This window comes from Rattus rattus, chromosome 9, assembly GCF_011064425.1.
Source record: "Rattus rattus isolate New Zealand chromosome 9, Rrattus_CSIRO_v1, whole genome shotgun sequence".
Taxonomy (NCBI): Eukaryota; Metazoa; Chordata; class Mammalia; order Rodentia; family Muridae; genus Rattus; species Rattus rattus.
This window is the reverse complement of record NC_046162.1, coordinates 50,117,598-50,242,315: the sequence shown is the minus strand read 5'-3', so window position 1 is coordinate 50,242,315 and position 124,718 is coordinate 50,117,598. Positions and strand designations below refer to the sequence as shown.

The following is a 124,718-nucleotide window of genomic DNA, read 5'->3' as shown; positions in this document are numbered from 1 at the left end:
TTCCCAGCATCCACATGGTGGCTCACAACCATCTGTAACTCCAGTTCTGACTTCCATTGGTACATGGCACACTGACACACATACTGACAAAACATCCCCCACTCCCCTCTGCTTGAGGACTAGGATGTAACCCTCAGCTATTGCTCCAACGCCAGGCCTGCTGCTATGATAATGGACTAAAGCATCTAGCAATGCTTCTGAAAAGACGAGACAGCATCCTTGGACTTGCTGCCCAGGTATTTCATAGAGCCAAGACTTCCCAGAAAGATTCACATGTAGCTAGTTAAAAATAAGGCAGGCCAGGGTTGGGGATTTAGCTCAGTGGTAGAGCACTTGCCTAGCAAGCACAAGGCCCTGGGTTTGGTCCCCAGCTCCAAAAAAAAAAAAGAAAAAAAAAATTAAGGCAGGCCTAATTAGCAAAGCCACAGTGCTCAGCTGCTGGGAGAAACCAGAAGGAACTCAGTTTTGGGATCATCTGGAAGCCTAAGAGCTCTGTAGCTATCAGTGTGGGTTTTCTGAGCTGTGTGGGCCTCCTGTTATCACAAAGGCATTTAAATCCTTATTAAATCCAGACCTTCTTCACCACCAGACACACATGTTTTAATATCTTCTTTTATCTTTTTTTTTTTTTTTTTTTGGAGCTGGGGCCCGAACCCAGTGCCTTTTTCTTTCTAGGCTAACGCGGTACCCCTGAGCTAAATCCCCAACCCTGTTTTTATCTTTTTAAACCGCTCCTCTCTTCCTTTCTCTTTTGGTCTCTCCCCCCAGCTCCCTCTTTCTCTCATTACATAGCCTTCTACATAGACCAGGCCTCAAACTCACAGAGATCTTCCTGTGTCTGCCTCCTGAGTGCTAAAATTAAAGTCCATGCTTGTTTTGTTGTTTTAAAGTTAATTGAGAGAGAGAGAGAGAGAGAGAGAGAGAGAGAGAGAGAGAGAGAGGGTAGGTACGTGCATGCCACACTGCACATGTGACGTCAGAGGACAATTCTGGAAGTGGGATTTGTCTTCTGCCTTGCTGAGTCTCTCCTGTTTCTGCTGCTCTAGTGGTTCCAAAGGTCTGACTCTGGTCTTTAGGCTTGTGTATCAAGTGGCTCTCTGTCTGCTGACCCATCTGCGGCCTTGTTTGTTTTTTAAGACAAGAGTCTCACTATTGAGTCTAGGCTGACCTTGAACATGATAGTTTCAAGGTCATAGGGATGGTTCTTCCTACCCCAGTCTCCCTGAGTGGAATTACAGGAATTATGGTTGGTTTCAATGTCAGCTTGCCACAAATTAGAATCACCTGAGTAGTGAGCCTCACCTGAAGAACTGCCCTGCTCACCTTGACTAGACTTTCAGGCAGCAGTCCAGATAAAAAGGATATTCAGAAGGACATTCATCCTCTTGCCTTGTGCTGGATTGGCCTCCCTGTCCCCAATTCCGATCTCTGCTGCTGACCCCTTCCTTGATAGCAAAGTCACCATTCCAAGCCTTCATAGTGCAATAGGGATCAGCAGCTCTCAAAGAACTTTCAAGTTTTCAGCACTGGATTGGGAGCACTGAAGCATCCCACCTTGTGCACTGAGAAACTACCAGCTTTGGCCTCCACTGAGGACAGAAATTCAGGAACTGTTTGACTGCTGAGGCCCAGTCTCAGGATCAAGTACCGGGTTCTCGGCAGCTCAGGTGTGATTCTGCAGTCTTTATCTTAAAGCTCACTTTTTATATATGCCCTGTTCTATTATTCCTCTAGAGAACCCACTAAAACAGCAATGTGTGTGTGTGTGTGTGGTGTGTGGTGTGGTGTGAGTGAAGGCATGTGTGTGTCCAGAACAATTTTGTGGAGTCTTCGATCTAGTCATGGATTGTTGAACTTGACCTGGGCCAGTCAGCTTGTGCTTATTGGCTGAGCCATCTTCCTCCCCTACCCCCACTCCCACCTTCATGGGTTTTTTCTTCTTTTAGAGATTTATTTATGAATATGAGTGTTGTGTCAGCATTTTTGCCTGAATGACAGAAGAGGGCACCAGATCCCATTACAGATGGTTGTGAGCCACTGTAGGTGCAGGGAATTGAACTCAGGACCTCAGAAAGCAGCAGTCTCAGCTGCTGAGCCCTCTCTCCAGCTTCAGCATAAGACTTGTTAAAATTTATTTTTATTTTATGTGCATTCTTTTGTTTTTGTTTTTGTCTGTGTGAAGGTGTCAGATCTTGGAGTTACAGTTGTGAGCTGCCATGCGGGTGCTGGGAATTAAATCCAGGTCCAAGTCCTCTGGAAGCCATTAAGAGCCAGTGCTCCTAACTACTGAGCGGTTTCTCCAGCCCCAGAATGTATCTGAGACAGGGTTTTGTTTTGTAACCTCGGCCGTCCTGGAACTCCCTCTGTGGACCAATTGCTCTGCCTGTGCCTCCTGAGCATTGGGCTTAAAGGCGTGGGCTGCCCCGCCCTATCCCATGTTTCTTTTTTATAGCTGTGGGTTTGATACAGTTTGGAAAAAATTCCCACTCCCAAATCACAAAAGACTCCTACAGTCTCTTCAGTTAGATTTAGTTTTCTTTCTTTTTGCTACTCTTTAATTCACCTGGGTTTGCTTTTTATCTGGTATGAGGTGTGGGAGTAGCTTGCTTGCTTTTCTCACCATGGTTGCCATTGCTCACTGTGTTGATAATGGCCTCTCCCACTGATGTCCAGAGAGTGCCCCTGTCTTGTGGTTGGTTCCCTCCTGGTTCTCCCAGGACCCTGGAACTGGCACTCCTGCTGCTACAGTGCTGCTGTGGGTTTGTGAGGTTTCCTGTGTTGTACGCCGGGTAGGCTGAGTCCCTCCTATGGCCCTTTTCCAAATTGACAAAGCTGTTCATAGACCTTTATGTATATTTTAAAATGAGTATCGTTTCTTTTAAAAAAGTATTTATAGATTACATTAGGGAGAACGGACATCTTTATAATATTAAGATAACTCATTGACATAGGTATCAATTAATTTATATAGACACCACTGTAATAATTTTCTTCCTCCTCCTTGTCCTCCTCCTCCTCCTCTTGATTTTATTTATTTTATCTTAGTGTTTGCTTGAATATCTCTACACCATGTGCATACAGTGCCTGTAGAGGCCAGGAGGCAGCCTAGGATCCCCTGGAGTCACAGATGCTTGTGAAGGGCTCTGTAGGGATCCCTGACATTATTACTGATACTCTGTTAGGCTTGCAGCAGGAACCCAGCATAACTCCTGAGAGGCTCTACCCAGCAGTTGATGAAACGGATGCAGATACACACAGCAAAACATTGGATGGAGGTCAGGAACTCTTATGGAAGAGTTGGGGGAAGGATTGAAGGGCTGGAAGGGAATGGCAACCTACAGGAGGATTAACAGGGTCAGCTAACCAGGACCCCTGGGAGCTCTGAGACTACTGCTCCACCAACCGAAGAACATCCTCCAGCTGGGTGAGCCCTTAGCACATATGTGGCAGATGTGCAGCTCAGTCTCAGTGCAGGTCCCCAACAAGTAGAGTGGAGGCTCTCCCTAACATTGTAGCCTGAATGTGGTATCTGCTCCCCACAGGGGTGCCTTGTCTGGCCTCAGTGGGAGAGTGCCAGACTGGGGGGTACCCTCTCATAGGAGAAGGGGAGGGGAATGGAGAGAGAGACTCTGTGAGGATGGGGCAGGAAAGGGGTAGCATTTGGGATATAGTAATTATTAATTTTAGAAAGATGTTAAGGGGCTGGAGAGAGATGGCTCAGAGGTTAAGAGCACCAACTGTTCTCCCAGAGGTCCTGAGTTCAATTCCCAGCAACCACATGGTGGCTCATAGCCATCTGTAATGGGATCTGATGCCTTCTTCTGATGTGTCTGAAGACAGCTGCAGTGTACTCATATGAATAACATAAATCTTAGAAAAATAAAAAGTTAAATAAATTATAAATAAATAAAACAGCTGCCAGATTTCCAAAGTGGCTGTCTAGCTCACTGGTTTTTGTTTTTTTCTTTTTGTGGTGACTGTTGTTTTAAGACCGGGTCTAACTACAAAGCTCAGGCTGACCTGGAGCTTGCTAGGTCGAGCAGGCTGCAGAAGTCAGAGACGCCTGCACCTGCCTCTGCTACCCTAATGCTAGGACTGAGACCCAAACCACTACGCCTGGCAGCGTCTGCTTCCAAGCGGGTGGCGTACATAGCTCAGTATTGAGAGTGAGCATATTAAAGCACGTTGAGGCCTAGCATCATTTGTTAGTGTCATTTGCCTATTGCACCCCTTTGTTATTTGAGTCCCACCTCAAACTGCTTTGGGGATATGGTCTGTTTGTTACTTGTTCAACTGAGACGGTGTCTGATGTAGCCCTGGTTGGCCTTTAACTCCTGATCCTCCTGTCTACATCTCTCAAGTGCATGCCAACATGCCAGCTTGCTGGCTATAATTTCTTACAAGTTTTTCTAACTCTGAACCCCTCCCTCCCGCCTTTCAAGTTCACTAGAGTCTTCCTGTTCCACATGTAGCCTCATCATCTCGCTCTCTGAACCCAAGCCATGATGCCTGGCTTTCCCCATGAGTGTGTTGTCCAGTTTCTGCTGGCATGACACTTCCCTTTACGTTACGTCATCTTGACCTCTAGAGGTGAGCAAATGTTTTTGAGACATCTTTCATCCCAGGTGACCAGCCTGTACTGAGGACCTCTCTTCTTTTCAAACTTTGTATTGTATTTGTTTTACCTGTGTGTATATCTGGCACTGTGTGCATGCCAGGCCCTGAGAGGCCAGAGGAGCGTTGGATCTCCTGGGATTGGGTTATAGAAATTAAAAACCCTTGTGCTCTGCTCTGGTGACTCCTTGCTTGCACCCAGATCCCCAAAGGGACTGCTGAGTGCTTCTCCCTTCCTTTCTCTTCTCTTTTTTGAGATTAAGTATTGCTTTGTAGCCCAGGCTGTTTTTGAATCTCCTTTCTCAGTGCTGGGATTAAAGGTGGGTTTCAGCCACACTTGGCACTTGTCTATTTTTATTGTTAAAAGGCCCTTTTTCTATACTGTATCATGAGTAAAATACTTTTTCTTCTTTGTTTTTTCAGGACAGAATTTCTTTCTGTGTAACAACCCTGGCTGTGCTGGAACTCGCTTAGTATACCAGGCTGGCCTCAAACTCACAGAGATCCCCCTGTCTCTGCCTCCTGTGTGCTGGGTTTAAAGGTGTACATCACCAATGCCTGGCACTGTGATCATCATGGCGAGAAGCAGACAGGTATAGCACAGAAGCAATGGCTGAGAGCTTTACACCCTGATTGATCCACAGGCAATAGGCAGGGAGGGAGGGAGAGATGGAGAGAGCACTCATGAGCCTGGCAAGGGCTTTTGAAACCTCAAAGCCCACTTTGCAGTGATGGCCACACCTTCCTACTAGGTCACCAACTGGAGACTAAGCATACAAATAGTTAAGCCTGTGGGTGTCATTCTCCTCCAGATGATCACACAGTTATGTTTCTGGACATGTAGTTGGAGAGAACAGTTCTCAGTAAAAAGATGCTAGCAGTTCGGTCATTTGTCCAGTAGGTAACAAGTATCTGCAGCATGCCCAACTCTACTGAATGCCTTGGACACAGCCAACCAGCAGGCCTCAGCAATTAGCTTGAGTCCTAGTGAGGGAAACACTGCTGGTTGGTGTCTACTGGATGCTCCCTGGCCGGGCTCTGCTAACCCACTTCCCCTGCTAGGACAGAGAGACTGCTATTTGTGCCAAACACAGAGGAGCTCTCCTGTGACTGCTGGAGATGGTTGGTGCCTTGAGAAGGTCCTGGGCGGGTCAGAGCCGCAGCCCTCGGCCCTGGCAGGGGCAGCCGCAGCTGTTCAGATTGCTAGCCAAGAGGACTTGGAGAAGGGAGTGGCTTCCTGTCGAGCTAAGATCTTTGTGGCTAGCTTGGAAGTCAGCCCCCAGAGAAACCGAATTTTCAATATATAAATACAAAACCAAGACTGGCTCCAGGCGTGTTCCTGACGCCTGTAGCTGGTTAGGAGAATTGGAGACACCCCAGGTTATCCTCATCGCCCTTCCTGCTCTGTTCCTGCTCAGGAATGAACTTGGTCAGTAGCCGACTTGTTCTGTGCAGTGTGAAGGGCAGAGGACAGCTCGTAGGAGTTGGTTCACTTGCGCCTTTCTTCATGAGGGTCCAGGGTATCAAACTCAGGTCGTCAGGTTTGGCAGGCAGCACCCTTACCCTGAGCCCACAGTTTACACATTATACATTTTATACACTGGTCCCCATTTGTGTCTTTTTGGTTTGAGTCTTGCTAAGGTTGTTCCTGTGACGCCGGGTTTCAAACTATCCTGTGGGGCTGGGTGAGCTCACCAGTGGGTCAAACGAGAATCTTCTTTTTCTTTTCCCTTTTTCCTCCTCTATGGTTTTTCAAGTCAGGGTTTCTCTGTGGAGTCTTGACTGTTTTAGACTTCATTCTGTAGACTAGGCTGGCCTCAGACTCACAGAAATCCTCCTGCCTCTACCTCCTGAATGCTGGGGTTAAAGGTGCTTGCTATCACTACCAGCACTCAGCAGAAGCAATTCTTATTAACCTCTGTAGTCACAGTATCTGTAAGTGTTCACCAATGGTTGGACAAGTGTCTGCATTTAGCACAGTGCCCGTTGGCCAGGTCCTAACTCGGAGACTGCATTAAGATGCTCAGCACCGAGTTCAAGGCGGTGAGCTCACTTCCTAATCCTTCTGGGGTCTGCATGGAAAGTGAGGAACAGAGACAGAGGCTTCAAGTGAGTGTGAGAAATAGACAAGGGCCACAGGGCCATGCTGGTCTCAGATGATGGAGGGACTCTGATGGGTAGGGAGAAAAATGAGGAAATGTTGAACGTAACTGTTCTGTGAAATATAAAATGATCACAGAGGTACATGACCAATAACATTGATTAGCAAGCCTCATGCATTATTACCAACACACTTGTGTGATGATCCCCAGCTACAGGTTATTTTTGTGCATTCAGAACAGAAGTGATTGTTTTCCTGGATTGGGGTGATTTGTAAGGTGTAACACACAAAGAGCTTCCGGCTTGGCCTGGTGGCACATGTCTGGAATCTCAGCGCTTAGGAAGAGGAGTCAGGAGGCCTGTAAAGTTGGCTTCTGTAGTTCTAGGCTAGACGGACCTACATAGTGAGGCCTTATTTCAAGAAACCCCTGAGTACTCACCATGCTTGCGCTCACACTGCAGTCCTAGCCCCTGGAGGGCCTGGAAGATCAGTCCAAAGCCGGCCTGAGCTCTACAAAACTTACCTTTAAAACAAATGAACTAAACTAGGCAAAAACAAGCCTAGTGGCTCATGATTGTCATCCCAGCCCCAGGTGGCTAAGGCAGAAAGTTCAAAACTTCAGCGCCAGCCTGGGTTATACTCAAGACCAGTGTATTTTGGACAGTAGTTGGAAAGACAGTATCATTGATGACCACCATAAGGTGGCAGCAAGAAAAGGGAAGGGATAGCAGGTCTCCTGTTCAAAGTAAGGTCACGGTGGGCTTATCCTGGGGTCATGTTGAAGGCGTTGTGCCCAATACTGAACATAGGCTTTGCCAGGTCAAGGGTGTCACTGCAGAGTAATTCTGTATGCCGCCTGTCTTATTGCCAGGTCTTCGTAGAGACTTTTTGTCTAACCATTAGTATGAATGGACCCATCAGGGTATGATAGCATGTATTGTCCATGGGTGGGGGTTGTGGTGTCTGAATGAGAACACAGCCCCCCATACATACATACACATAGGTTCATGTTTGAATGCTTGGTCCTTAGTTGGTGGAACTGTATGGGAAGGATTAAATGTGGCCTTATTGGAGGAAGTATGACATTGGGGTTGGCCTTTGAGGTTTCAAAAGACTATTCCTAGTTCTCTGCTTCATGCTGTCATTTGAAGATGTGACCTCTCAGCTTCTGCCCCAGCACCATGCCTACTGCCATGCTCCCCACCATGATGGTTCTGGAATGTAACCCTCAGGAACCACGATCTTCAAATGTTTTCTTTTATATGTTGCCTTGGATATGGGTCTTAGAATGGCAATAGAAAAGTATCTAAGCCAGGAGTAGTATGAGAGGTACAGGATGTTTACTCCCTCAGATGCATCCATTAGAATCACCAATACAGGGCAGCTGTATAAAAGATACCAGTATGCGTTGAGAATGGGGTCTACAGCACTAATGGCTTGTGGTTTCGAGTGCTTAGAAGCCTGCTTCTCTCCTGAGATGATAGGCCTGTGGCTTACAGAGCCTGCTGAAGCTCAGGCAAAGGATGCTGGGATGGGGTGGGGCAAGGGACACAGGATGAGGCAGCTGCCTCTTCCACCCCCACAGCAGGGGCAGAGGATTAGGTGACAGTCCCCAAACCTAGTCCGGAACTAGCACCCTCCTCCCCTTCACACAGGCACCTTGGCCTGCTCCCTCAAGCTTGTCAAAGCTCAGAATAACCTGAGAACCAGACATCAGGATGACAAGGGCTCTGCTTGGGACCCTGCTTCTCCTGGCACTCTTTGGTAGGGACAGGGGTGAGGGGAGCCAGGTGGATCCATATGTCAACATGAGGGGAGTAGGGAAAGGACTTGGTCCCCAGGTACAATAATGTTGGTTTGGGAGAAATCCAGAAATACAAACCCAGGAGGGTGCACTGGCCTGAGGGGCAGAGAGAAGCCTTTCCAGCTGCTGCTTCATGTGCAGTGGCCCTTCCTTCTCGAATCATAGGCAGAAGCCAAGGCAAGAATGAAGAGCTGAGCCTGTATCACCATCTCTTCGACAATTATGACCCAGAATGCCGGCCAGTTAGGAGACCTGAGGACACTGTCACCGTCACCCTCAAGGTCACCCTAACCAACCTCATCTCACTGGTAAGACTTTCCCCCAATTCTAATCCTGTACCCTCACTTCTACCTCTAACTCCTGGCTTCTTTCTGTTGTAGAATGAGAAAGAAGAGACTCTGACCACCAGTGTCTGGATTGGAATTGTGAGTCAGATGTGGGGAGCAGTTGGAGGGTTCCCAGCCAGCCTTTCTTTTCTGCCAGGTGGGGGATGGAGAGCACGTACCCTCTTGTCCCCACTTCTTAGGAATGGCAAGACTATCGGCTCAACTTCAGCAAGGACGATTTTGCAGGCGTAGAAATCCTGCGGGTCCCTTCCGAACATGTATGGCTGCCAGAGATTGTTCTGGAAAACAAGTGAGGATTACCCAAGAGCCCAGGCTGCAAGGGAACTGGTTTGGGGGGGATTTGGTTGTTGAAGGAGGTTCAGACACGTGAAAAGCTTGGTTTCTACAGTATTGATGGGCAGTTTGGAGTGGCCTACGACTGCAATGTTCTGGTCTATGAGGGAGGCGCTGTGAGCTGGCTGCCCCCAGCTATCTACCGCAGCACGTGCGCAGTGGAGGTCACCTATTTCCCCTTTGACTGGCAGAACTGCTCTCTCATTTTTCGGTAGGAAGAATCACTTTAAGCATGGTATTGAGATGGGCCTAGGGTTGGGGATTTAGCTCAGTGGTAGAGCACTTGCCTAGCAAACACAAGGCCCTGGGTTCGGCCCCCAGCTCTGAAAAAAAAAAAAAAAAAAAGAAAAAAAAATCCTGGTGAGATGGGCCTAGAGCACGGGACAAGGCCTGCTATGGAGGAGTAGGTGGGGTCTTTTTTGGAAGGACTTTGTAAAGGAGGTGGGGTGAGGAACTGGAATGAAGGGGTGGGAAGCTGGATCTAGGTTTGCAGTAGGGGTGGGCACAGGCTTCTTGCTGCCATCTTGTAGTTTTAGTCCGTAGTCCCAGCTACTCCTCAGGGGAGTCTGAGGCATACAAATTTTTTGAGTTCCAGAATCCCTTGGATAACATGGTAAGCCCGTCAGCAACCCAAAACAAAACAAAAAGGAAGCAGGGTTGGGAATGTGCCGGGGAGTGTGGGCAACAGAAGAGAGCCGTATTACCCTGCCAGATCCAAGCCCAGGGTGGGCCTAAGATGGCTCCCAGCTGCTGGGGTAAAGATTGGCTCTGTTTCACAGTTCCCAGACCTACAATGCTGAAGAGGTGGAGTTCATCTTTGCAGTGGATGATGATGGCAATGCCATCAACAAAATTGACATCGACACCGCAGCTTTTACCGGTGAAGGGATATACCCTTTTCCCAAAAACCTTCTCCCAGATAAGATTCAAGGAGGGTGACTTTCAGTGTAGGGCTTGACTTGAGCCACATAACCTGAAGCTGAGCTTCTTGAAGTTAGTCTAGACTGTCGTCATCAAATGTGCTGTTTCCAAACCCCACCAGAAATGCCCCTCTCTACCCATTTTGCCCCTAAGCAGACAACCCAGGTTTCAAGTGGCCTGGAGTTACGGGTGTGTGGGCTGACTGTGCCCTATGTCCTGCAGAGAATGGAGAATGGGCCATTGACTACTGCCCAGGCATGATTCGCCATTATGAGGGAGGCTCCACAGAAGACCCTGGAGAAACTGACGTCATCTACACGCTCATCATCCGTCGAAAGCCGCTTTTTTACGTCATTAACATCATTGTGCCTTGTGTGCTCATTTCTGGCTTGGTGCTACTCGCTTACTTCCTACCTGCGCAGGGTAAGGGGTGATCCTGACTCCTGAGCCCCAGGCTGGGCTTGCTCCTTGGCTTACCTCTCACGGCTTGCTCCCTCTAGCTGGTGGCCAGAAATGCACGGTCTCTATCAACGTCCTGCTAGCCCAGACTGTCTTCTTGTTCCTAATTGCCCAGAAAATTCCAGAGACTTCTCTGAGCGTGCCGCTGCTGGGCAGGTAATAAAGTGGGTCCCACAGAGATGGGGGCCTGCATGGATGGCGCCAAAGAAGGCTTGCACAGGGACTTGGTGTCATCCCGTTCTGGACTTTTATTTGGACACAGGGTGGGCCTGGGACAGTGATGGATTATCTGTTCCCCCATTCTCCTCACTGTTGCTGGATGACACCTTGAGGTTTCCCGAGTATTTCTGTTGAGAGGACAGTATAGCTCAGTATCTCCTTAATCATACCTCCTCTGACCCGCGTCATACCCTTTATCCCAAACGCACCGGATCCCCAGGGACCCCAAGGCCCAGTTGGCGAAGGGTTTGTTGCAGGGATGAGGTAGACCCGTGCAAACCACGTCCACACAGGTACAACCACGCCCCCTGGATCAGGTACCGGGCACTTGCGCCAGCTGCTGCTCCAGCTTGCCGAATCCCCTGCCCTGCTGCCAGGGCTACACGGGCCAGCGCCCTACCAGGATCCCCAGTGTCCAGGGCTGGGTCTGGGCAGCCGTTGCCTCTCTCCAGTCGCTGCACCTCCTGCTGTAGCCACAGGGCTGAGATCTGCATTGGGGCACATGGGATAGAGGTCCCTCCTTTTTCTGGCATAGCCCTCTCCCCCTTTTCTTCCCATCTCTCAACTTCCCAGAGCTTCACCTCTAACAAGGTGGCTCCAAAGCTCACGAGGCTGGCTGCAGCTTCTCTTAGCACCAGTCCTAAGGAGGCTGTCTGCGTAGGCAGCTTGTCAGATTCTAGGGGGTCCTGGGATTTAAGCTCTCTGAACCTTTGTACCAGATATTCGTGAGCCGCGGCCACAGCAAGTTCCAGGGAAGAGAGAAGTGGAGGCTGTAGGGCCACCTGGAGGAGCAGGGGTAGTGGAAAGGGTCACAGCAGGAAGCGCTGGAGACCTCTCCAGATGCTGCCTTTGGATGGGCCATTCTCATATCCTCACCTCAGTGGAGCTGTGGAAGTGGTAGACCCACAGCAGGGTGTCCAAATTGCTGGGAACCCCCTTCATGGCCGCAACAGATGGTACATGCAGACGGACGGGACAATACTGGCATCATCAAGGGGTGGCAAGAAGTAACACCACCAGTTCTGCAGAGGTGATATTTGTGAGGTAGAGGACAGCTAGCGCCTTCTGTTTGTGGGATGCCGTGACATCATGCTTCCTGTATATCAGGTATCTTATTTTTGTCATGGTGGTTGCCACGCTCATTGTCATGAATTGCGTCATCGTGCTCAACGTATCTTTGCGAACGCCAACGACTCACGCCACATCCCCTCGGCTGCGCCAGGTAAGCGCTGGTTGAAGAAAGTACTGCCCAGGGGTAGGAAGCGGACTTGGAACCTCTTTCTGCCCCGGTTGCAGATTTTATTAGAGCTACTGCCGCGCCTCCTCGGCTCGAGCCCACCCCCAGAGGATCCCCGAACTGCCTCACCAGCGAGGCGTGCCTCATCTGTGGGCATTCTGCTTAGAGCGGAGGAGCTCATCTTGAAAAAGCCGCGGAGCGAACTCGTGTTTGAGGGACAGAGGCATCGGCATGGAACTTGGACCGGTGAGCTCTTGGTGGGTCAAAGACATACACTTGCCATTTGGGGCCGCTCTTTTATGACCCAGCGCTTGGTGTCGCCTTAGCAGCCGCCCTCTGCCAGAACCTGGGTGCTGCAGCCCCTGAGGTCCGCTGCTGTGTGGATGCTGTGAACTTTGTGGCCGAGAGCACAAGGGACCAGGAAGCCACTGGAGAGGTGGGTTGGGAGGTTGAGGCGGAGCGGTGCTAGATGCCCCGCCCTCCAGGCACCTCCCTCCATAAGCTCTCTCTCACAGGAACTGTCTGACTGGGTGTATGGGGAAGGCCCTCGACAATGTCTGTTTTTGGGCAGCGTTGGTGCTCTTCAGCGTCGGTTCTACGCTCATCTTCCTTGGGGGTTACTTCAACCAAGTTCCTGATCTCCCCTACCCACCGTGCATCCAACCATGAGCCTGCACCAGGACCCACCTCATCCCCACCCCCCAAGAAAGAGATTTTGAAAACAGGCTGCTGACAATAAATCTGGTTTGTGAACTTGCAGGAGAGGTGGTGTGGTCACGTGAGTGGGTCTGACTCCTTGGGGATAGTAGAAGATGAGTGGGTGGTTTGGTCAGGCACTTGGAGCCAATTGGTTCAGTTTTGCTCTTGGCTCCTTCTAACCTAAAGAATGTGTATCTAGTTGATAGCCAATGAGGTTTTACAAGACCTAGATATAGAAACACTGAAGCCTGAAGTCTGGCCTGGCCCTGCTGGGGCTGGTAAAAACTAAATATTCTCAAGGATCCTTCGGGGATAGGCCTGAGAGTGACCTGGCCCCCTCTGCCATGTCTTCCAGGATTCTGGGCCTCGCAGCGTCCACCTCACCTCTTCATCTCTGGCACTTCCTCTACCCTCTGCAGTTCCAACTCTCAAAGCTCTCCCTAGAAAGCATCCAGGACTGAGAGAGAACAATGATAGGACTTGAAAATGGTGGAAGCTGGTTGAGTTGTCTTTATTAACAAAGGGGATCTCCAAGGCCACTACATTGAGGAAGGATACTGGAGGGAGAAGGCCTACCTGCTGCTCACACTATATACAGATGCAAGCAAGGGCGGAGAGAGGGTGGGAGCTCTGAGCCCTCTCCCTCTAGGGAAGGGAAGAGGCAAGATGGGGTGGGGGGGAGGAAAGGGGGGAATGTTTTGGCTATGGGGTCCCTCCTCCATTCCCTGGGGACTGAGGGGGGAAATCATTAAAGTGCTTTCAGAAATGAGGAAATGGTCCCTGCCCCTGGAGTGGCTGGTGACCCCCCCAACCCAGGGCCCAGTGAATACCCCCCCCAGAGTCTGGTACATTCAAGGGGGGAGCCGGCTCCCCTGGCGTGCAAAAAAGGGGGCAGGGCCCTGCTCAGTCAGCAGCAATGGGGTAAGGGGTCCAAGCCCCAAGCACTCTCTTCTGTAGAGAAAAGGGAGGAGCAAGTCCCACTCAATTCCTGGTAAGGGGAAGGAAGCTGTGTCATCCCCCAGAAGTTAAGGAAAGGCAGTTTTGAGAATGTCGGGAGAAAGGATGATCACGTGATCACAAAAGCTTCAGGAATATGAGGTCACGTTCCCAGCAGGCTCCAGTGAATCAAACCATTAAAAGCAAAAGCCCAAGGGGGGTGGGAGGTCAGGGGCGGCCTGGGAAGTCTGGCTGTGGGGACAGAGCTGGGTCCGTGTGGGGAGCCCCAGCCCAGGGGCCTCGTCACCAGTTCATGATGCAGTTACGGTTCAGAGTCATAAAGTAAACTTGGCTGCTTCCTCCAGAGCGGACTGAGGCAAAAAACACCTGGATGAAATAGAAAAGACATCACCCAGGGCTAAAGTGTGGGGGTGGGCAGGGAAGAGAGACGAAAGAGGAAGTGAATGGACACCTGTTTCTCTCCATCCCCAAGGAAAGGCAAGTGTTATCAGGTCCCTGGGGTAAAGGCAACAGAGCCCACGGGGTGGGGGTAAGGGGGTAAGGGGGATGGTGTGGCTCTGACAGCCTCAGAACAGCAGAACCATTCCACACTTCCAGATCCCTGCCCAGAGCAAGGTCTGGAGAGCGGCCCAAGACCAGGGCTAGGCTCCTCTCAGAGATACATTGCCTCACCTTATCATTCCGCTCACACAGGAACTTGAGCCTCTGGGCTCGTTTGTGCATGAAGACCCCATCTAGGTGGCCTGTCTCCACAGAGCGGATCTCTATGGCCTTCTCACCCCAGCCCATTATCTGGTTGGAGCAGATGTAGGCTGAAGGGAGAAGATGGTGAAGGGCTGTAAGGAGGCTTTGGTCCTAATCACCTTGGAACAAGCAGCTTGGGGTGTCCTTCACTCACCGACAGAGGTGGGCATCTCTCCCCACTGCAGCACCACGTCCTTGATGATCCGCCCGTAAGTGTTGACGTAGACACCCTCGTCTTCATAGCAAAGCAGCATCTCCATGCCGTCAGTGTTGGGGAGAAAGACGATGGCGTGGGGTGTGATCTGGCTCTGGATCTAGGGAGAAGAAGGTAGACTGGGTGGGGTCCTCACGTCATGTCTAGAATGGGTTGGTCTCCCTCATCCCACAGTCCTGCTAAGCTCACATGTACAGGGATGTAGATGTCATAGCTGTTCCCAGAGTCAACATCCACAGCATGGAAGCCAGCACTGGAACCATAGATGACCTTGAGCCGCTGGCCCTCCTCTACTGTCAGGTCCACCAGCAGAGGGCGGTGAGGGAGGTCAGCAAAGGACTGTGGAGGAGAGAAGGCTCAGGGAAGACAGGTGGAGGGGCAGAACCTTGGAACATACTGGTGGCTGAGGCTGGGATTACCTTGAAGGCCATGAATTTGTGGTAGGGTTTAGGGGCCCAGGCATACACCTCCACGGAGTTCTTCAGAGCAATGACCAGGAACTTAATTCGTTCATATTTCACTGGAGGGCAGGAAAAGGGGGTGAGGGGACACACGATTCAGTGACTTTCACTGTGAGCGTTGAGGACTTCTTAGTGGTTAGCCCAGAACTTGTTGCTCCCTGACTACCGTGCTGTGGCATCCTCACCAACACGATAGTGGCCGCAGCCCTCCATGTCCCCCACGGTGGTCCACCCCTGCTTCTTTTCCACCTCTGGGTCATTGTGTAGAATCTTATTCCGAAGCCAGGACAGGTAATATACCCGCAGTTTGTTCCTTTTCCCTGTAAGATGAACCGACAAGCATACATAGACACACAGACAGACACACAGACAGACAGACACACACACTCTCTCTCTCTCTCATTCCTTCTTATCAAAGGCCCTGTTGCTGCATCCCATGGTGCTGTCTGACCACCGCTGTCCTCCTCCCAGAACGAGGACAAGCAAGCCACAGTTAAGCCCGTCCCCAAACTTCACACACACCTGAGATGGTGATGAGCAGGTTGAGCCCTTCCAGAACATCCATTTGCTGGAAGCGTCGTCGCCCAATAAGTCCATACACTTTGCCCTGCCCACTTCGGTCCAGCAACATCAGCCCATTCTCTGTGCCCACTAGGAGGTTGACCCCTGCAACAGGAATCCTTGGACAGGTCAGAGGCACATCCAGGCTCTCCCCTGACCAGGAGCATGGAGGCTGTGCCCAGACCACCTTCACCTTTTCCAGCCCTGGCTTACCCCAGAGGGCTGCACAGAGGATCTCGGAATTGAATCGCTTCTTGTACTTGCGAATCTCAGGAGTTTCACTATGAGCTCGAGTGTTGGTGGGATTGACGTTGACCACAGAGCCCTTCCTCACATCAAACTGCAGTTGATCAAGGCGACCACCCTCTCCACCCACTAGGGCTACCAAAGAAGAGAGAGGGTGGGCTGCAACCCCTCAGTAATTACTTTTATTCCTATGCCCCTCCACCTATCTTGGCACATCAAGATCCTCTGAATGGGGAGACTTTAGAACAGAGGTGCACTGAGAGAAGAACACCTGAGCTTAAGGCCAAGGCCTGGCTCAACATCTGCCTCCAACACTCACAAGTTCCACCTCTGCCTGGCTTCCTCAGCCACTCTGAGCAACCCCCAAGTCCCCCGCTGACAACACCCCAACCCTCTTTTTTGTTTGCTTGTTTCTGTATGCTGGTACCCATGGAGACCAGAAGAGGGCATCAGATCCCCTGAACATGGAGTTTCAAGAGGTTTTGAGCTGACTTAAGTGAATGTTGGGAACCAAACCTGGGCTCTCTGAAGAGCAGAAATTTTTATCCACTGAGCCATCTCTCCAGCCCCATGCCTATTTTCAGAGAGCTCCTATCTAGGCTCGCTCTGTACTCCAGCCTCAAGGCAGATGGTTCCTCCTGTCCTCACCTGTGATGGGGATGGTATCCCCACTGCCTCCAGGCTGGTAGATCCCTAGATCCACAAACATGGTGAATGAACTCTTTCCTGGGGCCTTTACCAGCCCACGAGACTGGTACTGTGGGGGGAGAGGGAATAGTCAAGATACACGTGTGGCCCTGGTCTGTGGCCCTCGTTCTTCTATGGGATGGATCTCAGGTCCCCATTAAGGTCACAGTACTGGCTGCACCTGTCACAGTGCTCCTAGCACCCACTCTTCTGCAAACCCCAGGGCTCTTCCTTCAGTCGCTGACCCGCCCGCCCCACACACTTACATCGCCGCCTCCATCCTTGGTTGGAGGGCTTTGACCCTGGCTGTTCTCAGTAGGTGAGTGGCTGGGCTGGACCACATCTGGCAGGTTTGTGTAGCCATTGCTATCAGCAAGCAGCAGGCTTCGCTCCTCTTCAGGAGTCTGGAGAACAGACAGAAGGTCAGGGTAGGGCCGCAGAGGGCATGCTGCAGGAAAAGGCAAGGGTAAGGAGACCCACTCACACGTTGGACCACCATGGTGCCTCCTCCATATGAGGGCTGGGTCCCGGATACCTCTTCAACATCATGAACCACCATGGTGCTGACGCTGTCTGTGTCACCATCACTGCTGTGGGAAAGATGAAGGTGGGGCCTTCCAGGTCCTGCCTGCCATACAATGCCACAGGAAGCAGGTGACAGCCAGAGACTTGGCTTTCAGCCTCCTCAAAAGCCCTTACTGACTCAGGTCCTTTCTGAGTGGCCCTCAGCCAGGCTGATAAAGAAACAGAGGGGCATCTGACAGGGTCCCACAGTGACAGCAGTGGAAGGGGGGAGCTACCAACTTCACTCTCTGATCCCTCCAACCTGGCTCAACCCTGCTCCCTCCTTCCCTAAATCTCTCCTCTGCTTGTCCTGATGAGGAAGGCCCTGCCCTAGGATACCCCATACCGGCCCCCAGGAGTGTCTCTGCTCCCCTCTGATGGCTCCCCATCGCCTTCCTCCTCCTCATCTTCACTGCTCTCCACCTCCTCACTGGATGAGGAATAGTCCATGGCCTTCTTGGGAGGCTTAGGGGCCTCATCCAGAGTCTGCTCCTTGAGCAACACGAAATCCTGCAGGGAAGAAGAGATGAGGGGAGGCAGTAGGGCTCGGGCAGAAGCACCACCAAGGAAGGGTGCCTGCCTGCCAGTGTAGGCGCAGGCAGGGGACAAAGGACAGCTTCCCAGCAGCCCCTCACTAACCTCACCAATCGCTCGCTTATAGCTCTGGGAGGGTCACAGAGGAAGAAAGGCAGCCAGGAGGAAGCAGGAGAGATGGTGAGAAGGTTAGTAACATGGCTGTGCTGTGTAAGGTCAGTAGCTCCCCTAGCCTCTCACATTAGGGAAAGCTCCACAGCCTGCCCCGGATCACTTACTGCGGGCCGGCCTGGCCTTGAGCGGTGGTCTTCAGGCTTGGCCTTGTTCCCAGGGGAGAGCACTGGGGAGCTGTCCAGTTTTGTGGAGGCTGCATGGCAGGGTGGGAGACAGAAAGTCACAGATGTCTACAGTATAGTGCCAGGCCCATGCCCTGGGCTGACCACGGGCACTAAACCCATTCACATCCCTCTTGTTTCCTTTGGTGCTCTGGTCCTAAACCACTGAAGGAAATGGACTCTGTTTTTGGTGTTGGTCAAGACAAAGCCAAGACCCAGGGAAAGCTTGGGCCTGGGCTGACATACCTCCCACACGGTTTCGGTTCCGCTCCAAGGAGCCGGCCTGAGGGAGGTGGCCGTGGGAGGCAGGGAGGACACTGTCTGAACGCTCCCAGCCAGGGTCACTCCTCCTGAGGTCAGGGTTACTGTGAAGGGACAGAGTTCACATCAGAGATGTTCTCCCAGCCGTGAGTGTCAAGCTGCACTGCAGGAGGAGCCATCACCAGGGAAGCAGGTGGCAGAAGTGAGAGGTGAGAGTAAGTGGGGGGCAACTCCATTACCTAGAGGTGTTGGGCGGGCCAGGGGGCTGAGCTGGGGGCCCAGGAGGCTTGGGGGTGCCTCGCTCTGCCCGCCTCTGCAGATAGATTTGCCAGGCGGAGTTGCTGCGAGGTCTGTGGAGGGAGCACAGGGTGCCGGGGCGGGTCGTGGTGGCACAGGGAGGGGATGAGGTGCCTGGTTTGGGGCTTGCCCCGACCCTATGCAGATAACCTGGCCAAGTCCCTCTATCTCTCACTCCCTAGGCTGCCACATCATGACCCCCCTGGTGGTGTGTACCTGGCACGGACAGCCTGAGCTGGCCGGGACCCTCCGGCCCCACTGGTGTTAAGGGCAGTGGCAATAGACGAGGTCCTCTGAGGAACCTGGAGAGAAAGCGCAGTTGACAAGCTCTGTCTGTCAGTGTTGTGCAGACATGGACATGGCACACACGCGATTCCACTGTCAACCTGAGGAATGCAGTCCTCAGCATTCGTGGAGAACACGTGGGAACAGGTTCAGAGAAGTTACTGTGTGCAGCAGGCTGTGAGGCTGAAGAATGGCTACGCTGGGATAAGGGAAGCCTTAAGACTCCTGGCCATTTCACATTCCTATAGTTGCTCTGTCTTTCTACCCACTGGATGCTGACCCTGACAGGCAGTGTCTCCATGGCCGCCTGGCTTTCTTCCTCCCACTTCAGAGATATATTCTTGGTTTTGGGGTTATACTTACCTTGGGCGGAGCTTCATTATCAGGCCGGACCCAGGATGGAGGGTTTGGGCTAGGCCCAGGCCCTTCAGAGGTGGGGTCTGAATTCTGGCGGATGACAGCTCCTCGGGCACTGGGTGTGGCAGTGGGTGTGGGGACAGCAGCAGGGTCAGGGTCGTGGGAGGCTGGGAAGGCAGCCAAGTTTCGAGTGGGTTGGTCCTGCAGGGACTGGGATCGGGGTACAGGTGCTGCATATGGCTTCAGTGGGACCCGGTGTGCCACCAGGCTCTGCAGGGAAAGACCAGAAAGGGTGGACTGCCTGCTTTGTGGCACATCCTGCAGACTGGGGTCTGGGATGAGAAAAATTCCTGCTCCCATCAAAGATAAGGGGACTCTAAAGCTAGAGAAGTCACCTGTGCAGGGGATGTGCCCGGTGGTGCACAGAAGACACGGGTGAATGCAAGCATGTGCTCATGGGTGTAAGCAAAGCCACCCATGTCTGTGTTAGGACATGGGTGGGATGGACTTACCTTGTGTGGTCCTTCCTGAGGCTCCACAGGCCTCTGCATAGGAGGAGTTTGGGAAAGAGGTCCTGGGGGGCTAGGAGAGGCCTGGGAGATGGGGGGCTCTGGCCCCGCACTGCTTGGCTTTGTCTTGGCCAAGGGAGAGTTCTGCTGCTTGTTCATCCGAGCTCTCTCTTCCACCTGTGATTTGAGTAGGGCATCAGCAGGTCAGCGGCTGCTTCTGGTCTCAACATTAGATTCTCACTTCCTCCACACGCTCTAGTCCCACAACCTCCACTCCCTCCCTCCCTCAGCGCCCTTACTGTGGAGCAACCACTTCCCACAATGTTCCTCCGGCAAAGACTGGTAGGATGGGGTCTTAGGAGACAAGGGAGGCAGCATACCTCTCGGGCCCATGCTGGCTTGTCAGCAGGATTAATGCCCCGACCATAATGATACAGGGGTTTCCTATCTCCAGGTAGGATCTGCTGCTGCTGCTGCTGCTGCTGCTGCTGCTGCTGCTGCTGTTGCTTCTGGAGCTGCTGCTGCTGTTGCTGCTGCTGCTGCAGGGACTTGAGGTAGGCATGCTCCTGCTGCAGCTGTCTCTGGAGCCGCTCTGACTGCCGCTGCTCCTCCAGCTGCTTCCGCTTGTATTCCTGGGCCCAACAGTAGGGAGAGAGGGCTCAGCAGAGTGTGGCCATGTAAGTTAGAGCAGGCAGGCCTTCCTTTCCTCTACTGCCTAGACAGGAGCTGCTTCCCTGGTCTTGGGAGGCCCCTTTCCCTGATGTGTTTCCATCCCAGTGCGGGAAAGCAACTCAGGATGGCATTTTCCCGAGGACACTGAGGGACCCCGTTACCAGCAGCAAGGCCTGTTCCTGGAGCAGCTGTTGCTGAAGGATCTCGAGCTGTCGCTGCTCCTCCTCTAGCCTGTGACGAATATATTCCTGGGGGGTGGGGGTGGGCGGGGCAGGGAGGGAGGGAAGGAGGCGGCAGGAGGGTGGCAGCAGCGGCGAAGGAAGGGATCAGCAGGGTGAGGATGAGGGAGACAGGGGTAGATGAGCCCCAGGGGGCAATGAGGCACAGATGGCAGTAAGAGGACATGGGATGAGGAGGAATCAGGTGGGAACATGAAGGATAGTGCCCCAGGGAGGAGACAGGGTGGGCAGAGATGGGGAATGAAGGCACAGAGACAGGAGGGCAGGGAGCAGGGTAGGGTTGAAGGGTAGGAGAAAACAGAGAAAGAGTGAAGCTAGAAAAGATAGGAGGAATCTAGGGGCAGGGGAGCCAAAGGGACAGGGCACCGGGAGCAGGAAGGCAGGCAGCAGGGGCAGGGGCAGGGGCAGGGGCAGGGCAGGGCAGGGCAGGGCAGGGCAGGGCAGGGCAGGGCAGGGCAGGGCAGGGCAGGGCAGGTGTGGAGGCGGGTGTGTGTGTGTGCGCTGGTGCCGATACCTGTTCCCGCTCTGCTTGCCGCCTCTCTTCCTCCCGACGGAGGGCTTGCATGTCTTCCAGCCGCCGCTGCTGCTCCTTCTCCTGCAGCTTGCGCTGTTCTCGCTCTCGCCGCTGTTGCTGTAGACGGGGTAGTATGTCTTAGGGATCCGACTGGCACAGGGGCTAGTACAGCACAGCCTTGGAAGGACTGCCCCTCCATGGACAGCAGGTTAGAGACGGTGGAGAGAAAGGCTTCAATGTTTCCAAGCACATATATTCCTAGCCCTGTGCTAGAGCTGTGCATCTGGGCCCCAAGAGCTCAGCGTGAGGTAGCCGTGCACATGGGGCTGGATGGGAACTGCTGCCCACAGCACTTGCCAGTTTTATGTCAACTTGACACAAGCCAGAGTGATTTTAGGAGAGGGAACCTTAATTGAGAAAATGTCCCCATGAGACTAGTGGTGCACTTTCTTGACTGATGACTGCCATGGGAGTGGCCAACCCACTGTAGGCTGTCCCACCCTTGGACTGGTGGCCCTGGGTGCTATAAGAAAATCAGATCAAGCAAGCCATGAGGAGCAAGTCTGAGAGCCATGTTCCTCCGAATTGCTTTCCGTCATGGTGTCATCACAGCAGCTGAAAGCCTAAGATGGCCACCATAAACACCTAATCCTTGCATCCCAAGCCTTTGTTCCTTGAACACTGAGAAATGGATGTCAGTGTCAACCTTTGGCCAAAAGGGGGCACCAAGTGCCCATGCACCGAAAAGCGACCTTCAGATTTATGAAACCACCTTCACAAATTGGTAGCCCAAGATGTGCAGGACATTCTTTTTGGCCAGTGTCTGCTCTGACTCCAAACAACAGAAACATCAAAACGGCCACGGCTGAGCTTCTGGACCCTTATACACAGAAGAGCATTTCCCACGGTGGCGGTGAGGCTGCTGGCCAGGCCTCTGTCAAGTCCTCCCCACTTCTATCAGAGCAGCGGAAAGTTTTCAAGTCAAGCTTTCTTACAAATGTCTTCTTCCTCAGTAAGAACAGAGCCTACTCTGAGGAGCAGAGATAGTGTAGATGCTGGAGTTGCTGTCTCCTGCACAGTGTCTGTACTGTTTAGTTAGAAATTTTGAAAAAATGAAACAAACAAATAAACAAACAAAAACCCCCCAAAGTCCAGAGTTCTCATTCTCCGTTACACACCAACAGTAAGTACATTCAAACACACACACAAAATTCTTCTTTCCTTTTGCATGTGTTACCAGAGACCAAACCCAAGACCTTCATGTATGACAGACTCTATCACTGAGCTGAGCTGTATTCCTAGCCCCAACCGTGTGTGTGTGTGTGTGTGTGTGTGTGTGTGTGTGTAAACAAGGCTTAAGCTTATCAGATTGGACACAAACTTGCTATGTAGCTCAGGCTGACCTAGAACGTCTCATCTTCTTGCCTCCTCTTTCAGAGTGCTGGGGTTACACGTATGTACTATTGCAACCAGTTTTTTTTTTTTTTTTTTTTAATGTTTATTATATATAAGTACACTGTAGCTGTCTTCAGACACACCAGAAGAGGGCATCAGATCCCATTACAGATGGCTGTGAGCCACCATGTGGTTCCTGGGATTTGAACTCAGGACCTCTGGAAGAGCAGTCAGTGCTCTTAACCACTGAGCCATCTCTTCAGCCTCTACAACCAGTTTTAAATGCTGTGGTGAATTCAGGGGTTTAGGCATGTTAGCAAGCCCTCGACCACTGAGCTACACTCCCAGCTTTTTGGTTGTTTTGTGGTTTTTTTTTTTTTTTTTTTGGTCTTGAGACTATGCTGGTCTGGAGTTTTTCATCTTCCTGTCTCTACCTCCCAAATATGAACAGTACAGGCTAAAGCTACCATACCTAGCTATATTACTTTAATGAGTAATATAGAAATGGAAAACTGTACTTAAACACAGATTCTCTTCAATTAAAATGAATTCCCTCTATCAGCCTTTAATTAGTCCAAAATTGGAAGGCTATGCTTTATAAGAAAATAAGTCAAAATCAAAATAATCAGGAGTACAGCAGGTCTTCCCAGCCTCTGTTTGGAACAGATCAGCTGCACCAACATACGTGAACACAGACCTGTAGCCAGCCCAGACGGATGGCCTCTAGAGCTGGAGAAGCCCAGAGTGGAAAGATAGCACAAACTGTTGCTCTTCAGAGGGCTCTGCTCTGACAGGATGTCATGGCACAACCATCCCCACATGGCCAGGTTGGGAGCCAGGACATGGAGACTGAGTCTCTAATAGCAGTGAGGTCTGACAAGAGCTAGGCAAGCCTTTCTCACTCTGCACGTCCTCCTGCCCTGGTCAATAGCCAGTGTCTTCTCAACACACAGGATGGAGACCCACCTCCTCTACACGTCGCCGCTCCTCCTTCTGCTCCTCTATGCGACGCTGCCGCTGGTGCAGCAGGTGTTTGATGTGTGCCTCAGGGTCCCGCTGCTGCTGCTGCTGCAGCTGCTGCTGCTGCTTTAAAGCCTCTGAGTTGCTCTTATTCTCCTGTTGGAGTCTGAGGAATTCTCGGCGGAGTGTGGACTCCCCAGGCACATTCATGATGGAACTGAGGAGCGGCACAAATGCATACTGAGGACAGAGCACACTGGTGGTCCTCATCTCTGGGCAGCCTGCCGAGTGGATGCCTCCAACTGTACCAGCCATCCTGCCAATGGCCAATCCCAAACGGGGCAGGAAATCTGCCTTCTGTTTCGTCCCTCTTCCCTGTTTTGAGTAGGGCCTACATTATGTAGCCCAGACTGGTTGGAACTTGCTCTCCTCCTGTTTCAGGCCCCCCCAGTGCAAGGATTAGATGAGCATCATCACCCTTGGCATCTGCCCAGAGTGTGGTGCTGTTTTCAAGATTCCAGCCTACACCTCTGTCAGCCCTAAGACACCCTCCTCGTCAAGATTCATCTACTTCACTCTCTGTCCTGCAGGGACTCTGTTTTTTCAGTTACACTATTTACTGTGTGTGCATGCATGCTTGTAAGTGGTCCATGTGTGTGTGTCTGAGTGCACCACAGCATGCCAGTGGAGGTCAGAGGACAATTCTCGCCTTTCACCTAAACTCCGTCACCAGGCTTGGGCAGGTGCCTTGCCTGCTGAGCCGACCCACCAGTCTAGAGACTCCGTTTATGCAAGCTTCTATCACTATATGCCATTACCTGAGCGTCCCCAAGGCCAAGCATCACTGTTGTTCCTCCAGACAACAGAGACCCCAACCTCCCAGCTCTACTTGCCAAACCCACCTTGGCTCGCCTTCCTCTCCATGGCTGTCGTCTTCCTCCTCACTGCCACTGTACTCATACTCTGTCTCCTCTGCAAAGGAGACCACGGATACTTTTCCACTCACAGCCCCAGCCTCCACCCTGGGTAGGGAGACCTCAGCTGGGAATATCTGTCTGCACAGCCCCGCCCTACAGTTACAAGTTCAGGAAAGGGTTCCTTGGGCAGGGAGATTGAGGTAAGAGAGGGTGCAAAGCAAGCCCAAAGACCCCATGGCTAGAGAGGAGACAGGGAAGAGGTATCACCCAAAACCCCTGCGCCCCAGCCGTCCACTGACCTTTCTCCCCCCGCTTCTTCCGGGAGCGGTCAATGTGGTCCTTGAGCTGGATGCGGACCTGCCGCTCCGTGGGCTGGTCTCGGATGAAGGGGAATTTGAGTAACTGTTCTGTTGGTGGTCGGCTCAGGTAAGTCTTGATGAGACACGTGTCAATGAAGTCAGTGAACTTCTTAGACCTAGAAACAGTGGCGGCTTACATTGCGAGGTTCCCTTTGGAAGGGAAGTCACAGGAAGAAGATAGTGGGCCACTCATCTCTAAACTGACTTCTCCAAACCCCAATCCCAGTTGCTACCTGCAGTCCCCACACCTCTTCCATGGTGAACACCAAAGCCTGGACACAGGAAGTACTAAGGTGAGGGCAGCCCTCCTAGACACCTTCCTTGCCAGATTGAAAGCACTCAAAGACATACCATTTCTTTGACTTGAGCCTGGGGGGAGGGTTCCGAGGGATGAGGAAGAGAGCCCGCATAGGGTGCATGTCACACAGAGCTGGGACACAGAAGAGAGACCATCAATCTTCTTGGCCATATTTAGAGGCCAAGGAATCCCTCCTTTAACATGGCCTCTGAAGCCCTCCTCCTCCCTACATCCACTCCCTTGCCTTCCCTCCTTCTGTCCCATCCTACCCCAAGGCACAATCAGCACTTACGGGGGGCTCCCTCTGCCATTTCAATGGCTGTGATTCCTAGAGACCAAATGTCACTCTAAAAAAAGGGACAAAAGGGACAGTTATGAATGCTTCTGACAATACTCCAGAGTAACTTCCTTCACACAGCGTCCATACAAACCTACCATGTCCTTATCCCTTCCCTAACCCCCTTCCTACAAATCATTCCCCCTTCCAATATAAACCTTTCCTGAAGTACAGTGTTAGGTGTGATTAGCTCCTTTGTGACAGGGTGTTGCTAGAAGTCCTGGAGGCCTTTACGCTGCGGTCCTGGAGGCCTTTACGCTGTGGTCCTCCAGGCCTTTACGCTGCAGTCCTCCAGTGTTTAGCTACTCAGGTCTGCCTCATGCCAAAGTTTCTCTCTTCATGGCTCACATGCTACTTCCCTCACCTGGTTTATGCTCCCAAACCTTTAATCTGTCTTCCCCACCTCCTTCCTACCACCAGGAGCCACAGTGCTCCCACTCCCCACATCATACCCTGTAGTCATAGGTGGCATCGGGGTTCTCGTCACAGGCAATGACTTCTGGAGCCATCCAGTATGGGGTCCCAATGAAAGTGTTCCGCCTCCCCACAGTGCGGTCCAGCTGGGCACTCACCCCAAAGTCCACTGTAAGCATGAGGAGGGGTCAGCAGGAGCGGTCCCCAGCTTCTGCTTCATTCTACCCGGTGGCCTCATGACCCTGGTGTCTCAATCATGAGGTCCAGACCCACCACCACTAAGAAGCTGCACATCCCCTTCCGCCTTCAAGGTTTGGAAGAACCTGACCCAATCTTTCTGGATCCTGGGGCTCAAAGGACAGCATCCCAGGGAGGAGAGAACCCAATGCCCTATCGACCACAGAAGGACGCTGAGCAGCTGCCTGCTGTGGAGTAGCAGGGGAAGAGCTCTCAAGATTCTCAACAGGAGGCAAGATTCTCAGGGTGGGTGATGGGACAGGGAATAAGCCGCCTCAGCACACATGCGGCCGGACCTAAGCCAGACATCTAAGGAAAGGGATCTTGTTTTCTGTCTTGACAGTGACAGGGCCTCAGAAGGACCCATAGTACCTAGCTTGACTTCAGCATTCTCTGTCAGCAGCACATTTTGTCCCTTGATATCTCGGTGGATCACCTTGTGGGCATGGAGATGGGCAAGACCCTGGGACAAAAGAGTGGGAACAATCAGCTGCAGTGCTGGAGTGGGTGGGAAAGAGCAGGACAGTGTAAAGAGACTGAGGGGAGGTTAGCTATTAGTCCAGACAGAGTGAGACTGAGGTACAAACACACCCACCCACAGCCTGAGCACAGGCAGAGCTGTCCTGGGTGTGTGGGGTGCGTGGAGAATGGATCAGAGTGGTGGAGGGGGGAGGAATGGGAAGAGGCTCCAAGCTCACCCTGAGAATCTCCCTGCAGATGTACGCAATGCAATCCTCTTTCAGCGCGTTTCCTTTCGTGTTCTTTACCAGGTCGGTCACTGAGCCAGCACCGCAGAACTCCATCACCAGCTAGGTTCCGGGTCCAAGGAAACAGTTGGGAAGAGAAAAATCTGTCAGGCAAGGCCTCTGCCCCCAACCAGACTCCTGGAGGAGGACCAGAAGTTTGGGGACCAGACAGGCGTGCATCAGATAGCGGGGGCTAGATGATCCTCAGAAGCCACAGGACTTCCCTAAGGTCACCGAGAAAAGCACACACTTGGAGAAGAACTGGTAATATAAAGAATGAAGGGCTGGAGACATGGCTCAGCAGTAAAGAGCACTGGCTGCTCTTTCAGAGGTCCTGAGTTCAATTCCCAGCAACCACATGGTGGCTCACAACCATCTGTAACAGGGATCCGATGCCCTCTTCAGGTGTGGATGAAGACAGTGACAGTGTACTCACATAGATAAAATAAATCTTAAAAAAAAAAAAAAAAAGAAAGAAAGAATCCCCAAAATTAGGGCAGTGATACAGGCTATCATCTTCCTTGAAGTGTCCAGTGCTTGAATCGTATTTTCCCTGGAGTCTCAAACTGGCTTAGAACTAACTGCTCTAGAGCGGGGGATAGCAAGTACAGGTGCCAAAGAATGTTGTTTTGTTTGTGGGTTTTTGCTTTTTAAAAGTTTACTGGTGGGGTTGGGGATTTGGCTCAGTGGTAGAGTGCTTGCCTAGCAAGAGCAAGGCCCTGGGTTTGGTCCCCAGCTCTGAAAGAAAAGAAAAAAAAAAAAAGAAAAAAAGTTTACTGGTTTTGAGACAGGGTCTCACCATGTAGCTCTAGCTGGAACTCACTATATAGACCAGGCTGGCCCTGAACTCAAGAGATCCATCCGCCTCAGCCCCCCGAGTGCTGGGACTAAAGGTGTGCACCAGCACCATCTGCTCCTGTGAGCTACTTCTGTGTATACACGGGTGCTAGGGATTGCGTTCAAGGCATGATGTGAGCACCTACCAGTGAGCTACACTCAGCCTGAATCAATGGATAATGGTATACCATCCCCTACTGTGTGTGTGTGCGCGCGCGTGCATGAGAGAGAGAGAGAGAGAGAGAGAGAGAGAGAGAGAGAGAGAGAGAGAGAGAGAGAGAGAGAGACTTCAGCAAGCAGGCTACACTAGCTGGTCCCAGTCTGTCTCCCCTTTCACCATTTCACCATCACTGGGTACAAACACCTACTGCCAAGATCAACTATGTGTGCTCTTAGGATCAAGCTCACATGCCCACACTTGAAAGCATCTGAGCTACTCCTCAGCCTGTGTCCACTATGCTTAATGATGGGGGAAACCCAAAGAATAATATTTCATGACAAATGAAAATAATTGGAAATTTTAATTACCTAAATATAAGTTTGAGATTCAGGCACACTTATTTTAGGTCTGTTTGAGTGAGGGTCTTCCTACAGAGCAGCCTTACACACATGCTCCTCCTGTCCTCGGCCTGCTGAGTGCTGGGACTAGGTGTGAGACGCTGCTTGGCTAGCCATGGCTAGCTGTTCATGTGCTCTCTATTGCTTTCAGCGTGTGAGCAGAAGTGAGTAGTGATGACAGCAAATGTGCCCATGTGACTAAAGCACTCACTATTTGGACCTTCCCAGAAAAGGCTCAACATCTTTGACTCAGGTAAGAGGGGGCTGAGATTGCTAGGGAGCCCATGGGGTCCCACTCAATGTGCTGCTGGGGGAACTTAGGAGCACTAAAGTTGACATCTAACTTAGTAAAAGGCTGGCTGGGACTGGTATATTTGCTGTGTAATTATAGTAATTGCCATGTATCCCACAGTGGGTGGAGTAGAGGCCCTGTACCCCATAGTTAACAACAGCATTTGGCCACTAGCTCCCAGTTCTAAGTGGCCTCCCACTATACACATTTGGTGTGTGATATGTGTCCCCCAAAATCCTTGGAACCACTGAGGCTGTAATCATGTCTCGTGCTCATCTTTGCAGGGTATTCAGTAAGCACTGAATATCTAAAGTCTAGTGTCCTTCCAGGGGGTTGAGACCTGGCATATTGTCCCAATAGCCACAATGATGCCCCTAGCATCAAGAGGGATACTCTTCCCTCAAGTATGGGCCCAGCCACAAAGGGTGAAGCTGGAATCTCGGTGGCACTGATGTCCAAGCTAGGGAGAGAATGACTCTTAGGTATTTTCTGGGTCAGGAGGTATCTGGGTAGGTTTTGGTTCAAACTATCACCCAGAAGGCCTTTGTGCTCAAGGGTGGGTGAGTTCTGTGTCCTGTTGTTTCTCACAGATACTTTGATTCTATGGCTTTCCAATATTGTATTCAAAGGCACAAGAACTTACAGACTAAGCTTCCCCCACCCCCATCCCCATCTTCTGACCATGGCCAAGATTCTTACTGTTTACTGATTAAGAAGTGCTTGCTGACTGGCTAGGATAAACCGGGGGAAGGAGGAGCCAAACACTACGATCTCTAGACACACAAGAGGCTAAGACATTGGGTATACAAGACTAAACGAAGAGTTCTGTCAGTCATGAGGTTCCTTTAGATCTACAGTGAAGGCAGGGTTGTCAGAACAGATAAAACAGACACCGCTTTATCCCACGTGAAGAGGGGCAGGAAGGGCACTTCTTACCCAGAGCTGGTCATCGTTCCCAGGAGGGCTCTTCTTGATAAAGGCCCCATAGTAGGTGGCAATATTGCGATGGTGAGAGTACTTCTTTAACATGTTGATTTCCTGTTTGATTTCTTCCTCCTCATCCTAGGTAAACAGGGAGGTGAGGCCTGAGCTCCTACAGATCCTTTTTTGATGTCAGCCCCATCCTTCCCATTTCCATTTCCTACCTCTGTGACATCCATGACCTTAATGGCAGCCAGCTGCCCAGTCTTGACGTGCCGCCCCTGCAAGACAGTCCAGTATGGAGGGTGTAGAAGGGTATTTGCTTACTTAGTAAAATAAGGAAGAGAAATTGATTCTGGGAAAAGCCATGTCTCTCGGTGTTTTTCGATCTTAGACTGTGTCCTTCACGTGGCTAGATGCCTCACTTGACAAAGCAGAAGGCAGGAGGGAGGCTCCTGAGCCATCACAGCTAGGGTAAAACTGCCCAGACATTTCTAGGCGATAAAGATAAAGCTCCACAAAGATGAAGGCCCCGAGACAGAACCTGAGGCGCAGCACAGATCACTGCTGAGTTCCATTCTCCCTGGAGGAGATTTTCACCAGACTGAAAGTTGGAACTTTCATATTCTGAAGAAGGATAGGCAGGGGCTAACCCTTTCCTTCATCTATGTAAGGTAAAATGATGCTTTCTTGGCTTAGCCACTCTAGGCAGAAGGCCTTTCCCTGGATCAATCTTATGCCCCAGGTGTCTTATGTTATCAGGGAAACTAGAGCTGAGTTTAGGCAAACAAAAGGGCCAGCTGATGCACGCCACCTCTTACTGGTATGTCTGTGTGTGTCACAGCTTCTCTGCCTCAATTCCTACCCCACCCACCTGCCCTTCTGTGATCCTTTGATAAGAACCTCCAATAGGGGGCAGGAGAGATGGCTCAGTGGCTAAGGGCACTGACCGATTTTCCAGGGGTCCTGAGTTCAATTCCTAGCACCCACACGGTGGCTCACAACCATCTGTAATGGGATCTGATGCCCTCTTCTGGTGTGTGTGAAGACAGAACACACACATTAAATAAATAAATATTTTTTGTTTTGTTTTAGATCAATGGCTTGAACAAAAAAATCCCCAGCTTCCTGAGAAGAAGTGCTCACAGGAAGGACATGGGCACTGCTACCCGAGTCGTGTCTTCTACAGCCACCACACGCACAGACACAGAGAAGCACAGCTCTCTGGATGGACAGCACTCCACGGGAGCTGGGCACTCTGTTCCCCACAACTCATGCTACAGAGGGAAATGGGAGGTGAAAGGCTAGCCGACCAGACAGGCAGGGGCATCTGTGGAAACGTCGGGAGCTGTCCTGAGACAAGGAAGCAGACTAAATGTTCCTGGGGGCAGCACCCACCCAATCCCCTCACTGATGTGACCACTTTACGTAGGGGAGGAGACCTGGCTCTCTGAGAGGGCTGAGCTGGCCAAGCTGAAAAGACTGATGGGGGGCGGGGGGCAGAGGAAATGCCACTTCTGTGGGGAGGAGAAGCAGCTCAAAAGCAGGAGGCTTGGGCTCCCTGACGTAAGCAGCTGCAGGAGGTCCCAAAGCTGCTTCCTCTCTGCAGGCCACCAGTGAGGTCCCATCAACCCCAAGTCTCCTTGTGAGCTTGGGAGGTGCTGACCCACAATTCTGTCATGATCTGTGAGTTTCCAGGTGAGCCCTGACACTCATGTCCCCACATGCTCTTCCTGCTTCCTACTCACAACTGCCAGCTGCAGACCGGCTCCTGCCACACCCAAAAGCACTTCTACACTTAGACGTCTTCCTTCTTCTTTCTGCTGCTGCTCTCTGCGGTGTGTGCTTTCCTCCTCCTCTGAGGGGTCCGCAGCCTCTGTCGTCTCCTGTAGCTTCCCTCAGATTGCCAGACCTAGAACTCCCCTTCCTCCATTCTTCTCAAGAGGCCCCCACAGGTTTGAAGGCTGTATTTTTGTCCCTGTCTCACCTTGTACACCTGTCCATAGGTTCCATTGCCAACCACCTCCACCAGCTCAAAGATTCCTGCAGGGTCCTGGGAGGAGGAAGAAGAAAGAGCAAGATGTCATCACTTCAGCAAGAGCTGTGATGCTGGAGAGGAAGAAGGTGTCAACAAGGATATGAGTGACAAGTGACAGAAGAGGCCACCACTTAGGGGACTGTGGAGAGCCCTAATGAATAGTTGGATGGGTTTCCTGGACAGTTCAGAGTTAACTGTATTCTAGAGTCAGGAGGGAACATGCAAGTCTGAGCCCAGGCGGCTTTTCAAAGACACACTCTTGATTCCTAACTCACTGACCTACAGATATGTTGTATGTATCTGTGTTCCCAACCACAAGTGAGGGTGCCCGAGATCACACTCCTGGGCTGGGCTAAACTTCCAGTGAGGTAATGCCCACAATGCGCTCAGACCCAGGCTGGCAGCGTGTGCCAGTAAGAGTTGAATATTATTGATACTGCTTTAAAGGTGGAGAGGAGGGGCTGGAGAGATGGCTCAGCAGTTATGAGCACTGGCTGCTCTTTCGAAGGCCTGGTTTCAATTCTCAGACCTACATGGCAGCTCACAACTGTAACTCGAGTTCCAGACATCCTCCAATGCCCTCACCTTAACACAGACATGCATACAGGCAAAACAACACATATGAAATAAAAATTTAAAAATGGGGTTGGGGGACAGAGATCAGGGCCATCATTTAGTCTCCCCTCCCTAGTCCTCTTAAAATAAGGGCCTCTGGTAAGACATGAATGCTTGGGACATATGAAGGATCCTCCACAAAAGGAGAGAGAAAGGGCCTCTCATTGCTGGACTGAACGCTGCCCTTCCTCCTTTTCCGAGCCACGCAGTACCAGGAGAAAGCCCATAGGGGACAAAGCTTCCAAAGATGCCCTCCTCCTGCTGGCTCACAGCAGGCAGCCTGGTCTCACAGGCACATCTGCCACCCTACCCTAAGGCCACCTAAACCAGCAGGCAGGACTGCTCCCCACCCCAAACTGAGAGGTGTGGCTGCAAGGTGAAGAGACTGGCCCCCAGTACCACTGCAGAAAGAGCAGGTCTGGCCCAATCCCTGCAGAGACCAAGGACACCAATGTGGTGTCAATTCTCAGTCTCAGTGCTGAACAGCCTAATGGTAAAAAACCTAAAAGTCCCCTCCCTGATTTTAAGAGCCAATGGAGGATTTCTGGAAACAAAAACATCCTGTTGTGGTAAAGGAATCTGCAGGGAAAGGGGTCTGGGCACAGAGACCATGAGACCCCTGCCCAGCACACTTTAGGAAATGTGTGCTGTGCTGCACTCTGTCCGTGCTCTCAGAGAGGAAGTGGAGGGCAGAAATAAGCCCTGGTTCCCTCACAGCAGAGATCACACGGCATCGCGATTACACATTTACTTGCTGGGAAACTCCCTGGAGGAAGTGCCTGAATTCTCCTTGTTCTTCAAATCTGTCCAGCATCTCAACAGACCTGGCACTCAGCAGCCTGAAGCACGATCCCCATCCTCCCGAGAATCTCACGGCAATGAAGGAGCCTCCTCCTAATCCTTGATTATAGATCTCATGTTGACATCAAGCATGTTACTTTCACTAGTTACAAAAAAAGTGCATGCATGACATGAAGCATAGGTCCTCATCTTCCACCTCGTTTGACACAGGATCCTGTCAGAGCGTGGACCGACTTTTAGGGTCTGCTCCATCTACCATGTGGGTCTTAGGGAGCAGAGCTGGGGTCATCAGGCTTGATAGGGAACAGCCTTTCCTCATGTCTCTGTGCTAAACATCCTAGCTGTATGTGACCTAAAACTCCAACATAGAGTCAGTGCAGGGTTTCTGAAGTTAAGAACATCCAGCTATACTGAAGGAGACTCACCAGACCAATCGATAAAAAAATCTTTAACAGGTCTAAGAAATCAACAGGGGGTTGGGGATTTAGCTCAGTGGTAGAGCACTTGCCTAGCAAGCGCAAGGCCCTGGGTTTGGCCCCAGCTCTGAAAAAAAAAAGAAAAAAAATAGAAATCAACAGGACTCAAAGGAAGTGAGCACTGGTGCTACCAGTTGGGGATGGAAGCAAATGAGGTCTGCCTGAACCTAAGAGCTACAAAGAATATGAAGTCGGATTGTCTAGCTGGAGTTCTAGATATGGAGGGTCAAAAAGAATACAGTTCCTTGAGGATCCTCCTGAAAGATGAGCTCATCCACTCTTAGTCTTCTAATACTGACTTGAGAGAAGTCTATTCTTGAACTCAACTTCAATTCTTTCAGCGAGGGAGTCAGGAAAACAGACAGACAGGCATGGTTTTTCTGAGTATGATGGCTTGCTATAAAGGCAGAGTGATATGCCACCTTAAGCTCAATTTACCACAACTTTTATTCAGAATGTCCAAGCGGCTCAAGAGTTGACGAAACCTGAGGATTTTGGAGGCTGGGTAAGTTTCCAGCCACGGATAAGGCAAGGCCGCAGTGTGTGAGCAGTGTGTAGCTGAGCTGTCAGGAGGCGTGGGAGCACAGGTCTACCCAGCAGTTCAAAATGAGGGTCCGATGAAGCGGCAGACACTCGGGAGTGAGAACTGGTGACAAAGTGTGAAGAGAAAGAGCTCAGGAAAGTAGAACAAAAGAAGCCAAGGCGACCCCTGAGGAACACAGGACAGACACTAGAGGATGGGCAGCCATGGAGGACAAAGCGGCAAGACAGAGCAGTCAGAGAACAATGCAGAGACCTCAGTGGCCTTAGCCTCTGAACGACCAGTGAGAGCTTCAAGGGAGCTGCACTCCTGGGAGCAGAAAGCAGAGAGTGGGGACTGGAGGAAATGGGAGGGTGAGGAAGTCAGGGCTCAGGGAGCCCTCCCATTAACAGCCTGAGAGCGGAAGAAGGAAATCAGATGACACCTAGAAGAGGCCATGGGTCAGACAAGTTTCTCAGAGTAGGCAGATCTCTCATACCCATGGATGGGAAAAAGACAAAAGGGGGGAAGAAAAGAATTGAGTTTAAATACATTTGTGTGTGTATAGAGGTCTGCCAGGCTTTGCTTGTTGTGGCTACTGTTTCTCTGGTATTTGTCAGGTAGATGGTCCACCTCCTGAGTGATATTCCCAGCTCAGGCGTATGTAAGCTTTTATTTCTGAATAAGTAAACATTGTTCTTTGCTTTGTAGTATTGGCAAAACCCAGTGGTGCCCAATCTTCTCGCTGCCAGATACCCAATGATCCAGATACCCAGATACCCAAGAACTTAGGCTCAACGTATGCATTGATTAGACAACAAAGTTAACCCTTCCAATACTCTCTGTCCTTGGTGACCTTCTTCAGAGGTGAAGAACCTCTATGAGGGCTGCAGTGCTACTGGAAAGACCTCAGATGGCCCTAGCTGGCCTGGCATGGCTTTGTGAGGACCTTTGTAGTCCTTCTGAGCCTCCTCTCAGGATGCTTGAGCTGTCTTCCCAGCTCTAATCTAGTCAGCCACCCAAGGAGAGAAGGACACTAAAGCCCAGGGGAGCAAATTCTGAGATTTGCTGAAGTCAGGAAGATGGCTAAGCAGGAAAAGATGCGTGCTGCACAGCCTTTGCCCACGTAGACACGGAGGAAGACCATCTGCACAAAGCTGTCCATGAACTCCACAACACACATCAGACTTACACACAAATAATGTCCTCTCCTGGCCTCTTGAGGGCTCCTAACTGTACCTGCATGTGGAACACATAAAACACCACACCACACCATCACACCACATCACACCACATCACACCACACCACACCACACCACACACACCTCTTTGAAAACAAAAAGGAAAATGAGAGAGTTCAGTGATACTCAGTAGCCTTGACAGCGATGGAGCTGTGGAAGCTTGTCTCCAGTTAGAGTGTGGACCTACACATGGTGGCATACATCTCTAGCCTCGGCTACCTAGGAGACCAAGGCAGGAAGATGAGTCAGAGCCTAGCCTGAGCGATACATACCCACAGATAAAACAGCAAGTAAGAAGCTAAGCAGAAGTGTAGCTCATGTGGTACGGATGCCTGCATGCAGGCCCAGGCTGTGGTCCCCAGCCCTGCACCTACCTAGTGAGCGATACACACCCGGAATCCAAGCACCCTAGTGGTGGTGCCAGGAAGATCCTAAGTTCAAGGTTATCATCAGCAACATAGTGAGTTCAGGGCTAACTGGGACACAATATATGACCCTGTCTCTGTGGCAGTTTAGTCTATTGCTATGTACTAATGCTAAACTCTGTACCTGAAGACTTACTAGTGATTTCTCAAGTTTACTAGCTTTTATTGTGCAAATCTTGTTCCTTAATTTAAAACTACTGGTTAAATAAAAATGGCTACAGCCAATTACTGCAGGGATTAGAGGTGGATGGGATCTGAGTTACTTGGTTAAGGGTGGAGAGAAGAGGAAGAGGCGGAATAAGGAGAGAGGAGAAAGCGCCACAGAGGTGATGTGCCACGAGCACATGGCCAGGAGAAACAGCAAGTATCTGGGGAGGTAACCAGGCCAGCAGCTAGGAAGTACATTAGGGGGTTCCACCAGGATTGTCAAGGCCAAATAAAACAACCCTAGTCTGAGTGAGTCGTCTCATTTATATGTAAGCTACTCAGGGGTAAGCTTAGCCTGGGTCTACTCCGTGTCTCACAATGGGGGACGGGTGCTTAGAGAGGTGGTTCAGTAATTACTGCATAAGCATCAGGACCTAGATTAGCTATCTAGCACCCACAAAGAAAGGTGGGTTTGGCAGTGCATGCCTTAGAGCCTGGGGACTGGTATCCCTAGAGCTTGGTGGCTATCCAGCCTAGCCAACCAGTGAGTCCCAGGTTTAGGAAGAGACTGTCTCAAAAAGTAAGGTGGGGAGATACTGAGATAACAGCTATGATGTTAATGTCCGTCCCCACAAGCACATGCATGACCATCCACAGACCACAACACAGACTCCTAGTGACCTACTGTTATGTCCATAGATCAGTGACTCTCTCAGCCCTCAGCCGAGCAACTTCTTCTGCAGCAGACCCACAACTGGATGACTTGTAGAGACTGTAGAATGCTCAAACACCACATACACCCCGCCACCCCAAAACTCAAGGGTCATTGAGGGAGAGGAGGCTATGACAAGGGAACTGTGGTTTCTAGATACATCAGCACACTGACACATATGAACTCACAATTATTGTGACAGCATGCACAAGACCTACACAGGCTCTAGCCAAAAATAAATTAAAAAAAAAAAAAAGCCCAGCCTGGAGGGGGGTTGTGGGCATGATGCTTCCCGGCACAGCCAAGGAGCTACTGGAAAGGAAAGGGAAGGCAAAGTCAGTTTTCTTTAAGGCCATGGCCTTATTTGAACAACACAAATTAGACTTTGAATTTTTTTAATTTTTTTTTTTTTTGGTTTTTTTTTTTCAGAGCTGGGGACCTGAACCCAGGGCCTTGCGCTTCCTAGGCAAGCGCTCTACCACTGAGCTAAATCCCCAACCCGAATTTTTTAATTTTTAAAATTGACAATTTTTGATTGTTTTGTTTTCTTAGAAAAAAACAAAGGAGGAGGAAACACAGCAAGTTCCAGAACAGCAGGGCTGTCCAGAGAAAGACCCTGTCTCAAAAGGGTGTGGGTTCAATTCCTAGCACCCGTCCAGCTCCAGGGTATCTGATGCCCTCTTCTGCCCTCTTCTGACCTCCCAGGCACCAGACAAGCAGCTGGTAGACATAGACACAGGTAAAACACTCATTAAAAAAAGAACGTGTAGAAGTAGGGAGATGGGAGTGGATCTGGGAGGAGTTGGAGGCAGTGGGAATATGACCGAAATGCATGGTAGGAAATTCCCAAAGAATAAGCATTAAAAAAAAGTTACTCCTGAAGCCTCTTATATGGCTCAGTAGGTAAAGACACACTTGCCTTGCCACGAAGTCTGATGACCTGCATTCAATTCCTGATCCACACAGTGGGAGAACCCACTCCCCCTCAGTTCTTCTTTCCTCTGACTGGATATCCGCACAGTGGCACACACACCCCACATTCCATGTGTGGTAGTGCGAATGCAAGTGGCCCCCATCGACTCGTATTTGGATTCCCGTTTCTCAATTGGTAGACTGTTTGAGAAGAATTAGGAGAAGTGGCCTTGTTACTGGAAGTGGGCTTCCAAAGCCCTTGCCAGACCCCAACTGGCTCTCTCTACCTGCACCACGCTCCCCATCATGCCGATCAGGTACTGACTCTATAAGGAAGACTCCAATATAAACGGTTCTTTTCACTCTGCTTTGGTCATGATGTTTCATCACAATAATAGAACAGAAACCAAGACAAATGCCAAGTAAATATGTATTAACACAGATGCACGGATGCACACACGCATCAGTCTATACCCCAGGCAGCACTTATTGTTCCTGTAAGGCTGAGCGCAAGGACAGTCTAAACCAGGCAATAAGCAGAGGATCTGAAGAGATGTTTCTTTAAAAATCTACACAGTAGCCAATAAACATATAGGAAATGCTTATCATCAGTCCTCATTAAGGAAAGCAAATAAAAAACACATCAGTTCACACCCATCAAAATGGCTGTAATGATCACTAGTTCACACCCATCGGAATGGCTGTAACCAAAGCCCCGTCAACAGAGGTTGGTGAAGACTATGAAGAAACTGGAACCCTCATATTGCAGGGAGGAGTGTGAAATGGTTCACCTCATTGGAAAACAACTTAAGCCAAGCATAGTGACACAATGGTACACTGCTCACGGATTACCCTGGCGGCCAACTCCCATACCCAGGGATTCACACTTTTAATTCCAGCACTGGGGAGGTAGAGGTAAGAAAACCTCTGTGAGCTCAGGGCTACACAGTGAGACCGTCTTTTTTAATTAAAAAAAAAAAAAAAAAGCGACTGAAATAATTCTGCAAATGTTATGCAGAATTCACTGCTATGCACACTCAAGATACCTGAAAAGCATATACAAGTCTGTATATGAAAAGCATATGGAAGTTTGCATATGAAAAGCATATACAAGTCTACATATTAAAAGCATACAGAAGTCTGCATATGAATGTCCACAGCAGCACTGTTCATAAACGTCCTAAAGCAGAACCAGCCAAAGGTCAATTGATAAATCTATCTACATAATAAAACAATGAGCCATTATTAAGAACAGTGGACTGGGGGTTGGGGATTTAGCTTAGTGGTAGGCGCTTGCCTAGCAAGTGCAAGGCCCTAGGTTGGGTCCCCAGCTCCGAAAAAAAAAAAAAAAAAAGAAAAAAAAAAAAAAAAAAAAAAGAACAGTGGACTGGAGACTGCAGCTAGACAAATCTTGAGACATATGTTTATGAGCCATGTGTGGCAGCTCGTGACTGCAACGCTCACTTGGGAAGCTGAGGCAAGAGGGCTATATGTAAGGTAAACTGAGCTACAGTTTGAAACCCTGCTAAAAAGAAAAGAAAAAATGTGTTTGTGAAAAAGACCAGTGATAGAAGGCCACATGTTTTCTGACTCTATTATATGTGTCATTATAAGAGGCAAATTCATAGATGGAAAATGATTGCCAAGGGCTTAACAAGGAGGGGAAGTGGAGAGTGACTGCTAATGAGAACAGTTTTATTTAGGGCTGATGAAAGTGTTCTGAAATTAGATGCAGTGATGATTACACAGATCTTGAATATACCAAAAGCCACTCTAAAATTACTAACTTACTTCTTTGAGACAGGGGTTTTATACGTAGCTTGGGCTGGTCTTGAATGTATTACACCCATGTAAAATACTTTCAAAAGCTAGTTTTTATGGCACGTGAATTCTATCTCAGAAAGGATTTAATGACCCTAGCCAGGCTTTAAGGCAGGGTGGTCAGAACTCTGAGTTCAAGGCCAGCCTTCTCTATAGAGTGAGTTCCAGAACAGCCAGGATTATGTAGAAAAACCCTGTCTCAAAAACAAACAAAATAAAACCACAAACAAAAATTATAATAATTACTGTAGACTGCCTACCACGATGCTCAACCAATTATTATTTACATCACTTGAAGAACACGACTCCACTACTGAGTGACCTAAGAAGTGTTTCTGATCAACACATACAAAAAGTCCCAAGTCAAACACAGAAAGCACACCTGTCGTCCTAGCGTTTGGGAGGCGGAGGCAGGAAGATCACAAGTTTAAGGTTATCCTCAGGTAAAAACCAGCCTTGACTACATGAGAAACCGGAGTGTTTTGACTTGACTACTTGACTACTACCCTGTCTCAGAAAAACAAAAACAAAACAAACAAACAAAACCCCATAATAACTCATGTAATTAAAAGTTAGGCAGTTTATTTAGAAGGGCAACGATGGCTCAGTAGAGGTATCTGGTCTGGTTCCCAGCACCTATACAGTAGCTCACAACCGTTTGTAACTCCAATTCCAGAGGATCCAACAGAGGCGAGAGGCATTAAATCCTCCTGGAGCCAGGTTCACAAGTGGTTGTGTACCACATGACTTGGGTGCTTCCAGAACGTGGGTCTTCTGGAAGAGCAGTATAAATGCTAACCCACTACGCTGTAATTGAAGCCACACTAGAAGTAATTTGAAAGCATTTGATTTGTTCCTGGTCAAACAGTGTAGAACTATAATCTCCTAAGAAGGCTTGGAGGGTCTGTGGCGGCAGCCATCTTCGAGTAACTCACCAAAATGATGAACACAAAGGGAAAGAGGAGAGGCAATCGGTAGGTGTTCTCTAGGCCTTTTAGGAAACATGGAGTTGTTCCTTTGGCCACACACATGTGAATCTACAAGAAGGGTGATATTGTGGACATCAAGGGAATGGGCACTGTTCATAAAGGAATGCCCTATACGTGTTACCATGGCAAAACCAGAAGAGTCTGCAACGTCACTTAGCATGCCGTGGGCCTCATTGTAAACAAGCAAGTTAAGGGCAAGATGCTAGCCAAGAAGATCAGTGTGCGGACTGAGCACATCAAGCCCTTGAAGAACAGAGACAGCTTCCTGAAGTGGGTGAAGGAGAACGATCAGAAGAAAAAGGACACCAGGGAGAAGGGCACCTGGATTTAGCTTAAGCGCCAGCCTGCGCCACCCAGAGAAGCCCACTGTGAGGACTAACGGAAAGGAGCCTGAGCTGCTGGAGCCCATTCCATACAGATTCACGGCCTAATGTGCAAAAGGAAATAAAGGACCCGACTGAAAAAAATAAATAAATAAAAAGAAGACTGGGAGGGAGGTACAACTGTCACCACCTCACAGTGAAGGAAGGGTAGAATGATTAAATCCATGCCCAGAGTTACACACAACTAGAAAAGGATGAAGCCAACATCAGAATCTAAGCCCAGGGCCTGTAGCATACTCTGGTTCACAGCTCCTGTCGTTTAAGAGATTGCGAGACCTGAGGAACTGGGTTCCTGATTGGACACTGCCAGTCCAAGACTGAGGGGAAATGTCAGCTAGGGCAAACTTACCCCTATGCATTCCAATCAGGGGAGAAGATAACAGAGAGAAAATGGAGTCAGGACTATTACTCAGGCCAAGGAAAGCAGGAACTGTCAAGGAACAGAGTACATGGACATCAAAACAGACATGGAGAGACATGGACATCAAAACAGACAGGGAGAGACAGGACAGGGCAGAGAGCTGCAGGAGTAAGTTTAGACTGCAGCCATCCACCCTGTGCTGTTTCCAAAAGTCCAGCACCATTTGTGGTCCATGGAATCATGCGTTACCGTTCTGGTGCTTAGCAAGATTCCAACAAGGTTCCCGACCTTAAGTAAAAACCACTGACCTCCCAAGGCAGTATGTGTTTGCAATCCCAATGCTTGGGAGTCTAAGGCAGGAGGATTTCAAGTTCAAAGCCAGTCAGAGCAAGGAAGCAAACTTTTTTTTTTCTTTTTTCCGGAGCTGGGGACCGAACCCAGGGCCTTGTGCTTGCTAGGCAAGTGCTCTACCACTGAGCTAAATCCCCAACCCCCCCAAACTTTTGTTATAAACAAAAAGACCCAATATTAACAGGCACTGTTCTGTTTTACATATGGCAACCAATTTAATCTTCAGATATACCCACAAGGTAGAGAGTTGTAGTATTCTCACGGATAATCTGGATTGTGAAGGTGTTGGGATGTGACAGCCAATCCTAAGCTGATGGCACTGTGTTATTGCCTGCCCAGAAACAAACTGCTCTAGCCCAGTCATTAGTGACACTTCTGCCAGAGCGCTCAGACCTGGGTAATAATTTACACATACCTCCCCCTGTGCCGGCTAGAGGATGCTGTGGTCTTTTTATTACTGTATAGCAGGGATGAGAAGGGGAGGGGAGTAAAACCATGTTCTTGCCCCGGTGTGGATTCCGTAGGTAACTGTACTGTCCAACTTTGATGGCCAGCTTTATAAACTCTTCCTGTAGCAAGGTATGCTATTTGGCTCTAAGGCTGTTGTCCTGTTAGCAGTAAGAATAAATTCATTTTAAAAAAAAGAATAAATTCATTTAATTTAAATTTAAATTGAATTGGGATTGGGGATTTAGCTCAGTGATAGAGCACTTGCCTAGTAAGGGCAAGGCCCTGGGTTAGGCCCTCAGCTCCAAAAAAAAAAAAGAAAAAAAAATTAAAATGAATCTAAGTCTTTGGTCTTTCCTAGTAGATTCAAAAGCCACAACAAAGGTGTTGTGTAACTCCTTAAACAGGAAGATAAACAACTCAAAATAACTTTAGGAAGTCCCCTCGAAACTGACTAGATTCATGAGGCCCCTCCCTGCCAGAGTAAGCAATAAAAGCTGAGTCCCTCAAAGACAAACTAAGCCAAGCTGCCAAGAAGATACCGAGGCTGCCTGGAACCCCAGAAACAGCTGGCTGTCGGGAAGAGGGTCAGACCTGGAACCCCAGAAACAGCTGGCTGTCGGGAGAGGGTCAGACCCGCTGTGTCACTTGGAAAGGACACTCTCCAACTTGCTGAGCCGCCTGCAGGCTGTCCAGTGTGCTCCAGGTTTCCAGTTTTTGTGAGCTGTCTGTCATTCATGCTAGGGTGGGCCTTGGTGATACAGTTGTCCTTGAGTCATTTCTACCCCTGTAAGGGACCCTCACCCATATTCCTGTAAGGAACCCCAATAAAGCTCACTGGTTCACCAACTTGGGCTAAGGTGGCATCTGTGCTTTGGTCTGTTATGGGCTCCCTATCTGGGGTAAGTTAAAAGTTTTGTCACATAACATGCGGTATGTGACTTGTTCAAGGCTGAAGCCCATGAAGTAGCAGAGGCAAGATTTAAGATTTAAAGGCACGTGGCTGCTTCCAGAGTCAACCATCCCTGTATGTGACCTGACCTGAGTAAGCTGGACGACACTTGCTATTCCACCTTACACAATTACGTTTCTCCTCCCCAGGAGAACAGGAGCCATTCAAGGACAGGATGAAGACAGCACTTAGGTGTTATACACAGAATGAGGGCTGGCCAGACTTGTGCCTGAATGAAACAGCATTGTCTTCCCTTCAGCGCTGAATCTGTGGCATATGCAAAACTACTTTGCTGTACAGTGAGCACGTCCAGTGAGGCTCTGGCTGCTGCTCCCGCCCTCTTACTAGTGCTTCTATGACTAAGCATTCATCATCTCATCCCTCACATACGCTAACGTTTCCACATATGGCCAGGTATGGCGGTGTATACCTTAAATCCCAGCTCTAAGGAGCTAGAGGCAAGCAACAACAATCCAGGTTTGAGGCCAGTTTGATCTACACAGTCAGCCCCTACTCAAAAGGGGACAACAGATGGACAGTCAACCTCTGGTATGAGTTGGGTATGGTGACATACCCCTGCAGTTCCAGCACTCAGGAGGCAGAGACAGGAAGACATTGAGTTTAAGCCTGGCTACAAGGGTTCAAGGTCAGCCTGGGCTATGTGAGACTTTGTCAAACAAAACAAAAACCATTTTTCTTTTGGAGACTATAAAAGGTAGCCTGAGGGCTAGTTACAAGTGATACATTGTAAAGGGTAAGACTGGAAGCAATACAGGATAGGATGCTACATCAGTCTTTTTGCTGATTCAGAGTCTTATAATACAGAAATTCTTATCTGTAATCCAGAGAAGCTGCTAGTATAGTAGAAAGATCTGGAACTATAAAATCTGGAGAAATTCCTTAGGAAAGAAACATTAAAAACAAGACAAGACAAAAAAGCCAAGTAGAAACAAGAGGACTGGTCTCACGTGTACTCCAAGCTCAGCAGTAATTACTCACTTAGCTGTGCCCAGCAGGCCATGCACCGCAGGCAGTGCCTCACCTCTCCCTGCCCCATGGGAACTGGGCCAGGAGGCGAAGCTGCCACAGGGTGTGGGAGGACTGGACAAGTCATGGCCAGCCAGCTGTGAGGCTGGAGGATGGGAACGCCCCCCACCCCCCTGCTCTCCTGCAGTCCAACCTCACTCACAGCCAACTTCGCCATGATGACCGACAGAACAGAAGATGAATAGACTTAGGGGAACTGTGATACAGAGGAGAAGAACCACGGTTGCACAGGAAGAGATTGGGAACTTGAGCTCTAAGATGAACAAGAGGTGGCACAAAGTCCCAAGCTGGGCACCTGGCTCACCCTGGAAGTCTATGCTACCATTTCAGAGGCTAGAGCAGGCGCCTGCCTCCATGCCTGAATGAAAACAATGGGCCTGTTACCTCAGCCCTTCTGTAATCTGGAAGGCCTGCACAAAGTGGGGTGGGATGGAGGATTATAAAGGCAGTGGCAGAGCGATAGGCAGCTCGGGCGAAGGGATCCATTCATTCATTCATTTATTCATTACTTATTCACTTTGCATCCCATTCATGCCCCCTCCCAGTCACCTCCTCCCACAATCCTTCCCCCACCCCTTCCCCTTCTCCTCTGAGCAGGTGGGGGCTCCCCTGGATATTCTCCCACCCTGGCACAAGTCTCTGCAAGGGTAGGTGCCTCCTGGGAGAAGGAGTTTTTGATCTCCTGTAACTCATAGGCTCCTTCAAAGCCACTGCAAGCATTAACTACTGAGCACTTGAGAGTGAGCCCTGTGCAAATGCAACTCTGAAATCCACCCCTCAGTTCCACCCTCACCGGATTACAACTTTAAACCACTATTATTGGGGGTGTCTGCAGCTATCACAGGAGCATCTAACATGGTTTCCCAACAGCTCATGGCCCACCAGACCACACACCTTTCTCAGTCCGGGCAGAAGTTTGGAGGGAGAGACAAGTGTTGTGGTAAAGCCGGGTAGTCTTTCACATCCTTCACTTAGCTATGAGTAATTAAGGATGTTGGAGAAGAAAGAAAAGCAGTGTGACAAAGACAGCAAGGAGCCTGTGCACAGGAGAGAAACCAGGAGCTTCGGGGGAGCTAGGACATACAAGAAAGTCTCACCCTGCCTTCATGCCTAAGCAGAGAGACATACAGCTCCAAGGACCCAAAGGAAATGTACAGTAAGACTCTAGCCTTCTCAACAGGTGGCCTGGGGGATCTGAGTGGGTCTTCATCTATCAACCTCAGAAGACATACAATATGACCTTGTTCCCACCCCAGATGGCTAAGTGTGGAAAGCAGGCCTCAGGCCAAAGCACTGGACAGGTTACATCCTTAGGGGAAAAGAAAGTGGATGGAGAAGGGCTCCCTAGAGGACCCCCTTTCAATGAGCCTGTACCTGAAGAAGGGAAGAGAGTGCATAAATGTTCTGAAGGCTAAAATTCTCATCAAACTCAGTATTCAGCACACCCACTTACGATTAACTAGCTCTCATGAAGCCTTCCAAAATTCAGGTTCCCAGATTTCCTCTCTGTGAAAAATGGACTCTCGACTCTATGGGCTTCCCTCTCACATTGGGAAACTTCATCAGCTCTCTCTGGATTCTGACTGAATACTGTAAAGTGCCAGTCCCTCCACGTATCCACATTCTGAAGTGTTTTGTTTTGTTTTTGTTTTTTAAGTAATCAAGTATGCTCTAGGAGTAGGGGAGAGGAAAAAAACCAAGATGGGTATTTACATAGAGGGCAAGGGTGGTGTAATGCATTCCTCCTAGGTCTGTAAGCCAGGAGGTATGAATCTCGTGTGCGCGTGCGCGCGCACGCACACACACACACACACACACACACACACACACACACGCGCGCGCGCACACACACACACGCAGATACATGGGGAAACAGAAACAAGTTAGAACAGAACACATCTATGAATACAAATGCCATTCTCATCAGAAATTAGTCAAAGCAAAGGCGCTCCCTGCCTGCTGCCAAAGATGTGGGGGAATCTCCCCTAATTCCACACTTTGGTTTTTACTCTCCCCATGCCTAGACTCCCCAGACTTTGCAGACTCAGAAGGGGCACCAAGATGGCTGCTTGCAATAATCTAGAGGTCTTTAGAAATGGTCCCACACTTGAGATCTACATGAGGAAGGCTTGTGGTACACCCAGGCAGTAGGGGAGGGAACAAAAGAGAAGGACCCAAAACTCAAGCAGCATGATAGGGTTCTAAAATGGCCGCAGGCAAGGCAAAGACAGATGGTCCCTTTCTGAGCTGGGGAAGTGGAGAAAGGGACAAGGAAAAAAATAAATACCATCAGTCAGTTATTTAAAAATAAACTGAAAAGCCCGAAAGATAAACAGCTTGCTTCTGAGGTTCCGCCTGCCTACAGAGCTTTCTAAGGGAAAACAGAGCTGCAGGCCAGGGAGACCAGGCTCCAGCCTCACGTCTGAAAGGGATGACCGTCCTCGGTCAGGAAATTCTCCAAGTCCTCTGGGCAGCTGAGGCGGTGTCTTAGCCTCTAGCCCTCCTTCCCAAGTGCCCTGAGTTAAGTAAAGGCCTTAGTTTTTAAAACGCAACAAGCTTTCCACACACTCAGTGTGTCCACAGTGAGGAGAGCTGGTTTATCATCCCATGGCTGCTGCCTTTCCCTTGTTACCCAGCTTCTGCAGTCACTGAAGTGACTTCATTTGTGCCTCAGACCTATAGAGAGCGGAGCAGATGAAAAAGCCAAGGCTCTTACAAGTGAAATGTCTGCCTAGCCCGATGCTTTTCCACCTTCCTAATGCTGAGACCCTTTAATACAGTTCCTCATGGTGTGGTGACCCCAACCATAACATTATTTTTGTGGCTACTTTATAATTGTAATTTTGCTACTGTTATGAATCATGTGTTTTCTGATGGTCTTAGGCACCCCTGTGAAAGGATCATTCAACACTCACACCACCGTTCCAAAGGAGTCGAGACCCACGGACTGAGAAGCTCTGGTCTCGAGTAAAGCCAGCACTGCGGCCAGTCTAGTGTTCTGAGGGCAATACTACACTGCTCCTGCTAGCTCTGTCCACTTGGTCTTATTTGTCATCCATGAGACAGAACGGCAGCTTCACACTTAGATGCCTTGTATCTGACCGTCATAGTGTGATTTAAGTGGAGACTTTCCAGTCAGTGAGATGGCTTAACAGGTAAAAGTGCTTGCCGCACACACCTGATGACCTCAATTTTAATTTGGGTTGTTTTTTTAGACATGGTTTCTCTGTGTAGCCCTGGTTGGCCTCAAACCCACAGAGATCTGCCTGTCTTTGCAGGAATTATTAAAGACATGTACCACCACCATCTGGTTGATGACCTGAATTTAATAGGCAAAAGCCCCTGACCTCCACATACTCACATGCAACAAATAAATTCACAATGCTTTAAATCACATGGAGCTTTGCCAGTACCCAAACACCAGGACAGGTGGGGAATTATTCTTTTTTTTTTTTTTTTGGTTCTTTTTTTCGGAGCTGGGGACCGAACCCAGGGCCTTGCGCTTCCTAGGTAAGCGCTCTACCACTGAGCTAAATCCCCAGCCCCGGGAATTATTCTATAAATGTGTGATTGGTACCCTGAAAGGGTAGCTGCAGGGCATTCTGGAAATGGGACAGTTGCAGTAGGTAGCCATGTTTAAATTGAAGTCTAGAGGGATGGTGCAGTAGTACTGAGACCCAGTAACGGCTGGGCCTCTGTCCTGCCTCCTTTCCACATAAGCAAGAGGCAAAGGGGCACCACGTAACACCATGCAGATTGTGTCACCTGCCTATAATCCCAGCACTCAGCAGGCAGGAGGATCAGAATCTCAAGACAATTCTTAGAAACACAGTGTAAGCCGGCCTGGGCTACCCAAGACCCTGTCTCTGGAGAAGGAGGGAGAAAAACAAGGTTCTCTAAAGGCATGGGGAGGTCATAGGTGAGTATAACCGGAAAGCAGATTTTTTTTTTAAAAGGAGGGGACCATTCTCATAGTTGGCAAAACCCAAGCAGTAACAAGAGAGTAATGCCCAAAGACCACAGGAACAGGAGGGCAGAAGAGATGAACTCAGACCTTCTGGAGAGCAGAGTTAAAGACGTGAGCAGCTGTGTCTGATGGTGCATGCCTGTCATCCCAGCTACTCAGGCAGTAAGAGAACACACACACACACACACACACACACACACACACACACACACACACACACACTCTCAAGGTCTGTGTGGGCAACTTGTAACCCGTCTCAAACAAGAATGGGGCTAGCAATGTGGCTGCATGAGGACAGAAGGCAAGCCCCTCCCCTTTGAGACATCGGAAGGTCCTAAAGCGTTAAGAAGCTGCTGAAAGGCAAGCCTTTGTAGCTGGTGCAGACAGGAAGTCAGACGAAGGAGCAATGATAGGTGAGCAGATCCTTTACCTCACACTGCCTTTCTCATCTACCCCTTCTCCTCTCACAAGAACTCACAGACGTAAAAACGTCTTCATGTCCATAACATGCTACAAATCTGCATGAGTCACCGTGAAGTATCGACCCCCACAGAACAGAGAAACTGTGGCAAGAGGTGGTTTTCTAAGACAGTTGATGTTTCTAGTATTTAGAGGGAAAAGGAGCAGCTTAGGAGAAAATGAAGATGAGAAGAACTGAGAAGATGCAGGGAGAGAGGAAGAGAGAAGGGGGAGGGAGAGACAGAGACAGACAGACGGGCGGATGGTTCTGTCCCAGTGGGGAGGGGCAGGCCTAGAAGCAGGAAGGAGGCAGGAGACACCAGGCCCATTCACTCTGGCAGATACCAAGTTAACGGAGGAGGACTACACCAGTAATCAGGGGTTGGGTAATAACAAGGCTTCTCCCTGCTCATTTTCAACTACAGCACAAACAAATCATTATACCTCATTGCCAGCCTCCTACTGTCGAATCAGGTGTCCACAGAGCCAAGGAAGAGACCTGTGTCATGTCCTAGCTCTATATTGCTTCTAATGGTCCAAGAAGTCCAACAGGATGCCATAAGAAAGGGTAAGAAAAAAGTTAAAGAAGTGAGCATCTGTGTCTGATGGCACACGCCTGTCATCCCAGACACACACACACACACACACACACACACACACACACACACACACACACGCTCAAGGCCTGTGTGGGCAAACTTGTGACCCTGTCTCAAACAAGAAGTGAAGGGGCTGGGGATGTAGTTCAATGGGAAAGCACTTGCCTACTAACACAGGAGGCCAGGGTTCGATCCCTAGCACCACTGGAGACAGAAAGATGAGGCCAGATGAGAAGAGCAGAAGGTGACGACCCCAACCTCTGACAGACAACAGCCTGCTGGAGGTTCTAGAGTGTTCAGAGGCCAACAAAGAAAACCAAAAATGAGCACAGAGGTGCCAGGCTGAGTCAGGGGAAGAAGAGCGGGTGGAGGGTAGGGACAGCAGGGTGTGGAGATTGACTGTCTGAATCACAAATTTAGAGAGGAAGGCCAGGGCTACTCTTTACAGGGTGGAGACCATGCATTCCCGGCTCCACCAAGAACCAACCCAGAAGGAATTGCAGCTAAAGGGAGATAGGTAAGGAGGAACTTCCTGACCAGCAGGGTAGCTCCAGCAGTTACCCAACTTTCCACCAGGCTGTCTCTCCGCTCTGCCTAAGAAACCCCCTCTGACTCCTCTCACACCCACTGTAAGAGTCAATTCAGTATTCACTCACCAAACAGCCATCAGCGGATAAAGGTGCTTGCTGGGAAAGCCTGGTAACCCGAAACACATGTGAAAGTGCAAGGAAAACAATGACTCTATAAAGTTGTCCTCAAACATCCTCATGTGTGTCATGGCACACATACTCCTGCACGTGTACACACACACACACACACACACACACACACACACACACACACACACACACACACACACACACACACCAATAAACATCTAGAGCCTAGGGCTGGGGATGTTCCTCATTTGGGAGTGTGCTTGCCTAACACGCATGAAGTCTAACACACATGAAGCATGCTCCATCCTCAGCATCTTAGAACACTGGAAGAAGTGGTACACACCTGTGCTCACAGCACTCAGGAGGTAAAGGCAGAGAGAGAAGTTCAAGGTCCCCCAGCGGCAGAACAAGTTAGAGTGAGCCTGTTCTTAAGTGGGAGCCGCAGCAGAGCATGGCTCTGCAGTTGGAAGTGCTTGTGGCAACCACAGTCTTCACGCTCACGATCACCTCCAACTCCAGCTCACGCTCACCATCATCTCCAACTCCAGCTTCAGGGCTTCCCAAACCCCTTTCTGACTGCAGGCTCCTAGTATGCATGAGATGCACAGACACGCATGCAGGCAAACACGGATGAAGTGGCTGGGAAAGGAGGGTGGCAGGGACTAGAGTGTGGCAGGTAATACCCAGAATAGAAAGAGCCCTCCCTCAGGGAGCTTACTGACAAGACATCCACTGAAGGAAGTTACAGTTTCACAGCTCTAAGCGCAAGAGAAAAAAAGGACTGAGGACTATTAGAAAGATCAATGAAAGACTGATAGGGAAGGAAGGCCAGCAAAGGACACGATAGTTAAGCTGAAGCCACAGGGGCAGTAAGTTAACCAAGCTGAGGCTATGGGGAGGGAGGACAAGGACTCCCAGGAAGGAGCCAGGGATCCTCACTACCCAACCCTGAGTCTGCAGCTTACACAAACTCTAGCATGTTTATACAGAAGCCCCGCCTTTCACATCCCAAGTGTAGCCCCACCAGACTGTCCCCTCGGGCTGAGTGCTTCCTCTGGGTGGGCCCACAGTGTTCACAAAAGCAGGCAGGGGCAGAGACTGCCCAGGGATTACTGGGAACCCTGACTCAGGGGCAAGTCTAACAGGAGTTTCGTGTTTGGATAAGATTTTTCAAGTCATTCTTTCTCTCAGGGACACTGGAAGACTTTCAGGAGCTGTTGGAGAGCTCCTGGACAAGCAAACTGGAGCCAGGGAACCAAGCTCTACAATTCCAGACCCACACCTGGGGCTGTGACTCATCACGGCTATTATGAAATCAATTGACTGGCTGGCTTTCTCCTTCTTAAAGAAAACACTAATCAGGAGAGAAAGTTAACTGAATTGTCCAAGATTCCCTCTTCCACAGGAGAAAGGGCTTCACAACTACCCCCTATCTAATAAGCATTTACCAGGCTAAGCACTTTCATTTAATACTCTCAACAGCCCTATTATATGGGTTTTGTTATCCTCATTTTACAAAGGATAAAAAATTAGGTGTGGAGTACTGGCTGTTTGCCAAAGATCACACAGTGATTAGCAGGGTTTAAAATCCAAGCCTGTTGTCAAGACCTGTGTGAAAAAAGGCTGCACCCATTCCAGCTCCTACCCCCAATCCTCAAAGCCCAAGTGAAAATTCTGTCTTTTAAAATCAATCCTCACTTGGATCTGTCTATTCTTTTCCCTTAGCACCACCCGTCTGGATCTGGATAGTCTTCGGGTATCAAGTATCCCAAGGTCACCTTCCTTTTACCTGTGTCTCTAGCACGAATGCTCCATCTCATGCCTATGCTCCAACACCATCCCTGCCTGAGATCTTCCCATGCCTCTCCAAGATCATTTTTCTCAACTCCTCCTTTGCCTGGCTTAACACACAGAGGAGTTTTTCCTCCAACAAAGAACACCGTGAGTCCCCATCTGGCTGATTTGTAAGTCTAAGTCAGTGGCACAGCCAACTGTAGTGTATACAGCTTTAGTCACAGCACTTGGGAAGCAGAGGCAGGTGGATTTCTATGAGAGCAAGGTCAATCAAGGGGACCCAGTGAGACCCTACCTAAAAACAAACAAACAAACACCTCATAATATGAACTCAGAGCTCAGAGTTAGGTTAGACAGGAAGGAGTTCTGGGTCTCAAGTCTGTTTCCACAGCTCTGGGCAAGAAACCAAGATACCGGGGCCCCACCCTGAGTGTAGTGAATCACCCCCTGGGCAGGGCCTGGCTATGCACAGGTGGTTTTGAATGAGTCTCTGACTGCAAGTCACTCAATCCCTAACCCCTCATTTTGCAGGTGAGGAAACCAAGTCCAGGAGAAACTTATGCTAGAGTTGGAATGGAGAGCCAGGTCTCCTGGCACTACATCCACCCCATGGAGCATGTTCAAAAGCAGCTATGGAAAGGTATATGAACAGGTCTCCAACTGGGAACTCTCTAAACATCAGTTTTACTCGAGGTCATGAAGCCAGGATAGGGCATCTGGGCAGGAGTAAAATGCTCACTGTTAACCTGCTGAACAGACTAGACCAAGGACCCCAGAATGACCGGCACACACAAACACTTCAAATATGTCAGGGACTGGGCAAGCCAACAAAGTTACTAAGCACACAAGTATCAGAAATCAGCTCTAACTTTAGAGCCTTGGGCCTCTGGTGCCACCTTCAAAAGTGTAAGGTGGCCAGTGGATGCTGCTTCAGACATAAGCAGTGAGGGCCCTCTTTGCTTTCACTAGGCATGGGGAAGGCAACGGCATACCAGACTACCGAGAAATATAAAAGAAAGGCAGGTTCTCAGGAAAGCAATAGAACATTTCTTCACTCAAACTTTGAGCAGTAGGCATGGGTAACCTCCATCCAAGAACGGCCTCAACTGATACCAGGCTGAGTGCATGCAGCCCCTAAGAACAGAGAAAGGGATTTTATAGAGCTCTTGGAGAGCTCCTGGACAAGCAAGCAGGAGCCACAAACCCTGGGACTCAAGCTCAGGACATGGACAGGCTTCTGACAGGCAGTTCCCAGGCAGTCCTAACCACTGCACTCCTGAGTTACTATTTCCAAAGTATGACCTACAGGCTTCTAGTGCCCGGCTCTTGACCTCCTGGGTAGTCAGCACTAAGCAGCAACTTCTTCCATTTTTGCTGGCTCACTTGAATAACCAAGCCTATCTCAGCTCTCTCTCGTGTTTCCACATCCCACTAAAAAATCAAATAATAAAGTGTTAGGTAGCACAGACAGGGGGAACTTAGATCAGCAGGGCCTACCTAAGTTCTAAGGTATCCAAAGCATTCCTGGGTCATGCTTTGGGTCTGTCCACTGGTGTGAACACCTCAGAGGAAGGCAGGGCCTGACTTCATTCTAAATTGTTCCAGTGGCACATGCACCCCACCCCTCATGCACAAATGCAGAAAGCTGCTACAATTTATTATCCTTCACCCTCTAAATGGTCTTCTTTCCAACTTCCTCGAAGGCAATGTTTTTTTTTTTTTTTTTTTTTTTTTCTTTTCTTTTTTTCGGAGCTGGGGACCGAACCCAGGGCCTTGCGCTTGCTAGGCAAGCGCTCTACCACTGAGCTAAATCCCCAACCCGAAGGCAATGTTTTTTTAAATATTTATTTATTTTATATATGTGACTACATTATCACTGTATTCAGACACATCAGAAGAAGGCATTGGGTCCCATTACAGACGGTTGTGAGCCACCATGTGGTTGCTGGGAATTGAACTCAGGACCTCTGGAAAAACAGTCAGTGCTTTTAACCACTGAGCCATCTCTCCAGTCCCAACACAGTGGTTCTTAACCTGCAGGTTGAGACTCCTTTGGGGCTGACCATTTCACAGGAGTCGCCTAAGATCATCAGAAAACAGACATTTATATTATGATTCAGTAGCAAAATTAGTTACAAAGTGGCAATGAAAATAATTTTATGGTTGGGGGACTGTATTAAAGGGTCACAGCACTAGGAAAGTGGAGAACCACTGCTTTCAACACATACCTTTCAAGCACAGGATGAAATGAAGTAAAAGGCTGGTGACAGATATGAGAACAACAAGGCCAGGAATTCCTGCAAGTTATGTGGTGCTGAATATGGAAACCACTTCTCTTCTTACTGCCCACCCAATCCTCTTATGGCCTAGATGCCCTTTCAGAGACCTGTCATTGCACAGAAGAGCCTGCAAGAAGGCCAACATTCCAAGTCAACAGTGAGTCCGAAACAGTTCACCTCACCTGACTAGACAAATGTCAACCATCCATCTGCCCATGTCTAGTACTCTGCTCAATTCTACACACAGAAGGAAAGAAGTCTGTATCTAGGCTGAGGAATCAGGGCAGAGTGAGTGTTTGATGGACACAAGAGACTCAGCTGGGGAACATGAGAACATCTGGAGGATGGGAGCAGTATTTACTTAATACCAAAAACTACATTTAAAAATAGATAAATGTGCCAGGCAGTGATGGCGCATGTCTTTAATCCCAGTACTCGGGAGGCAGAGGCGGGCAGATCTCTGAGGGTTTGAGGCCAGCCTGGTCTACATAGTGGGTTCCAGGAGGGTTGAGGCTACACAAACCCTGTTTGAAAGTGTCAAAGGTCAAAACAAAAACAAAGCAAAAAAGCTAAATAAAACTATAATATTATATACTTTTTAAAAGCTTGAAGAGATGGCCCAGTGGTTAAGAATATTACAGCTCCGGCAAAGGACTCAGACTTAGTTTCTAGCATCCACAGGGAAGCTCAGAACCACCTGTGATCCCAATCCCTTCTTCATGCTTCTGTGCACACCAGGCACACACAGTGCACACACATACATGCAGGCAAACACTCATACATGATCATTGTAGCTCAGAAGTGTAAAACAAAAATAAATGTTTTAAAAAGGCACAGACCTAGAGCTCTGAATCATGCACTTCTGGAGCCATTTTCACACTGGCTCTCTGATCCATTAAATGAGCCATGTTCTAAAAGCCACTGAGGACTTTACAAGTCCTGGGCAAACCTACAAAATCCATTTGCCACAGATCACAGAAATTTTACACATTTGCAACTGAAACAAGCAGAAAACAATGTAAGGTGCTGGCCACACACTGCCCTCCTGCCTTTCCCTCAGTGCCCACCCCCATATTCCCTGCCTCCAACTGCAGGTAGTTAACAAAAGCTCTGGTTCTACAGTGAGTCAGATCTGAGACTGAATCCAGGTCTAGCCGCTCCCTGACTGCCCGATCTCAGATCTCAGATGGGTTACTGAACTTCCAAGTAGCTTCTCTTGGTTTCTCTTGTTGAAAACCTGGCTCATCATCCACCTCAAAGGGCCACTGTGAGGAAAACTGAGATCACACAAGGACAGAACTCACTGCTCAGTGAGTGCTCCTTGCTCCAGCTCCCAAATCCCCTTCTGAAATGAACACATTAAAATACAAATGAGTGGTATCAAAGCATTCTTTGTTCTGAACTGAAGAAAAGCAGAAAAAGAAGGGCTTATGAGAGAGGATTTGAGGGCCAGAAAAACCAGGCTCTGGCACACATGCTCCTGTGCCTCCAATTCTGCTTTGCCGTATGTCCCAAAACAGTGCCCACACATTTGTGAAAGCTGGGGGGACTCTGCCAGTTTCTTTGGACCTCAGCTGAACAGAACCAGTGCCTGACAAGTTCTGCTGCACATCCTTGGCTTCTGTAGCCCCAGACACTATGGCAAGGCCTTCTGCCCTCCCAAACGTCCCTGTAAGATTTGGAGAGTAGGAGGAAGGCTTGGGTGAAAACTGAGAGGGCAAGAGCAGGCACACCTCTCAGTTTATTAGGGGTTCACCTGGATGAGACTCATTCTTCTACCTTTGAGGGACAAGCAGAAGATGACCAGGCGAGAGAAGAAGCAAATAGCCTGATATCTCTACACCCCTCGCTCCATACCACATACATACACATACCACATACATTCTGTTCTCATGGTACCCTGTTCAGTAGTTTTCTTGAAGGCTCTTCATTAAGTTACTGAGAATTAAAGTCCGAGTTCTTCAGGTTTCCACCACTATCTTCCAAATGTGTCTTGAAAGAACTGGTGGGTAGTGACGAGAACATGGGACCTGTCCGCACGTCTGGCACAGAGCCTACCTATTTTGCCTTCAGAGGTGTACTAGCAGACAAAGCTCTTAGTCTGTGAGACATGTGCCATGTACAAAAGCTCTTCCCAGAGAGAGGTAAGCAGGAGACAAGCACTCCTTCCTCCCTGTGGAGGAAACCTAACTTGTCTTTCTGTGGCCTAACATCCATAACAAACTTACAAAGGTTTTACAAATAACCAAAAGTGGAAAAACAATTCTTCATACAATGCCTGCAAGACTGTAGGATGGCTGATGTCCCTGCTCCCCATATCCTAAGTGCTTTTAGTGTTCCCAAGACATAGTGACAGTTAAAACTCCCTCCTCAACATTTTCAAGCATACCCTGGAGGGCAGTGCCACTCAGCTGTGAATCACTGAGCACTAACTTGTACTGCTCCATATCCCCTGGGCCCACCATATTCTAACCATCCGTTATGGCTCAGGAACTAAACCAGTAGGAAGAACAAGTCAAGAGCCCGGCCTCCAACCAACTGAATAATCACTGAATCCCTAGCTTGTATTCAGAATCTTTATAGGCAGTTACAGATCAATAGGAAATACGGATCATGATCCCCGTGCATAAGAAAGCTATAGGAAAGATGACTAACAGATTATTTGATCTACAGTAATGTGTAATCAAATTAAACCATATGGTCTATGAGGAGCAAATAAGATAACCACCTAAGGGCTGGCACTATGACAAAGGCTTTGTGGGAAAAAAACAAAGGTGGTGTGGTACGTCTCAAAGAAGGTAGGATTTTCCTCACTTAGTCCTTCTGAGCCTCAGTCTCTCTCTGTAAGAATCACTGTCCATGGAAAACTCCTTGTGGGTCCAGGAGCAATTCACAGTCCACCCCAACAAATCCCATGCTCCGGTGGTGCTGGTGGAAATGGGTGTGAGAAATTTTCCATGTTCCCTCAGAAGGCCAAGTATTATGAGGCCCCACAGAAGAGGCAGAGTTACCCGAGACAAATCAAATGCATCCAGTGCCATACGCACACAGTGAGCCTTGAATGCTGCTGGCTGGGGTTCCCAGGCCACAGGAATGTTCCATCACTGGTCAGTTCTGGCCTCATTGGTCTCTGGCTGTGGGGCTCTGACCTTCTGTAGTATGAGGTCTGAGCTGCCTCCTCTGTGGAAGGTCTCCCTCCCCCGGCCAGCCTCACTTTTCTCAAATGTCCCTACTTCCTCCACTTACCTCATTCAAACCTCTCAGACTCCTGTGAGCTGTGCCACCAAACTCCTCACGGCCCATCCTACCGTCTCACCACATCCACCTGACCTTCAAGCTGGTTCTGGAGTCTGGCTCCTCCAATAAGCCCAAGACTTGTGGCTGCCCTAACCCTCTTTCCTTTCAAGCATGCAAAACTCACTAACACTCCCCAACACACCCCACTCATCCTATATGTGAGCACAATGTAAATGAGCCTGTCTATTTATACACAGAATCTGTCTCACGTTAGAGAGAGACTCCTGCTTCTCACAGCTAAGTCAAGGCCAAGTCGGATTGTTCTTATGAGAGACTCGCTTACCTAAGCCGCTGCTCAGACTAAGAACTCAGCTCCCAGAGCAGGACACTCACCTGCTACATAACCACACGTGAGTCCACAGACCCACGACTCAGGAACCTCCCCAAATAAACACATGAGGGTTACAGTTCTGAGCCCTTCCCATAAGCAATCCATTTTTTTATAAAACATTTTCTCCACAGAACTTTAGACTAAGTTCTTTTGGACCAAAGTGAAGTTTTCAACACCTCAGATTCATGGCTCATAACTGTTCACCAGTGACGCTGACTCATTTTTAGCCACTAACTAATTCTACCTGTGGCTTCATTTCTATTTAGTGTCTTTTATTTTCTTAAAGCAATGCCAGTTTGGCTTATGTTTCTCAATCAACCAACCAAATGTTTTTGTCTTGTGAAAATAAGCCAGGTATGTGACTCACATCTGAGATCCCAGCACTTAGAAGGTTAAGGCAGGAAGACTAGGGAACCTGACTTACAAACTAAGTTCTAGGCCAGCCAGGAGACAAAAACAATGGAAAAGGTTGGCACAGAGGCATAAACCTAACCCAGCATTTGGGAGGCAGAAGCAGGAGAATTCCAAGTTTATGACCAGCTTGTGTGTGTGTGTGTGTGTGTGTGTGTGTGTGTGTGTGTGTGTGTGTGTGTGTGTGTGTGTGTGTGTGTGTGGTGTATCTGGCAGTTCCAAGGCTAACCTCAGCTAAATAACCAGACTCTAGTTTGAAACAGAAACAAAGCAAACACTACGTTTTGTGGAGGAGTGCAGTTGGTTTCAAAGATTAAATCTAAACCCTTAAACGTGCTAAGCAAGCGCTCTACCAGAGACACACCCCAGGCCATTTTTTGTTCTTTTGTTGAGATAAGAACTCATGTAGCCCAGGTTAGCCTTCAATTCCTGATCTTCCCCCCACCCCCCAAATTCTGGGGTTACAGGTATTTGCCACCATACTGATATTACAGCTCTCTTTTTACCCCCCACACCCATAAAATCACATTTATTGGCTGGCAGTAGTGGAGTATACCTTTAATCCCAGCACTGAGAAGGCAGAGGCAGGCAGACAGCCAGAGCTCCACAGAGAAATCTCATCTTGCAAAGCCAAAAACATTTTTAAATCACATTTATCTATTTATATGTTTGTGTATGCACATGAGGAGGTGAGAGAACAATTTGGGGGAGTTGGTCCTCTACTCCCACCATGTGGGTCTCGGAGACTGAACCTGAGTCAACAGGCCTGGCAGTAAGTGACTTTACCTACAAAGACATTTCATTTCACCAGCCATCCCTCCATACACATACCCAAGACAAGGTCTCATGTAGCTCTGGCTGTTGTAGCACTCACTCTGTAGACCAGGCTGGCCTCAACACAGAGACCCCCCTGCTTCTGCCTCCCTGCACCACCACACCCAGCTTCACCAGTGCTCTTAATACTCTGGATAGGAAGACGGTTCACTAAATTGCCAAAGCCAACTTTAAGTTTACTCTGAAGCTAGGCAGGCCTTGAATTGGCAGTTCTTCTATCTCAACCTGACGAAGCTGCTAGGACTGTATGCTTTCGTTGACAAGCATAGCTAAAACCATGAGTATCTGCATAGAACCTACACATTCTCCTGCAGACTTTAAACTCCAGATCACTTTTAATATCTAATATAAATATAAATGCTATAGAACAGTTGCCATACCATACTGTCAGGGAATAGTGACAAGAAAAACAAAGCTTGTACAGTCACGCTGTAATCCCAGCACTTGGGAAACTAAGACATAAGGATCACCAGAGTCTGAGTTTGAGTCAGCCTGGGCTACATAGTGTTACCAGTCTCGGTGACAGAGTGAAACCAGAAAAAGCAATAACAAAAAGGTCAACTGGGACTGGGAAGATGGCTCAGTGGGTAAAGCACTTAACACACAGGCATAGAACCAAGTTCAAACCACCAGAACCTATGTAAAGACAGGTGCAGTAACCCTATGGCAGGATGGGAGGCAGAGACAGGAGAACCTTTGGAAGCTTGCAGACCAGCTAGCCTGGCATGGGTAGCAATGAGTAAAAGGCTGCCTCAAGGTGGAACTCAAAGACCCACATCCAAGGTTGTCCTGATTTCTAACCACACACACCACAGGACACACATACACAAATGCATGCACACATTCATACAGAAGCGGATTTTTAAAAAATTCTATTCATTTAATTTAACCACTTCCTGCTCTAGTTTTCAATGGGGTTTGGGGAGAGGCTAAGGGGCTAATGGCATGAACCGTTATATGGTAGGTGTGAGTGTGGGGCTGAAAACTGAATTTCAAGATGACTGGCCACTCATTAATTACAACACAGCAGAAAATGAGTTTAAATTCATAACAATCAGGATTAGCAAGAATGCCTAGCTTTGAAAGCTCTAAGATACTGAGGAAAACACTACCCGTAAGGTAAGAGCAAGGTCGGAGATGGCTCAGAGGTTAAGAGCACTGGCTGCTCTTCCAGAGGACTCAGGTTCAAACCTTAGAACTCACATGGTGGCTCACAACTGTAACTCCTGTTCCAAGGAATTCCTATGTCCTTTTCTGGATGTTGCAGGCATCAAATACACATAAGGTCCACAGACACACATGCAGGCGAAACACTCATACACATAAAAACACATAAGGTGCACAGACACACATGCAGGCCAAACACTCATACACATAAAAACACATAAGGTGCACAGACACACATGCAGGCCAAACACTCATACACATAAAAACACATAAGGTGCACAGACACACATGCAGGCCAAACACTCATACACATAAAAACATAAAAACAGACAGAAAGACCAGGACAGCCTAGGAGGGCACAGTGGTACATGCCTGTAGTACCAACCACCTGGGCCCATTGAGTCCAGGACTTTGAAGCCAGCCTGAACAATATAGCAGGACCCCTGGCCACAGAAGGGGTAGTACTCCTAAGATCTGAGTTTGCAAAGGCATTTCTTAAGTGGATGCTCACAGAGTACTGGTTCAGATGTTTAGTACAGTTTTAGGTACAATATCACATCCTTCCCATAGGGTCTAGACCTGGCTATCAACAGCAAGGGAATGCTTAATGACAGCTGATGAAGGAAAGGTCAGGGCTGACAGGACTCTGGAGACAGAAACCTCTGCAGGTAGACTCAGACGGCTTCTGGAGATGCTCTCCAGGACAGAACGTTTGTATGGGACTGGGTGGACAGGTTACTACATTCCTTGTTTACAGACCTAAACCAAACAGCAAGCTCATCAACAGATGTTAAACACTTCCTGCCATCCTTTCCCGAGTGATGAAGTGTTCTAAGTAGCCCAAATTGTGTCTCATTTATTCTGTCTTAGGCACAGTTTGTAGCTCAATGGAGTAAGGCTAAATCTGCACCTTATTCAGCATCATGAGCTCTTGGGGAGAGAGTGGGACCAGATCAATGTCTTACTGACCCTCCTTCCTGTTATGGGGTGGGGTGCGGTTACATATGCGTACATGTGCATATGGGTACACATGCAGTTGAGGGGCTGGGGGAGGTCAACATCAGTATCTTTCTTCTTTGATGGTTCTCCACTTCATTTATTTGGCTAGGCTAACTGGCCAATGAGCTCCAGGGATCCACCTGCCTCAGCCCCACCTGGAGTTACAGGTATGTGCCACCTCACCTGGCTTTTTTTTTTTTTTTTTTTTTTTTTTTTTTGGTTCTTTTTTTTCGGAGCTGGGGACCGAACCCAGGGCCTTGCGCTTCCTAGGTAAGCGCTCTACCACTGAGCTAAATCCCCAGCCCCCTCACCTGGCTTTTTACATGGGTGCTGTGGACCCAGAGTCAGTCCCTCAACAGCCCACGCCTGGAGCCAGGTCCTCATAATCGCAAGCAGCAGACACCTCACTGACTAACCCCCCTGCCAGCCCCCAGTTGTTGTCACCGTCAAACCCTCACTTTTGGTCACTACAAAGATGGGTTAGCAGCTGACAGCACTTGATGTACGCTTGAATCCCCAGCAACCACTCAAAATGTTAGGCGTAGCTGTGTGTGTCTGAAACCTCGACATTGTGGGGAGGAGATCAAACAGGTAGATAGATAACAGGAGCTCAATGACCAGCCAGCTTAGCCCAAAATAGAGAGCCTCTGGGTCAGGAGACTGTGTCAAGGGTGTACGGTGGAGAGTGAAAAAAGACATCCAGCATTCCCTAGCTTCCGCAGGTTACGTGCACCCACAGACTCACATGAACACATACACACGCACACCCCGATTTCCCACACAACTGTTCCTTCATGCGTCACTAAGCTATGGCGGTTTGTTCTACTCTACAACATGAAGGGTGGTGATGTTTCTCCTGTCAGGGTAATGGCTGAACACCCAGTTCCAGCCATGCTCTCTCCCATCATCCTTCCATCACTTTACCAAAGCAACATTTTACATCACCTCAAATGCCACAGCTTTCAAATCCCCCCTCCTCCTGTCATTCTCTAGGGGGAAGGTCACTAAATGCCCTCGCTGCTGCTGCAGGAGGTCAGTCCTCCCATTCCTCTGCCTAGGACATCTGTCATCAACATGTGGACATCTAGCATCTCAGCGCACAGCAGCAATCCCACTGCTCCGCAGCCTAGACACAGGCCGGCTGCCAGCTTTCTAGTGGTGCTGGCTCTACAGCAGCAGAGACAGAGGAGCAACGGCTTCCTCAGAGGGCATGCATAATCATTTGAGACACACAAAACATGCAAAATCATCTGAGAAAAAAAAACACCTGTCAGCAACTACCATCCAATAAGAAATCCCATGAAGGTGTGCCGTGGCATTACTTCAATAGAGCCGCACTGCCTGGCCCCAGAGCTGCAGGGACACTGCGGTCTAAAACTTCTAGCTGCTGGACAGTAAGAAGAAACTGTTTGATTTATGAAGTGGGTCAACCAAAAGCAGTGATGTACAAGAAAGAGATCAGCTGGGGTCTGCTCCTCCCTCTCCCGGCTTCTTTTGCCCATGCTTTATCCTTTGTGAGAAGCCAACAGTTTCAAATCAGAAGACTCTTCTGGAATAGAACCAAGTTTGGACACAGGCAAAGATGACTTCATAGTAGAGGCCCCAGGATAATACAAACTTTATTTTAGCCATTGTTTGATCAGAAGCATCCAGAACTCTGCTTTATCACAGGCAAGGGCTGATTCCAGAGCATCTCAGAAAAGACTCTTTCTGTCCTTGTTTTTGAGACAGGTTCTCATGTGATCCAGGCTACCCTTGAACTTTTTTTTTGTTTTGTTTTTTTAAGGCAGGTTTCTCTATTATGTAGACCAGGCTGTCATATAACTCAAAGATCCCACTTACTTTTCTTCTAGGGTTGAAAGTCTGTGCTACAACACCTAGCATATTTCATATTTATTTATATTTCTCTCTCTCTGTGTGTGTGTGTGTGTGTGTATTTTTTTAATATGGCTTCATGCATACATGCATCCTGGCACACATATGAAGTCAGAAGACAACCCACTTTCTTCTTCTACCAGGTGGGTTCTGAGGGTCAAGTTCAGGTTGTAACTGCCTTTACCCATTGAGCCATCTCCTCCGGCCAAGTCTAGCATTTCTTTATTACTTTAAGCAAGCATTACACTAACAGCTTCCAGTTGTTCCAGCGTGCACTCACTTAACAAGTCTCTGAGTCCCATTGCATCAAACGCTCTAGGCACTGAGGACAGGGAACAGGACAGTCAGAATTCTAGCTTACAGTATGCTTTTATTTTTGTGGCACTGAAGATCCTAGTGTGTCGCCCATGTTAAACAGACAATTACTACTGAGTTAGTCCCCCCAGCCTTAATTCATGTTTTAGTCAAGACTGACAGAAATAGATCTATGCCTTCTTAGTGATAAGAAGTATGAAAAACAGAATTTTACAGAAACATAAAGCAAGGAGAGAGTGTTATTTATTAGAGTTCTCCTGGGAGGCTTTTCTGACTGGTAATACAGTTGATCTATGCTAGGAACTGAGCTGACTAACATGCATCATTTCATTTAACTTCAGTAACTATGTCTAACGCTATTGCCCTTCCCGTCACACAGGCGAGAAAATGGAGCTTAGGGAAGTTAGACTGCAGAGTCTGAAGGAAGGGAAGTAAGGATAAAGAACCAGGGTCTGCATTTTACAGGAAGTAAGGAAGCTAAGACTTCAATTCAAGAAAGCAACACCAGACTCATGTTCCTCCCCCACTACATTATGCCACCATACTGATGGATGAACAGCCCAAGAAGCCAAGGGTGGTGTGTTTACAAAGTAACAGGTCCTTCTGGCCTCCTTACTAAGAGATTAGTGCAATTCAATCTTCCTCTAATATCAGACTATTGCTCTTACTGTTAACTGAAAGCCAAACCTTATCTTGAAACAAGAGGAGAAAGACATCCGAGGCTCATAGAGGCTAGCTACTCAACCCTAAGGAAGCTCTTCTCTCACTCTAACACAACCAACACCAGGCTTGCATACTTGGTTAATTCACCCAATGTTTCCATTCCTATCTAGAAAGCGTGAACAGAACAAGGTGTGACTGGGCCAGCTGCCTGATAGGCCACAGCACTTCTCACAGGTGTGCTGGACCAGACTGGCAATGGCAAAGGAAGCCAGGAGTAAGGAAAGAGCAGCCTTTCAGTCCCATTTCAAGAAACTGCAGCTCTTCCTCAGGTCCCGAAGTACCACTGTGAGAGAAATGGGTTGTTTTCTTCAGAAGCAGAAGGCAGGACAGATAGAAGTATAAGGAACAGGTCACCCGGTTCTCTTGAAGGGAAGGAGAGGAAACCCAGGAGAAGTAAGCATGGAAGGAGGCTAACATACTTCATGGAGGGAAGTCCAGAAGGGAAATACCATGGCCAAGGTCAAACAGTAATTGCAGAATTGCTGGAAACGCCAAGATGGGGGCCCAGATAAAGTTACCAGAGAAACCAAAAGAAAAGAGAAGCAGAGGACCAAAGGGAAAAATCAAAGGTCATGGTCTGCACCTACCCACTGAGTAACAGTGTTTCTTTATGGTCACCACAGCCAGAGAACCTGCGCCCAGAGTTAATTAACAACTTCAATCTGCAATTGCATTCCAAATTCAAGCACATTAAAACTTTACTCAAAACCTGGACTTACATCTTATATCCCAATGGACTTGAGTATCCCAGTTTAAACACGGACTAAGCTTATCTCCTAAAGCCTTCTCTGTCAAAGTGTGTGCGCACAGAGAGAGAGAGAAGAGAGAGAGAAGAGAGAGAGAGAGAGAGAGAGAGAGAGAGAGAGAGAGAGAGATCCAATGCTCAATCTTGTTCTCCAGAAACCCAACGTTGCACCAGACAAATTATGACCTGAATGGCAAGGGAGGAGGGGAAAAAAAAAAAAAAAACTGTGTCACCTAGAGAAACCCAATTAACAACATGACTCTGCTCTCTTCAATTCTCTCTCCCCTCCAGTCATATCCGGGGCACTTGTGGGGTGGTTGCCTTTTCCCTGGCTAATTTAAAAGTCAGCAGACAATGTGTAGAGAGACCTTCTGCGAAGGTAAGCATGAGGTGGGGAAACCCTGCTCTATCTACACCTACGCAGGTTGGGAAAGCTCGCAGGGGACGGAATCCAAACACCACCTGGGAGAGAGACAGTCTGGAGTGGTTCACCTTGAAATTTCTATGTTGCCCTTAAGACAAAGCTGCCCGCTAAAGGAAAACATACAAATGCTGCTGAATTGAAAATTCCGGAAGGAGAGAGAGTAAGTGCCCCACGTGGAACAATAAATGGGTTATTTGAAAGCATTCCTGACACAGTTGTTTCCTCCTAACCGCTTCCCTAATGAGCCCCTCCCTCCAACTCTCCTTGGCCTCCACTCCCACGAGTTTCCCCAAGCCCTCCCTACTGACCACAGGCAGCATGTATTGTGTGTTTGTACATGTATGTAAACATCGTCTTCCGGTCCGAGTTTGCGAGGAAATCCAGGCTTCCCTTCCTCCCACTGTGCACTTGTCTGTCCTCCCAGCCCCACGCGGTTGCAGAGTTAGTAATGTAATATTCAGGGACCCCGAGACCGGAAATGCCTGCGTCTGAAAAGCTGCACTTGAAACACGAGAAAAGGGATAAAGTGAACGTGGGATGTAGACGTAGGAGGTGTGTGGGGTGTAGTGAGGAGGTGAAATGCCGACCAACTTGCAATTCAGGGGTAGGCGAGGAAGAAAGCGAGGGATGAGGGGGAGGCTGAGGCAGTTGCAAAGTCAAAATTCCAGGAGCCAGGGGAGGAGGTGGAGGAAGCAGACATAAGGGCCGACGGGGTTGGGGGAGCAAGAAAGGCTCTGCAGGTGATGCAGAGCTGTGTTTAGGAATGCCAGAGGTGACCCTCAAACGCCTATAAAGGAGGGGACTCGGATCCCAGCAGCAAGGTAGGGGTGGTACGCAAGTGTGGGGGAGGGCAGCACAGGGTGGGGACCGAACCGGCTCCCAGAATCTCCAGAGGGCGAAAGCCTGGGCGGCGCGAGCCCCGGAGCCGGGCAGGGGTCGCGGGGGCGAGGCTGGGGGCGGTGCTCACCCTCAGGGCAGACAGGTCGATGTCGTCCAAGCTTCGGGCGGGGGCTGGGTCGCCCATGGCCGCCGCGGGGCCACTCACGCTCCGGCTCGCTCACTCCGCTGCCGCCGTTGCCGCTTCTCCCCCATCGGGGGACCCGAGGGGCGGGCTCCACCGCGCCTGCCCCGAAGGCCGGGGAGGGGGAGGGCCAGCGGGAGGACCGACCCAGCGGCTGACAGGCGCTCTCACCCGCGCGCCTGCAACCCGAGCCGCCCGCTGCCCTGCGCACGCGCGGAGCGGACCGTGACGCGAACGCGCCGGGCACCCCCTCCGGCGGGGTGCCGACACCTGCGCGCAGGCGCAGGAGAGCGGGCGGAGGGCACGCGCGGACCGAACCTCGCAGGAACCTGGCTTGGAAGGAGTGCGCCCACCCGCCGGTGTGCGTGCGCACACACCTTCCCTTCCTTTCCCCTTTTATTATTATTGCTTCCTCTCCTAGTTCCTTCGTTGATCTTTACTTGACTCCTTTCCTTCCCTTTCCCTCTTTCGTGTGCCCAGCTGCCAATCAAACCACCCACCTCTCTATTTGCGGGGGAAGGGAGGCGGGACCCAACCCCCTCTATTACTAGGGGGGTTGTTATGGTAACTCCCCACGCGAGGGCTGCTGGCCTCTAGATAGGACGGGCTGTCCACCCACCCAATTGCCATGGTAACAGTGGAGCCGCTGAAGGAGGGGCCTCTCCGTGAGAACTTGGCTGGAGAAACCACGTGGGAGGAAAGGATGGGGTACTGTCTGCCCTTTACTCCCTTTTCTGGCTGGAGTGGGGATGTTGGGAGCAGATAGGCACTCCTACTGCACACGTTTATATCTGCTTCTCTTAGCACAGTGTTATTCAGGAACTATTGCTGGAGTTGCTAGTAGCAAAGCAGAAGAAGAAGAAACTGTATCCAATCCCTTCAAATTTTGTTCCAGCTCCCTAGATTTCCTCATGTTGACACAGCACCTCCAGCCGGTTAGTCTCTCTAGAGGATGGATGATGCTCTGTAACCATAGACAGACATGTTCTGCCACTGACTAATGCGTTATGTGACCTTGAACAAGTGAATTTGCCTCTGAGCTTTTCTTTCTCTATTAAGTCCAGGGGGAAAGGTTCTGAGTGTTTCAAGAGCTCTTCCAACACTAATACTCCCTCTGAAAATTAACATAAACATTGCTTAGGTGAGCTTGAATTCTCTGGAGGCTTCTTGGCACATTTGGATGCACATTCAAACTTGCTCTGGATACTCTCCTGACTCTTTACCTTGCCCCTAATATGCAAGCCACAATCCCCGATTGGCCTTCCCACATAACCTCTCTGCCTGGCACACTCAAATCAATTCTTCATATCCAGAAGTGATTTTTTTCTAAAACCTTAAATCTGGCATCATTTTCCTGTTTAAAAACAGTTTTCTGGGGTTGGGGACTTAGCTCAGTGGTAGAGCGCTTGCCTAGGAAGTGCAAGGCCCTGGGTTCGGTCCCCAGCTCCGAAAAAAAAGAACCAAAAAAAAAAAAAAAAAAAACAGTTTTCTGAACCCCGCCGTTTAGGAAGCTGAGGCAGGAGTATTACATTTTCTATTAGCCTGGGCTATGTAATGACCGGGAAAAAACCTGAAATAAATAAAAACACCGTTTGATGGCTCCCACTGCCTTGTGCGAGAGCAAAGATTTTCAAGATTCTGCCTGTTTTTCTGGATACATATACATATACATGTTCTTTTCTGGTCTTATATTTTAATAAACCACACTTAAACTTGCTCCAGATGCACTAAAATGTACTCTACTTAAAGCTCCCAGAACTCAACATCTCTTACCTGTTTTTGCACTTATTTTTTTTCCCCTGGAGTATTCTCCAACTTCCAGCTATGCTGGCTACTTTTATGTCAACTTGACACAAGCTAGAGCCATTTGAGAAGAGGGAACCTCAACTGAGAAAACACCCTCACGAGGTTGGCCTGTGGGTAAGCCTGTGAAGCATTCTCTTAACTGGTGATTGATGTGGGAGAGCCCAGCCCACTAAGTGGTCCAGCATTGTGTAAGAGAGCAGGTGGAGCAAGCCAGTGAGCAGCAATCTTCTGTGGTCTCTGCTTCAGCTCCTGCTTCCAGGTTCCTGCCCTGACTTCCTTCAGTGAGGGAGTGTGAGCTGAGGTAAACACTTTCCTCTCCATGTTGTTTTTGGTCATGGTGTTTTATTACAAAGGAGAAATCTGACCGAGACACCAGCCATGACCAATCTCATTGGCCATTGCTTTGCCTGATCTGCTGGAATCACCTCTCTATGCATTTTTATTTATTTAATGTATTTATTTAATGCTCTGCTGCCTTATACACCCGCCTGTCTGAAGAGGGCATCAGATCTTATTACAGATGGTTGTGAGCCACTATGTGGTTGCTGGGATTCCTCTGGAAGAGCAGTCAGTGCTCTTAACCCATGAGCCATCTCCCCAGCTCCCTGAAATCACCTCTCTATGCATGTTATTTTACAATATTTTGCTACATGGATTTGTATGCATGCAGGGGTGCTATACCGAACAGTGTGTGGAGGTCTCCTTGGTGTGGTGGCTCAAACCTCTAATTTCAATACTCTGGAAGCTGAGGCAAGAGGATTCCCAGAAAGTACAGGCCAGCCTGGACTACTGAGTGAGCTCCAGACCAGCCTGTGCTCTGTGAAGCCTTGTCTGAAGAAACGAACAAAAATCCAGGTGTGACGGGGTTGGGGATTTAGCTCAGCGGTAGAGCGCGCAAGGCCCTGGTTTGGTCCCCAGGTCCGAAAAAAAGAAAAAAAAAATATCCAGGTGTGACAGTGCACACCTGTAATCCCAATGCCTGGGAGGCAAAGACTGGAGGATCACAGCAAATTGAGGGCCAGCCTAGTCTACACAGTGAATTTCAAGCCAGCCTGTGAGATTCTAAAATGAATTAAATAATAGAGAGGGACTTGGCATATACTCAATAAATTTCCTAATGCCAGATTCTGGGCTGTTTAATAAAGATAGTTAATAAATGAACAAATCAACATCTCAGGATGGAATAAATGGCCACCTTCACCTCACAAGGCCATTGTAATCCCTGGGGTGGGAAGGGGAAGAAGCAAGACTGGAGGGAGGGGGTTGGGGATTTAGCTCAGTGGTAGAGCGCTTGCCTAGCAAGTGCAAGGCCCTGAGTTCGGTCCCCAGCTCCGAAAAAAAAAAAAAAGACTGGAGGGAGCTGGTTCTCCTTTGCTTGTTTTGCCACCTTGCTTTCCTCCCCTACTCTATGGTTGGCCTTTCATCAAGACCCCTGGACCAAGGGTGGGCTTGTTGACTCCTGCGATTCCTGTCTTAAAGAGGTTAGGGTAGGAGGCTGAAGGCTCATGAATTAGAGGCCGAGTTATACAGCAAGACCCTGTCCTAGCTGGGCACGATGCAGAGGCAAGGTTACTGCAACTGTAGATTGCTGGTCTGCGTAGCAAGACCCTGTCTTCAGACAAACACTGCAAGACTGAGAACCAGAAGGCCCCTACGTGAAACAGCCCAGGCTATCCCGTGGCCCAGCTCCTGGGCAGCTGCAGCCTTCACCTTACAGTTAAGGAAGGAATGGTCCCCCAGGGAAAGAGATATTTAGTGCTGACAATGAGACTAATTAATGGGAAGCCAATTAGTACCTGGAACTCCTGTGCGTAGGAGGGGATATTAGTGTTTTGTTGTATGTGGTGTATGCGCGTGCATATGCATCTATTTGGAGGTACACGTGTGTGTATACACATGTACAAGTGAAGGCTGGTGAATAAGGGAGAAGAACCCCTGTCCACCTATTTGTTGCCTTGTCCAGCCTTAATGAGGGAAGGTGCCTAATCTTACTGAAATTTCACATGCCATGTTTGGCTGATAGCTCTGAGAGGCCTGCCCTTTTCTGAAGAGAGACAGGAGTGGATATGGAGGGAGGAGGTGGAGAGGATTGCAATCGCGATGTAATATATAAGAGAATAAATTAAAAGAAAAAGAAGTTAGGGGTCTTTCACCATTTTCTTTTTTCTTTTTTAGATATCTATGTAGCTCTGGTCACATATCACTATGTAGCCCTGGCTGTTAGCATTCTAAGCTCCACCTCCACAGTTACCTGGCAACAGCCAGGTACGCCTGACACTATAAAAGGGGCTGCCTGCCCCCTCCTCACTCACTTGATCTTGTTCTTTCTTGCTGTTCTCCTCTTTCTCCTTTGTCCCTTCTCTCCCCATTCCCCTGCCCACTTCTCTCCACGTGCTCATGGCCGGCCTCTGCTCCTCTCCTCTTCTACTCTCCTCTCTCCCCCTTGTCTCATCCTTACATTAAACTTCTCCATGTGGAACCATGTTGGCCTGGTGTGGTGAGATTTCTACCCCAACACTGGCTGTCCTGGAACTCACTCTGTAGATCATACTGGTCCTGGTCTCAGAGATCCCCCTACCTCTGCCTCCTGAGTGCTGGGATACCACTGCCCAGCTTGGTACTCTCTTTAAAAAACAAACAAACAGGGGTTGGGGATTTAGCTCAGTGGTAGAGCGCTTGCCTAGCAAGCGCAAGGCCCTGGGTTCGGTCCCCAGCTCCGAAAAAAAAGAAAAAAACAAACAAACAAACAAACAAACAAACACAACACTTTCAGTTGATTTTGAAAATGAATTTATTTATTGTGAGCACACACGGGAATGCCATGGTCTGTGCGGAGGTCAGAGGACAACTTTCGGGAGACTGTTCTCTCCTCCTAGACTGTGGGTCCTGGGGATCGAACTCAAGTCGTCAAGCCTAACAGGAAGCATCTTCCTCTGCTGAAGCATCTCTCACTAGCCCTAGAATTCACTTCTCAAGAGAACTAGAGGGATGGGAGAGCAACCTAATACCCTCTGGTCACATTCTCACCCACCCCCACTGCCTTCTATGATGCCTTCCTAATTCTCCACTCCCCTTATTTTCTTCCTGCCTCTGTGGCTATCGGTGTTCAGCAGTTTTCTAATTGCAAAATACTTCAGACATATGAAAAGTTATGAAGATATGTATATCACACACACACACACACACACACACACACACACACACACACACACACACACACACACACACAGAGTTAGCCCAGATCTTCAGGAGTTAGGTGAATGAACTCAGAAGCTGCTGAGAAGCACAGAGATGGAGCTGTGGCCCAAGCCTATGTCCAAGCACTTAGGAGGCAGAGGCAGGTGGATCTCTCTGAGTTCGAGGGCAGCCTTGTTAACAGAGTTCCAGGACAGCTAGGGCTACACAGAGAAACTCTATTTGGAAATCAACCCCATCCCGCCCCCTGGAAGGAAGGAAGGAAGGAAGGAAGGGAGAGAGGAAGGGAGGAAAAGGAGGAAGGAAAGGGAGGGAGAAGGGGGGGCAAGCAAGCACAGAAATGCAAGCAGAAGAAAGAAGTTAGAACTGAGGCAGGGAGCACCTAAGACAACATCCATCTCCAAGAAGCAGCATGGCCTTTTCTACACATTTATTTATGAAATGCTTGATGAACCGGTACAAAGTTAGTGTCTGTCAGCAGGCTGGTGGAGGCAGTTAAGGTGTCTTCCCCACCACCACTGGTGGAGACTGCAGTCAAAGTGGCTCTATACTCCCCTCCATCTTTGCAGCAACGGGCTGGGAGAGGCCCTAGGGCATGTAGGGGTTCAAGGGCAGGAGGAAGAGTGAGATGAAGATGACCCAGGGCAGGAGTCCCTTCTCCTGGAATAAAAGGCTTGACCTCAGGCCTCCTCGTAGGACTAGGGTTCTGTGGCATAGTGGTCTGAACATGGTGACAAGAAGGCAAACCTCTCTAGAACTCTCTCCTGCCTTCCCAGGCCAGGCTTGGGAGTGCTCCCCTTGGCTACTTCTCAAGTAAAGGTCCTCTGTGATTCTCTAGGAGTCCTCAGAGATGTCCTCCCCAAGGATCAAAGGGCACTGCCCTCAGAACTCAGGGTGTGGGGCAAGGATCCAGGCACGATAGGGCCCAACGGCTAGCAACTGCCGCTGAGCGCAAGCCCCAGCTATGTCCACACTTCTAAAGGTATCATCCCCTCTTTGCTCCCCAGTGGAGGCAACAAGGACTCGTCCTCCAGAAACTTGAGGGGGAAGTGAACTAAGTGGCCCCGGATGTGGGCAAGCTCAGACTGAGCCAAAGAAGGGCTGACTGTAGCCAAGGACTCCACAGCCACGTACTCCCGGAGAGCCCGCAGGGAACGCGTAGCATTGGACGGCAGGCAGCGGAAGATCTGGGTGGGAGGGAGGACATGAGGGAAGGGAGGTTAGGATCAATATGTCCCCTGGACTCTGAGCTGCCTGGGCTGGACTCCTCATTCCCTACACTACCTCTCAGTAGCCCCAGGCTACAGGCTCCTAACAGAAAATCTCCCCAGTCCCTTATCTCCCTTCCTCCCCGGGTCACCCATCAATCCCTCAGGCTAAGCTTCCCACAGCTTCCACCTGCTCGTAGATGGCGGCATTGTTCTCCGCTGTTTCCTGCCACAGCTGGAAGAAGTCATCACAGACAGGGTCTCGGAGATCCAGGTCTGGCCAGGTATTTGCCCCAAGAATGACACTATGGAAGAGTGGTCCCAGTGGGCCAAATTAAGATCCTAAAAGAATCTGAGGAGCTGGTCTTTCAAAACAGCTGTGACAGACAGAACAGTAAATGTCGGCACACCTGATGGAGCGTTGGTTCAGCTTTGATTTGTTTGTTTGTTTTTGGCTTTGTTTTTCTTTGTTTTTTTGAGGCAGGGCTTCTTTGTGTAGCCCTGGCTATACTGGAACACCTTTGTAGACCAGGCTGACTTTGAACCAGAGATCTGCCTGCCTCTGGCTCCCAAGTACTAGGATTACATGCATCCACAGCTGCTGCCACCGCTGCCACCATCACCCAGTCCTTACTTTGATGTTTTAAAAAACAATTACTTTAGCCGGGCATGATAACTTGTGCTTATAATCCCAGCACTGGGAAGCCAGAGGCAGGAGGATCAGAGTTCAAGGTCAGCCTATTGTACATAGCAACTTCTTGTTTCAAAAAAATAAAACCATGAAACATTTTTTTTTCTTGGTGCTGGAGAGATAGCTCAGTGGTTAAGAGCACTGACTGCTCTTCCAGAGGTCCTGAGTTCAATTCCCAGCCACTACATGGTGCCTCATAACCATCTGTAATGAGATCCAATGCCCTTATCAGGGGGTGTCTGAAGACAGCTACAGTGTACTCATATAAATAAATACATTAATTTTAAAAAGTTCTGTGTGTGTGTATGTGTATTTGTGTGTGTATATTTGTGTGTGTGTGAGTGTGTGTGTGTATACTTGTGTGTGAGTGTGTGTGTATTTGTGTGTGTGAGTGTGTGTGTATGTATGTGTGTGAGTGTGTGTGTATATTTGTGTGTGTGTGAGTGTGTGAGTGTGTGTATATTTGTGTGTGTGTATATTTGTGTGTGTATATTTGTGTGTGTGTGTATTTGTTGTGAGTGTGTGTGTGTATTTGTGTGTGTGTGTATTTGTGTGTGTGTATTTGTGTGTGTGAGTGTGTGTGTGTGTGTGTGTGTGTGTGTGTGTGTGTATTCCTAGTTGGCTGAAACCTTAACTGAATTAGTCTGGGAAGAAATCTAGTACCAGTTCTAGGAAACCCTCACCTATAGCTCAAAAGGCGGCCCCTCCCAATGCCCCTGCATCCATCTACACTCCCAGACTCCTACCTGAAACAGTGCTTCCGCAGACTCAAGGCAAATCTGCCTGCCTGGTACTCCACCCCATCCATGAGGGATGGCTCCATCTCTGTGTCCTCGATCAGTATGGCTAGCTCACTGTCGCGCTTCCCCAGCAAGCTCCTGTCGTTGATGTTTGCAGAGCCTGGGTTCAAGGGCACACTGTCTGCTTGGGCCGAGGGGGGCCTCCCCATCACCTCATCCCCTTTACCAGAGCACTAGCCTGAAGCCCCTACTGCAAGCTTCACCTGCAACTCTGTGTCACCCACTCTCTGGCCCTCCCAGACAGAAGACCAGGAGCCACACTAACCGATGATGACTGTTCTGTCATCTGCAATGAGCAACTTGCTGTGGATATAGATGAGCTCGGAGATCGGGTGCCCGCCCAGCTCTCCATGTGTGCGAAGCCCACAGATGGACATGTAATCCCGCCATGCTGTCCCCACTGTACACAGGAGGGATTGGGGAGGAGCAAAGTGAGAGGTATCCTCGGTGAGTAGATGTCCCACCTCTCGCTCCCAGCCGTGAAAAGCCACCTGTAGTCTGAATAGCATGCAAGAATGACAGTTTCCTTCCCCAGCTCCCAGGACTCCAGCTACCCAAGCTGCCTCCCTGCCAGGGGTCTAGGGCCTGAGCCCCCAGCACTCACTGGCTGCTTTGAGACGATGTAAGATTGAATATTCCCCACGACACAGGGTCCTGAGAGAAAAGAGAGGGTGAAGAAGGCTGAGGCTGGAGGAGGAGGAAGGGGAGGACTGGGAGAGGCAGACCTAAAGTTCCTGTAGGAAGGGGTCAGGACAGGGTGGACCGGCTGTGGTGTGTTGGAGCCAGAAAGGGTGAACCTGGCTGGCAGGGAGTGGGTCACCTGTAGGTGAAGTGCAGAATGGCCTGGATGGAGTTGCCACCCCCTGTGGAGATGTCCCCCTCGAAGCCAGGGAGCAAAGGCAGAAGCACGTAGACTCGGAAACACTGCCCCTGTCTGGGAGACAAATAGAGGTGTGAGGTCCCCCCAAAACAAACTCCACCCCTCCATCTGGGCTTAACCAGTGCCCCACTCCCAACTGCTCCACCTTCCTTACTCGTGAGCCTTCAGGATCCTGTCCACAATCTCATCGCCCACCTTGTTCAGAACTGTACGCCCATCTGAGCAGCTGATGAAGAACTGATTCTGGGGCAGGGATCCAAGAGAGACATCAGCATTGTGGCTCTGACCTCTAGCTCTGTCCTCAGACCCTGCATTTGCTTCATCTCCAGCCAGGCCAGCCCTCAAAGACTGATCCTATTGCTACCCTCAGTCCCTGGCCTGTGACCTCCTTCCCATCCCCCTCCCCCCCCCAGCCCTGCACTGTTGCCTCAGTCAGACCTCAATGTAGAGAAAGTGCTGGCTCTCTCGGATGGTGTGTAGGTAGGCGTTGAGGATGGAGCTCTCCAAAGTCCCTGCTGACCATCGATCCACAGACCGCAAGACCTATGGCATGGTGATAGGATAGTGTTTAAGTCCAGGAGAGGAGGGATGGAGGGGAGGGTTGGATGCAGGGGGAGTGGGAGGTACTCTCAGGGTAGAAGATGGGCTGATGGGAGGGAAGGAAGGAGCTGGCTGATCAGGACTGTCACCTGCACAGTGGCGCACTGCCCGCCTGGGATTATGAAGGGAAGATGGTTTGCAGTGCTGGTGGACTTAGGCAGCAGGTAGGGGTACTGAGGTATCTTGTATCTGGCCTTGATGGTCTGCCATGAAGAACAGCAGAGTCAGTAGAAGGTGGTAAGCTGAACCTGGCCCCTCCCTCCCTCCGGTCCTCGGTCCCTCCCTCCCTCCGGGCCCTTGGGGAGGAGTCAGCACCTTGGTGAAGTTCCAGCGCTGGATGAAGTGCCGGGCAAGGTCCCGGGCAGCTACTCCGTGTACAACCACTCCAACATCCCTCCATGGCATTCTGGGTGTGGTCTCCCTGTCGATGAAATCTGGGAATCCCAGGAGAGTCAAGGGAGAAGTTAGGGCTGGTGTTTTGAGGATACTTGTGGCTAGCCTAGTTTTATGTAAACTTGACTCAAGCTAGAGTCATCAGAGAGGAAGGAGCATCAATGTCGAAGATGCCTCCATAAGATTGGGCAAGCGTGACAGGCATTTATTTATAGTTAGTGATTGATGTGGGAGGGCCCAGCCCACGGTGGGTGGTCCGCCTGGGGTGGTGGTCCTGGGTTCTGGAAGAAAGGAGACCGAGCTATCCACATGGAATGAGCCAGGAAGCAGCAGCCCTCCATGACCTGCTTCCCCTCCTGCCTCCAGGTTCCTGCTCTGGTTGAGTTCCTGTCCTGACTTCCTCTAGTGACAAACAGTGCTGTGGAAGCATGAGTCAGAGAAACCCTTTCCTCCCCACCTTGCTTTTGGTCAGAGTGTTTCCTCATAACCATGGCAACCTTAACTAACACAGGGAGGAAAAGAACATTCAGAGGAGGAACCTTCCAGAGGGAAGGCTGTACTGTTCCTGACCCATTTCATCCTATCTTCTGTCCCAGCTGCCAGCTCCTGCAGGCCTTGGGGGAAGGGAGCCTTACCTTCAAAAGGCCGGTCCAGCTGTACCCAATCCTTGGTAATGAGGTTGCTGTAGTCTTTTCCCAGCCAGAAGAAGTGATTATGCGAGAGGTCTGGAGTGGCTGCAGGATCTGAACCTGGTGTGGGAGTCTGTATGAAGAGTACATCACGGCCAGGCAAGGTGAGGTCATGGGGCCAGGCCAAAGAGAAGACGTGTGCACTGCACCAGAGAGTCTGATCCCTCAGCCTCCCTCTTCAACTGCAGTTAGAGTCAGCAAAAATGAAGGCAGAGAGGGAGTTTTAGATTTTTTTTTTTTTTTTGAGACAGGGTCTCATGGTGTAGCCCAGGCTGGCCATAAACTTGAAATGCTTCCTGCCTGAGTTCCCTCAGCGCTGGAATTACAGATGTGAACCGTGTGACAAGATGGCTGTAGTATTTTGATAGGTAAGTCTTGACCGACGTAGTGGCACGTGCCTATAATCTCAGCAGTCTGGAAGCCGAGATAGGAGGATGACCAATTTGAGGATAGCTTGAGCTATATAGTTAGATTCTGTCTCAGAAACAACAACCAAAGTAGCTTCTTGGAGCCTCTGAAAGACTGAGGAAGCCTAGAGGTTGGCAGTTCCGGGAAAGGTGTAAATTTGCAGTACCTGGGTTTGGGGGCGGGGCGGGGGTGGACTCAGGACAGCCTTGGGGCAATTACCTGTGAATCTGCAGATTCGGAGGGGTCCCCCAGGTCAGTCAGTCGGTACTGCACATCATCCCAGCGGCCATAGGCAAGGTCCAGCCCACCCAAGAATGCCACTGCTTGGTCTACCACCAGGAGCTTCTCATGATGAGCCCACAATGTTACAAGGTCTGGGTGTCGCATCACCTAGAGTAGGGTGAATGAGTGCATGGGGGCAGGTTAAAATGAAAGGACAGAAGAGGATAGGACAGGGGATGAGACTTTTTAGGGAAGGGAAGGGTTGAAGAGGATGGGAAGTGGCTGTTATGTAGGAAGGGACTCAGGCCCTCATCACCTTTATGTTGGGGTGCAGTAGCATCAGTGTCCTCTTGCTGTAGCCACTGTTGATGCCCAAGGCCAGTTCCACTTCCTTAAACAGCAGTATGGAAACACGGACACCTTCTTCCTGGTAGTGAGTGGGAAAACCAAATTCTAGTGCCTGTCCCTGAGTGGCCTCTATCCAGCTCCCACGCTGAGGATTCCTGTGTGCACCTCCACCCTACCTGGGTGCTCTCCTACCTGCATCCAGAATGATGCTCACAGCAAACATGCGCTCGCCCACTCATCTATCCACCTACCTTTCATAATCTCCCAGCCGTCTTCCCAACCATTTGCTCATCATCCTAACTACTGTCTACAATTCTTCCCTGTACCCTCCACCTTCCCTTCCCGACTCACATCCTTCCATCCATCTCCCTCTTCCTTGTTTCTTCCCCTTTGTAACACAGTCTTTAGTCCATGGTGGCATAATACTCAGTAGTAGCCAAGGCTAGCCTTCACCTCCTAATCTTCCTGTCTCTATCTCCCAAGTGCTGGGTCTGATTACAAGTGAGTGCCACCACACCCATCCTATCATCTATCCATTCATCCTCCATCATCTACGGAAGCTTCCTCTTGTCAAAATTCATAAATGCCAGGTGAGGTGGTGGTGCACAACTTTAAGCCCAGCAATTCTGGAGGCAGAGGCAGGCCTGATCTCCATGAGTCTGAGGCTAACCTGGTCTACATATTGAAGCTATTTAGTGAAACCTTGTCTTAAAAACAAAACGTTCATGAATGCTTGATGCATGACAGGTGCTGTGCTGTTGTACTGGAACCTGTGACATTGCTTAGCAAAGACACATGAGTATCTACATTCCCAGACAGTACACAGGGGGAAGGGTCGGAGTAGTGGGAACCTAGTCTAGACTAGTACCCTAAAGCGGGAACCAGGAGGTGATATTTGATAGACACTGAGTCAGAAGGGGTACGTTTCCCCGCCTTGAACACACTCTTCAGCGCTAACCACTTCTCACCGCCTTCCTCTTGAGCATAATGTCCAGTCTCCAGTCATCTGAATGGGCTGGACGCTTCAGGTAAATCTCAGGACTCAGCCTAGAAACCAGGGCAATGGGTAAGGAGGAGGCTATGCTAAAGACAAACAGCTCCTCCTCCCTCGGGCCTGTGTGCCGCCCACTTCCCTTCCTGGGTGGACCTGACCTCACTCACCACCAGTCTGTGATGAAAATCTCCTCTTGAGCTCGGAGGATGGCATCTGCCACAGCAGCAAAGTAACCTGCCCCATTCACAAACCTGGGGGGAGTCCAAGCCAAGGAGGTCAGGGAGTCAGAAGCCAGAAAGTTCTGGAGAGTGAAGACCGGAGGACAGCCATGGGTCAGAGGTGACAGCAGGGTCAAAGGTCAGGGATGATCAGAGAGGTTAGATCGCATCAAACACATCAGGTGGGATTATTCAGTATGGCGGGCCAGGGTGAGCAAAATAAACATGACAAGACACACAATAAATTGAAGAAACTGACCAAAGATTGGGAGGACTACTACATCATATATGAAAGAGCTCCAGAAAACAGGAAGGAAGAGTAAACACACAGAAAAAGCAGAAAGCAGCTGAGTAATGAGCAACCTGAGATCTGACAGCTCAGAGCAGATACTGAGACGGGCAGTCACAGGCTGAGACGTTCAGTTCACTAATGAACAAGAAATTAGGGCAGGGCGTGGCCTGTAATCCCAGGCCGGGACCAGAAGATTACTAAGAGTTTGAAACAAGCTTGGGCTACATAGTAAGACTGTCTCAAAAATACCAGAAAAGGCTGGGCATGGTAGCACATACCTTTAATTCCAGCACTTGGAAGGCAGACAAGGAGGCAGGGCATCTGTATATTATATATATATATATAATATATATGCACACACATACATACACACAGACACACACATATGTATATATATAATACACAATATCACATACACAATATACAATACCAAGAAATGAAAATTAAATAAGCTTTTTTTTGTTTTTTTTTGTTTGTTTGTTTGTTTTGTTTTTCGGAGCTGAGGACCGAACCCAGGGCCTTGTGCTTACTAGGCAAGCGCTCTACCACTGAGCTAAATCCCCAACCCCTTAAATAAGCTTTTTGTTCATTTGGTTTTTGGTATGTTTCAGACAAAGTCTCTCTATGTACCCCTGCTGTCCTGGATGCCCTGGAATACTGTGTAGACCAGGCTAGCCTCCAACTCACAGAACTCGGACTGCCTCTGCCTTCCAAGTACATGTGCAACCATGCCTGGTTTAAAATTAAACAATTTTCTGGGCAGTGGTGGCACATGCCTTTAACCCCAGCACTTAGGAGGCAGAGGCAGGTAGATCTCTGTAAATTTGAGGCCACCACCCTGGTCTACAAAACTAGTTCCAGGACAGCCAAGGCTACACAAAGAAACCCTATCTGAAAAAAAACAAAAACAAAAACAAAAACAAGAAATTAAATAACTTTTTTTTTAATTCTTTTTTTCAGAGCTGGGGACCGAACCCAGGGCCTTGCACTTGCTAGGCAAGCGCTCTACCACTGAGCTAAATCCCCAACCCCATTAAATAACTTTTTAAAAGGAATCAGTGCATTCTGCCCAGCTCTGTGCCTTGGGTCTATAATCTCAGCACTCGGCAGGCGAAAGCAGGAAGATTACTGTGAAGCTGAGGCTAGCCTGGACTAGCCTGAACTACATAGTGAGGCCTTGTCTCAATCAAACAACCCAGAAACTAGGAAGGGAAAGCATCTGTTAACACTGTCAGAGCATGAAGAAGTGGGCATTCTCACAGACCACAGGAAATGGCTATTGGCCTTTTTCCTGGTATTTTGAGACAGGTGTCACTGTACAGTCCAGGGTGGCCTTGAAGTTTCAACTCTGCTTGGCCTCTGAGTGCTGGGGTTACAGGCTTGAAACCACCATGTGCAGAGGTTGATCACACTGACTTATTTAGTAGTTAAGTTGGCATTAAAATGTTAAAAAGTACATGCTCTGGTTTTGGTTTGTTTTCTGAACTGCTGGGGATAAAACTCAGGACAGTGGACATGCTAGGCAAGCACGCTACTGCACGGCCATGTCCAGCCCCACATAAACCTCCACTTTTTTCAATGCTTACTCTTTAATACCATTAAATACATATAGCGATTTTTTTTGACATTATCTCACTATGCATCTTGCTAATCTGAAACCCTCTATGTACACCAGGCTGGACTTGAACTCCCAGAGATAACACCTTCCTCTGCCTCCCGAGTACTGCGATTAAAGGTGTGTGACATCACACCTGACCCAGATTTTTTTTTTTTTTCTTTTTTTTTTCGAGCTGGGGACTGAACCTAGGGCCTTGCGCTTGCTAGGCAAGCGCTCTACCACTGAGCCAAATCCCCAACCCCTGACCTGTATTTTTAAAACATTTTTATTACATTGATTTATTTTTGGATGTACATGTTTCACAACACATCCGTGGAGGCCAGGGACAATTTCAGTCGTCTTACACTGTGTGGATCCCAGAGATGGAACACAGTGGCAAAGCTGCTTTACCCGCTGAGCCACTTCACCAGCCAGTAATTGCATTTCTAGGAATACATATTCTAAATACTTAGGCAAAGATTATGTTTAAGCCAGGGGGAAAAAACTACCCTAAATGTTAATTACTTTTTTTCTTCTTTTAAAGATTTAGTTTTTATATATAAGTACACTGTAGCTGTCTTCAGACACACCAAAAGAGAGCATCAGATCTCATTACAGATGGTTGTGAGCCACCATGTGGTTGCTGGGATTTGAACTCAGGGACCTCTGGAAGAGCAGTTGGTGCTCCTAACCACTGAGCCATCTCTCCAGCCTCAATGTTAAATTTTTAAATGGAGGAAAAATAAGCACAAAAGAGTTGACAGTCCCATTTATGTTAAAGTGGAAAGTAACACGTGCCCATGCGTACAAAAAACGTGCCGCTGGTGAGAGAGGACACAAAACTGTTGCCAAGGTTACCTCTGCAAAGAGAAATGCAACCAATCAGAGGGCACTACACAAGAACAGTGTGAGGTAAAGAGTGGTAATTTCAATTGTTCGGTGTGTCTGGTTGCTTTTATTTTAAGACAGAATCTTGCCCTGGCTGACCTAGTCCTCTGTACAGTCCAAGCTGTCCTCAAACTTGTATCGGTCTCCCATCTGTCTCTCCAGTGCTGCTGGGATTACAGTGTCCACCACCAAGTACAGCTGGAATTTTTATATTTCATATGTTACTGTACTGCTGGGGATCAAGAGCAAGGTCTCCCTGGCGATAGGCAAATTCCCTACCACTGAGCTCCACCTGTTCATTTGACTTCTCAGTCTCCGAGGGTGAGAAAGAGCAGTCTTGACTCCCATTGCTTGCATGAAAATCCCAGTTCCTCTGTTCACAGCTGTAGGACCCTGGGTAAGTTTCCCAGCATTGCCTTGCCTCTGTTCTCTCGTGTACAAAGCCCCAGATAACAAACGTACTCTCCTAGTGGAGTTCAGAGTATCCGATATGTGAAACTCGTTCATTCTTGGCACAGAGTAAGCTCTGCATAAGTAGTGGCTATTATTAATGTATTAAAATAAGTAAACCAGGGCTGGAGAGATGGCTTAGTGGTTAAGACCACTGACCTCGGGGTTGGGGATTTAGCTCAGTGGTAGAGCGCTTGCCTAGGAAGCGCAAGGCCCTGGGTTCGGTCCCCAGCTCTGAAAAAAAAAAAAAAAAAAAACAAAAAAAAAAAAACTACAAAAAAAAAAAAAAACAAAAAAACAAAAAAACAAAAAACCACTGACCTCTCTTCCAGAGGTCCTGAGTTCAACTCCCAGCAACCACATGGTGGCTCACAACCTTCTGTAATGGAATCCCATCCCCTTTTTTGTCTGATCCCCATTTCTGTCACGAAGATGTACATGTGAATAGAGTACTCATGAGCATAAAATAAATAAATTGCAGCTATATGTGGCAGCATGCATCTGTAATCCCAGTACTTAGGAAATGAAGCAAGATTTCCAAGTTCCAGGCCATCTGGGATCACATAGTCAGACCTGGTCTTAAATAAATAGGCTAGATCTAATGGTGCACACCTAAAATCCCCACTCATGAGGCAGAAGCAGGAGGATCACCGCCAGTTCAAGCCCAGCCTGATCTACATTTTGGCTTCCAGTCCTGCTAGGGTTACATCCCAGTGAGACCCTGCCTATGCCACACACATAAAGAAGTAAGCACCAGATTCGGTGGCACATGCCTTCAATCCCGGCACTTGGGAGGTGGAGGCACGGGTAGGGGTCAGAAGGTCAAGGTCATCGCTGAGTACACCATAATCCTGGACTGCATGAGACTCAGTCTCAAAAACCACAAATGAATGGGTAATAAATTGGCAGGCCTAGTACCGGTGTCACTTCTGTTACAAGAGGAACTAAGGCAAGAAGAAGCAAAAGCTTGAGGTCAGCCTCAACTTCATGAAACACTATCTTTGAAAGAAACAAAAAAGTTTAGTAAAAGCCAGAAGGGTTGGAGAGATGACGCTTCCTTCGTAAGTCCGAGGACCTGAATGCAGATCCCCAATACCCACATAAAAAGCCACTGTGGCCAGGCACATACCCTTAATCCTACCACTGTGGGGACAGAACCAGGAGGATCTCTGAGTCGCAGGCCAGCTGGTCTACAGAGTGAGTTCCAAGCTAGCCAGGGCTACAAAGACAGTCTTGAAAACCGAACGAATGAATGAATGAACAAAATGGGCCCAGCGCATGTCTATCATCCCAGCACTGAGGAGGAAGACAGAAGCGGATCTCTGGAGCTTGCGTGTTAGCCACTACAGTTAAATTAGTAAGTTCTAGGTTCAGTGAGAGAGACCCTAGCACCAGAAAATGAACTGGACCTGGAGAGCTATCTCACTGCTCTTGCAGAAGACCCAGGTTTGCTTCTCAGCACTCACCCCACACAGCAGCTCACAACCATCTGTAAGCCTAGTTCCAAGGGATCTGACACCTCTCTTTCTGGCACCATTGGGCACCAAGCACATACATGGCATGCATACATTCATACAGGTAAAACATTCATAACATAAAAATAAACTAATAGATAAGTAATAAAAACTATGGTGAAGAGTAACCAAGGAAAATCTCAGTTGTCCTCTGGCTTTCTTGTGCACACACACATGTGCACACACCCACATCAACACACACACACACACACACACACACACCACACACATACACACACACACACACACACACACACACACACACACACACACACACACACAGAGTTTTAGGTAGAATGCTTACCTAGCACATGTGGCACCCTGTTTTGACCCCCAACACTGCAATTAAAAAAAAACATACTGGGGTTGGGGATTTAGCTCAGTGGTAGAGCGCTTGCCTAGGAAGCGCAAGGCCCTGGGTTCGGTCCCCAGCTCCGAAAAAAAGAACCAAAAAAACAAAACAAAACAAAACAAAAACAAAAACAAAAACATACCACTCTCTCATAGAAAATTTCCATTCATGCCCACTTTGGCCTCTGGTAGAGTTCAATCTCCCGGATTAGCACGTCGGAGCTACTGTTCACCCATTCTCTGACTGCTCCTCCCCACTCCAACAGTAACCAGTCCTCCTCTTCACCAATACCCCAAGCTTCTGTGCCCTCCATTTTCACTATCTTTCTAAAGGAACCTGAGGGCTGCGCCTTCTGGAACCTGTCCTGACATCCTCCCTGGGACAGGTGCCCCCTCTGTGCACCCTTCCCTATGGCTACCACCAGGGTGTCGAGTTCACATTGTTCTATAATTAGATCACCGCCCTCTCTAAACCAGAGAAGCCTGTGTCTTATTGCCCTACCGGATGGAGCACATAGCAGATGTTCAAGATTCAAATGCGTATTAAATATTTAAATGAGAGAACAAATCAAAAGGATTTGGGGAGCTCCTCAACAGAGGCTCCCCGTGGTTGAAATGCTCATAAGAATCAGGGCTGTAAGAGGACAGAGGAGATGGCCGAGTTAGGGGATCAGGAAAGCAGGCAAATCAATGTGGTTAGAGAGGTTATAGGGTCAGAGAGATGAGAGATATAAAAATAGGGTCATGAGGTCAGAGGAGATAAAAGGGAGGGTCAGGAACTCAGACAACAGTCAAGGGGGCAAGAAAGCCAGAAGGGACAGAAAGGTCTCACCACCGGGCCAGGGTGCCAGGCCGGGGTGGGGCATAGCTGTCATGCTGGTGTAGCTGTAGAAAATCTCTGCCCGGACCTTGTGCCAGCTCCGTGATCTCCTGGCCCCACCACCGTGCCTGCCGGTAGCTGCTGCATTTGAGGATCAGGGACCTGGACAGAAACAAAAAGTTGTACCACTAATCCTTCTCCTTCATGCCTACAGTCTTGCCCCGAAACCTGTCCTTTTGGCTACAACCTTTGCCTTCTTCCTGCATCAGCTTCTAAGCTAGAATCCACAGACACAGTGAATGTATCTGCTTTATTCCTAGTTGGGTTCCCAGTGACCGATACTGTATTAGGAACTCATTATTGTTGAATCAACAAACAGAGTTCTAGTTTCCTTCCCTTCTCTCTCTCCCTCCCTTCCCCTTTCCATCTCTCCCTTCTTTCCCCCACCCTACCTCCAACAGGGTTTCTCTGTGTATAGCCCAGGACACTGGAACTTGTTCTGTAGACCAGGCTGACCTTGAACTCAGTGATCTGCCTACCTCTGCCTCCTGAGCGCTGGGATTAAAGATGTGCACCACTACTATTCCGCCACTCCTTTTTAAGACAGTTTCACTATGGAGGTCAAGCTCTGCAGAGCCATTCCTCCAGCCCAGCCTCCCAAAGGGCTGGGATTACAGGTGTGCATGGCCATGCTCTGCTGCTTTTCTTTTATTTACATTTTATTAGTTTGTGTGCGTGTGCGTGTGTTCACATGCAAATAAAGATGTCCGCAGAATCCAGAAGAGGGCATCGGCCTCCCTGGATCTGGAGTTACAGGTGGGTATCCCCATGCTGGCGTAGGGAGTGAAACCCAAGGCCTCTGCAAGAGTGCTACTCACTCTTTTCTCTCTAGCATCCACCCCCCCTTTTAAAACTGGGAGGTTTCCTATCCCTATTTATTCCAAGCGCCTGTGCTATAAACCTTTACTCTAGGAGTATCCTAAATATATGGATAGATTAATTCCCTGATTCAAAGCTCTGGCTGGGCCAGGGCACAAGGAGTAAAGAGCCTCCCTCTTCCCCTATGATCTCTCCTCAACTCCCCTCAGGGCCACAGGCTACTCTTACAACCAGGTTAGTCTTACCTGTGGGAGGTGTCGATCCTCACCCCATACCGTGCCTCTGTGCTCCTTTTCCCCACCTGGACCTCAAAGCCAGGATCAAAAAGTTGAACAAATGAGATGGCGCCAGTCTCCGGACGCATGTACAGCAGGAAGGAGTCCTTCACCACCAGCCACCTGGAGTGGGAGAGCCTCGTGGCATCATCCAGGTCCTCCAGATCACCCTCTTCCTGCCCACTGACCCCTGCTTACCTCTACCCCTCACTCACCTCTTGGACCATCGATAACAAACTTGGTCTCGACCACAGCAGGTGAAGCCAGGAACTCGATGCCCACCTGAGCGCTTCCGGATCACCCCTTCCCTACAGGGACAACCAGGATAGTCGGGGACCCTAGGCACACTGTACCACACTTTATTTTTAGACAGGAAGATGGAGACGGATGTCTGCTGAAGGCTGGGTGAGGGGTTCCCACACTCACAGTCCTTTGGAGCCAAGGTCTGGGATAAAGGAAAGTTGACTGACTTCCAGAAATTCTGTCTGCAGAAGGAAAAAATAAGCTCAGGGGAAGATTTGGCTTTCAGCCTCTCCGCCCTACTAACTCTGCCCCCTTCCCCCCTAGGGATCCGAGTATGATGGCTCACAATACCAGCACTTGGGAGCAGAGGCAGATAGATCTCTGTCAGTTCAAGGCCAGCCTGGTCTACTCAATAAGTTTAAGGCCAGCCAGGGCTTTACAGTAAGACTCTGTTTTGTTTTGTTATTAAGAAAAAACAAAAGGAGGGAGAGAGAAGAAGGATCTCCCCAGGCATCTAGGCCATAGACTCTAGACCTTACCATGGCATGGTAATTTCGATAGAAAGACATGGTCAGGAGGCGGTTGAGGTAATTTTCCAGGTACTTCTGCAGGGAGGTGAAGAAGAAAAAGATGTAGCCAGAACCTTCTGCATACTGCACACCCTACTACAGGACCTGCTCCGTACCTGCTTGCTGGCTGTGTGTCTGGCGGAGCCCTCGGAACCTCCTCGGGGTAGGGAGGGAATATTCTCATTGGCTGCCTCTCGGGCTGGAGAATGGGCCGCAGCAAAGCTACAGTGGAGATGAGAGAAGACTTAGGAAAGAGCTGGCAGGCTATGTGCCTGAAACACTGGAGACAGGGCCTTGGAGAGAGGGAGGCTAGCAGAAGAAAGGGTCTCTATCCTGGGAATGAGACAACTGGGAGGAGGGGATTGTTAAGGACATTCTGGGCATCCGGCCTGGCTGAAATATTGGCACAGTACTATGGAGAAGGAGAACCAAACAGGGAGAGTTTCCAGGGAACCAGGGACAAGGGAGAGGGCGCAACACAGAGCTGGGGAAGGAATATGCCTAGGGGATGGGAGACAGGTGGACAGGAGGGAGGCTGCTATGGCAAGAGAAGCATCTGCCTTTCACGGGAAGCAATCTAGACCCACTCACCGAGCCAGAGGGAGCAGACTCATCAAGACTTTGTGTCTCTGGAGGTCCCGATGCAGCTCCTGAAAGTGTCGGAATTTCTTCTTGGTTGTCCAGGTAAAGTCGCCATGGGTCAATCGAACAGAATAAAGAGTACAGGTTCCCACCTGGGGGTGTGAAAACCTGAAGTATGTCTTCCGGCCCAACCCAGCCCTCCACTTGGGCCAGGCCTCCCTCTCCCACCCTCCCAGGTATCAGCTGGTGGCTGACCTTGGATCCGCTGGTGTATCTTTCGGTGCCTACCACCTGGGCTATAACAGGGACCCCAGGAGCAAACACCAAGGGGTGTGCTCTCAGAGGCTGAAGGTCATAGATGGCCAGAAAGGGATGCATTCGATCAGCTGGGACAGGGAGGTAAAAAAGCCCAAGGGTGTAAAGACCTCAGGAGGCCTCAGATCCCTCTCCTCCCCTCTCTGGAAGCCATCTCCCCGTGTACCTGGATCCTCTCCTTCCTTCAGAGTGTCAACCTCATCTGGCTCCATGTGCAACTGGCTGGAGTTCAGGTAGTCCCCATAGGGAAAGAGGTCCGTCTGGGTTACAGTCATCCTAGGAATATGAGGAAGCCTCAGAAAGGGACTCGCCCTACAGAAACACCCCCTTCTCCATCCTAACGCCCCCGTCGGTCCTCTCCTGTCTTACCCAGTGACTCTCAGCTTCACAGGTTGCAGACCGACGCCCCTCTAACACCCACCCCTGCAACCTCCATTCCCTCCCTCAGCTTTCAACCAGAGCCTCTCAGCCCCGCCTCTCATTCCATATCCAGGGTCCAGAAAAAGCACCTAGCCAAGGTGGGATGGCCTCGAACTGGGGCGAGGTTAAGTCCAAGGGAGGAGCCCTGGTGACAGCAGGGCTCCAAGTCCGGCCAGACTGACTGGAAGCGAGGGTCCCGGCGGGAATGAGGAAGTTACGCGCTCCCCGCCCAGAAGAGAAATCCTGAAATCTGGATGAGCGGCTGAGTCAGAAGGCCCGAGCAGCTCCAGCCTGACAACGTCCCCGCCCGGTTCCCGGGGCTCCGGACCTCAGCCGCACTACGTCCGGGGCCCAGCACCTTGGATGCGGGCCCCGGCGCCCGCGCGGGTTCGGAAGCAGAGGGAGCAGAACTCAGCAAGGAGCCTACACCCCAGAGGGCCTGGGCGGGGCCGGGGTTCAGAGCCTGCCCTCGGGGGCGGGAAGGACCCCAGGGCTCACCTCCACAGCTGTCGCGTCAGCTGGGTCCCGCCCCCTCCGTCCTCTGCCCGCCCTGCGTTAGAGACTCCCGGGCCCAGGCCGCCCACTCCAGGGCCACCCACTCCCCAGGGTTGTCCTCTTCCTCCGACTGCCCTCGGGGCACCAGGCTGGCTAGGTCCAGCACCCCGCAGTGTGCGAGCCACGCAACGCACATTCCTCTACTGCGCGTGCACGCGCGGCCATTGGGTAGTCTGGTCCCCAGCGCTGCCTGGATCAGGGCGGAACTGGCCTGGGTTAGACCTGCAGTTATCCCCTCGGTGGGCCCGGTACAGACAGCCTTTGTTGATGGGAGGTAATACGAGCATAAAAAGCCTAGTGACTGCAAGCTCGTTGCTGTATGAGAAATCACATTCTTTATTCATGAAAGGTTTATTTCGCAGGAGCGATTAACCAGACATTGAGGTGCAATAATAGACCAGTCTTGGAACCTGAATCCTAATCGCCTGTAAGTTTAAGTCTGAAAAAGACTTTTTTTCCCCCTCCAGATCCTAAAGGCTGTCCTTTTCTTCCAAACTTCCACTGAATCAGCATTCGAATTGTTTTAGGTTTTGTCCACTGGAAATGGACTTCCAATAAACGTTTGTGTACCTGTCATTTTTGTGGACTTACATTTTAATTTCTCTGCTGGGTCATATAAGTGTATGTTTAACCTACAGGATGACCTGGGCTTGGCAGTTTGTAGCTCAGCAGCGCGGGGGAAATGTGGCAAGAGTATTGTGAAGCTTGGGGATTGAGGTCAGCTGAGGCTACCCAGCAGAACACTGCCAAGAAAAACAAAACCTGGGGCTGGAGAGAGAGGCGGCTCTGTGCTTAAGAGCACCCGCGGAAGACCTGAGTCTGATTCCTAGCATCCACACGGCTGCTCAGATAGTCACTCCAGCTCCAGGGGATCTGACGCCCTCTTCTTGCCTCCATGGGCACTGCACACACAAAACACTCATACATACAAAATAAAAATAAAGAAAAAATGAAGAATAAAAAACTTTCCAAGGGGCTGGAGAGATGGCTCAGTGGTTAAGAGCATTAACTGCTCTTCCAGAGGTCCTGAGTTCAAATCCCAGCAACCACATGGTGGCTCATAACCATCTGTAATGAGATCTGATGCCCTCTTCTGGTGTCTAAGGACAGCTACAGTGTACTTCTATATAATAAATAAATCTTAAAAAAAAAAAAAAAAAAAGGGGTTGGGGATTTAACTCAGCGGTAGAGCACTTGCCTAGCAAGCACAAGGCCCTGGGTTCGGTCCCCAGCTCCGAAAAAAAGAAAAAGAAAAAAAAACTTTCCAAAATGTCTCTTCTATTTTTGCAGCTGCACATTCAATTCCATAGTCCTTACCGTTGTCTATTCGAGTGGTGGTGAAAGGTATGCAATCTTAATTGTACATCTCTGAATATTAGCGATGCTAACTGCATTTCATATTGTCTTACTTGGGGTTTTACTGCTGTGAACAGACACCATGGCCAAGGTAACTCTTAAAAAGACAACATTTGGGGTTGGGGATTTAGCTCAGTGGTAGAGCGCTTACCTAGCAAGCACAAGGCCCTGGGTTTGGTCCCCAGCTCCAAAAAAAAGAAAAAAAAAAGAACCAAAAAAAAAAAAAAAAAGACAACATTTAATTGGGACTGACTTACAGGTTCAGAGGTTCAGTCCATTATTATCAAGGCAGGAACATGGCAGTGTCCGGGCAGGCATGGTGCAGGAGGAAGCTGCTAGCAGAATACTGGTTTCCAGGCAGCTAGGATGAGGGTCTCATAGCCCACACTCACAGGGCCACACCTACTCCAATAGGGTCACACCATCTAATAGTGCCCCTCCCTGGGCTGAGCCTATACAAACCATCACACATATGCTTAAGTATCTTTGATAAAGTATCTGTTCATCTCTTCCTAATTAAAAACCTCAATACATATATGCATATCTACATACTAGATAGGATACCTCTATGTTAGTGGTTCTCAACCTGGGGGTCGAATGACCCTTTTTTCCTGGGGTCACATAGCAGATATCCTGCATATCAGATATTTATATTACAATTCATAAAACAGTAGCAAAATTACAGCTATGAAATACCAATGAAAATAATTTTATGGTTGGGGATCACCACAACATGAGGAACTGTATTAAAGGGTCACAGCATTAGGAAGGGTGAGAACTACTGCCCCATGTAGTCCTGGCTGGCTTTGAAATCACTACATAGATAAGGCTGGTCTCAAACTCAGAAGAGATATGTTACCTTTGGCTCCAGACCCTACACACACACACACACACACACACACACACACACACACACACACAAAAGTATTTTTAAGTTAAAAAATATATATTCAGCTGGGCAGTAGTCGTTCATGCCTTTAATCTTTAATCTCAGCATTTGGGAGGCAGAAGCAAGTGGGTTTCTTTCTTTTTTTATTTTTCTTTGTTTATTTTGTATGTGCATGGGTACTTTGCCTGCATGTGTGTGTGTGCACCATGTGCATGCCTAATTCCTGTGGAGGCAAGAAGACAGTGTGACCCTGGAACTAGTCTTACTGTTGTAAACTGCTATGTAGATGCTGGAAATCAAACCTAGGTCCTTTACAAGAGCAGCCAGTGTTCTTAACTACTGAGCCACCTCTCCAGCTCCTCAGGTGGATGTCTATGAGTTCAAGACCAGCCTGGTCTACAGAGCGAGTTCCAGGACAGCCAAGTCTACACAGACCCTGTCTTGATCCCCCTCCCTCAAAATATAAGTATATATACAGAAAACATGTATACTCAGAAGCTCACAGAAGCATTATTGCTAATAAGCAAAAAGTGGAAAGGAGTTAGATGGTGGTGGGGCATACCTTTAATGTCAGCATCGAGAGGCAGAGGCAGAGGCAGAGAAACTGATCTCTGAGTTCTAGGACAGCTGGGGCTACATAGTAAAACCCTATCTTGAAAAAGCCAAAAAGAAAGTAGAAAGGAGACAAATGGACACACTGATGAAGATATAACCATGCACCACTCTATTCAGCCATAAAGAGAAGCTATGTACACGGTCTTGGTTGTGGGGGCTCATCGTTCCGCTGGTCAGTCGTCGCCATGGTGAAGCTGAGTGAAGAAGCCAAACAGAGGCTGCAGCAGCTCTTCAAGGGCGGCCCGTTTGCCACCCGCTGGGGCTTTATTCCTCTGGTGGTTTACCTGGGATTTATAAGGGGTGCAGATTCTGGAATGCCTGAACCATCAGCTTTAAACCTACTTTGGGGATAAAGGACTGTTCGGTCATCTGGATTTGGACGCAATGCAAATGGAAGGTGTGTGCTCCGACTGGGTAAGAAAGGAGACGTCTCAACAGATCTGTGGCAGAGTGGGGTCTGTACTGACTTATGATAGGCTATCGGAATAAATATTTTTAACAACGTTAAAAAAAGAAGCCATGTATTGATGCATATACTCCTCACATGAAGGAACTTTGAAAAGATTGAGCTCAGTGAGAGAGACAAAAGCCATGTTGTAAGACTCCACAGGACATTTTTTACTTTCCTCCTTGATATGACTGAATACAGGCAGAAAGCAATTCACCGGAGGTGTGTAGTTAGTTAGTTGTTAGTTAGTTGTCAGTTAGTTAGTTATTGGCTCCTGGTTTAAGGGGAAACAGTCCACCGCAGAAGGAAAGGTGTGGTGGTGGACTGCTAGTTCATCTGGGGAGACCAGAAAACAGAAAGGTGAATATTGATACTAAGCTGGCTTCCTGTTGTTTCCCTTTGCTTCACTGCAGGACTCCAGTGTATGGGGTGAGACCATCCACATTCAGCACAGGCCTTTCTTCTGCAGATCGGGGCTGGGGAAGATGGCTCAGAGGTTAAGAGCACTGGCTTCTCTTTCAGAGGTCATGAGTTCAATTCCCAGCAACCACATTGTAGTTCACAACATCTGTAATAGGATCTGAAGCCCTCTTCTGGTGTGTCTGAGGACAGTTACAGTGTACTCAGAAACACATTAAATAAATAAATCTTCTTCAGATCAGTGTCTCTGGACAGCAGAGTCGTGAGTCACACTTGTATTCTCAGCTGAGACCACTGAAGATCATTATGAGTTTGAGGCCAACCTGGGCTACAAAGTGAGGTCCTAGCCTTAAAACAAACAAACAAACAAACAAACCCCATCTCTGGAAACATCCTTATAGGCTTGCCCAAAGTATGCTCATTCATGCCATAGGCGTTTTGTTGTTGTTGTTGCTGCTGCTGCTGCTGTTCAGAGGCTGGTCTACAGCTTGCTCTGTAGATCAAACTGGCCTGGAATTCAGAGATCCACCAGCCACTGTCTCCTCAGTGCTGGAACTAAAGGTGTGCACCACCATAACAATCTCAGGTGAGTTTTCTTCATTTTACCTGTATGTGTGTATGAGATATATACCTGTATGTGTGTATGATACATATACCTGTATGTATGTATGATATATATACCTGTATGTGTGTATGAGATATATACCTGTATGTGTGTATGAGATATATACCTGTATGTGTGCATGATATATATACTGATGTATGTCATACACACATACACCATGAGCAGGAAGAAAAGGAGGTCAGAAGAGGGCATCAGTTGCCTGTGGAATTGAATTGGAGGTATGGGGGGGTGGGGGGAATGAGAGCTGCTCTGAGTGCTAGAAACTGAACCAAGGCCTTCTGTAGGAGCAGTAAGTGCTTCTAACTGCTGAACCGTCTCTTTTGCCCTGCTCTGGGTGGTTTTTAATCTAATCAAGTTGACAAATTATCCATCACTGCTCTAAGCCCTGTTCTGGGCATATTTGGGGGTGGGAGGGTAGGCAGGGAAAAGACGAAAGGGGATGAGCCAGCTGTATTTTGTATTATTATTATTTGTATTATTATTTGCTTCAAAACATAGCAGGTAAGTATCTTCTCAATATAGATTAACCTAAAGAAAGAACACAACACAACAAACAAACAAAAAACAACAAGTCTAACCATCACACTATGGAATTCTCAGGATAAAGAAAGTCCACAGAGAAACAGGAAATAGATTAGTGGCTGTCAGGGATAGGGAGAAGGAGGATTGGGGAATGATTTCTAATGAGTACAAGGGTTTCTTGAGGGTAATGGAAAATCTAAAATTAGTGGTGATGGTTATATAACTGTGTGAATATAGCAAAACCACCATGGAATTCTGTCTTAAAAGGGTGAATTGTATGTATGTTCTGAACTACGCTGTGATAAACTATAAACCACACAAACCGTTACTATAGATAAACCATTATGCTGAATGAAAGCAAACAAATGAGTAATGGAGTATGATTGCATTTACACCAAGTTCTGAAACAGACGAGAGCAACTGATAGCAATGGAAATCAGACCAATTGGTTGTCACCTGAGGCAGGGCATGGGGAAGAGATTGACTGAAAAGGGCATTCTATGAGGGAAATTTCTAGAATAATGAAATGTTCCGGGGCTGGGGAGATGATGGCTCAATAGATAAAGTGCTTGCAGCACAGGCATGAAGACCTGAGTTCAGAGGCCAGGTAGCCACACAAAGGCCAGGCCTGGGGCCTGGGGAGAGGTGTCAGTGAGTGTGCATACGTACCAAGGCATGGTGGCAGGCAACCCCAACACTTTGGGGGCTAACAACAGGAGGATCTCAAGAGCTCTAAGTTCAGTAAAGAGACCCTTCTTTACTGAATAAGATGGAGGGGAGACAGTGCGATGGCTCGGAGGGTAGAAGCACCTGCTACAAAGCCTGACTGCCTGAGTTTGATCATTGAGACCCACAGGGTGTTAGAAGAGAACTGACTCCAGCAAACTGACCTCTGACGTTCACACAAACTTATGTGGTAGCACACTCACACACCCCTCCCCCTCCAAACATGCACACAGAATGAAGTGTAATTTAGAAATACGATGAAGAATGATAGAGGAGTTACCTGATGTTAACCTCTGGCCTATGCATGCACACATGCATGAACACACACACACATGCACACACACATACACACATGCACACACATATACACATGCACACACACACATACACACACGCATACACACATACACACACATGAACACACACATGCACATACATGAACACACACACAAACACACACACATGCACACACACACACACACACACACACACACATACAGACCCCTGAAATGTCTGATTACAAAACTCAGTGAAACTGTATGGTAAGATATGGGTGTTCAAGATGTACATACTTAGTGTCTCAGTTCAGTTTATGTTGATATATTAAAGACCATGAGCAAAAAAGCAGCTTGGGATGGCATGGAACACACACCTTCCATCCCAGCACTCAGGAGACAGAGACAGGACAGTGTGGTCTATATTGCGAATTCCAGCACAGCCAGGGCTACGCAGAAAGACCTTGTCTCAAACAAAACAAAATGGAACCTTTCTTTGGCTCACACATCCCAGAGACTCATCCACTGATGGAAGCCAAGGCAATAGCTGAAGTGAAAATCGTGGAGGAACACCGCTTCCTGGCTTGCTCCTCCACTTTGCTCAGTTTGTTTTCTGTGACATCCCAGGACCACTTGCCCAGGCCCTCCCACATCACCCATCGAGAAAATCCTCCCACAGACTTGCCTACAGGCCAATCTGAGGGAGAGCCTCTTCCCAGTCCAGATTCCCTCTTCCCAATTGTGTCACGATGACAAAAAATACTCAGGCACATGCTTAGTTTCAATATGGTTCTTTTCTAAGAGGTAGGAGGAAGGGCTCGATGGACAGTCCACGCTGGGGTTGAGGTAGAAATCCTCTGCTTCCATCCTTTGAGTATTGCTGAAATTCCAAGGATGCACCACCCCTGTCAGCTCAATTTAAAAACAACAAAACAAAACCCAATGTGTGGTGGTTTGAATATGCTTGGCCCAGGGAGTGGCACTATTAGGAGATGTGGCCTTGTTGGAAGAAGTGTGTCACTGTGGGAGTGGGATTTAAGACACTCATCCTAGCTGCCTGAAAACAGTGTCTTCCTGGTTATCTTCAGATGAAGATGTACAGAACTCTTAGCTCCTCCAGCACCATGTCTACCTCGACACTGCTATGCTTTCTGCTGAGATAATGGTCTGGACCTCAGAACCTGTGAGCCAGCCCCGATTAAATGTTATCCTTTGTCGTGGTATCCCTTCACAGCAATGGAAACCCTAAGACACCCACCAAGTGTGATATCCCTCACCTATAATAGCAGCACTTGAGAGACAAAGGCAGAATAGCAAGAGTTCAAAGCTACCCTTGACTACATAGAGAGTTTGAGGCCAGCCTGAGCTACACATAACCCTGTCTCAAAGAACTGAACAGGCCAGGGAGGTGGTGGTACATGCCTTTAAATCAAGCACTCTGGACACACAGAGAAGTGAATCTGGCCAGCCTGGTCTACAGAGTGAGTTCCAGGACAGCCAGGGCTACAGAGAGAAACCCTGTCTCAAAAATTCAAACCAAACCAAATCAAACCAAAACCCACACACGTCTTATAAAGAACAGACATCGGGGTTGGGGATTTAGCTCAGTGGTAGAGCGCTTGCCTAGGGAAGCGCAAGGTCCTGGGTTAGGTCCCCAGCTCCGGAAAAAAAAAAAAAAAAAAAAAGAACAGACATCACTGACAGGGAGACTGGGTTTGAGGTGTATGAGACTGTGCACCATCTTCACTTTGTTATGGGCATCTGACACTATTGTAAAGACCTTCTCTCTCACTGACCCCCTTTCCTCATCTGTAAAGTCAGGATAGTAACAGCGCCTCCAAGGATCAGCAGCCGTAGAGAGCCCTTGCCTCTTGTAGAGAGACCTTGGGCAACACTACAAGATCCACACTGTACTACGGTAGCAATGACAAATGACAAACAGCACAGACAAGCTGCCAGACCAGCTAGGCTTGGTGGTGTTTGCCTGTGATCCTAACAGTGAGAGGCTGAGGCTAAGAGTATCACCAAGAGTTCCAGGCCGGTCTGAGTCACATCGAGAGACCCTGTCTCAAAACAAAACCAAAAACAAAGATACCAGGCCGTTTAGTGAGAATGCATTTTTCCTCAGGATAAAGTTACTCATGCTAAAACCTTAGTATTCCTTAGTATTCTTTTTATGCCTTGGGCCTTTTAAATTTGCATCCTAAAATAAAATTTAAAAAGAAAAGAAAATGGCGGCAGCGAGGAGAGAGTTCGGTGATGGAGATCTCGCCCTGCATACAGGAGACCCTGGGTTCTGTTACCAAGGGTAAAAATTCAGAACGAGGCAGATTCCCATTCTCAGCAGTGTGTAGCCTTACCCCAAGTTGAGGGGTATCGCACTACCGGATTTTCATTGTCCTGGCATCCTCTGGGCTGCCTCTGGCATGAAATGCCTCCCAACATCCTCCTTTTACATGGGGATAAAAGAACCCCGAATCAAGAGGGCACCAAATATAGGTATTTGAATGGGGTATCCCCACCCTTTCTCCCCTCCCTCTCCCCCCTTCTATCCCCTGGCGCCTATAATCACCGGGCGGTCTGAGGCTAAGTGGTAGTTTTGCCCACTGTGGGGGGACTTGAAAACCACACCCCTCCCCCTGGGCCCTCCTGGCCCTTCCCAAAGTCGCAGTCTCCACTATTGAGATGGGTCTGAAGGGGGCTTGGTGTTTCCCATGCTGTGGGTGCCGGAGACAGCGGGAGACTGAAAGGGAAACAGGTAGGGGGTTATACTGGGGGGGGGGTAGACTGGCATGAATGGGGGATGGGGAGATATACCCTCAGACCAGGATGAGAGAAGGATCCTGCTGCCTACCTAGGTGGGAAGTGGATATCTCGTGTCTCCTCAGGGCTGCCGGAAGGTTTTGTAGAGAGTACTGCAAAATGGAAAGATGGAAGCCTGTGGTAGAGTGCGAGAATTTCAAGATGGTGATAGCAGACTACTGCCTCAAGCACGGGGTGCTTTTGAGCAGGAGAGGGATTTGGAGGGGTTTCTCTACAACAGCTCGAGCCCTATCTTGGGGAGGCTGGCCCCACTGCAGATGCTCCCTCTCGGCCACCCTCTTGCTATCTGGACCTGCTCACTCCTTTCTAGTTTCCCTCACGGCTGTGGTGGGAGGTGCAGGGGAGCTGAATCCCGACCTACCCCTTTCAACCCTTCTTCCTCTTCTGACCCCCTTTTAGGCCTGGAAGCAGCTTCCCCTCCAGATCCTAGTCCGTCTGTAGCCCCCGATGTGACTGGAGAACTGCCCTCCCCAGAGGCTGGTGCCTACTTAAGCCGGAAAGCTCGACTCTCCTTCCGCCACCAGCTGCATGATGTGGCATCAGCAAATGACTCTACCATTTGAAAAGCACAACCAGGGGCTCAGCCTCCAAGAACTCTTGGCAACCTGGGACACTATGTTCTCAGTGGGCCCAAGTCTGTCATAACCTCATTAAATTCGTTCAGAGTTGCAAAGGGTTGTGTTTGAGTGTTGGGTGAGGGTTACTGGGGACCAATAGACTAGGTCTGGGGTACAAGGCTGAGGTGGAAAGTGTCTGATCAAATGGGAATGGTGGTTAGGAGGCAGATCCCAAGTATGGCTGATAGGAAAGTTAAGTTTGCTGAAATCAGGCTTCAGAGTTGAGTGTGAGGAAAGTGAACTAGGAGAGGCTGGGGGTGGGCAGGACAGAAAACAGAATTAAGGAGTCTTTTTTATCTAGGGCTGAGTTGAGGAGATGGCCCAGTGGGTAAAGATGCTTACTGAATAAGCTTGAAGATCTGAGTTTGATCACTGAAACCCTAGTAAAAAGCCAGATACCCAAAGCACAGCTGTAATCCCAGCACTCCTACAGAGAAGCGGGAGGTGGAGACAGCACACGGTATAGCAAGAAACAAGCTAGACCGGCCTTAACAAGGGAAAAGAGAATTGCAGAAGTTGTCCTAGAACTCCACGTGTGCTGTGGCATGAACATGTGTCACACACACACACACACACACACACACACACACACAGATGTCTTCAGACCTCCACATGTGTGCTATGTCATGTACCGCTCTCTCTCACTAAATAAAACCTTTAAAATGTTGGAAGAAGGGTGGAAAGAATGTAAGAGATGGAGAATAGGAAGGAATGCCGAGAGATGTTTTTAGGTGACACGGTCTTTGAACTCATGAACCCACAGAAGTTGTAGGAGAAGGTACTAGCAATTGTGGTCTGCTAAGGGAGTCAGTTTTCTCTGGGGGTGTGGCCCCTGGTATGTTTCCCATGCTCCAGTGGACTGCTCCATACCCATTTACATTCAGGCAGCACTAAGAGACTCAGTGATATCTCTCATCTCTCTCTCTCTCTCTCTCTCTCTCTCTCTCTCTCTCTCTCTCTCTCTCTCTCTCTCTCTCTCTCAGTGTAGATATAGATGACATGAAACTGGAAGAGGGACATGTGTTGGGGAGGGTCCAGAACCGAGAAAGAAAGCACAGTGCGGGGTGGATATGATGAAGGCATAGTGTGCAGATGTAGCAAATTGTCAAGGAAGAAATTTATAATATATTTTTAAAAATGTAGTGTTGGGCTGGGGAGATGGCTCAGTGGTTAAGAGCACTGACTGCTCTAACAGAGGTCCTGAATTCAAATCCCAGCAACCACATGGTGGCTCACAACCATCTGCAACAGGGATCAGGTGCCCTCTTCTGGTGTGTCTGAAGATGGCAACAGTGTACTTATATCAATCAATCAATCAATCAATCAATCAAAAAAAAATGTAGTGTCTATTCCCAGCTAGGTGATGGTGATTTATCAATGAACCAGGAAGAATTCCTTCTTGTACCCTGTGACTTTGTGGTAAAGACAGGAGATAGCAATTTTTTAAAAAAAGCAAGCAGGCTAACAGGAAATAAAAATTAGGACAGAAATCAAACAAGGCAGAGAATGAGTCAGGGGTCAGGAGCTTTTCCTTAGTTTGGAAAGATCAGAGAAGGCTTTCCTGATGAGGTGGCCTCTGAGCTGAGACCAGGGCGACGGCAGCTGGGGGAAGCCGGAGATGTGTCAGTGTGGGTCGCTGGTTCTAACAGAGCAGTCTGGCTCTGCTGTAAGGCGTTGATAATCAGGGAGGCTACCCACGTGTATAGACAAGCGATAGTTAGGAAATCTCTGTAACTTCGGCTCAGTTCTGCAGCAAGCCTCAGATACTATGAAAAATAAGTTTTCCTAGGTACCAACCGCGGCCCTTGTCTAAAATTTCAACACTGGGAGGCTAAGGCAGGAGTGTTGCCACAAGTTCCAGGATAGCCTGGGCTACATAGTGAGCTCTAATCTGAGTGAGATGTCTTAAGAGACTTGGGGAGCTGGACATGGCGGCACACACCTCTAACCCAGCACTCTGGACAGCAAAGAAGGATCATCGACTCAGGGCCAGCCTGGACTACAGAAAAAAAACCCTTGTCTAAATTAATGGGACAAAGATGTAATACAGTTGTAAATTACTTGTCTAGCATTGCAGATCTCATCCCAAAACAAAAAGGACACAATCCACCTGGCAAATATCTGAATACAAAGTCCCATAAACTCTAGAAAACAGAAAAAGCGCCAGTGATGACTGTCAAAGCTGGGGCAGCTGTCTGGCTGTTTCCGTCACGGTTAAGTAGCTAGGTGTTGTAGTAGTAGTAGTAGTAGTAGTAGTAGTAGTAGTAGTAGTATAGTTCTAGTCTAGGTGGAACAGCAAGGTATTGAGGAATGTCTTTGGGGGGGGGGTTGTTACTAATTGTTTTGAAACAGGGCCTCTGTAGATAGTCCTGGCTAACTCTGAACTCTCTATGTAGACCAGGCTGACCCCAGAAACCCATCTGCCTCTGCCCGGTATTAAAGGTGAGCGCTACACTTGGCCTGACACTTAGGACTGTGAAGTAGAGAAGCAGCGTGGCTCACACTCCCTCACACAGATCCCTGAGGCTGCTCTAGGGCTGAAAGACTCTGTAAGGGCAGGCATGGATGAGGTTGGGGCAGAGATGGCTAGATACTTGCAGTGTTTAGAGCTGAACTGTTAAGTACAACAGAGGACTTAGGCGGGACAGCTAAAGTATCCTTAGTTAAATGTTAAGACAGAGGGGTTGGGGATTTGGCTCAGTGGTAGAGCGCTTGCCTGTAAGCGCAAGGCCCTGGGTTGGTCCCCAGCTCCAAAAAAAAAAAAAAAAAAGTTAAGACAGAGATCCCTTTCTGCTCTTTCACTTAATTAGCACCTGACCACTTGTGATGGTTTTTACTGTCAACTTGATGTTTAGAATCACTGTGGGAGGAAACCTCTGGGCAGATCTGTGAAGAACTGTCTAGATTACCTAAGGTGGGGAGACCCATTCTAAATGGAGGTTCCACTGTTCCATGGGCTGGAGTTCTAGATAAATACAGAGGCAAGCAGTGCAATCCACTGCTTCCTGCTCATGGGTACAGAGTAACCAGAGGCTTCTCACCGTGATAATCTCAGACTGAGCTGTAATCAACCTTCCCCAAGTTGCTTGTTAGGATGTTTTCTCTTCCTCTACCCTCCTCCCATAGGACTCATCCTTTCTGTCCTCTGAACAGTGTGTAGATGCGGCTTCTGACTCCCTGACCAGTGGACTAGAGAAATAAGACTGGAAGGTGGAGTCACTGAGGCACCTCTGAGCTCCTTTAGGTCCCTGGTTTGAATAGGGATAGCTGCAAAGGAGCTGGAAGCCATCTTCAGCCTTCTGAGGACTGTGATTTATAGAACTCTCCAAAAGCACTCTCTATGGCTGCTCTCTGCCACTCATCATCCATATCTACTCCCACTTGTAGACAAGTCACATTGCTGTAAGATTGTTAAGTGGCAGAGGGAAAGAGGATCATGAGGCTGGCCTGGGGACAGTTTTTTTTTTTTTTTTTTGGTTCTTTTTTTCCGGAGCTGGGGACCGAACCCAGGGCCTTGCGCTTCCTAGGCAAGCGCTCTACCACTGAGCTAAATCCCCAACCCCCCTGGGGACAGTTTTAATCTCTGGGTCAGCAATCACCATGATGATCAGCATCAGACTGAGCAGGGGAGGTGACCCCATTCTCCTAATTCTGGGTTCTAGCTTGGACTTCGGCCATTGCTGCAGTCCCCAACCAACCACATACTAGCCGTTCAGATACTTGGGTATGTAGAGTAAATATCATCTACAGAAAGATGTAGAAACCACCACTCCCAACCAAGTACATTGGTATACATCTGTGATCTGTGCACTCAAGAAGCAAAGGCAGGAGAATTGCCACAAGTTCAAGGCCAGACTGAAATGTAAGTGATCTAGTCTCAAAAAAACAAAAAACCAGGGGTTGGGGATTTAGCTCAGTGGTAGAGCGCTTGCCTAGCAAGCACAAGGCCCTGGGTTTGGTCCTCAGCTCCGGAAAAAAAAACAAAAAACGAAAAACAAAAAACAAAAAACCCACAAACCAAGAACAAGGGGCATGGCTCAGTGGTTAAGACACTGGCTGCTCTTTCGAAGGCCTGGTTCAATCCCCAGTACCCACATGGCAGCTCACAACTGCCTGCAGCTCCAGTTTTAGTAATCTGGCACCTTACACCAAGATATACATGCAGGTAGAACACCAGTACACATAAACTATTTTATTGAAAAAAAAAAGAATGCAATCAGTCACCCCCAAAATAATCCAATAGTAATAATAAAGGAACAGAGAACTAATAAACCTTCCTTGCCTCTCTAATTCCTACTGTGCTCAGTGCAGTAGTTTGCACAAGAGAATGGATGTGAAGTTGAGAGAACGTCCACACAGATAGGTCTTTGACAAACTGTTTATTAGCTTGTGTGTCGGGATGGGAATCCTAGGCTTTAGGGAGGTGGCAAAGTGGAGATGGTGACCTTGGGGATCTGGTCTCCCAAAAGCACCTGCCGCTCTACCCCCGACTGTTGAATGGCTGCCAAGCGGATCACTCCTCCACTGGAGCCATCCCGTTCCATAGCCAAAGCAAGAGCTGTAGAGAAAACAGGGAGATTGGGTTTGGAGTTAGGTGCTGAAACTAAGGAATCTTGGCATGGCTTGGGAATGAGGGCTGAGGCCCATAGGCATAGAAGCACAGATTCTCACCATTGGCAGTGAACTGCAGACATTCATCCTTGGTCATGCCTTCCCGATAGGTAGCATCAACATAGCCATAGATATATGAGCTCCCGGAGCCTCCGATGGCAAAGGACTGTCTTACCATCATACCTCCCATGGGAACAGAGTACACCTGCCAGATGGGAGGGAAAGGAAAAGCCACCAGTTGCACCCTTTCCCAACACGTATACATTCACCTGTCCCTTTTGATTTTGGTCTGGGGAAAGTTAATGGTAAGGTAACGAGAGACTTAAAGTGTCTGGAGTGGGGACTGGGGATGGCTCGGATGGTAAAGGGTCTGCTAAGGCAAGTATGAAGACCTGATTTCAAATCCCGAGCACTGATGTAAAAGCTAGGCATGCATATCTGTGAGCCCAGCTCTAGGAGAAGGGTGGAGGGGGTATGATCTCTAGAGCTCACTGGATAGTCAGCCTAGATAAAAGGAAGCTCTATCTTCAGTGAGACTGTCTCAAGAGGAAGACAGCTCTGGTAGACCTCTGGCCTTCACACACCCGCACCTGCAACTACATGCAAACACTCACAAGAATATGTGCATACTGGAAAGACAGACGGACAGACAGACAGACAGACTCACACACACACACACACACACACACACACAAACATGGCTGAGGGGGTGGAGCATCAAAGCTGTGACTCCAGTGTTCTGGTGAGGAGGGCCTGACCTGCCCTCCTTCTTGAGGGTCCCAGCCTGCGATGATGATTCCTGCCATCAGATCTTCTCTGTAGCGGTAACACATCTCCTTAAAGAGACTGGCAGCTGTGTGCACTAGTGGAGGCTCGTTCAGCTCAATACTAGAAGGTTGGGTTGGAAGGTCACAGAGAAAGCAACATCAGGATCTGGAGTCAGGCCTTTTTTTTTTTTTTCTTTTTTTTTTTTTTTTCGGAGCTGGGGACCGAACCCAGGGCCTTGTGCTTTGCTAGGCAAGCGCTCTACCACTGAGCTAAATCCCCAACCCCTGAGTCAGGCCTTTTAGTGCCTTTATTTTCCAGAGTCCTTAGGATAGTTGTGCCTCCCCCTGCCCCCGAGCACCTGTGGAAACCAAGCTGGTACGTGACAGCGTCGGCTACTGCTTGGGTATCAGCTGCCGAGCCTGAGCGGCAGCAGAAGATATGATCGTGGATAGGGGTCAGCTTGTCAGTCACTCGATTGGCGATGTACGACCTGCAGGATGGCGGAACAGTGAGAAGGAGCCCACTTGCCGTCCTCCTTCACCACATCACTGCCTACTCCCTCCAGCTTCAGGGATAGAAATACTGTTACTACCTATTAGTTCTTGAGGCAAATGAAGCCAGAAAATGGAGAACAGACCTTTATTAGTAGTTCACCAAAAGGTGAGGGGAATTGGAAGCCACAGAATTGGGAACAAATCCTTATTATCTCTAGGTAGAGGAGAAACTTCACTTGCCATAGTGGTCAGAGGAGGGTAAGGATGGGATGACAGGCAGGAATGGGGTGTACGTATGGAGTAGGAAAAACAGGAAGGCTTTCTGTTTTGAGCTCACCCAGTGGTTGTTCTGGAGTCTGCTCCTAGAACCACGCCCCCGTCAAATTGCACAGCCATGATCGTGGTCTGGGAAAAAAGTGTAAAATGGGTAAATCTGAGTCTTATCTCATTCTCAAGCACAGATCAACCGCAATGATTCCTCACCCGGGATTCTATAATACAAGATTGGAACTCCGCGAACCTACTATCAAATCTTATGGGGGGCTCAACACTTTAGAGAATATAAAAACTCCAATCTCCAAAGCCCAGGATTCAGAATCTTATGCTTCAGTCCACTGTTCACCTCTCATCACGAAAAGTATCGCCCCATTCCAACATCCAAGGAATCCCTCTCCTCTCTCAGAACAACACTTCACCTCTTCCCCAACACGCTAAGTCCAAACCCACTCGGGCTTCATGTTTTCCCTCTCGTCGGGCCTAGTACATGTCTTTTGAACTCTGGCTCTTTCCTCACCCCTGTGGAGACTTCTCGGTTTTCCCAGTCTGGAGTGAGCGCCTCCGGCCCAAAGGCCGGTGCAGAGACGGCTCCACGAACAGCTAAGGCGGCCGCCATCTTCCTCTTCTACAGCTGCCACAAAGCAACGGTCGTAAAGCGCTCCGTCACTCTCTTTAGTACGTCTCTGCGGCCTTCTGGGAGCGAAGCTGGTTGACGGCAGAAGGGAAAATACAGAGGAAAGAACTGTCGTTAGCGACAGTGATTCTTTACGGCAGTGTGTCAAATTACGACCAAAAAAAAAAAAAAAAAAAAAAAAAAAAAAAAAGGCTGATATAGGGAGGGGAAAGCGGGGCGGAGCCTCTTCTCTTAAAGATATACCTAACCAGAGGCTTGTGGCTCCCTGAGGCGAAGTATAGTTGCAAAAGAAGCCTAATTTACATTATAAGTGTGTGTGTGTGTGTGTGTGTGTGTGTGTGTGTGTGTGTGTTAGTTTTTGTAACTCTATTATATAGTCTGGAGTATGAAGGTTTTGTAAATAAAAACGTTGTGTAGCAAAGTTAACAGGTAGGATACGCTATAACCTGATTGTTGTCCTGGTTCGAAAAGCCCACAGGATAAGAGTACAAATTGGAATGGTCAGGTTGTGTTTTCATTAGTCCGGGGTCCATATTAAGCAGTGTATGCTAAGAGTTGATTTCCGAGTCTCACAGGAACTTTTGAGGAAGCTACAATTGTTTTCTGGAGTATCTATACCCCTGGACAGTCACACCTGCCATATCTGAAGGTTCCCACCTTTATGCGTTCTCACCAATGTACTATATTTTTAAATCATGCTATTCTAGTGCATGCGGGTGTGATCGCATGATTTTCGATTCCCTGAGTAATTAGTTAAGCATATTTCCATGACTAGTGAGTCATTTGTGTATCTTCTTTGAAGCAATGTCCATTCAAGGGTTTTGCCCATTTTAAAAAGGAATTGCCTGAGTTTTTATTATTATATTGTGTTATTTTTATATTTTAGATACTAGAAACATCAGATATATGATTTGCAGATGTTTTTCTACCATTGGATTATAGTGAAAAGTTTTAAAATTTAGACAAATAAAATAGCTCAGTCAGTAAAGGTGCCCCTCCCGTATGGTGGATGGAGAAAACTGACACCTCCAAGTTGTCTTCTGACCTGTATACAATCACTGTTGTTCTAATGCACCCTTCCCTCCCTCAACAAATAACCAAATGTTAAAAAAAAAAAAAAAAAAGCTTCAAATTTTGGTGAAGCCAAATTTGTTCACTTTTTTCCTTCGGTTGGTTGTGTTTCTGCAGTAATACCCCAAATTCCTGCATCAATACACTACTTACTAAGGTTTTTGTTTTTGCTTTGCCTTTGTTGCTGGATTCAAACCCAGAACCGTGTGCATGAATGCTAGGCAAGCACTCTGTCACTCACTAAGTGATAGCACAGGCTTCTTTTGACTTCTTTTTTCTTTTTTTATTTTGAGGCAAGGAATCCCTAGACTTCGAAAGCTAGCCCTGAGCTAATCTGTAGCCTAGACAGGTACTGTCCTAGGCAAGCAGTGGCTTGCTGAACTCTTATATGAGCCTCCCAAGAAGCTGAGATTTCAAACTACCAGGCGTGGCTTTTCTGGTTTTTGTTTGTCTTAAAGGATCTCATGACGTCTCAAACTTGATATGTAGTCCAGGTTGGCTTTGAACTCCCGTCCTTCCTCTACATTCCTTTTGCTGGTAGGTTGCCATGCCCTACTCTGCTTTTTTTTTTTTTTTTGTTTGTTTGTTTGTTTGTTTTTTTGTTTTGTTTTGTTTTGTTTTCCAGAAAAGGACTCACTACATAACTCTGGCTGGCCTGGAACTCACAGAGATCTGACTGTTTCTTTCTGCCTTCGAATGCTGGGATTAAAGGCATGGATCACCACGCCAGGTGCCCACACTACTTTTATGTGGGTGATGAGGATCCTAACCCTGGTTCTCACCTCAAGTACTTTACTGGCTAAGCCATTTCTCTAGCCCCCAATGTTGACATCTTAAAGAATCACCTTGGGACTGGAGAGATGGCTCAGTGGTTAAGAGCACTGACTGCTCTTCCTAAGGTTCTGAGTTCAATTCCCAGCAACCACATGGTGGCTCACAACCATTTGTAATGGGATCTGATGCCATCTTCTAGTGTGCATGAAGACAGCTACAGTGTACTCATACATTAAAAATAGATACATCTTAAAAAAAAAGAAGAATCACCTTTTGCTGGGAAGTGGTGGCACATGCCTTTAATCTCAGCCCTCAAGAGGCAGAGGCAGACACATCTCTGTGAGTTCAAGACCAGTCTGGTCTGCAAAGCAAGTTCCAGGACATCCGGGGCTACACAAGAAAAAAAAAACAAAACTCAGTGTCAAAAAAAACCAACCCCAAAACAAAACAAACAAACAAACAAAACCAAAAAAGCAAACAAACAAAAGAATCACCTTTCTTTGTAGTTCAGTGACAGTGCAATTGTAAGAAAGGAAAAGATAATCCAGAAGATACATAAGACTCATTTAGACAATGAAACTTGGGAAATGTGGGGAGTAGTCAGATTTCCATAGATTCATTGTTGGTATAGGGAGAGTCAGTTTAACAAGATTTTGGATCTGAGGACCTGGAAAATAGAATTCCTTACTGAGCTAACGTGACAGTGAAGGTAATATTTTAGAACAAAGCATTAGAAACTCAGTCTGAGCCTGTCAGGTGTGCTATGCCTAGTTGACATCCAAATGGAAATGTCAAATATCCCATTGATATATAGCGTTCTGGAGTTCAGAAGAAAGTCGATTTGAGGTACAATTTGGGAGTTAGTCTAGGAAATGGTTTCTTTCTTTCACATAAACTTGTGGAGGAGTGCCTGATGGTGAGAGGCTTTAAGTTGGAGCAGAACGCAGAAGGAAATGCACTTCTGGTGGAGGAAGGTAGAATTCAGGCCGGACATGCTGCGTTGGCTGTGTGGAGGGCAGATCAGGACTGAGACTTGGGATAGAGCTGGCAACTGAAGCCCTGGAGCAGCTGAAACGAGCAAGGGGAACATGAGTCTTTCAGACACAGAGAACAGGCATAACAGATCTTCCCACATTCCTCCCCCTTAAGCTAGCTCTACAGTCATCATACACAACGCCGAATGCCGACAGTTATTAGAAAATTCTTTTTTTAAACATTTTCTTTCTCTTTCTTTTTTTAGTTTTTTTTTTTTCAAGATTTATTTTATGTTTGAGTACACCGTTGCTGTCTCCAGACACACCAGAAGAGGGCATTAGATTCCATTACAGATGGTTGTGAGCCACCATGTGGTTGCTGGGATTTGAACTCAGGACCCCTGGAAGAGCAATCAGTGCTATTAACCGCTGAGCCATCGCTCCAGAATTCTTTATTCTTCATTGCTTCTTCCAGCTTCCCGAGGTTGAAGATGAAAGGCTCTCGTACATTAACTTGGGCCGCCCTGTTGGGGGCGGGCCTTAATTGTGGTGACGTCACGGAGGAGGACCACTATCCAGGCCGCCCGTAACTCTGAGTACCTAGATCCCACCCCAGAAATGCCTTCCTGTTCAGTCTCAGGTCGTCGCGGTATCAAGCCAGCTGAAGCAGGCCGTGGCTGGCCAGGAGGCCCTGGGTACGATTGTACACATCCTCCAGGACGCGGGCGGCCCGGGCCAGAGCAACCCGCGCGTCCGCCTCTCCGGTTCCTGGACACGCCAGCTGGAGCAAGCGACTGCGGCTCGGGAGGGTCAGGATCGCCAGGCGAGCGGCCTGACGGATAAGCCATGGATGGTACGGGGCTAGGGCGGTGCTGTAGGCGTCCCTACACTGCGCGCCAGCCTCTGGACCTCCGAGCTTCCCAGTCGCCACCCTGTGGAGGCAGAGCTGGGACCAGCGCAACGCGCGGTGCAGCAAAAGCAGCGTTTGAGAGCCCGAGGGCCCCGCTAGGTGCCGGGGTGTGGTCCCCAGACGCTCTAGCAATACTGCTCGCCGTTCCCACGTCACCATAGTCACCAGCGATGTATAATGTGAAGCATCGGGGCCGTGCACATGAGCCTCGAGGGCGGTCACCTTGTTGGAGGCCTCGCTGGTGGCAAAGGCGAAGACAGAGCCAAGGGGGGTTAGGAGCCTGTTTGGTAGTGAAGTGGGGAGATGACTTGAGAAAGAGCATAGAATTATTTGGGAGAAGATGGGCTTGGGGGAGGGAGACCACTCACCTAAGTAGTTCTCGCCAACCTGCCAGATACTGAGATAACTCCACATCCCCTTCAGGGCTCATACAGGCCAGGAAAGGGCTCACCATGCGACCCAGCAACCCATGAGGCCTCAGACAGGGAGGTTCTTCCTTCTCTGGGACCACTAGGGGTCTCAATGCTGGGCCAATCTGGGAGATAGATATAAGAGATACATGAAAAGTTCCTAGCCTGCTAGGCCTACTTAGCTGGGGTTCCTCCTGGTTTTTCTTCTCGTCTGAAGGGGGAAGGGAAGAGAGACCCTCCTATCATTAGATTCTCAGTCTGGTCCCCCAGTTTCCTTGTTCGGGAGTCCCCAGACTCTGGCCTTAAAACTCAAACATACCTGGGAAGGTAGCGCTCTCTCTGGATTGCAGGACTGCACCCAAGGCCTGCAGCCTGGTAAAACACCTGAGGTGACAGGAAGCAGAGAGGTGAGGGCTGGAGAAGAAGAGAGCTTGAGTTCCCACAGGCCGGACTGCTGAGTTCTTTGAGCTGGCAACTCAAAGGGCCACTCATGGAACAGCCATACACTGATGTAAAGAAGTAACAGCGTGAAGATAGCGAAAGGGATTGCATGGCGGAACCAGCGTCCCAGGGCAGGGGACAGTGAGACCCCCAGGACCATTGCTGGCACACCTCACGTAGCTAGGTGGTGGCCTTTCTCTTCCCGTGGTGTCCAGAGGTGCAGAGGGTTAATAATTAATCTACTAAGGCCCCCTCCCCTGTGTCCTTTGCCCTAGAGGTCAGATCCTGGGGTGAGAGACCTAATGAAGATTTGGGGGACATAGTGTGTGACCCGTCTCTGCATTGCCTTTACCTGTGGGGCTAGCTTGTAGTAAGAGGCGGCCTCTTGTGAGTTCTACTTAAACTCTGGGCACCAATCCACTGTAAACGTCGGATAATGAGTCTTTGTAAGTCTCATGTGAGGATCAAGTGTTAACCCCTGTGAAAACATTCCAAGTGGAAAGCTGATCACAGTTGCCCAACACATCTTCCTGGTTAAGGTGAGATGATGGGGCGTTAGAATCTCTTCTTTGACATTCTTACTGAGAGGTCCGGAAACCTTGGGAATAAAAATTGCAATTCCCCAGGGTTGGGGATTTAGCTCAGTGGTAGAGCGCTTGCCTAGCAAGCACAAGGCCCTGGGTTCGATCCCCAGCTCTGAAAAAAAGAAAAGAAAAAAAAATGCAATTCCCCAGGAAGCATACCAGGCTTCTCAGAGGGAGCCACTGACCAAGAGCCTTGAGTCAACGATGGCCTGACCTGGGTAGGATAGTTGGGAGCTGAGTCAGCTCCTGGACACACCGAGCTGGAGGAGATAACAAGGCCAGAACCGAGCCGGTTTCCAAAATTCCTCAAGGTCTCACCAATTATAGCAGAACTAACAGCAACCAATGAAAACGGTACTAATGTTACTACTGTGAGCCCTACCAATCATGTTAGAGGTTACCTAATCCTTCTGGAAAATTGCCCTAGACCTGCCTAAAAGGGGACCTCGCAAGCTCCTCAAGTTGTTGCCATTTTGTCGTGACCCCTGCGTGCCGGTAATTTCTGCAGAATAAACGCTCTTTGCCTTTGCATACTATTTGAGTCTGGGGTCTCCCTTCAGCGATTCTTAGATGTCATGATTTAATTTTTTTGAGCTTCACATTAGCTTTCATTCATTAACTCAATCGTTACTTTCCCATGGTAGACCCCCGCCCCCCAGAATACAAAAGCATTTTCATAGCTGGCCACAGTAGCCCAGGTCTTCATGTAACCTTAGGTATTTGGGAGGCTGGAGTAGGAATATTAAAAGTTCAAGGCCAGCCTGGGTAACTTATCTAGACTCTGTCTTAAACATTTTTATAAAAAAGACCATTTCAACTCCAGTAATAATGTTTAGAGGTGCTCAGCACAGCCCAGTATTTGGTATAGCATTGTCTGTAATACAGACTCTAGCAAAAAATGTCTATCCAGAACCCTCGTAACAGAATTGTTAATCTTTATTCAAAGAAACTTAGGAAAGCACCAAAATCCACATAAGGCGCATGCCTAGGCTGACTTCGAGGAGTTTGTGCTCTGAGATCTAAAGTCCCTGTGACATTGCCTATAACAACAAAACTGTAGCAGGGTATATGGTGATCCCACTTGTGCTAAATGTGTCCATGACAGGTTCTAGTGCATTTTCCTTATTGAGGAGCAGAAAACCAGTGTGTAAGTTTTAAAGGCACAAATACAGAGTCAGAAAAATGAATATCAATCTTTTTAAAATAATAAAAACCAAGCCATGTTCTGTGAAAAATTAAGAAAAAAGTATAAAATGGGTTAGGGATATAGTTTAGAGTAGAGTGTCTTCATACAATGTGCAAGACTGTAGGTTCAGTCCCAATACCGTGTGTGTGTTGTGTGTGTCTGTGTGTATGTGTGTGGTGTGTGTGTCTCTGTGTGTGTGTCTCTCTGTGTGTGTGGTGTGTGTGTCTGTGTGTGTGGTGTGTGTGTGTGTGTGTGTGTCTGTATGTGTCTGTGTGTGTCTCTTTGTGTGGTGTGTAGTATCTGTGTCTGTGTGTGTGGTGTGTGGTGTGTGTGTCTGTGTGTGTGTGTGTGTGTGTGTGTGTGTGTGTGTGTATCTGTGTGGTGTGTGTGTGTCTGTGTGTGTGTGTATGTGTGTGTGTCCGTGTGTGTGTGTGTCTGTGTGTGTGTGGTGTGTGTGTGTGTGTGTGTCTGTGTGTGTGTGTGTGTGTATGTGTGTGTGTGGGTGGTGTGTGTGTGTGTGTGTGTGTGTGTGTGTGTGTGTGTGTGTGTGTGGTGTGTGTGTGTGTGTGTGTGTGTGTGTGTGTGTATGTGTGTGTGTGGTGTGTGTATGTGTGTGGTGTGTGTGTCTGTGTGTGTCTGTGTGTGTGTGGTGTGTGTGTGTGTGTGTGTGTGTGTGTGTGTGTGTGGGTCTGTCTCTCTGTGTCTCTTTCACTCTCTGTCTCTGTCTCTCTTTTTATGAGTTCTGTGTGTCTGTGTGTGTCTCTGTGTGTGGGGTGTGGTGTGTGTGTGTGTGTGTGTGTGTGTGTGTGTGTGTGCCTGTGTGCTGGAGTGTGAGCTGTGGTGAAGACAGGTACTTTCTCCCTCTGTGTACTTTGAGGATTGAATCCATGACTTTATGGATGCCAGGGAAGCACTCTAGCATTGGGTTGTAAGCGTCATCAAACCCCACCTTTCCTCCTTCCCCTTTTTATTCTCAAGACAGGATCTAAACTGTTCAGGTTGACTCATTTTATTTGTTTGTTTGTTTGTTTGTTTGTTTGTTTGAGACAGGATCTCTTTACATAGCCCCAGTTTCTTTCATTCATTCATTCATTCATTCATTCATTCATTCACTTACTTACTTACTTACTTGTTTATTTGTTGAGACGGAGTCTCTCTACATATCCCTGGCTGTCCTGGAACTCACTATATACATCAGGCTGGCCTCAAACTCACAGATCTGCCTGCTTCTACTTCCTGAGTGCTGGGATTAAAGGCATGCATTATCATGCCCTATATCCCAGGCTGATTTTGAACTTTCTATCCTCCGACTTAGCTATTTGAGCCCCTGTGATCACAGGCAGACTTGAGCCACTAGGCCTGGCCGGGCACCTTACTTTCTTTGGCCATTTGTCGGCATTTAGAATATTTCTTCTTTTTAAAAAAAATGTTATTTATTTATTTTTATTTATATGAGTACATTGTTACTGTCTTCAGACACACCAGAAGAGGGCATCAGATCCAATTACAGATGGTTGTGAGCCACCATGTGGTTGCTGGGAATTGAACTCATAGCAGTCAGTGCTCTTAAACCACTGAGCCATCACACCAGCCCTAGAATATTTCTTAAACCAAAATGCCTTGTAAATAAATATGCGTTAAAGAAACAGAGGAATGGGTATGAGGTCAGCAGATAAGGGGTGGTGCCCCCTAACAAATTTAGCCAAGTTTTGTTTTCTTGTTTTGTGAATTAGGGGTCCATCTGCTGGTCAAAGAAGGAAAGGCAACTGGGAAAAGATTCAAGACTATTAAGCAAGGCAAGGTAAAGGGGATATAATACCAGAACTCAGGCAGCCAACGCAGAAGATCAAGAGTCCCAGGCCAGCCTTGGCTACATAGTGAATGGCATTTCTTCTGTCTTAAAGAATACAAGAAGCAGACGAAGAGCATCCACCTGAGTCCCTGTCCATAAAGTCTTAAAATTATTCCTGTCTCAAAGGATGTGGTGACCCATGCTGATAATCCTAGGACTGAGGCAGGAGGATGGTGGAGAATTCAAGGTCTGGGCTACTGTATTGGATTGCCTGTCAACTTGACACGAGCTAAAGTTATCTAACAGGAGGGAACCTCAATTAAGAAAATGTCTCCATAAGATATGGCTGCAGGTAAACCTGTAGGACATTTTCTTAATTACTGATTGATGGGGGAGAGCCCAGACTGCTGTGGGTGGTGCCCCTCCCTGGGCTGGTGGGCCTGGGTTCTATAAGAAAGCAGGCCGAGCAAGCCATGAGGAGCAAACCAGTAAGCAGCACCCCTCCATGGCCTCTCATCAGCTTCTGCCCCCAGGCTTCTCCCATGCTAGAGTTCCTCCAGTGGAGGTGTAAGCCACATAAACTCTTTCTTCCCAACTTGCTTTTGGTCATGGTGTTTCATTGCAGCAACAGAAACCCTAAGAAAGACAGCTACACACAGTATTTTAGAACAACCCAGGTTACAGAGGGAGTCCCTGTCTCTCTGGGTATATTAGGTGTCCAAGATTCTCAAGGAATCGGCCACAGCCTTAAAAAGACCTTTTCCCAGCCCCTATCCTTCACAGACGTGATCTATGTTAGTGGTATTCTTTTTTATGTCCTGTAAATACTGTCATCCTCACACTGTCCCCTGCCTAATCCTGTCCCTGGCAGATTTTCCTAGGATTGCTGCAGTCTCCAGCCTTGGCTCAGGTGCTGGGATTTCCCTCAGTTCACTGGGGCAGTGGAGGGTTGGGGGGCAAGTCACCTGCAGCTCTCTCGTCTACTAGCTAGGAAATATAATTTCTATCTTATAATCATTCGACGATGACATGAAATGCCTGCGGAGTGCCTATCACGACCAGCGGTAAGTATGCGGTAAGTGCTAATTTAAACTCAGTGGCTTCCACTGCCCCTCCTTCCCTAACTCCTGGGGGCCTCAAATCTTCAGGGTTCCTGGATCGGAGCAGATTAGTCTTGAGTGTCACTTAATCTTGGTCATTCTTCCGCAATCTGAGCCATGAAAGGAGAGGGCTGGTATAGAGCTGCAACCTGAATCTTGATGGGGACAGGACGGATATAAATCCACCTAAATGACCAGATTCACAGGTAATGCAGGATGAAGTTGCAGGCTGAAGCTGGGCTGCTACTGCTGCTGTGGGTGATGAGCTGTGCACACGAACAGAAAGTTATTCACGTAGAACCACGATATGCATCGATTGTTGAAGTGACCAACGGTGGTACCTGGGGTGACTGGGCCTGGCCTGAGATGTGTCCTGATGGATACTTTGCCAGTGGGTTCTCTGTCAAGGTGAAGGTTCAGAGCTGGGTCTTGGAAAGGGCAAAGGTGTGACAAATTGCAGAACTGAAAATGAGGAGGATCCCCTCAGTGGACTTCACTTCTGCTTCCCTCCTGACCTAGGTGGAGCCCCCTCAAGGCATTCCTGGAGATGACACAGCCCTGAATGGGATCCGGCTGCACTGCACTCGAGGGAACGCACAGCAAAACACCCATGTCGTGGAGTCCCAGTCTGGGAGGTGAGATTAGGGACTAAAAACCACAATGGGGTGGAGCATTTATCTAGTGTTTGTAAAGCTCTAGGTTCACTCTCCAATGGGAAGGACACTCTCCCTAGTACGAAGGTAAACCCCCTCCCATCTGTTAATTCCCTTTCCTGAGATAAACTCCATTAAGGTTGTAGAGGTGTGGGACGGAAGTCGTCCCGAGTACTCTGGGAAACACAGGCGGTTAGACCCAGCCCATCCCTTTTCAGCAGTGCTGGGTTTGGAAGTCGCCATGGTGGGTAGGAGGTGCTCACAGAGCCATTACAACTCCTTCTCTTGCAGCTGGGGCTCATGGAGTGAGCCTCTGTGGTGCCCTGGCACTAGCTTCCTAGTGGCTTTCTGCCTCCGGGTGGAGCCATTTACATTTCCAGGGGACAACACGGGAGTGAACAACGTGCGCTTCCGTTGCTCAGACGGTGTGGAGCTGGAAGGGCCTGGGCTGAACTGGGGAGACTATGGAGAGTGGAGCGACTCGTGTCCCAAAGGTGTCTGTGGCTTGCAGACCAAAATCCAGAAGCCTAGAGGCCTCCGAGATGACACTGCACTTAATGACGTCAGGATATTCTGCTGTAACAGCTGATGCTGTCAGTCTGTCAGTACTGCCTCTTACTATTAAAGCTTCTTCCTGGTCTTGGCTTTGCTGTCCCTTGATTTAGAGACAATAAGCCGCCTGCTTCCTTGCCTCTTCTTTCTTGACCTGGCATGGCTCAAGGCCTGCATTCAGATTTGGCTTCAGGGTCACATAGTTCAGAACAAAGGACTTGGACACATGAATTTCTGGGCCTTGGCTCTCTGAAGACATCTGTAGATAATATGTCCCTTGTAAGAGCCCACGTTGTCTTCCTTCCAAACCATCGGTGTCATCAGATTAAGGAGTGGGATGGAAGTTGTGTCCACTCCCAAACCCCGTACTCAGAGAGACAGGATGAGTAGACCCAATCTACCCCTTATTGGCAGCACCTGGTTTGGAAGTCCCCAGGTTGAGTCAGTCGGATGGGGTGTGCATCTGGTTTGGAAGTCCCCAGGTGGGTGGGAGGTGCTCACAGAGCCAGTATACCTAGTTGCATGGTATACAAATGGTTTACATTTTAGTTTTTAGAGCTTTGAGACTAAAGAATCTTTTCCCATAGTTTCTACCACCTGTCTCGTCCCCACCTCACCTTGCTAGTTTCAAATAGTGGCTTTCCTAATAGAAACTGTCATCCAAGACTTACTCTCATTGTTTTCTCTACTTGGAATCCCCCAGCTATCTATATTCAGAAATCAAGCTTTCCCTATCATGGCAAGTATTTCCTTCCACCAGCCAATACGTATCTCATTACCAACATGTTTTTAAAATGTTTATTGAACAAAAAAGGAAAGACATGACTGTTAGCATTCCTTCTAGGCTCCACCCCCCATTTACCTGGCAACAGCCAGGTATGCTTGACAATATAAAAGGGGCTGCTTGCCCCCACAACCCCCACTCTCTTCTTGCTGTCTTACCCTTTTCCCACTCTGTCCCTTCTCTCTCTATTCCCCTTTCCCCTCTCTCTCCGCACTTCATGGCCAGCCTCTACTTCTCTACTCTTCTATTCTCTCTGTGTCTACTATCCCATCAACTTCCCTCTCCATGCCCTAAATAAACTCTACTTCTATACCATACTCATGTGGCTGGTACCTCAGGGGAAAGGGATGCCTCAGCATGGGTCTGCAGAGGCACCCCCTTCTCCTGGGCCATACCGCACCTCTAAACATCCCTGGCTTCTTTTTCTTCTTTATAAAACACAACAATAACTGCTCCTAGGTATGACAGAGGAGAAGGTTTATTATAGATAAAAGGGAGGTGTGTGGCCAGAGGCGGGGACATCTGGGAAAGTCCAGAGTGACCATGACCCTGAGCCAGGCTATTCGAGGAAGGTGGGGAGAGGAGAAGGGAGAGAAAGCCAGACCAAGAGACTAGGAAAGTGAAAAAAAAAAAAAGCGGGGAGAGGGGCAGGTAACCAAAATGGCTAGGGAAGGGAAGCTGGGGGACGGGCAGTCCAACCCCTGGGCTGGAGATGTGTAGGGTAAGGAGCAGGGTCTGCCAGCCAGTACCCTATAACACGGTAAGGACTGAGGATGCTGGGAGAATCTGGTGGTCCACTTTGATATATTAAATAGGCAGCTCAGCTAACCCTTTGTCCCCGGTTTGAGAACGTTTCCCCATCAACTGAAATGATCCTTCACTTCTTTAAAAAGAAATTGCCAGTGGTGGATTTAAGAAAAGCGAGACGGGGCAGGCGGACTCTCTGTATAACAGGGAGCTACCAGGAAATTACGGATTATGTCTGTGGGTGGGGGTGAGGGGTTAGGGGGAATGAAGGGTGGGGTTTGACTAGAGCAGCGTGTGCTGTTTTCAGTACCTGAGCATATTTCGTTTCTGCCGGTAAAGTAGAAGGGTCAGGCTGGGGCTAAGCTGTACTTTACGGCTTGGAGCTATTTGTCCAGGACAGCTTGACTCAATTCCTCATGACCTCATGACCTCATGACTGGAGGCTATTACCCAACAGTGGAAAGTGGGGCTTCAGTAGGTATAGCTGCTTGATGCTAAACCTGAGGACCACAGTTTGATCCCCAGAACACGCATGGTATGAGAACCAACTCCTACAAGTTGGTTCTCTGACATGCGAGTGCACACACACACACACACACACACACACACACACACACACACAAATGTAAAGAAAATTAAAATCAAAATCGCTCAACTTTCATCATTGGCACATTAATTTCCTTGAGAGCGCATAATTTTATTTCCAGAACAATAATAATAAGTTGTTGTTGTGGTTGTTGTTGTTGTTAAGAGAATAACCAGCCGGGGGGTGGAGTAGGGTACAAATAGAAGCCCCAAGCCTAGACACATATCTCTGGAGGCCCATGTACATTCCTTCCGAAGGCTGAACCAGAACTGGGGAAGGGTGCTCAGGGCTGTTTATTCCACTAAGGTTTTTTTTTTCTAGCCACCCAGGGGAGTGGGTGACCGCTCCGACTTCCAGAAATGAGGTATTAGGGGTGGCCCATGGAACTCAGTGAGCTGAGCCCTGCAAGAAAAAAGAAAGAGTAAAGACTAAGCCAAGAGCAAACAGGATTTCTCAGCCGTGCACCCAGAAATGCTCGACAAGCCGTCCTACCTCCTTTTTCCGGCAATCGCCACACAACACGCCCAAGGTCGCATTCACCAGCTGTATTCCGCACAACACCGTTTCCAGACTTGAGGCGACCACCAGAATTGAGAAGAGTGTCACATTCCAGGGTACCACGTGAGGTGGCGCCTCACATAAATTCCAAAGAGTGTCATTGTGCAAGTAACCGCCTCTGTGGATGGACAGGGTCATTTAAGAGAAGCTGCTCACACAGCAGGCCCCACTACCACCCAGTGCAAGGATTTACTAAGATCTGTAAAGGGCTGGATGGGCCATTTGGAAGGAACTCTCTAGGAGCTCAGTCTGGTTCATCATTTCTGGACCATGTAGGAAGAGCAGGTGGGGAGAGGCACAGAACGGGGCGTACAAATAAAAAGAAGGACTTACTGGGTTTCTTGGAAGTGGTAGTCCCATTTGTTATTTATTAAGCATTTGGGTCCCACTCGGAGCCCAGCTCCTGCCACTGACAGGCAGTAGATGGCACCAAGTATCCCAAAGGCGGAGGAGAAGACAGAGCGCAGCATCTAAACCGGCATGGAAAGGTAGGGTGAGTAGGCCCGCCTTGGAAAGACACCCATGTAGACATCAAGTAGGCCCTTGGAGAGACACCCATGCCCAATTCCTTCTGCATATTGCAGCGTTCCTGTTCAGCCTGCCTAAAAATACAGTTGTCTTTAAACCTCGGGTTTGAGCCTAAGCGAATCCTAAAAGTCATCTACCGTGGAGGTTCACGGGGCTTGTTAGGCCCCTCTGGTCAGGTTCCTTTGAGACCCAAGACTGGGAGGGAGGTGGCTCCTGAGACCTCCTAGAGGCTGCATGTAGACAGTGCTTCGGTTCTGTGGGGAAGGCATCAAAAACCAAGGCTTAAACTTGTGATTTTGGTTCTTACCCTGCAGCGGTTCCCACAGCAGCCTGCACCGCAGCAGCCCTTCCCCCCTGCCCGGACTGCAGCAATTCCAGGGCACAGCACCTGTGGGATGAGAACTGGTGCTAGCAGGTTCCCCTGGTCCTCAAGGCCACACTTGCTTCACTGTGCATCTCAGGGAAGCTGCCCATGATGCCCTGAGCCCTTTGGACTACAAAACCTTATCTAAATTTCTCTGAATCACTGTTGGACTCAACCTTAATGTATAATTATTTATATGCCTGCCTTATCTCTATCCAGATTGTAGCTCCCTGGAGGGTTGGGTTCAATACACTACAGCTATCTTAGACAGAAGGCCACCAAACCTTTGGGTGAGAGGGGGCAATGTCTATTCTGCACAAATACTGCCCTATGGTAGGTACCTACCTGAAAGGGAGTCAGGAGCTTCACCCTCTCTGTGACTTGATTACTTTCTCAGGGTATCAGGGTCAGAGAGAATGCCCCACGCTGACACACATCTCCAACCGTACCATAGGACAGTGCCGTTAGAGGGTACGATGAGCAGGCTTGGTGGTCGACTGTGTAAGGATCTGCACAGAGACTCTGCCCTTGGATCGCAGGATTTCCTAAGAGTCAGTCTTGTCTTGTTTCCCCCTCGTGGCCTTTATTATGAAGCTCATACCTGCCCAGGTAACTGCTCACCTGTTAAGAGTCACCAGGCAGCCATATTAAACCGCCTGAAGGATCTGCTCATCTGACTGTCTTAGTTTCAATTCAGCCTCAGCAAGCCTCATGCCGACCTCACAAGAGCCCCCAAATTAATCTGCCTTTTGTCTTTCTTGTCTTCTTCAGTGGAAAAATACCCATCGTTTCACCTAGGCTGGGAGATTTTGAGCCTCCTATGCAAGGGCTTACTTCAAGTCTTCTGTACTTTTCCTCAATAGCATCTGAATCTCTTAGTCCTTTAAACTCTCTCATGCACTCAGCCCCTACTCCCCTTCCAGGAGGAAGATGTCCTCTGCTTCTCTAATAGATTCTCACCACTCCCATGTTTCATATCATCCCAGACTCCATCGCACATGCTAACATTTGATTAACTTAATGTTTAATCGTTCTTTTATCTGCTCAATTCCTTTGAGGTATCTTCAAAGATATCCTAGGCTGGTGTGTGTGTGTGTGTGTGTGTGTGTGTGTGTGTGTGTGTGTGTGTGTGTGTGTTCTCTCCATCCTGTAATTCCAGTCCCAGTTCACACTGGGGTGGGGACTCAGGTTAGCCTGGGCTACATAGCAAGTTCCAGGCTATCCAAGAACTCACCAAGACTGAACTCACAAGGCATTTGAGACTCCCTGCCTCCAACCTCATGTACCACAACTGCCCTTGCCTTGTACCTTAGTCCCACTGGACCACATTCTAGCAGTATGTCCATAGAATTCCACAGCTGGCTTTTTTTTTTTTTGTTCTTTTTTGTCTTACTCTAAGGCTTGAACCCAAAAGCTTTGCGCACAGAAGGCAAATGTACTGTCATGGAGCCTAACTCCAGCCCATTTTTCTCAATAATTTATTTTGAGGCAAGGTCTACTATTGCCTAGGTTGGCATTAACTCATGATCCTCTGCCTCCAAAGTGCTTGGTTCTAGACAGTCACTGTACCCGGGCTGTCTCCTAGCAACGCCCCCAAACCCCACCATTTTCTCTTTCTTTCCTCTGTCCTCTCCTCTTATCTTCCTCCCCTCCCCGCCCCAAAGTTTTCACTCTCTAGCACCCAGGAAGGATGTGAACACCAGATCCCCCGCTTTGGCCTCTGGAGTGCAGGGATTACACGCATACAGCAGCCTGGTCGTCTTTTTCCAAGGAAGGGACTGAAAGTTTTAGTCCCACCATCAGTTGCAACCTGAGAGATCTTCTTAGCTCAATCCATTTCTCAGTGCTCTCTCCTTTCTCCTGCCTCACGACTGATCTAAGGGCAACATGACACCTTCTTGCCTTTCTAGTGATGTCACATACGCAGACACCTAAAATTGCATTCCTTTTCTTTTCTTTTCTTTTTTGAGAGAGAGTTCCACTGTGTAGCCTCAGCTGGGCTGGAACTTGATTGGTAGACACCAGGGTGGCCTCGCACTCACAGATATTCTCCTACCTCTGCCTCCTGAATGCTGGATTTAAAGACATGTGCCTCACACCTGGCTAGCACTGCCTTTTTGATTTAACAATGTCTTTTCCTTTTGTTTGTTGAGAAACGGTCTCACTCTGTAGCCTGTGTTGCCCTGGACTTCACTATGTAGCCCATGGTGGCCTCGAACTTGCAATAGTCCTCTCTGCCTCAGCCTCCCAATTGCTAGAATTACAGATCTTAGACACCAAATCCTTCTCTCTCTCCTCTCCCTCCTCTCCTCTCCTCTCCTCTCCTCTCCTCTCCTCTCCTCTCCTCTCCTCCTCTCCTCTCCTCCTCCTCCTCCTCCTCCTCCTCCTCCTCCTCCTCCTCCTCCTCCTCCTCCTCCTCCTCCTCTCTCTCTCTCTCTCTCTCTCTCTCTCTCTCTCTCTCTGTCTCAGATTTATGGGTGCTGGAGAGAAGGCTCAGCGATTAAGAGCACTGATTACTCGTCTAGGACCCAGGTTCAATTCCCAGCACCCACATGGTAGCTCACAACCATATTCAATTCCAATTTCAGAGGATCTGATGGGCTTCTGAGCCCTGTGGTTACCAGACATGAGTGTGACACTCAGGCACACATGTAAGTAAATATCCATACACATACATTCTAAAAAGATTTCTTTTTATTTTATGTGTGTGTGTGAATGCCTTTACGTATGTATGTGTACCATACCTGTGCCTGGTGTGCACGTCCTTGCCTGGAATTGGAGTTGTAGACAGTAAAGCCTCCATATGGGTGCTGGGAACCAAACTTGGTTCCTCTGCAAGAGCGGGAAGTACTTGTCTGTCTGTCTGTCTGTCTGTCTTTTGAGACAGGGTCTCTCTATGTAGCCATGGTTTCCCTGGAACTCAATATGTAGACCAGGCTGGTCTTGAAACTTGCTCAGTAGACCAGGCTAGCCTTGGAGATCCACCTGCCTCTGCCTCCCAAGTGATGGGATTAAAGGTGTGTGCCACCATGTCTAGCAGCTGCAAGTGCTGTTAACCACTGAGCCATCTCTCCCATGCGCTCTTCTCCTTTTAAAGGAAGGGTCTCTGTGTTGCCTCTTACACAGGCTGGCTTAAGCTCTCAGCTCTGCTGTAGTTTTCAGACAGCTGAGAGCCAGGTACAGCCTTGTATGCTCACAATTCCAGTGTTTTGGAGGAAAGGGAAGATCCAGGGCTTTAACCTCCTCCTTGGTTACAGAGTCAGTTCAAGGCATACTGGGTTTCATGTGACCTCGTCTTAAAAACCAGAAAGAAAAAAAAGTTGGGCCTAAAGATGCATGACTGCAGTCTCAGCATTTAGGAGGGAAGTGGCTTCCTGGGCTCAAGTCTGTCCTCAGCTACACACGCTCACATGCAAGGCAAGGATGGTGTGAAACCTACCCCAAACAAAACAAAAGACAAACAACAATAACAATAACCAAAAAAACTGTGTAGGGGGTGGTGGGGAACATCTGCCTCTGCAGATGGATCTCGGAACGTAAGGCCAGCCTGGTCTGCATAGTGACGTCTAGGCCAGTCAGGATCTCACCCAGTAAGAGTAGAAAACATAATGTCAGAGGGCGAGGGAAGGGAGTTGCTAAGGGAGAGGTATCTCCACTCGACTTACAAAGATGTGACCAGAGGAGGGGACCAAAGTGCAACTTCTCCCAGAGAAGTTCAACAGTCGGTTGTGTTAACGGTGGGGAATCATGCTAGGCAGATCTCTTTATCCCATGGAGATGATACACTAGGTTAACCATCCAAAAGTCCCCCCAAATGGTCAGGCATGGTACCACACACCTGTACTTGAGAGCTTCAGGCAGAAAGAATTCAAGTTCTAGGCTGACCTGGGTTATATAAGGAGTCCCCGGCTGGCCTGACATACAATTGGGATGTTGCTTCTAAATGAACAAACAAAAAGTAAAAAAGGAAAAAGAAAATTCTCTAAATGGGAGGGAGTTGGAAGGTGGAGGGAAATCTAGATAGAATATTTGTGTTTCTCTTTTCCTCGATTGCTTTTGGTTTTTCAAGACAGGGTTTTTCCTGGGTAGCCCTGGTTGTCCTGAAACTTGCTCAGTAGACCAGGCTAGCCTCGGAGATTCAATTGCCTCTGTCTCTGGAGTGCTGGAACTAAAGGCATGCACTGTAATGACTGGCTCTTCCCTCCCTAGTCCGCAGGAAGACTGGGACGTCTACTCTAAAATACCGACCTAGGTCTAGGATTATTATCCTTAAGCTTAACTTAGTAGAGACTGGGGATCCTAGGAGACAGGCTGGGAAGGAACAGCTGTGGAAGAGAAGGGAAGTGACGTGGAACTGTCTGGTGCAGTGTCTAATCTGAGATATCAACCTGGGCTACAGAGGTTGTTCTGGGCACCCACCCTTGCCAGTGAGTTGTGACACTGCTCTGAAACTTCCACACAACTAGCTTCTACCCTCATAATGATTATTTTAAAAAGCATGTGTTCAGTAGTAGAGGCAAGGAAGGGCTCAGAGAAGTACTCCCTAGTAGGGAAGCCCTCCCTTTCTCCCTTTCTCTTTTTTTTTTTTTTTTTTCTCGAAGCTGGGGACCGAACCCAGGGCCTTGCGCTTGCTAGGCAAGCGCTCTTACCACTGAGCTAAATCCCCAACCCCTCCTTCCTCCCATTCTTTAGACACTCAACTCAGGACCCTAGGGCCCCTCCTGGACCTTCCACAGAATGGTTGCTGTATATGAGCAGACGGACAGACCCCCTAGTCCCCACTAAGTCCTTGCCATTTCATCCAGAGCAAACGAGTCCTTTCCCCCTCTTCTCAGTTCCATCCACTGTCCCTTAACTCAGTACCCAGGTCCCTGGCCAGGGCTCCAGCTCTCACCATCAAGCCCCCTCCAATGAAGCCGCCCATGAGCCAAACTTGCAAGCTGAGGTTGCCATCCGTCCAGGTGGTCTTCCCATCAGGTACCAGCAGGAGGGCATTGGCCACGATGCAGATCAGGGAGAGAGGGATGAGGGAGAGCCCCAGGCATCGAGCACACTTTCCAGTACACATGCCTGAGGCGTCCGGAAAGGCAGGTGCGGAGTGAAAGTGAGCTGGCAGTACCAGGCTCCGGAGGAAAACAGGCTGGAGCTCGGAGCAAAGGTCTGAGGAGAGGAGTGGCAGCAACAGGTAGAATCGCAGTGATAAGAGAGAGGCCCTGAGGAGGCAGAGGGGCTGCAGCAGGTGAGGCGAAGGGGCTGTGTGGCAATAGGAGCTGTGGGAGCTGGTCGCACAAGGGAAGATGGCTGGGGTCAGCGACTTCTTCCTTGGTCTGTGTACACCTTTCCACAGCCCCTTCTCATCTACTTGAAGACTCAGCTGAACCGTTCACCTCTGGAAGTCTCGGTTATTCCATCTGTAAAAAAGATTGGCTGAAGCCACTTGCCCAGAGAGCTGTTTGTAAGGATTGGACGGGACAAGTTAAGGACTTGTCAACGGGGAAGTGCGGGACAGATGTACGGTGGCTTTATGATTTCTGTCCCACAGGGAGAGGTTTTTCTGTAAAGAAACTAAGAAGACTACAGTGGAGCCAAGCAGGGGCTCACACTGGTAACTGAGCTGTTCAGGTAGAGCGTGTGTTTGAGGCCTGCCTGGGTGTACTGGCTATGCGACACCCTGACACAAGTTAGAGCCATCAGAGAGGAAAGAGTTGAGAAAATGCCCCCATGAGATCCATTTTCTCAATTAGTGATCAGTGGGGGAGGGCCCAGCTCATGCTGGGTGGTGCCATCTCTGGGCTGATGATTCTCCGTTCTGTAAAAAAAAAAAAAAAGCAGGCTGAAGAAGCCAGGAGAAGCAAGCCAGTAAGCATCACCATGGCCTGTGCATCGGCTCCTGCCTCCAGGTTGCAGCCCTGCTTGAGTTCCTGTCCTGACTTTTCCCAATGGTGGACTGTGATCTGGAAATATAAGTTGAGCAAACCCTTTCCTCCATGTGGCTCCTTTGAACATAACTGTAGCCATTTTGGATCCAGTCTCCATTTTGCTCATAAGATGAAATTAAGTTGAAGTTCTTAGGCTCCACTTCCCAGAAATAATTATCATGGCTGGCAGGGAAGAATGGTACTAATAAGCCAAAAAGTGATGGTTGTGATATTTATGCTGTTATCTCAATATACTGGAACTCTTTGGTTGACTACCTGTGCCTTTCCTCTTACTTCACCTAGGACCAATCAGCTTAAAGGTTAGCTAATGACACTCTGTCCAGTTAGCCAAAAATGGCGTGCCACTTCACTGCTTGCTTTTAAACTTCTGAACCTGTTTTTTCCTATAAAAAGCCTGCCCTGAGGACAGACTGGCACCACAATTAGGCTTCCAAGTCCTTTTTTTGTAGTCCTGAGTATTCAATTTTGAGGTGTGTTTCAATAAACTATTCTTGCTTAACTGAGATGGATGTTTGTGTGGTTTGTGTGGTGATTCCTGAACCCCAATGCTCCCCAACTTGCTTTTTGGTCATGGTGGATTTTTTTGCGGCAATAGAAACCCTAAGACACTGAATTACATTGCAAGACTTTATCTGAAAACAACAACAACAAACAAAAACAAAAAACCCCAAAAAAGTATGGTAATGATTTCTTTTTTTTTTTTCCCGGAGCTGGGGACTGAACCCGGGGCCTTGCACTTGCTAGGCAAGTGCTCTACCACTGAGCTAAATCCCCAACCCTGATAATGATTTCTTATTTATTTCTTCTTCTCAAAATTTTTTGTTTTGTTTTGGTTTTTCAAGACAGGGTTTCTCTGTGTAGCCCTGACTGTCCTGGAACTCACTC

General features: G+C 48.8%; 9 protein-coding genes, 1 long non-coding RNA gene and 1 pseudogene across 11 annotated transcripts; 5 read left to right on the top strand and 6 right to left on the bottom strand.

The window, feature by feature from the left end:
- Nucleotides 1-5,102: 5,102 nt before the first annotated feature.
- On the top strand, nucleotides 5,103-12,794 carry Chrne (cholinergic receptor nicotinic epsilon subunit). The gene is given in 14 exon segments (XM_032914445.1): nucleotides 5,103-5,207; nucleotides 8,371-8,479; nucleotides 8,685-8,827; nucleotides 8,900-8,944; nucleotides 9,046-9,155; nucleotides 9,255-9,410; nucleotides 9,979-10,079; nucleotides 10,343-10,543; nucleotides 10,621-10,735; nucleotides 11,906-12,020; nucleotides 12,095-12,281; nucleotides 12,365-12,471; nucleotides 12,551-12,567; nucleotides 12,569-12,794. Coding segments are annotated over 13 exon segments (1,479 nt in total). The 5' UTR covers nucleotides 5,103-5,207; nucleotides 8,371-8,433; the 3' UTR covers nucleotides 12,705-12,794.
- Nucleotides 10,753-11,833, bottom strand: C9H17orf107 (chromosome 9 C17orf107 homolog). The gene is made up of 4 exons (XM_032914446.1): nucleotides 11,675-11,833; nucleotides 11,380-11,580; nucleotides 11,008-11,286; nucleotides 10,753-10,926 (listed from the first exon to the last, which is right to left on the bottom strand). Exons 1-4 carry the CDS (start codon nucleotides 11,738-11,740, stop codon nucleotides 10,828-10,830), a joined length of 645 nt encoding a protein of 214 aa, XP_032770337.1. The 5' UTR covers nucleotides 11,741-11,833; the 3' UTR covers nucleotides 10,753-10,827.
- Nucleotides 12,795-13,223: 429 nt separating the features above from the next.
- On the bottom strand, nucleotides 13,224-65,803 carry Mink1 (misshapen like kinase 1). The gene is made up of 33 exons (XM_032914444.1): nucleotides 65,526-65,803; nucleotides 31,430-31,495; nucleotides 29,667-29,723; nucleotides 29,458-29,583; nucleotides 26,787-26,897; nucleotides 26,461-26,551; nucleotides 25,890-26,020; nucleotides 25,393-25,447; nucleotides 25,154-25,232; nucleotides 24,743-24,918; nucleotides 24,429-24,498; nucleotides 23,533-23,743; nucleotides 21,172-21,288; nucleotides 20,127-20,378; nucleotides 19,750-19,923; nucleotides 19,244-19,507; nucleotides 18,812-18,897; nucleotides 18,538-18,648; nucleotides 18,284-18,402; nucleotides 17,981-18,069; nucleotides 17,808-17,831; nucleotides 17,515-17,678; nucleotides 17,089-17,191; nucleotides 16,871-17,008; nucleotides 16,566-16,674; nucleotides 15,885-16,052; nucleotides 15,633-15,776; nucleotides 15,296-15,430; nucleotides 15,069-15,169; nucleotides 14,839-14,988; nucleotides 14,590-14,749; nucleotides 14,364-14,503; nucleotides 13,224-14,057 (listed from the first exon to the last, which is right to left on the bottom strand). The coding sequence occupies exons 1-33, from the start codon at nucleotides 65,580-65,582 to the stop codon at nucleotides 13,974-13,976; spliced, it is 4,062 nt and encodes a 1,353-aa protein (XP_032770335.1). The 5' UTR covers nucleotides 65,583-65,803; the 3' UTR covers nucleotides 13,224-13,973.
- Nucleotides 40,090-40,570, top strand: LOC116910536 (annotated as a pseudogene).
- Nucleotides 65,804-70,993: 5,190 nt separating the features above from the next.
- On the bottom strand, nucleotides 70,994-87,417 carry Pld2 (phospholipase D2). The gene is made up of 25 exons (XM_032913135.1): nucleotides 87,316-87,417; nucleotides 86,973-87,082; nucleotides 86,747-86,877; nucleotides 86,501-86,643; nucleotides 86,026-86,131; nucleotides 85,880-85,945; nucleotides 85,524-85,582; nucleotides 85,313-85,405; nucleotides 85,068-85,220; nucleotides 83,956-84,105; nucleotides 77,981-78,064; nucleotides 77,788-77,866; nucleotides 76,788-76,898; nucleotides 76,469-76,639; nucleotides 75,788-75,914; nucleotides 75,075-75,193; nucleotides 74,849-74,962; nucleotides 74,598-74,702; nucleotides 74,314-74,402; nucleotides 74,100-74,213; nucleotides 73,884-73,933; nucleotides 73,545-73,679; nucleotides 73,226-73,379; nucleotides 71,979-72,093; nucleotides 70,994-71,767 (listed from the first exon to the last, which is right to left on the bottom strand). Exons 2-25 carry the CDS (start codon nucleotides 87,079-87,081, stop codon nucleotides 71,543-71,545), a joined length of 2,802 nt encoding a protein of 933 aa, XP_032769026.1. The 5' UTR covers nucleotide 87,082; nucleotides 87,316-87,417; the 3' UTR covers nucleotides 70,994-71,542.
- Nucleotides 86,387-88,355, top strand: LOC116909529. Its single transcript, XR_004389079.1, has 2 exons — nucleotides 86,387-86,593; nucleotides 87,300-88,355. It is a non-coding gene; the product is annotated as an uncharacterized LOC116909529 (long non-coding RNA).
- Nucleotides 88,356-90,826: 2,471 nt separating this feature from the next.
- LOC116908758 (mitochondrial import receptor subunit TOM7 homolog) lies at nucleotides 90,827-91,015 on the top strand. Its single transcript, XM_032912109.1, has one exon. It carries the CDS (start codon nucleotides 90,827-90,829, stop codon nucleotides 90,992-90,994), a length of 168 nt encoding a protein of 55 aa, XP_032768000.1. The 3' UTR covers nucleotides 90,995-91,015.
- Nucleotides 91,016-101,459: 10,444 nt separating this feature from the next.
- Nucleotides 101,460-103,901, bottom strand: Psmb6 (proteasome 20S subunit beta 6). Of its 2 annotated transcripts, none has more exons than XM_032913248.1 (6): nucleotides 103,764-103,899; nucleotides 103,308-103,375; nucleotides 102,835-102,966; nucleotides 102,467-102,596; nucleotides 101,769-101,913; nucleotides 101,460-101,655 (listed from the first exon to the last, which is right to left on the bottom strand). In XM_032913248.1, the coding sequence occupies exons 1-6, from the start codon at nucleotides 103,860-103,862 to the stop codon at nucleotides 101,513-101,515; spliced, it is 717 nt and encodes a 238-aa protein (XP_032769139.1). In that variant the 5' UTR covers nucleotides 103,863-103,899; the 3' UTR covers nucleotides 101,460-101,512. The 2 variants fall into 2 exon arrangements, with proteins under 2 accessions (XP_032769139.1, XP_032769140.1); XM_032913249.1 differs by having other exon boundaries at nucleotides 101,611-101,675; nucleotides 103,764-103,901.
- A 3,207-nt stretch (nucleotides 103,902-107,108) lies between these two features.
- On the bottom strand, nucleotides 107,109-108,620 carry Gltpd2 (glycolipid transfer protein domain containing 2). The gene is made up of 3 exons (XM_032913250.1): nucleotides 108,339-108,620; nucleotides 107,978-108,144; nucleotides 107,109-107,889 (listed from the first exon to the last, which is right to left on the bottom strand). The coding sequence occupies exons 1-3, from the start codon at nucleotides 108,618-108,620 to the stop codon at nucleotides 107,352-107,354; spliced, it is 987 nt and encodes a 328-aa protein (XP_032769141.1). The 3' UTR covers nucleotides 107,109-107,351.
- Nucleotides 108,621-113,100: 4,480 nt separating this feature from the next.
- Vmo1 (vitelline membrane outer layer 1 homolog) lies at nucleotides 113,101-114,420 on the top strand. Its single transcript, XM_032913252.1, has 3 exons — nucleotides 113,101-113,530; nucleotides 113,642-113,757; nucleotides 114,067-114,420. The coding sequence occupies exons 1-3, from the start codon at nucleotides 113,339-113,341 to the stop codon at nucleotides 114,362-114,364; spliced, it is 606 nt and encodes a 201-aa protein (XP_032769143.1). The 5' UTR covers nucleotides 113,101-113,338; the 3' UTR covers nucleotides 114,365-114,420.
- A 2,111-nt stretch (nucleotides 114,421-116,531) lies between these two features.
- Nucleotides 116,532-123,008, bottom strand: Tm4sf5 (transmembrane 4 L six family member 5). Its single transcript, XM_032914295.1, has 5 exons — nucleotides 122,789-123,008; nucleotides 117,838-117,918; nucleotides 117,336-117,472; nucleotides 116,937-117,120; nucleotides 116,532-116,846 (listed from the first exon to the last, which is right to left on the bottom strand). Exons 1-5 carry the CDS (start codon nucleotides 122,960-122,962, stop codon nucleotides 116,832-116,834), a joined length of 591 nt encoding a protein of 196 aa, XP_032770186.1. The 5' UTR covers nucleotides 122,963-123,008; the 3' UTR covers nucleotides 116,532-116,831.
- Between the last annotated feature and the right edge of the window lie 1,710 nt (nucleotides 123,009-124,718).

Bases quoted from the DNA above. Each gene is read 5' to 3' on its own strand.
- C9H17orf107 (XM_032914446.1), bottom strand. From the start codon at position 11,740: ATGAAGGGGGTTCCCAGCAATTTGGACACCCTGCTGTGGGTCTACCAC. The intron at 11,287-11,379 runs GTGAAGCTCTGG...GCCCCAATGCAG, and splicing joins TTGGAGCCACCTTGTTAGAG to ATCTCAGCCCTGTGGCTACA. The intron at 10,927-11,007 runs GTGCGTTTGGGA...TCCTCTCAACAG, and splicing joins TTGGGGTCCCTGGGGATCCG to AAATACTCGGGAAACCTCAA.
- Mink1 (XM_032914444.1), bottom strand. From the start codon at position 65,582: ATGGGCGACCCAGCCCCCGCCCGAAGCTTGGACGACATCGACCTGTCT. The intron at 19,508-19,749 runs GTAAGTCCATCC...CTTTCCCTGCAG, and splicing joins CTCAGGAAGGACCACACAAG to AGCCTGGTGGCACACCGGGT. The intron at 18,403-18,537 runs GTAATGGAGTTG...GTCCCTTCACAG, and splicing joins GGCCCGCCCAACACCTCTAG to TAACCCTGACCTCAGGAGGA.
- Pld2 (XM_032913135.1), bottom strand. From the start codon at position 87,081: ATGACTGTAACCCAGACGGACCTCTTTCCCTATGGGGACTACCTGAAC. The intron at 86,878-86,972 runs GTACACGGGGAG...TCCCTGTCCCAG, and splicing joins GAAGGAAGGAGAGGATCCAG to CTGATCGAATGCATCCCTTT. The intron at 78,065-83,955 runs GTGAGACCTTTC...GACTCCCCCCAG, and splicing joins CCTGGCACCCTGGCCCGGTG to GTTTGTGAATGGGGCAGGTT.
- LOC116908758 (XM_032912109.1), top strand. From the start codon at position 90,827: ATGGTGAAGCTGAGTGAAGAAGCCAAACAGAGGCTGCAGCAGCTCTTC.
- Psmb6 (XM_032913248.1), bottom strand. From the start codon at position 103,862: ATGGCGGCCGCCTTAGCTGTTCGTGGAGCCGTCTCTGCACCGGCCTTT. The intron at 102,967-103,307 runs GTGAGCTCAAAA...GCCATCCTGCAG, and splicing joins GACTCCAGAACAACCACTGG to GTCGTACATCGCCAATCGAG. The intron at 101,914-102,466 runs GTCAGGCCCTCC...CCCATCTGGCAG, and splicing joins ACCCTCAAGAAGGAGGGCAG to GTGTACTCTGTTCCCATGGG.
- Gltpd2 (XM_032913250.1), bottom strand. From the start codon at position 108,620: ATGGTCCTGGGGGTCTCACTGTCCCCTGCCCTGGGACGCTGGTTCCGC. The intron at 108,145-108,338 runs GTATGTTTGAGT...TCTATCTCCCAG, and splicing joins AGAGAGCGCTACCTTCCCAG to ATTGGCCCAGCATTGAGACC. The intron at 107,890-107,977 runs GTGAGTGGTCTC...ACTACCAAACAG, and splicing joins GGTTGGCGAGAACTACTTAG to GCTCCTAACCCCCCTTGGCT.
- Vmo1 (XM_032913252.1), top strand. From the start codon at position 113,339: ATGAAGTTGCAGGCTGAAGCTGGGCTGCTACTGCTGCTGTGGGTGATG. The intron at 113,531-113,641 runs GTGAAGGTTCAG...CTCCTGACCTAG, and splicing joins CCAGTGGGTTCTCTGTCAAG to GTGGAGCCCCCTCAAGGCAT. The intron at 113,758-114,066 runs GTGAGATTAGGG...CTTCTCTTGCAG, and splicing joins GTGGAGTCCCAGTCTGGGAG to CTGGGGCTCATGGAGTGAGC.
- Tm4sf5 (XM_032914295.1), bottom strand. From the start codon at position 122,962: ATGTGTACTGGAAAGTGTGCTCGATGCCTGGGGCTCTCCCTCATCCCT. The intron at 117,919-122,788 runs GTGAGAGCTGGA...CTCATCCCACAG, and splicing joins TCATTGGAGGGGGCTTGATG to GTGCTGTGCCCTGGAATTGC. The intron at 117,473-117,837 runs GTAAGAACCAAA...ATGCCGGTTTAG, and splicing joins GCTGTGGGAACCGCTGCAGG to ATGCTGCGCTCTGTCTTCTC.